At 41.2% G+C, this 102,776-nt stretch overlaps 2 protein-coding genes across 2 annotated transcripts; one reads left to right on the top strand and one right to left on the bottom strand.

Annotated features, from left to right (window-relative positions):
- Positions 1-20,981: 20,981 nt before the first annotated feature.
- Positions 20,982-33,787, bottom strand: LSM7 (LSM7 homolog, U6 small nuclear RNA and mRNA degradation associated). Its single transcript, XM_044658610.1, has 4 exons — positions 33,476-33,787; positions 33,262-33,352; positions 25,383-25,454; positions 20,982-21,330 (listed from the first exon to the last, which is right to left on the bottom strand). The coding sequence occupies exons 1-4, from the start codon at positions 33,479-33,481 to the stop codon at positions 21,188-21,190; spliced, it is 312 nt and encodes a 103-aa protein (XP_044514545.1). The 5' UTR covers positions 33,482-33,787; the 3' UTR covers positions 20,982-21,187.
- A 133-nt stretch (positions 33,788-33,920) lies between these two features.
- Positions 33,921-82,292, top strand: SPPL2B (signal peptide peptidase like 2B). Its single transcript, XM_044671956.1, has 15 exons — positions 33,921-34,060; positions 49,304-49,423; positions 52,455-52,637; positions 54,452-54,541; positions 55,589-55,728; positions 58,633-58,775; positions 59,623-59,719; positions 61,163-61,279; positions 65,657-65,738; positions 67,404-67,478; positions 67,570-67,632; positions 68,726-68,825; positions 70,630-70,707; positions 76,603-76,763; positions 78,909-82,292. The coding sequence occupies exons 1-15, from the start codon at positions 34,013-34,015 to the stop codon at positions 79,182-79,184; spliced, it is 1,773 nt and encodes a 590-aa protein (XP_044527891.1). The 5' UTR covers positions 33,921-34,012; the 3' UTR covers positions 79,185-82,292.
- The last annotated feature ends 20,484 nt before the right edge of the window (positions 82,293-102,776 follow it).

Genomic DNA, 102,776 nt, shown 5'->3' with positions numbered 1-102,776 from the left:
CCCCTACTCTCTCTCTCTCTCTCTCTCTCTCTCTCTCTCTCTCTCTCTCTCTCTCTCTCTCCATGAACATGTTAAGTTGAAAAAAAAAAGAAGCTCTTATCTCTGTAGTAAATAGGCGGTGCTGTGGCTAGAAGCCCAGATTTAGTGTAGATTAGGACAGGCAGGGTGGTCATTTGGAGGATAGACACACTTACCTTGTGTCAGGTACAGGGCTAAGCCCTGGGTAGACAAAGAAAGGCAAAGAGAGCATTCCAGACAGCCCTGAAGTATGTCATAAATACACTAAGCTCCTGCCTAGGGCCCCCAAGGCTAGGGGAGATGTAAGCCATAGGTGGGCAGTGCCTTGTAAGAAATATCTATCTGGCTGGCCATATATACTCTAGAAAGGTATGATCTAGGATCTGGCCCACTTCATCTCCAAGGGAGACTGGGATTCTGCCTTTTTAAGAAGCAAGAGGAGAGGCACGGCTGGCTAAGCATTCGCTCCTTCACTTGCCCATCTTTGGGAAGGATTTTGGGGCTAGAATTCTATCTACTTGATGCATCTCAAATATTGCAGGTCTAGGGGAGCTGGAGGTTCAGAAGAAAAAGCATTTTCCTTAAACACTCTCCTAGGAAGTGTAACAGTTAGATTATTCTCTAGCGTGGCTCCCTTCCTCCAAAGGCTGATTACATAAAGACAATCACTGATAGTTAGCAAATGTCTTTTATTGAAGTCAGCAGGAAACAGAAATGTGGAAAGCTATGCAGAAAAGAATAGAGAATAAGATATACAATATACAGTAAGTGGACTCTTGAATTTTGAATAAGATAAGGCCTCAACTCAGCCAAGGGGAAAGAATGATTGAGGTGGCAGTGGGTGGGGGGAGGCCATTCTTAGCAGAAATGTGCAGGCAAATATCTAACAACCAGCTCTTCTCTCAAAAAAAAGGATGTTTGACATGCCTTAATCTGCACTGTAAACATTTTCTCCATCGATTTCTCATATCTAAACAATTAAAAAAAAAAACCACCAAAACCCCCCCCCACAACAAATCAAGCCCTGATTTGTAGTTTCCTGATTTCTGCAATATAAAAGCTCACGATGAAAATTTAATAATTGGCTCCCCTAAACTAGGACAACCTTGAATCCTAGCAGTCTCTAGAGCTGTGGGTGCCAAGAATCAAAGGACATGTTGGGGGCTCGCTTTCCCTCATATCTTCTGTGGAGATCTCTAGCTTCCATTCAAAAGTTTATGATTTTGAGCAGCTAGGTGGCTCAGTGGATAGAGTATTGATTGGTTCCAAGATGGAAGGTAAGGATTTAAAAACAAAAGGAAGCGTTGAAGTGTTTAAAACAAACAAACAAAAAAAATCCCAAATATTTTTCCTGTGTGCTACTCACTTCAATATGTTGTTTACGGGTCTTCATTCTGCCGCCAGTGTAGACCACTGATGGTCTATACCCTCTCATCCTGGGCATGCTAATTTTTCCAGAAATCCTCCATGGAGTAGCTGCCCAATTCCCCAGAGTCCCTTCTCTGGCTCTTTTATCTTTTAATGTTTCACAGATGTCACAGCCTTCACCAGGCTGGCCATCTGTTATTCCTCAGTCTCAAGATGTAACCGGCCGGCCACTTCTTCTGGCTCATCCTGTTCCTGAGGGAGGGCTTTGACGTGGCTGGCCTCTCAGACATAAGCCACGGCTGCCAATGTGCTTCTGTCACCAGCCTGCACCCTCCCCATCTTCGTGCCTCTGGCTGCCAGAAGGTCCCAATTCCACAGCCTAGAGATAACATGCTGGGTGGGAGCTCCCCGAGAAACCAAGCTTTTTCTTTCTGATCCAGAATCCTGGGGGCTGGTGGTTGCATCTCTCTCTGCCTTTAGGATGGGTGGGTGAAGGGCTCATCTGTGGCAGGGGTCCAGGGCAATCTAATAGGTCGGAGAAACCTGCAGATTCCTTGGAGGAGGGATACCCCAGGATGTTGTAGCCTAGGAGAGCTGGGGTAGCCCTGGGGAAAGCCAAGGGGAGGTGCATTAGGGAATGCTTCTCAGGGCACACTGATGAGAGAGGCAGGGGGGGAGCAGTCAGAAAGGATGGACTACCAGGGAGACTGGTAGGAGGAGATGCCTGGGACTGAGCGAAGGGAGGAATTCTAGGAAGAGGCAATGTGGTACAGGGAGGAAAGTTCTGGACCTAGAGTCAGAGTATCTGAGTTCTCATCCCAGCACTACCTCTGTAACCTTGGGCAACTCAGTTTCCCCATTTGTAAAATGAGGCAATTGGACCCAATGGCTTCTAAGGTCATCTCCCAGGATCCCAAGAACATCTCTGGAGCTCAGTTCCTTCATTCACAAAATAAAGAGGGCAGAAATAGATGACCATCAGGGTCCCTTCCAGATGCTCTGATGCCAAATACAGAGTTCTTTCTACCATGCCACACTCCCTCCCTCACTACATGACATCATGGGGAAGTAGTGGGAGCTGGGAATCTCTAAGAGAAGTGGCCGTGGGGAGGGATGGGGGCTGATCCCCAGGAAGGGGCTCAGAGTTGCAGCCAAGAAACGCCCAGGTCGCCATGTCTTTCTTCTCTTGAGGGCCAGAGTTGTTCTTTAGACCATGGATGATCTTCATTCCTGGCAAACTTGGGGCCCAGATGGATTTGGTCTTCCTCCAGGTAGCCTCCCTGGCCTGTACCCAATTGGGGTTCTCCTTGCAGCCTCTTAGAAGAAGAGGGGGGTTGGGAGGGAGCAGGGGACACAATAGGACCTCCTCACTGGTCATACATGGCCTCTCCCCAAGGGTCACAAAACCGTAAGGTGTGATGACCTTGGGGAGGTGGACCAGGCCCAGGTCTGCCCCAAGATGGGGATCAGGATGTCTGAGCAGTGCCTGCAGCTGTCCTCTTCCTCTGGGGTGCTTCCACCTGGGAATGGTGAAAGGAGGGATACGATCAGGTGTCACCAGCAAGCTGAAGATGTCTTGAGCTGGGGGGCTACTTCTGGCTGCCATAGCTGTCCTAGGGGTTCTGAGTCCCAACCCTGCAGCTTACCCTTTCTGGACATTTATATCTGTCCAGGCTCCTTGCCAGGCCAGCTCCAGTCCCCCTGCTAGGCTGCCAAGGTGATGCCTGCTGTCTCTGATCTTGTGGGAATTCTGTAGAGAAGGGCAGGGGAGGGAAGGAAATACAGGAAGGAGGGAAGGAAAAAAGATACTCCCTCTCCACTCTCCCTCCTTCCACGACACTAAAGATCTTATCTTCCTGTGCTACCAGCTAAAGGTTGGTCAAAGATTAAAGGATTTAGAAGAAGGGAGAATCTAGGCCACTCCACCCCATCCCCCAAATTTTGCAAAGGAAGAAACTGAGGCTTAGAAAGGGAAAGGGACTTTCCCAAGATCACACAGCTATATAGCTTCAGATCCAGGATTCAAATCCAGACTCTTTAATTACAAATCAAGTGAAATGGGGGCAGTTAGGTAGCTCAGTGGATAGAAGGCCAGGCTTGGGTACAGAAGGTCCTGGTTTCAAATGTGGCCTCAGACACTTCCTAGCTGTGTGGCCCAGGGGAAGTTGTTTAAGCCCACTTGCCTAGCCCTTTTTGCTCTTCTGTCTTAGTATTGATATTAAGGAGTCCTGGAGCTGAATGTCCAGATGTCTGAAGGGATCAGAGGAATTAGAACTGGAAAATATCTGAAGTTTCATCTGGTCCATCCCTTTCCATTTAAAAATCAAAGAAACTCAGGCTGAGCAAGTTGAAGGACCTCATCCAAGGCCACACAGCTAGTATGTCAGCAGGATTCTCTGACTCCAAATTCAGATCTCTCAGATTGCAAACTCCAGAAAGACAGGGGCTATTGTGCCTTTGTTTCCCCAGAGCTCTATACAGAACCTGGCATAAAGTAAGTACTTAATAAGTAAGTAGCCGTGTGAAAGATAAGATTAGAAAAGGGAAGGACTGAGAGCCAATTGAGAAGCCTATTACAATATATTTTTCTAAACCATTACCTTCTGTCTTATAATCAATACTAGGTTTTGATTGCCAGGCAGAAGAAAGGTAAGGTCTAGAGGAAGTATCTGAGGTCATATTTGAACCCAGATCCTCCTCATCCCCAAGGCTGGCTCTCTATCCACCGAGTCACCTAGTTGTCCCTATTAAATTTTTTTTTAAATTTCTTTATTCAAAGATATTTTATTTTCCCAATTATATGTAATAAGAATTTTCAACATACATTTTCCGAAATGATAAGATTCAAATTGTCTCCCTCCTATTCTTCCCCCCCCCTCAGAAATAATAAGCGATTTGATCTGGATTATACGTGTATTATCATGCAAAACATACTTCCATATTGATTGTTGGTTCATATAGAACCAAAACCCCTAAATAAAACTGGTATTATGATATTCTTAACTAGTGGTAAGGAGAATTAAAACTAGGGACATGGCAATGAGAGTAGAGAGAAGGGCAACAGAGGTGAGAGATAATACAGAAGCAGACATGATCAGTTTTGACTGTTGATCAGAAACCAGGGAATGAGAGAGGAAAGAAATCAAAGAAAACTCCCAGGATTCCTGGCTGGGTGACAGGGAGTATGGTGTCCCCATTTATGTTGTTCAGTTGTTTTAGTCATGTCCCATTATTCGTGACCGTATCTGGGGTTTTCTTGGCAAAGACACTGAAGTGGTTTTCCATTTCCTTCTCTAGTTCATTTTTTAAAAAACTGTTACCTTCTGTCTTAGAATCAATACTATATATTGGTTCTAAGGCAGAATGGGAAGAGCTAAGCAATTGGGGTAAGGGATTTGTCCAGGGTTACACCTCTAGGAAGTGTCTAAAACCAATTTTGAACCCAGGACCTAGGCTTGGCTCTCAATCTACAGAGCCACTCGGCTGCCCCTTCTCCAGTGTATTTTACAGATGAAGGTATTGAGGCCGACAGGGTTAAGAGACTTGCCCAGGATCACACAGCTAGAAAGTGTCTGAGGCCAGGTTTGAACTCAGGAAGATGAGTCTTCCTGACTGCAGACCTGGAGTTCTACCCACTGTGCCACCTAGCTGCCCATCCACAGACATAGGGAAATGGAGGATGGGGCAGATTTAGGCGGAGAAGGATGATGGATTAGATTTTGGACAGGTTCAGTTTGAGATGCCAGCAGTGGAGCTATGCAAGAGGTAGCTAGAAAGGCAGAAAGGCAGAATTTGGTAAAAAGATGAGGGCTTGAAGGTATGGGTTTGGGAATCACATAGGTATAGTTGAAGTTGTGGTTGGAGAAGAAAGCAGCAGCAGCAGCAGCACAGAGCACCTATGGACAGCAGCCTGGGGCAGTCCTAGGGGTCACTCATACACAGCTCAGGAAAGGTGATGGGAAAAGGACCAGTAGACAGGCAAGGGGCGTGATGAAAAGAAGTCGAGAGACCTGCAGCATCCAGAAGGGTGGTCCAGCACTGGCAAATGCTGCAGGGAGGTCAGTGAGGATGAGGACGGAGAAAAAGCCACAGGACTTAGTGATAGAGACATCACCCTAATTGATCACTGCCTCATTTAAAATATTCAGAATCCCATTTGCTTTTCTTGGACACCATGGCATAATGCCGCCTCCCTCTGACCCTCATTATTTCTGGCTCTCCTTCTCCATCCCTTTTAATTTCTTTCTGTGTTGGTCTCTAAAGCTATTTATCCCCCTCAGCCTCCCTCCCTCTGGCAACCTGGACACTAGCCTTCCCCCATCCCCCTGGCCCAGACCATTTTTGTCAGAGCCCCCCCCAATCCCCTTGAGGCTTTCTCTGGGAAGTTTGTCTGGCATTTCCAGCTCCCATCCCCTGATGCCCATCTGCTGCTCTCTCCACCTCCATTGGCTCCTGTGGTCATAGGGTGCCTGCTTGCCTAGGCAGAAATCCAGGACTTTAATAACAACAACAACAGCCTCTTGCTGGCAAATACCACATCTCCCCTCCCTGGCAGCTGCTTGCCTCCTCCACTCAGGCCCATTGGAGTGGGAGTGGGAGAGGCAGGACATGAGGCCAGCCGTCAAGTAGTGCCAACCTGCCAAGGGGGGCCCGATGCTTCATAGGCTCCTAAAGGGGCTAGAGGCATAATAAAGGTGGCAGGGCAGAGCTACGTGGCTGTCCAGGTAAGGAACAGGGAAGAGGTGCTGGGCTGAATCACAGATTATCAGAGCTGCGACATTAGACATCTGACAGAAATTCAGAGCTGAGAGAGCCCTTACAACCTAATATGCCTATAGGATTGGGGGTTTTAGTTTTTAAAAGATGACTCTATTACAAAAATGAATAATATGGAAATAGGTTTTGAGTGATAATACATGTATAACCCAGGAATTGCTTGTCAGCTCTGGGAGGGGGGAGGGAGACAACTCAAATCATGTAACCATGTAAAGAAAAAATTTAAATCAGATTTTAAAAGATCCTAATATGTCAGAGTTGGAAGGGCTCTTAGAATAGAGAATGTCGGAACTGGAAGACCTCTTAGAACACAGGATGTCAGAGTTGGGAGACCTTAGAACAAAGAGGGCCAGAAATGGAAGGGACATTAGACATCTAACAGAGAGCCAGAGCTGGTAGGACCCTCAGATATTGAACTGAGGATGCTGTGAGTCTCAGATGAGTTAATGGATCTATATCCATTTTTTTTTGTACTGTGCAAACTTTAAAACACTATACAGGGGGAAGCTAGGTAGCTCAGTGGATTGAGAGCCGGACTTAAGAAATGGGAGTCCCAGGTTCTAATTTGACCTCAGATACTTCTTAGTTGTGTGACCCTGGACAAGTCATTTAGCCCCAGTTGCCTAGCCCTTATTATTACTTTTCTGCCTTGGAATCAATACACAGTATTGATTCTAAGACAGAAGGTAAGGGTTAAAGAAAAAAAAAAAAGGACACAGTTCCTAGAGACCTAGGATCACTCAAAAGCCCAATCCCACCAGTGTTCAGCACAGAAGCTTTGACTTGTTCCATTTGCAGTCTAGGCTGATTCTCCCCTCCCCTCCTACCCTAAGAAGTTCATCTTATTGTACCAGACTTAGCATACACATTTTAGCCCCATTGCAGCTCAGAACTCCCAAACTCAAGTGATCCACTGGCCTTAGCCTCCTACAGCCTCAGGGATTATAGGCTGGGACATCATGCCAGGCTCCAGTTTTATTTTCATTACACAGTGGGCTCCCCTAGTCAAGTAGCCAAGCCCCCATTGGGGTCCTTTTCCCCTTATCTATCCTCTAGCCAACAAAAGTCTGTTTATATAGTCGCATAATCACAAGCCCCCCTTTTCCTGATCAAGTTGGAGATTTATCTCAACACAATTTTATTCATTTTTTAATAACACCAAATTCTACCATCTTAGAAATGTGTTTCATTTTATTGAAATGTAAAAATTCCAAACATAGTCATGGAAATTAATAACTAAATTGGTTGGGATCAGTTGTGGAAGTGCAGAGAGCAGAAGATTATCGGCTTCTTTCCAAAGAGAGCAGCATTTCCTGGTCATCAGAAGCTTGTTTGGAGATATGTACTTTCTATTTCTTAAATATAATTGTTCCTTCATCTCCTAAATCTTAAAATATATCCCTCCCAGAGAACATCCCTTGTAACAAAGAAGGAGAAGAAAAAAAGAGAGAAAAGACAAAGCTGTTCAGTCCCTGCACACGAGAGTGATACATTTTTAAAAATCTCTTTTTGGGGGACCTGGCTGGCTCATTAATATAGGTCAGTTAGGTGATGCCATGGTTCATAGAGCACTGGGACTGGAGTCAAAAAGATTTGGGAACAAATCCAGCTTTACAAACTGTGTGACTCTGGGCAAATCACTTCTTCTCTGTTTGCCTCAATTTTCTCATCTGTAAAAAGGGGATCATAATAGCCCCTCCCTTTTAGGAATGTTATAAAGATCCATTGAAATAATATATGTAAAGTGCTTAGTATGCTCCCTGGCACATAGGAAACACTATATCAGGGTTGGCTATTAATACATTGCATTATGTTTTATGGGGGGTTATTCCTTTTACTTTTTATTGTCATTATGTCTGTTGCTTGAGTGGTTCTGCTCCCTGTGTTTTTTTTTTTTAACCAGTTCCTGTAAACTTTCTCATAATTCTCTGTACTCTTCATATTTGCCATTTTGGTCCCAAACCATTGATGAGTTAGGGAGATGTCCACCCCAAGTGTGTGAAGACTTCCCCCAACAGTGAGATGGATGGATAAGAACAATTTATTCCAACATGGCCATAAAAACAACTGAGGAAGGTGCTATTGGAGCACTGAGAGCATGCTCAGACATGGAAGAGATCATGGTCATCTACTGCATCCTGGGCCAGTCATAACCAAGACTTTCATCGTGCCACTGGACTTCAATGACTCTGGAAGACAGAGTGAAGCTGATGACTTTGCACAGCTCTACCTCACTAAAATCCGATTCACTCAAAAATCAGGATGTCACCCAATAATGTCATTGGTCCTCTTGGAAAACAAAGGACAAATAACAACAGTGCAAATCATTCTCCATGGGATGGGCATCTACTTTGTTTCTAGTTCTTTGCTACTATGAAAACTATTGCCACAAATATGTTGATGTATAACAGGGGCATTTCTATCTTTGATCTTCTTTGGTGGGGTATGCCCCAAGCAAGACTTTCCTTCCCTTTTCAAACAGAAATAGGTTTCCCTATCTGGTAACTTCAAATCAATTTAGCAAACATGTACTAAACACATGCTGTTGGCAAAATTCTGAGTTGGGTTCTAGGGAAAATATAATTTCAGGTAAGACTTGGTCCTTGTACTTTTGGAGCTCTGGGGAATGTGTTTGCATGTATGTGCGAGTGTAAGATACAAACACAGATCACTATAATACAAAATAGAAAATGATTTTTTAAAACACGAAAAGAAATTATATTTATATCATGTTTTGAAAGTTTACAAAATACTTTCACGGCACGGTGTGGTAGAAGGGGGTAAAAATATCTCGGGAAGAGGACTTACACTCTTCCCTGACCCACCCACCCCCTCCCCAATGGTAGGGCTCTCTTCTTTCTTAAAGCATCTCTGATGCTCTCTTCAGCAGCACATTTACTTAAATCATCTCTGTTTATCTGTTTACGTGATATCTTTCCTCAGAAGAGAGTAAACTCCTTGAGGAAAAAGACTTTAATTTTTTGTTTCTTTGGTTAGCATGGTGGCTGACACCCCATAAATGTAGGGTGTCCCAAAAGTCTCAGAACAGTTTTAAGGGAGCCATTAATGTTCTATTCACCATGCTGCCCAGCTGCCAGCAAGGAATGCCCTTCTCCAGATATGATCGTACTATGTCAGGAGTAACAGAGCTATCCTTCCTTCCCTTGTTCTTCAGGTCTCTCACAACCTAAAATGGCATTATTACTCTCCCCACCACTCTCATTGATACTCATAATTCCATAATATCTTAAGCTTTACAAAGTGATTTTTTCCTTCAACAAACGATTCTGAAAGGTAGGTAGCTCAAGGATAATTATTTTTTCCACTTTACAGATCAGGAAACTGAGACCCAGAGACTTGAAGTGACTTGATTAAGGTCACTACAAGTAAGTGTTGGGGGGGTAGGGACAAAATTTGAATCTGGGTCTCTTGATTCCAGACCCCCCCTTCCTCCTAGTAAGTCCTGCTGGGAGTATCTTAAGTCCAGAGCTAGCATGAGATGCATGCACTGGAGAAGAAAACAGAGAGATTTAAAAATATGAAAGATGCTTAGATTCCTATTGCCTACAGCCTTAATGAGATTTAAATGGACTCTGCTGCCCTTGGGAAGTCTCTTCCACTCTGAGGGTCAGGGCCTAAGCCTGATGATGGTGGATGATGAGAGGCTGTCATTAGACTTTTAAGTATGTTTTAGGCCCAGGGCCCTGGGGTCAGCCTTAGCTCACTCACCCAGAGCAAGCAGACTCTGGCCTCTGTCTGGAGCTGCCAGTGGAACTGACTCCAGGAAGAAAAAAAAGGTGTTTCCTGAGATTCTTCCCTTCTCCTCCTTCTGGAGCAGGCTAGTCAACGGCTTCCTCCAAAGCCTCCTTTGGGGTCTAGACTTGCCTTCAAAAGGCCATCTGGGCAGCTGGGTAGCTCAGTGGAGTGAGAGTCAGGCCTAGTGACAGGAGGTCCTAGGTTCAAACCCGGCCTCAGCCACTTCCCAGCTGTGTGACCCTGGGCAAGTCACTTGACCCCCATTGCCCACCCTTACCACTCTTCCACCTATGAGACAATACACCGAAAGTACAAGGGTTTAAAAAAAAAATGAAAAAATGAAAAAGGCCATCTGTTCCTTGTGGGGTTGTGGGGAGAGACACAGAGAGAAAGACAGAGAAGCAGAGACACAGACAGACAGAGAGACAGAGAGACAGAGAGAGATGGGGGGGGGAGAGAGAGAGAGACAGAGAACAGCGCCTAGTATAATTGTCTGGCATATAAGCCTGGCAAATAATTTTCCCCTCAAAGCCTCCTTCAACCCTCCCTCTTTCTGTTGAGAGCACCACCATTCTTCCTGTCACCCAGATTCAAACCTCAAAGTTGTCCTCAATTCTCCATTCACTCACCACCCCCACCCCACACACTCAAGCAGTTGCCACATCTTGTCATTTCTACCTCCACAACATTCCTCAAATCTGTCCTCTTCTCTCCACACACAGAGCCGCCCTCAAGCAAGCCCTCCTCATTTCCTGCCTGGATGGCTACAGCAGCCTCCTGACTGGCCTTCCCGCTTCCAGAGCCTTCCCTCTCCCAGCCAGCCTCCGCCTCACTGCCCAATGGGCATTCCTAAAGTACAGGCACGTGCACACCACTTCCCTACTCAAGCAGCTCCATATTGCTTCTAGGATAAAAAAGCAAACTCCTCTATCTGGAACTTAAATCCCTTCATAATCTGGCTCCAATTTAGCTTTCCAAACTGATTGTACATTCTGCATTACAGACAGACTGGCCTGCCCAGTGTTCTCTATAAACAAGATCCATCTCCCACCACTTTACCTTTGCACAGGCTGTACTGCATGCCTTGAATTCTTTCCTTCCTCCCCTTCACTAACAGAATCCCTGACTTCCTTCAAAAGATATCTCAGATGCTACTTTTTTATAGGAAGCCTTTTAGGACACCCATAGTCCATCTCTGATTATTCCTCCTAGGATTGATCCTCCTAGAATCTAGGGGTTCTCCCAGCTCTGATATTCTCTGTTCTAAGCTCCCTCCCAGCTCTGATATTCTCTGTTCTAAGCTCCCTCCCAGCTCTGCCATTCTCTGTTCTGAGCTCCCTCCCAGCTCTGACATTCTCTGTTCTAAGCTCCCTCCCAGCTCTGACATTCTCTGTTCTCAGGTCCCTCCCAGTTCTGGCATTCTTTGTTCTAAGCTCTCTCCCAGCTCTGACATTCTCTATTCTAAGGGCCCTCCCAGCTCTGACATTCCCTGTTCTAAGGGTCCTCCCAGCTCTGACATTCCCTGTTCTAAGGGTCCTCCCAGTTCTGACATTCTCTGTTCTAAACTCTCTCCCAGCTCTGACATTCTCTGTTCTAAGGACCCTCCCAGCTCTGACATTCTCTGTTCTAAGGACTCTCCCAGCTCTGACATTCTGGGTTCTAAGGGTCCCCCCAGCTCTGACATCCTCTGCTCTCAGGGTCCTCTCATCTCTCACACTGTGGCAGGGCTGGGAGACCCCTGAGAATTTCCGTGCCCAACAGAAAGCTAAGAGGGGCCTCTGCTGCTCTTCTCTCCCAGGTGTCTCCCCATCATTGCTACTTCTGCTCTCTGCTACCATCTGCCGCTCTTCTGCTGCTCTGCAGTCTCTTCCCCAGCTCTAAGCATCCTGAGGCTTCCTCTGCCCCAGGGGAGAAGGGAAGGGGATGGCGTTTTCTACTTTTCATAGCACTTTCAAATACATCACCCCGTTTACTACGGACACGCAGGCTTCATCCTAGATTGCTGGATTGCTGATTATCTCTCAGCCCCCACATCCAAGCTGACCCTCACCATTTCCAGCCTGGATCATTGCAAATAGACTGCAGGTGGGTCTGTCTGCCTCAAGGCAATCCATGCTGGTTCAGCCACTAACGTAATTTTCCCAAGTTGCAAATTTGATCCTGGTACCCCCCCCCGCTCCCCACAGGCGCACCCCTCTCCTCACTCAGCAAACTCCAGTGGCTCCCTCTCCCTTCCAGAGCCAAATGCGAACTCCTCCACCTCCCAAAGCTCTTCGTAACCTAGTGCTCCCTCCCCACCTCTCCAGTCCCAGCTCTTCTTCCCCATCAGGACTCTTCCAGCCAATGGCACTGGCATCCGGTGGAATCCACTCTAATCATTTTCCCTCAGGCTAGCAAACTGGCAACTCTCCCTCCTCCTGGCTTCCTTCAAGCCCCAACCTTTGACAGGAAGCCTATCAGGATCCCCCTTCATTCTAATGCCATTCTTTTTTTTTTTTTCTTTTAAACGCTTAACTTCTGTGTATTGACTTATAGGTGGAAGAGTGGTAAGGGTAGGCAATGGGGGTCAAGTGACTTGCCCAGGGTCACACAGCTGGGAAGTGGCTGAGGCCGGATTTGAACCTAGGACCTCCCGTCTCTAGGCCTGGCTCTCAATCCACTGAGCTACCCAGCTTCCCCCATAATGCCATCCCTTTTAATAATGTCCGATTTATTCTGTAGATAGCTTAGCTGTATATATTCGTTGGCTTGTTGTCATTAAATTGAAGTTCCTTGAAGGCAGGGACTATCTTTTGTGTCACCAGCATTTGGCACAGTGCCTGGCACATAGTAGGTGATTAATAAATGCTTATCGAATGGAAATATATTTTGTATGATAGCATATATGTAACCAATATCAAATTGTTTGCCATTTCAGGGATCAAGAAGGAGAAAGAAAGAGGAAGAAAATTTTGAACTCAAAATGTTAGAAAATGAATGCCAAGGGGGTTTGGTAGGTGGTTCAGTGGAGTGAAAGCCAGGCCTAGAAACAGGAGGTCCTGGATTCAAATCCAGTCTCAGATACTTCTAATAAGTTATTTAACCCCTTTGTACCAAAATATAGTATTGATTCCAAGATGGAAAGTAAAGGGTTTATAATATAAAATCTTAGAAGAAAATGTATGTTTTGTAATCTATAATGTAAAGTTTAAATTCTTTTGAGAATAATTTCAGGATAAGGATCTTGCCATCTCCCCAAAATCCAGACAACGAACTTGTTTTGGTGAAGACACCATGAAGATGTCTGAAAAGCCTTCACTGTACCATGAAGACCAAACTTTGAACTTTGGGGTGCAGTTGATTGAACTATGGGGAGTTGAAATTGAGTTGTATGTATTGTTTTAAATTGTACACTGTTGTGCCAGTGGGGGACAGCCCCCCAAATTGGTTTTTTGTCAATGCGTCTAATTTTAACCATTTGTTCATCTATTTCTTTTATCCCCAAAATTCCTGAAAAATTTAGAAGCTGTTATTTTTACAGGTCCAGCGAAGAAAAAAGGACTAACCTTTTTTTTTGCCGGACCTCACGGGGAATTGTAACAAGTGGATTTGGGAAATGTATAAAACTACATTTCCCGTGATCCAACATGGTCCAACTGGTTTCCGTTTCCGACGTCTTGACGCAGGGGAGCGCTTAAATCTCGTGGGTTAGGAGGGAGCTCTCTCTTTTGCCAGTAAGCTCTCTTTGGCGAGTAGGGCTTCCAGGAAATGGGAGACGGTATGGAGGCGGCAGTTTTGAATGCTTACAAGCGCGTGGTCTAATGATTTTATCTATCAACATGGCTTTAATTAAAATACTAATTTATATATTTATTCAAGCATCTATCATTTTTAATATTTACAATTAAAAATAAAAAGGAAATAAATGACAAAAAAAAATGTTTTACATGTAGTTGGGAAAAAATAAAGCATTACTGAAGGAGGAAAAATAATAAATGTCTATTGACTGAACAATTTTATTAAGAAGTCACCTACTTAAAACTCAGTGTTTCAGGTGTGGACCAGGAAAAGGAGATTGATACAGAAGCAAAGGAAAGGAAGGGGGTATACAAAGCCTCAATGAAGATTTGAGGATAGAGGGTCAATACAGCAGTGGATTGAGAGTTAGCCAGGAAGACCCGAGTTCAAGTCCTGCTTCTGACACAGACTGTATTACTCTGGGAAACTTCCCCAGTGCCCCAGGCAACTCTCTAATACCTCAAGTTGCTAAACAGGTGCTAATCTGCCCGGTAGAGGGAGGAAGCCTTTTGACAGTTCAATTGTTTCAATCATGTCCAACTCTTTGTGACCCTAACTGGGGTTTTCTTGGCAAAGATATTGTAGTGGTTTGTCATTTCCTTCTCCATCTCATTCTACAGATGAGGAAACTGAGGCAAATAGAGTTAAGTGATTTGCTCAAAGACACACAGCTAGGAAGTATCTTGGGCCAGATTTGAACTCAGGGGGACGAGTCTTCCTCCAGACCTGGTGCTCTATATACTGTGCCAACTAGCTGCCCCATACGTTGATGAAATAGCAGGTCTGCCCCTCTCCCCTGAGATCAGATGCCATCCAAGTTCACCTCCAGTAAGGCATGATGAAGACAATGATTCCAGAAAGAGCTAAAAAGACTTACATGAACTGATACCGAGTGAGATAAGCAGAACCAGGAGAACATGGTACACAGTAACAGCGATATTGTGGAATGATCGAATGTGATAGACTTTGCTACTATCAACGATACAATGATCCAGGACAATTCTGAGGGACTTATAACAAAGAATGCTGTCCACCTCCAGAGAAAGAACTATCAAAGTAGGAATACAGATGAAAGCATAAAGATTTCTCACTTGTTTATTTAGGGATATGTTTGGGGGGGGTTGGGTTTTATAAAATTATTTTCTTATAAAAATGAATAACATGTAAGTAAGTTTTGTGTGATAATATGTATAATCCAGATCAAATTGCTTGCCAGCAATTTGAGAGAGTGACAATTTGAATCATATGACTTTGGAAAATTTATGGGGAAATTTGCCATTACATGTAATTGGTATAAAAAATTAAATTTAATTTTAAAAAGTTCACCTCCACCTCCTTGCATTCCCGATTTCTGCCCAGGCCGCCAGGTATTCCAAAGCACACCATCCTATTTGAGTTTCCTAGAGATAGCAAAGAAAATGATGAAAGAACCCTTGTGGTCTTTTGCTCCTCTAAGTGAGGCACACAGAAGAACATACTGTTTGGGAAATAATATTTGCTATTTTCCCTTTGCTTCTCTTTTATTTGAATAGATGAGAAGAGCTGGGGAGGAATGGAGCTCATGGGCAGAGTAGATGGAATATCAAGGGAAGATGAGAGCAATCTAAGTAAGATGGGCAGGATTAAGATGGCCAGGGACCACAGACCACCCATCCCACACCCATGAGGCAGAGGGGATGAGCCATCCTGCTATTCTGGCCAGTGGTGCAGAGAACTGAGTTTGCTGTACAGTAGCTAATCACTTAGCACTTATAGAGGTGTGTTTCCTTTGATTTTGTGTGTCTTCATAATGTTTTTAGTTAACTATTAATGCATTTAACCATGATTTCTTCACATCCATCTTATGTCAATAAAACCTCAATTATACTCTTGCTTTCTTCAAATTTGGATAGTTTCACAGCAATCCCTCAATTGATGGCTTTTCATACAAAACTGATGACTTGTCAAGGATATTTTCATTCATTGTCAATATTTTATTTATAAATTCACTTATTCATGCCATCTCCTATTCAATAAACTAGGGTCTACCTAGCATCTCCAGGATCAAATATAAAATGTTTGGCTTTCATGATCTAGCCCCTACCTACCTTTCCAGGCTTCTTATACCTTACTCTCTTATTACTATACATCATCCAGTGATGGAGGCTTCCTGGCTGTTCCATTAACAAGACACTCTATCTCTTTTCTCAGGGTGCCTGGAATGCTCCCCCCCATCATCTCTGCCTACTACTTTCCCTTAAGTCCCAACTAAAACCTCACCTTTGATAGGAAGCCTTTCCTAACCCCTCTTAATTCTAGTGCCTTCCCTCCATTGATTATTTTCTACTTATCCTATACATAGCTCATTTGAATATATATATTTGTTTGTTGTTTCCCCATCAGATAGTTGACTCCTTGAGAGTAGGGACTATCTTTTGTCTCTTTTTGTATTCCTATCATTTAGCATAGTGCCTGACACATAGTAGGTGCTTAATAAATATTTACCAACTAACCTCTCACACAGCAAGAACCCATCTGTTCTTCTCTATCTCCATTTCTAGACTATCCTACAAAGATGGCCATGTTCTGTTAGAAATTGTGTCTTCTGTATATTTATTTATTAAGCCCTTATCTTCTGTCTTTGTATCAATTCTAAGGCAGAAGAGCTATAAGTGTTAGGCAATTGGGGATAAGGGACTCATCTAGGATCACACAGTCAGGGAGTGTCTGAGGCCAGATTTGAAGTGAGGTCCTCTTGACTCTAGGCTCTTACTTAAAACTTCTCGGAGACCTTGTTCTGAAGCTTTCTGATGTTGTCACTGATTTGCTAATTAATTCTTTAATTTTTATTCTTATTTTTATTCTTCTTTATTTCTTTATTATTTTATTTTGAAAAGGTGGATTACCCAGATTCTCCTAGAATGTTGCAATACACAGTGTTCCTTATATAATCATGATAATCATGCCTGCAAGTGAAGTAACAATTCATCAGAGATGGGCTGCCGTGTTGAACTCCTCCCCCAAGGTCTGGCCCAGCTGGGGGCTTGATAGCCACAGAAGCCATCTCCAGTGATGTAAACCTAAACTAGTATCTATCATCTAACCAATGAGATGCATTTTCTCCCAAAGCCTACAATTGGAATTATCTAGAAATGGAATGGCATACCTCTGGAAGCTGTTGTCAAGCAAGCTTCAAGTTGGGGCCAGATGATGAAGACACTGGGAATGTTATAGAAGGACTGTTTCAGGTAGAATGGTGCTGATATTCTATGATTCTAGCCTCTGCCCCATCCTTGCGGGCTCAGAGAAAGAAGACACAGAGTAAGACATGGCCACTAAGGATCCGACTGGAAAATGGTTAAGCATTGGTATGGGAATGCAGTGAAATTTTGCTTTGTCTTAAGGGATGAAGAATTGGGGAGAAGTATGGGAAGACATGTCAAATAAAGCAGTGAAGAACCAAGAAAATGACACAGTGATCATGACAATGTAAGTGGAAAGATGAAAGGAAATGAAACTGAGACATTGTGTGATTATAATGGTCAGGCTTGGTGGCAAAGAAGAGAGGAGAAAGCACTCCCTGCCCTGCTCTATTTGCCAGAGCAAAATCTATGGCTGTTGGGGCACTGCAAATACGTTCAACTGATTTCTTGGTAACTTCTGCTGAATTAGTTTTTTCTTCTTTGCTAAAAAGAGTGATTCCTTAGAGAAAGAGAGAGATTCGGAAATGAAGAGGTTGGAAAACCACAAGTTTATTATTATTTTAGTTAGATCTTTGATTTCATTGGTATAGATAACTTTCTGGTGAAGAAATGCCCTCTGACAAATGTAAGTCAGCAACTTCTTTGCAGCTCAAAGGCTTAGAGAAGGATTTATAACCCTGGATCTATAAAAAGAATTTTTTTTGGGGGGGGGGCTGTGAATTTATACAGGAAAAAAAGAAATCTGTATTTTCCCTAACCTCTAAATGAAATTTAGCATTTTCTTCTAATAAAAAAAATTATTCTGAGAAAAAGTTCTTGAGGAAAAAAAGCTGAAGAACCTCTCCCTGTGTTAGATTCTCAGGACACAGAGAAGTTAAATGATTTTTCCCTAGGCAACACTGCCTCTATTCACTAGCCTAAAAAGGTAGAGAGGAAACAAATCAGAACTTAGGAGGATAAGAACTAATAAGCAGTTATTAAGGGGGTTGATGACTATTTTGCCCATTGGATAAACTGAGGCCCATAGAGGAAAAAGCGAATTGCCAAGGTCACACACTCAATATGTGGCAGACCCAGGGCTTGAACCTCAGGGTTCCTACGATGCCAAAACCAACAACACTTTTCTTAGTACCAGGTGGTTTGGTTTTTTTCTTTGCTTTTAGGGTACCAGCTGCTGGGTCTGAAATCTGCTTCTTTTTGGCCACTTATCTTGGAGGTATCTTAAGCAACATCCACGGGCAGTTTGCATCCAGTGAAAATGGAGCCTGTAGGCTTTGCCCTCTTCAGAAGCCTGGATCATCCTGGCTCAGCAGCCTCCCATCCCTGGCTCTGCTCAGGGGTATTAGAACTTCAGGTGAGGAATTACCTGTTCTTGACTCTAATCCCTTGGGGATCCTGTTTCCTATTCTTTCTCCAGGTTATTCCCATCCTGCCTGACCCCATTTTCCTGTTCCATGTGACTCCTACACCTGTGCTAGGTCTTGCCTCCAACGGGAACAGAATAATTGCAAAGACTGGAAAATAGGAGAGCTTTTAGATTGGGGCATTTGATTAATGTTTAACAACCAGGCCTCTCAAAATGCAAGATATACTTTTTTTTTTTTTTTTTTTTTTTTTAACCCTTGTACTTCAGTGCATTGTCTCATAGGTGGAAGATTGGTAAGGGTGGGCAATGGGGGTCAAGTGACCTGCCCAGGGTCACACAGCTGGGAAGTGGCTGAGGCCGGGTTTGAACCTAGGACCTCCTGTCTCTAGGCCTGACTCTCACTCCACTGAGCTACCCAGCTGCCCCGCAAGATATACTTTTAATCTTAATCAGCATTGACATTTTTTCCATTGCCTCTCCCCACCCCTTTTAAAAAACATTACCCTTCTGTTTTAGGATTAATACTAAGTATCAGAGCACTAAGGGCTAGGCCAATCATGGTTGAGTGACTTGTTCGGGGTCACATAGCTAGGAAGTATCTGAGGTCAAATTTGGACCCCAAACCTACTGTCTCTAGGCCTAGCTCTCCCCAACAATCAATGAAATAATAAACCAAGGCTTAATTTGTTGTTTGCCAATTTGAAAGGTAAAATTTACATACTGAAAATTTAACAATCTACCCACCATCCTGGAGGAGCTGGTTTTAGCAAATGCCTGCTTTTCTTTAGAAGAGCCCTGAAAAAACTAAGCCCAACTCTCCTACAGTTACAGCTGAAGAAAGGAATTTGGAGTCAGAGGGTTTGGGCTCTATTTGCCTGTGTGATTTTTGGGAAAAGCCCTGGAACTTCCCTAGTTTCCTCAACTACAAAAAGAGGACTTAGTGGCATCTGACATCTCTTCCAGCTCTGGACCTATAAACCTCCCTGAGCCTCAGTTTATGAAAGTAGGAAATTGGACTAGATAGTCTAAGAATTTTCAGTCTCTAGTCTAACCCATTCCTAAAAAGGAACACTGTTCTAACGTACCTAGCATAGGTGCCTCTTTTGTTTTCTTCCCCCATTAGAACATAAACTTGAGGGTACACTATTTTTTATTTGAATCCCCTCTTACTTCAGCTCAGGACAACTCCTGGCCTAGTAAACATTTAACAAATGTTTGTACTCCAGAGGTCTCTCCCAGCCATTCTTTACCCAAGGGTTTCAGGGAGGGGGAATCCTACTACCTTCCAAGGAAGCCCTGCTCTTTGGGATAGCTCTAATGTTAGAAGTTTTTCTTATCCCTTTGTAGCTCTGAGTATTATTTCCTGGGGCTGAGAAAAACCAAGTCAAATCCCATCCACATAAACCATCCCCACAATGTATCTAAGAAATTATTTTATACAACTAAGTCCTGATCAGTGCTAAATAAGAATTGGTGCCCTCGAAACTACCACATCAATGCAACTACCAACAATTTGGAAATTGGTCTTGATCAAGGACACATGACAAAACTAGTGGAAATGCGCATGGGTAGGGGGGGTGCGGGGGGGGGGGGTTGAAGGGGAAAGGAGGAGCATGAAACATGTAACCATGTTAAAAATGAATATTAATAAATGTTAAAAAAAAAAAAAAAGAATTGGTGCTCAGGGATCTTGTTATTTGAATTAGCTTATTTCCATCCAACTCCGAATTTGTCATTTGAACTTGAACAAAACCTACTGGCATAGCCGTACTTTTATTTTTTAACCCTTACTTTCTGTCTTAGTCAATACTAAGTACTGGTTCCAAGGCAGATGAGTGGTAAGGGCTGGGCAATTGGGGTTAAGTGACTTGCCCAGGGTCACACAGCAAGGATGTGTCTGAATCCAGATTTGAACCCACAATCTCCCATCTCCAGGGATAGTGCTCTAGCCACCAAGCAACCTAAAGGTCCTTTGGAGTAGCACTTGTTAGTTTAGAGAACTTGATTACTGAACCCTTTGAAAACAGCCATTCTATCTTCCCCAAGACTTTCTTTCTCAGGCCTTAGGTCCTTCAGCCCATCTTCATATGACATAAATAGAGCCCTTCATCACCTTAGCTATTTTTCTCTGGTCACCTTCCAATTCATCGATCTTTCCCAAGGTGCAATTTGCAGAACCAAACATAATGCTTCAGATGTTGTCTGATTGGTTTGCATAGGATTCTGTACTGGAATTTCCCCATAATCCTAGATAACAGAACTGCCTCTTACTGAAATTTGAGATTTTAATAGCCATCTTAGCTGCTGCACTACTATTGACTGCTACTGAGCTAGCCCTCCATCAAGAACACTAGATCTTCTTTCAACAGCTATGTAACTATGTCTCCCCACCTCAGACCTTGTACCTGGAAAATTCAAATGTGAGCTTTGGTGTCCAAAAAATCTTAGTGCAATTTCAGACTTCAACAGAAATGCACAAAGACTTTTGGGACAGCCTATATTTATGCCTGCTCATTTCCACCTTATGAAATTTGGGTCCATGCTATAGCCTATCAAGAAATTTTTGAATCCTCTCATTTCTAAGATCTACATTCCACAACAGCACGAACAATCTTGCAGCTGTTTTCTAGAGCTCACGGGACCTAGAAATTCATTTTTGGTAAGGATCATGTCAAATCTGGGCGATGATTCTGCTCCTTCACCACCAATACCAAAGGGTAAGAAAGAAGAGCTTATGCTTTACAGATTTGTTTTGTGATTTTATTAGAAAAAACATACGCCAAAAAAAAGGTCTTTCTTCTGTCCCAGCTGGCAAGTTGTAATGAGGGAAGGTCACTGAGTCCTTTCAGAAAAGGAAGGTATTTCCCTGATAAGCTGAAAATTCTTAGCCGTGTTCAACAAAGCTGCTGAGAAGTCATCACGTCTATCTGGACACAGTCAGGGGCTATCCATCCTGCTGCTGGATGAAAGGGTTTGGAATGGCCTCCATGCCATCCTGAGGGCAAATCAGCACCACTGAGGTCCCTCTGCAGACCACTAATCCTAGCTGGCGTGTGTCTTCAGTGAGCTTGTACTGGTCATCAGGATCTGAAAGGCAATCACAGAAGAGGGGCCTAAAGTCAAGAACACAACCACCAGGGCTTTAAGTGAGTGAAGCAAATTCTTCTTTCAGACATGATGATTTAACAGAGAATCTTTTCCCTCCTCTTTCCTCCCTCTGAATCAAGAGTATAGGAATTCCTGTTTATCTGCCTTACAGGTCTGCTTCAAGAAAAGTATTGTTGCTTAATCTAAAACCACTATAAAAATATGAATTACTATTCATGGGGAGAAAGGATATTTATGGAGTCCTACAACTAGTTAATCCCAGGAATACTACACTATACCTCTGAAAGACAGAAAAGCCCTTTATTAGGTACCTGACTCCAAAGGGTTCATGAGAAAGCTTTGGGGCCCCTTGTATAGGGGACCTAGAAAGTACTAATAACACAGTCTGATCTATGGGTATCTTTCAGCTATAGAATTTTGGGGGCCAAAGGTTGGTTGTGCATGTTGGTGTTATGCACTATAGATGTTTGAAGCAGTCAACTTCAGAGTTCAATATGCCTTTTTTTGTTGTTTTTTTAAACCCTTAACTTCTGTGTATTGGCTCCTTGGTGGAAATGGTAAGGGTGGGCAATGGGGGTCAAGTGACTTGCCCAGGGTGACAGCTGGGAAGTGTCTGAAGCCAGATTTGAGCCTAGGATCTCCTGTCTCTAGGCCTGACTCTCAATCCACTGAGCTACCCAGCTGCCCTCAATATGCTTTTTGAAAAAACAAACCCCCGCCTTCTGTCTTAGTAACAATTCTCTTTTTTTTTTATTTTTTATTTTTAAACCTTTACCTTCTGCCTTAGTGTAGCTGCCAGCAGCCACAAAGTAATATTCGTGGGTGAACATCAGAGAAGGGAAGTTGGAGACTGAGGGAAAATGGGTGAAAGATATATATATATGTAGAAAGGGAACACAATAAAGGAAGAAAGACTCAGAAACGAAGAGTTAAACAATATGGGCTCCAGCGTGCATACTCCTCTGATGGTGGAAAGAGAGAGAGCGAGAGCTATACGTGTCCCCAATCTTTTACTGGAGAATCAAGGAATGGGTGATGGAGGTAGTTAATGAACATGTGACACTGCAGAGAATTTAACATTGGCTCATTCACAACCACAAGATCAAAGAGGAGGAGACTAAGATAATTTAGGACTCAGTGCCCTGACCTTTGGATTGGAGGCTTAGGGAGATGTCAGCATACCATAAGCTCAGAGTTACACTTTGTTACAAGGTTTAAGTAATCAATCATGAAGTTTGGTACATCACTTGGATCCCTATATTTAGAATCAATTCTACATACTGGTTCCAAGGCAGAAGAGTGGTAAGGATGGACAAAGGGGGTTAAGTGACTTGCCTGGGGTCACACAGTTAGGAAGTATCTGAGGCTAGATCTGAGGCCTGGTGCTCTATCCACTGTTACCTAGCTGACCCAAGGTTCAATTTGCTTCGTGATAGTCCAAGAAACCTCTCTGGTTTTCTGGGTCAAATTTTAATCCCGATGGGCTCTGCCTATAATGCAAGACAACTCATAGTCTTACTTGCTAGACATTTCCAGCTTCCATACAGGTTCTCAGTCTGTGTCAACAGAAATTAGGAAACCAACTGAATATACCGGCTGCAGACCACTCCCCACAACGCTTCTCAGATCTACAGTAATATGAAGAGGGACTTAGCAGTCTTACCAACTGAGCCTGGGAAGAGTAGGGGAAAGTTTGGTGTAACTACAGGCTAAGTGTGGGGGGCAGGTAGACTCTTAGCAAGCCATGAGACTTCCTTCTCTGCCATGCCCAGAAATCTATGCTTAAAGCTCTGGTAGCATTCTCCAGGGTATGCTACCCTGTCCTTCATTATCTTGTTCTAGAAGTATTTGGGGAGTATGAAAGGAAATTCTTGGTTCTCTTTGTTTATTCTGAGTTTACACTTGTGAAAAGGGAATCCTTTATTCTCTTTGCCTAGTTGGAGTTAAAACTTTGGTTAACAATAACTTGAATACCCCTACTTAGTACCTCACTAGATTGAGGAGGGATTAACTCTCCTAGGTCTACTTTTGAATTAATCAACAAAAGCAATTACACCCATACTTAACCCTAAAGTAAGGGAAACTCTTACTACAGAAGTTTATACCTGCAAAAGGAAGACACCCCTACTTAATTTTAAGTAGAGGGAAATCTGCAACCCACATGCTAAACTAGGCGAATCCTAGGAGAGTTAACACCTTTAGAGGTGACAAGTCAATCCCAAGACACTGCCCCTGAGCAGGCTGGACAATTTGGAAACTGTGATTGGCCCCTGTGAAGTGAGGCAGGAAAAGGAAACCACCATAAAAGCATTGAAATCCTTAGGTTGGGGTAATCTCATGAAGTTGAATCTTGTGGAGAGTCTCTTGGAGATGGTCTTTAAGGGAACTTCACTGGAGACTGCAGCATTAATCGTGGCTTCAACTTAAGATTCTGACTCCTGGACTACCTCCTTGGCTGACTCTTTTCCTAGTTTCCTAAGAGACTAGCTTCCATCTTGGAGGAGGCCTCTGTAGTTACTCACTACCTACCCTCCTGGCTGAGGACTAGTATAGGTATTTTCTCTAACCTCTTTCACATTTCTCTTCTTTATTGTTTTCCCTCTAATTTGGTAAATAAACTTCTGAGTTGAGATATAATAACTTTGGTGAACATGTTATTTCATATAATTTAAGTCCAACTACTAAATTTATCCTTTACAAGAGCCAGTAATTCTATAGTACTTTCCACTTTAGCTCCTGGTTATCCTGGCCTTCGGTACTTATAAGCCCGACCCACCCAAGTATTCCCTTCCCTTAAACATGCCAAACAAAGGCCTATTGCTTTCAACACTGAATGGCTAGGCTAGTTTTTCTTCTTCTTTTTAAAAAACCCTTACCTTCTGTCTTGGAGTCAATACTATGTATTGGATCCAAGGCAGAAGAGTGGTAAGGCCTAGGCAATGGGGGTTCAAGTGACTTGCCCAAGGTCACACAGCTAGGAAGTGGCTGAGACCAGATTTTGAACCCAGGACCTCCCATCTCTAGGCCTGGCTCGTAGGCTAGTTCTTCTATAAATTCCCAAACCACTAGACTCGAATGAAACACTTAAATGATAAGAGAAAAGGTTCCTATTACTTCTTTAGTGTCAGTGTGGTTTGAGGAATCTTAGATGAGTGATTAAATTGGCTATAATAAAGTTTACTTAATAGAATTTGAACTGTAGCCACTCAATGAATGGGCTATTGGATCTACTAAACAGGCCTGTGGAAATAAAACCCATCTGTAATTCCTGAGTGTGTTGGTTCAGGGTCATAGGTGGATCATGTTTGAAATGGGCTTTTTTCCTCAGACCCATTTCTACCTGTTGAGATAGACCCCACATTCTCAGGATTTAGAGCTAGACGGAACCTTCAGGAACACAATGTCCCAAAGATCACATATGGTATAAACCAGTGATGGGCAAACTACGGCCCAGGGGCCAGATGAGGCCCCCTGAAATGTTCTATCTGGCTGCGCGACAATATCCCTAATCTGATGAATAAGAGTAGGATGCAATAAGTAGGATACAATACAATGAAACTTTGAAAGAGATGCCTTAGAAACAGACTAACAGATGAGCATTTCTTTTCCTTTGGCCTCCTCTTTAAAAAGTTTGCCCATCACTAGTATAAATCATAACAGTGGCAATAAGTGATGATCAAATTGTGTATGACACTCAGATTAAATCTGGGGACCTGGCTGTCCCGGCTAAGTTTGCTCTCCTCTTCCCCTTCCCTCCCTCATCACAAAGGAGCATTTTGAGGGCTACTTATAGCAGGAACTTAAAATATCCAATGAAAGAGTTTCTGACTACAGAATGTTTCTCTATCTCTGAGCATTCCAAAGGAAGCCTGCCGCTAAAGTTAAATGGATAATGAATGACTGGACCCCAATAAGATTAACAAAAAGAATTGTATAATAAACAAAAAAGGTATTAATAAATACTAAGTGAAATGAGAATTTTAGTCCATCAGATTTATCGGCAACTGACCTTCCAAGTTTTGTCCACCTACCTCTCATATATTCAATGGTGCCATCAAGTACCAAATTGAGCAGAGGGTCAAATCCTTTTAAGATTCCACTGGCTGGCAAAGATGAATCAGAAAGGGAAAAATGAGTTATCTCAGGCATATAAAATTAATAAATTAAAAGCAACCATATAAACAGCATAAAAAAACCTCTCAAAATGCCTGCCCACTTAACCAAATCCCAGATCTCCCTACATATGTATTAGAGCCAAGGATGGTGAATTTAGGCAAACAAGGGGTCAAAATTCCCTACCCTGGCATTAAAGGTCTTCCTTATCTGCCTCCAACCTACCTTTCCAGACCTTTCGCCTTGTTCTTCCCTTCAGCCAACCAAGATAACTCATCAAGATCCATGCCAGCCTTCTTTTCTTTCTCCAAGTTTTTGTATGTACCATTCCTCAGCAGGTCACCCTTCATGCCTCGCCCTCTCCACTGAAATATTTTAATTTCTTTAAGGCTAATTTAAGCTCTACTTTTCTTACAGGATTTAGACCTAGAATTAGAAACCATCTAGTCTGGTTTCTCATTTTATATAAATAAGTAAACTGGGGCCTAGCAAGGGGGTTAATGCAAAGATCAGAGCCAGAATCTAAACCTGGGTCTTCTGACTTTTCACCTATAGTTCTGTAGAACCCCAAAGTTATGATACAGAAACTAAGCAACCACAAGCAAACACAAGCTAGGGACTCCCAGATCAGGATGGCTCCGAGAAACCTAAAGTTACTAACAGGTCAGGATGTCTTAGAGAAATCCATGGTCACAGAAATAGGGTGTTATTAGGCTCCAAAATGTAGCATAAAGACCCTACATGCTTGGGGAGACAGCCAAAAACCACTAACTACAAAGGCTACTTCAAGAACTATAGGGCACCCCTGAGTCTGCCAACACCCGCCACCCCAAACATATATAATCTTTACTCTGATGTGCCCCCCCCCACCCCCGCCGGAACTCCTTTGCTGAGCTCCCCTAGCGAGCACTAGAAATAAAGACTTCCCTTTGCTTGGATTGCATTGTCTCTGTGTGCTCCTTGGGTGGCAATCCATTCGGACCATAACAGTTCTTCCTACACCACTGCCCTGATCCTCTCAGCTAGTGATCTCTCCCTCACCAGATCTCATGCCTCTTGGGGTTTAAGCATTTTATCATATCCTAATTCATAGTTATTTTTGCATGTGTTTTGTTCCCCACAGTAGACTGGAGGTTCCTTGAGGGAAGAGACAATGTAATTTTATCTTTATATCTCTGGTGCCAGAAGAGAAGGCCATTAATAAAGGCTGGGTGAAGTGTGTACAGAGAGGTCACCCAAGAGCAGATTATATGCTATGTATAGAGAAGAAACTTCATTGTGACCACAGGTTAATGAAACAATTTAATGCAAGCCAACAAGCTTCTTAGATGTTTCCTAAATTCGAAGCCCTATTTGAGGTGCTGGGGGACAAAATCAAACAGTGCCCACCTTGGGCCCCTTTCTAAGGGTGCAAAGAACCTTACATGTAGTATGTACACATAAGAAAAAAGAAGTTAATTTAGAAAGAAGAGGTTCAGGAAAGGTTGGATGTAAGGCTGGACTCTGAAAGCATTTGCAGGTTCCACAGGGTGGAGGGGGAGGCAAAATGGGAAGGTAGGAGAGAGCCAGAAATCCAAAGAATCTAACTGGGATAGAATACAAAGTAAATGAAAGGCAATTACATGAAATGAGTCCACACTGGGGTGAGGTGTTTCTGAATGCTAGGCACTGGAACTTGGTAGAGTGAAAAGAACACTGAATCAGGAGCCAAGGCCTGGGTTTGAATCCCAGTTCTACTATTTGGGTGACCTCAGGTAAGGTTACCTCTCTGAATCTCATTCAAGAGGAGTTTCCTAAAATGTGAAGGCTTCAATGAGGTAATCTATAAAATATGGGGGTCACAATCCATGACATCTGTAATACCTATCAGCCATCAGAGAATTCTGTGAATATCTGATCTTTTCCCACTATGACTCCTATTTTTAAAAAATCAACTATATGCCTAACTTGGCACTACATATATGTCATGGAAGACTTAAGAAAAGCTTAAAATTCCATTCCAGTTTTCAAGTTTATGACCTTGTTGCGGAAACAGAACACACAGCCTCCCACACTAGCTCTGTAAAATGAGAGCATTTTGACTACGTTCCAATTCAGCAAATAAACAAATACCACACACAAAATACTGGGGATAAAAAGACAAAAATAAACCTGTCCTTGCCCTCAAGGAGCTTCCTTTCTACAGGAAGGTAATCACTAAGGTACCTTCTCATTCTAAGAATCTATGATTATCTCTGGAAAACAACAGATGACAGGGTTCAGCTTTATAATAGTGTAAGCATTAAAGTATAAGCTTTCATAGCTTAAAACCACACTAAGACTTTGGGGATCCAGTGGTAAGTGAGGTAGTATAAGTTGCAAAATGCTAGAATTTCAGAGGGCAGAGATCAAAGAGGCCAAAGAATTTTCCAGAAGGAGGGCAGAACTTCAGCTGGGCCTTGAAAGACATATTAAATGTACCAACCATTGTAGCTAACTCTTATATGGGGTTCCTAGATCCTGCCATCTGAGAGCTCTCTTCCTATCTCACTTGCTAAACTCTCTGTGAAAGTCATCTATGTTTGTTGCGCCCCTTTCCTTTCTTCTCATTATCTTCGGAATCCTTTGCAATCTGGCTTCTAGCCTCACTGAACTATACTTTCTCCAAGGTGCCTAATGATCTCTTAATTGATAAATGTACCCCACCTTCCTGGATATTCTTCTCTCCAGTGTTTTTGAAACACTGCTTTCCTTGTAGAACCCTGAAGGCTCCTGCCCAGTCTCTTTTATACCCCATGTCATGTCCACTAACTGAACTCTGTTCTGGACCCTCTTTTCTCTTCCCTCTACTCTTTCTCACTTAGGTTTCTTCAATAGTGCCTATGTCATCCCTCTGCAGATGACACCAGATCTATTATGTCCAGCCCGGATTTCTCTATGGAACTCCAAGTCCTGCCGCACCAAGTGCTTATTAGACATTTCAACTTCTAAGGCCCAAAGTGATCTAAACCATAACATGTCCCAAAGCCAACTCTTTCCTCCCTCCAATCACTCTTCTCTCCCAAATATGATTATAGAAGGCCTTGCCTTCCAGGCACCAGGTTTGCAAGTCTAATTATATATACCCTTCCTTCTTACTCAAAAAACAAACAAACAAAAAACCCAGTAGCTCCCTGTCTCTTCTAGGATCAAATAAAAATCTCCTGCTTGTCATATGAAGCTAGCCAGGACCCTTTCTATCTTCCCAGTCTTCTTAAACATCCCTCCCTCCACACTCTACACTGATTGTTTTGAGTCTCTGTGTCCTTGCTGACCTCCATTTCTGGAATCCTTAGTTTCCTTAACTCTAATCATGCCCTCTACCAGGGTAAGGGGTGGGACCCCTGGCTGCTAGAGCCTTCCCCACCTCAGTCAGCTGGCACTTGAACTAGATAGTTTTGTCTATACATATACAGGTTGTGTCTCCTATTTCAATGCAAGTTCTTTGAGGGTAAGGGTCTCTAAAGTCCTAGCACTTAGCACAGAGTTTAACAGAGTGGAGGCTTCATAAAATCAATCCTATGGTCTGAGATGATACCCTACACCTCTCACTGCGGTGTGACCTTGGGCAAGTCACAATTTCCCTGGGCCTCAGTTGTAAAATGAGGTCACTTCCAATTCTAGATGTAGGCTGTGTGTGATCAGCAAAGCTATCCTGTGAGATTACATGGTATAGGAATGGTATTATCCCCACTTTACCAGATGGAGGAAACAGGACTAAGGAATGTGACCTGCCCAAGGCCACCCAGCTGGTGAGTTTGAAAATCCTAACTTGGGTGCTGGTCTTCTGGGTGCCTCCTAAGTACAATATGGATGGAAGGAGAGAAGAGAGGGGAAGCCTAATCCTCCTTCACACAACAGTCTTTAATACTTGTAAAGCAGAAATAACATCCCATTAAATTTTTCTTGAAAGTGTGATATTGGAAATTTGGGGGTCCTTGAACTAATTTTGAGGTCCCTGATCTAAACTTCCTGTGGACATTTAGGACTCTTTCAAAACTACATTTCACATGATTCCTCTTGCATAATGAGGTAGACACGAAAGTGTGATAATGTAGACAGAAGTATAAAGACTCAGGATGGGATTGGTATGCTATTTTTCTACTGAAGCAGCTTAGTGAGCAGAGGTATGGCGTGGCTTTTGAACTAAATCTTAATAGGCACATGGTTTCATTTTTCTAAATGGCTTTCAATAAACCCTTTGAAACCATGATATTTTTAATTTTATCGCTCTATATCAATTTTACTTGTAACAAAAGGCAGCATGGGTAGTATAGTGGATAAAAATATAGGGGTCAGGAGACCTGGGTTTGAATCCTGCCTCAGACACTTATTAGCTACCATAGACAAGTCACTTAATCTTTTGGGTGCTCAGTTTCCTTATCTATAAGACAATATTTACACTACCTTGTGGTGTACCTTCACAGGCTTGTGGTGAAGTTGAAAGCACTTTTCAGACCTTAAAGAATTATAAAAATGTGAGTTATTATTGTTTTCTTGTTCAGTGGAATAGCCTTAGTTCCATCAATGAATTTTTTTGAAGCACCTTCTTACTCACAGTTCATATATCACACTCCATTTCTCTTCATATACTTATGAGACAATTTTGTATTTCTCTATTGTTTCATTTCCCTGACAGATTGTCAGCTACACAAGGGCAGGGTCTGCTATCATATTAATTTTTCTTTCTCTAGTCTGAAACAGAGAAAGCGCTTAATAATAGCTGTTAAAAATAAAATGGATCCAAAGAACCAAGGTTCAAATCTAGCCCCAGACACTTCCTAGCTGTGTGACCCTGGGCAAGTCATCTAAAACCATGTTTGCCTAGCCTTTGGCTATTCTATCTTATGTATCAACTCTATGAGAGATAACAAAGGCTTAAATAAATTAGTTGGACCCCTCAAAACAGAAAACAAAGCTCAAAACAGAGTCTAATGGGAGATTTTGTTTTATACCTGTTTTAATGAATTTCTGGGATAAAATGGACACCACTTTGAGTGACAAGATTGTCAGCTGGAGACCTTGGAATGTACCTAGGTGCTGTGAGTCAGGGCCAAAAGTCAGTTGGAGCCGACCCTATAAATACCCATCATGCACAGCACAAGACAGCTCATTCTGGAGCAATCTTGGGAGGTGGGAAGTTCAAGAGAGGGAGCATAGGCCCTATACTTGCAATTCAACTGCCTTGACTGAAAGAGCTAAAGTATAACCATCATCAAAAGAGCTAAGAGAGAGAGCAGCACTACTGTCTTTCAAGAGATCATCAATAGCCTTCCCTAATCTTTGGCTTGGCTCTGGTCAAAGTCAAGCCAGAGTTAGCAAGAGAGTGAAGAATCTCCAGTCTCTAACTGTTCCGGCAATCACTATAGCTTTGATTATTTAGATAAGTAGCAATAACATTCCCAAATCCTCCATCCTTTCCCTTGTTCCTAACCCTCTTAAGCTAGAATTAAAAATAGTTGTTTGTTACAAAGTACCTTTCCTGAGAGGTGAATATTATCCAAAGCCCTTGGAAAGGGGAAGACAGCCACAAAGTCGGATCCACAGCATTATCCAATCAGCACACCAATAGCCCATATCAATATCCATTCCAACCCTAGGTTGAAGAACTAGAGAAGTTGACTATACATACAATTTCTCAGTGATTCCCTGCCTGGGCAGCTGTTAAAAGGAGACAGCTGACAGGCTCAGTCTAGCAAAGCCTGTCAGGTGGGGAGAGGCTTAGCCCTTCTGCCATTAGCACTCACACAGAGGTCTGTGAGTGAGTGTCTCCTCTCTTCATCATTCTTTTTACACACCTGATTTACTTGTAAGAGGCTTGTAATTTCACTGTTCTAGAGCACTCCTGATGCAGATTAAGGGCACTGAGGGATTAAATAGTTTGCCCTGATCAGTCAGTGTCAGAGAATGATCCTGAGCCTAGGTCATCCAGATTCCAAGGCCAGCTTTCTAGCTATTAAGCCAACATTCTCTCTTACACTGCTCATATACTAATATTCTTGTTTTATGATTTATACTTCCAAGTTTTACTGTGGTGGAAGAGACTGGGAGTCAGAAGACCAAGCAGGGTTCAGCTTCAAATTTTGCAACTTTGAGTGACACGATCTCTCTAGGACTCCCAATCTCTCTATCTGTGAAACGAAGCCACAGAAAAGTTGATCTTCTAGATTCCTTCCAGTTCTCTATCTAGGATCTTACTGTGTACTCCTTGGGGGAGAAAAACCAATCTTATTTAAGATGCATTGTCTCCCCCAGGTTCCCTAGGAGAGGGATCTGCACACAGCCCTGAAGCATTATAGAGGATTATAAGACACTTCAATTAAGCAGAGCTATCTATTACATAATACTGGATATTAATTTATTTATGTTTGCATTACAAACTGCAAATCCTGCCTTGACTAGACTGTAAATTCTGGCTTCAGCAGATTGATTAGTAGCCCAAGGTGTCCAGAACACACAAAAAAAGAAAAGAACTTCTACCTAACTTGGAGAGTTGCCTGAGACACAAGTTAAGTGACTTACTTGTTCACAGCCACAAAGCCAGGCTAAAAATATCAAATAGCCAGGGATATCTGGAGAGATGGAGTTGACATGTGATCTCACCAATCTCTAAACAGAATCTAGCAAAACTCCTTTTTCCAAGTCTTTCCTGATCTTCCCTTAAGTTAAAACCTTCCCCTCTATTGATTAACTCCAATTTATCCTGGATATGTCCTTTGTCCAGTTGTTTTCATGTTGTCTCCCCTATTGCAATGTGAGATCCTTCAGAGTAAGGGCTGCCTTTGCCTTTCTTTGTACCTTCAGTGCTTAACACAGTGTCTGGAATATTGATAATATATAAATGCTTAACAAAGAAGATCCTATTAAAAAAACCAAAACAACCCTAACCTTCCACCTTAGAATCAACAATATGTACTAGTTCCAAGGCATTAGAATGATAAGGGTGTTTCAACAGGATTTAATTTTTGCCCAGGGTCATACCCAGATAGGAAATGTCTGAGGCCAGATTTGAACCAGGTAGGACTCCTCTCTGGACCTGGCTCTCAATCTACTGAGTCACCTCCCTGACCCAAACACTATCTCATTTGATCCCCACTTTACAGATGAAAAGAGAGGTTTAATGACTTGCCCAAGGTTACACAGCTGGTAAGTATCTGAGGCTGGATTAAAGTAGGGTCTTTGAGACTTCAGGGTCTCGTGCTCTATCCACTGCACGACATGGTTACTGACATACAGTTAGCGCTTAATAAATGCCTACTGACCGACTGACTTCCATGAATACAGATCAGCAACTCCTAGTTTTAGAGGGTGGAAGAGCATCGAAACCTTGTGATTTGACTGCAAGTGTGTCGGAAGCAGCCCCAGCCTTCCTGCCAAGGGCAGCCTCTCCACCTTGTACACAGTTAGCGCATAATAAGTATGCAATGGGTGGAATCTGTGCCTCTCCACCTTGTACACAGTTGGCGCATAATAAGTGTGCAATGGGTGGAATCTGTCTTTAGGGCTTTCCCCTCCTGGATGATTGAGCTCGCTCTTTGAGGGCAGAGGCAGGGGCAGGGACTAGCCCCAAATCCGGCAGAGGACGGGGCTAGGGAGCCCAAAAGGCAAGGCACCAAGCACGGTACAGGAGAGGAATGAATGGAGACGCTCCAGATGCTTGAGTCCGCGGCTCGGGAGTGGAGTGTACCACTAGACAGGGAAGGCAGGGGGAAGCGGACAGGGACCCTGGACCAAACCATGTAAGGGGAGCCACGAGGGGGAGTTCAGGGTCATTCTTACCCTCGCGGCCTCCCTGGAACTTCACGCGGATGGTCTTGTCGATGTACTTGGACAGGTCCAAGATGCTCTCCTTCTTCTTCTTCTCCTTATCCTGCAGAGAAAGCACAGCGGATCAGGGTCGCGGGCCTGTGAGCGCCGGGTCCGACCGGCCGTCCCCCTCCCGCCCTAGCGGCAGCAGCGGCGAAGGCGGCAGCGCGTAACCCCCTCGGCTCACCGCCATGTTGCAGCTGTCAGGGTCCCCTTTGCGTCTGACGCCTGCGCCCTTTCACCTCGTGGCGGAAGCTTCGGACGTAACGTCACGGCGGCGCCTGCGCAGACGGGACGGCAGCCCGAGTGGGCGCGGGGTTGGGTGGGTAGGGGTAGGTGGCGGTGGATTTAAAGGTGGGACCCGGAGGTTGCCGGGTAACGTCTAGCAGCACTGCGGAGCGGTGGCTGTGTGCTTTCTCTTCCCTCCTCTCCCCACCCTCGGCTCCCCGCCATTTTGCTTCCGTCACAATCCACCTTAGGAGCCGCTCCTCGGCCTTTCACCTCGCGCCAGGCGCCTGCGGGAAGTGGGGTGCGCATGCGCAGGCGGGGCGGCCGCGAAGCGGCGCTGGGATCGAAGCGGGATAAAAAGGGGGGCCCGGGGGCTTCTGGGTAACGTCTGGCGCCTGGGCCTGTGGTGCAATAGCCTGGCTCCGGCAAGCGGAGGCCCGAGCCGTCTTTCCCGGTCCTGCCCTGTCCTGCCTTGTGACGGGGACCTCAGGCGAACATGGCGGTGCTGGCGCGGCTACTGCTGGGACTCGTCCTCATAGCACAGGTGAGGGTGAAGGGAGAGGCCTGGCTCGGGAAGCTCCCTCCTCCCAGCTCCCCCGAGCGGCCCCGAGACGTAGGCCCCAGCCCAGCCCACCTCGCTGCACCACTTCCCAGAGCGAAGGCCCCTCCCCCACTTCCCGGTCGCACCGGCCGGAGTTCCCAGAACGCAAGGGACGAGACCGTCGGGGCTCGGTTTAATTTCCTTGCATTACATTGGAGCAACTTCCAAACCTAGCAGCTTCTACCTCCTTTTGTTGTAGCTGGTGACTTTAATTCACCTTTTATTTCTCATAGATGAGGAAACTGAGATAGCCGTGGCAAACTGGCCCGCTTTTTGCTCCCCAGAATGCAATGCATCCTGGTACTGTGACTTGCTCAATTCCTAGCTCCTTACTCATCTTCGCTTCTTGAATTACTACCATCCTTTGAATCTGTTATTTCTCTCATATATTACATGAACCAAGCCCGTAAGGGGTCCTAAAATAATTTTAATACCTTAAAACTACTTATAGTTCTAGATGTGTGACCTGGGCACATGGCTTATCCCCCATTACCTAGCCTTAGTTTACTAGTGGTAAACTCTTGCATTGGAACCAATACACAGTATTAATTATAAGATGGAAGGTAAGGACTAAAAAACAAAAAACAAAAAAACACCAGTAAGAGGCAGCTAGGTGATTCAGTGGATAGAGAGCCAAGCCTAGAGACACAAGGTCCTGAGTTCAAATGTGACCTCAGACACTTCTCTGGGTAAGTCATTTAACCCCTATGCCCTTACTACTCATCTACTTAGGAACCCATGTTTAGTATTGATTCTAAGAGAGAAGATAAATGTTTAAAAAAAAAAACAACTTAAATAAGACACTTGGGACATTCTGTGTATTGTGCATATGTGAGGACAAAACATAGTTTTACACATATATTTTTAACATAAAACTAAAGTTTTTCTCAACCCTCTTTCCTACCCCCATTGTAACTAGCCTGCTCCTAGAGTTCACAGCACTTTGAACCTTCTCCATCATTTAATACTCTTATAGGTGTGTGTTGGTATTTTATCTTTTTACTATGGGGACAGAGGTTGTGCCTTATTTGAACTTTACATTCTACACAGAGTTGTGACTTAATAAAATTAAGTCACCTGGCCAAGAGTCACACCTCTTCCTTCCTTTTACAAATAAAAAAAATTTACTATCTGTCAGCAGTCAATAAGCATTTATTAAACATCTACTATATATATCCTAGATCCAGACACTGTGCTAAGCTAAGACATTAACTCACCTATATGATTCCCTTAAGGTCACACAATATTGAAGGGCCAGCAATGGATAGCAAGTCTCCTAACTCCCAAGTGCAGTAGTCCTTTCTCCAGGCTTGTCCTGCTTATTTTCCTGTAAACGTTGGGATTTTCTGGCCTAAAATTCATTATCCTACCCAGAATCTTCTTAGGCTAATGCTTCCCCAGCTAATAATAGCCATATTTTAATAACAAACTTATTTACACTTGGAGACTATATTGTTTGCAAAACTTCGTGTTTGTTATTTTTTGAATTTTATTCATTGTATTTATTTTATTTTCTCTTTTGAGGGATATTGTACAAAAATGCCTGTTTTACAGAAAGGTTATGGAATGGTACTAGTAAAGGTCCCATTTTTTTCCCCTCCAAAATTAGAGAATGTTCTCTAAGGAATCTTCCAGCCCTAAAAAAATCCTTTGAGGATTTCTTTTAGTGATTATCTATCACCCAATTATTGACTACCCTTTGTAGCTCATTTATTTTTTTTAAAGTCATTTAAAGTCCACTCTGATTTAAGGAAAGAATTTGTCATATGCAGTGGAAAGAACACTTAATTTGTAATCAGGATCTGAATTTTAATCCTCCCTGTGTGACGTTGTCAAGCAAATCACTTCACCTCTCTGGGCTTGAAGTGTTTTTTGTTTTGTTTTTAACAAAACTGTAAAGTGAGAGAATTGAACTTCTTACTAGCCTTGAAATCTGTGATCCTGTGAATATCTTCGGTGACATCTGAATGTATCACATGATTTCACAAAACTCTGGCTGGGAATCCCTAATAGGTGGATTCTTATTTCTGCTACCAGTCTGTGCTAGTAATCTAGATTGTTGGATTCTCTCTGGGTCTATAGTAATCACTGAATCCTTTTGTTACTAGTACTGGTGATTTGCTTCACCAGGATGAAAAAATAGATGGACCTGGGTAAATTATCTTATATCTCAGGTCAGATTTCTCCAAAATCAAAATCACTTCACAAAGTTAACACCTTCCCCACATACATATATATTTAAACACAATATTCCATTAATTTATTTGTTCATTTACTAAGATAGCAGAAACAGAAAGGAGAACAGACTACATTGACTTTAGGTTACTGTTCAATTCTTATAATGATCCCTCTCCCCCAACAAAGACCCTTTTAAAAAATATGTCAGTTTTCTTCCAGGGATGAGCAGCAGCTTCTAGTCATAGAATATTATATAGCCTCCAAAGAATTTAAGTCAAAAAGTCACACAAGGAGCAATGGAGATAACACAAGACAAATTATGCAAGAGAAGTGTGTAGGATATCATCAGTCAAAATGTATGATTGACACCAAATTCAAAACCATGTTGCAAAGTGCAACAAACTAATAAACTATCTGGTCATTTAGATAGGCAGTTTAAATAATTTAGATAACTATTTGGTAATAAGATGAGTAAGACCCAGAAGCAATTGAACACAGTCCAGTTTCCCAAAATACAAACCACTGAAGGAAGGACTTCTCATTCAATAAGACCTGCTAGGACTTCCTAGCTATGTGACCCTGGGCAGGTCACTTAGCCCCCACTAACTCTTACTGATCCAATTTGGAACCAATACAATCAATACAATAATATTGATTCTAAGATGTACAGTAAGGATTTAAAATAAACACAGGCACACACGACCTGCTAGGAAAACTAGAAAGCAATTCAGCAGAAATTAAATTTAGATCAGCATCTTATACCATATGCCACAGCGAGTTCCAAATTGTTTTTTGTTTTGTTTTTAATATAAAAAGGGTCATGAAAAAAAGTTAAAGGATAATGGAAGGAGAGGCTCTCCATCACTAATATTGAATATGCAAATTAAAACACTGAGGTTTCACCCATCAGATTGGCAAATTTGATTTTACAAAAGGAAATTAGTAACTGAAGGGGTTATGGAAAGATAAGTCCATTAATTCACTGCCCTGATGAATGCAGATTGGTCCCTCATCAAGAAAACAAATTTGGAACCATGTGAAAAAAGTCACTAAAATGTTCAAACTCTGGCCCAATAATCAGCCCATTCCTGGGCATTTAGCCTATAAAAAGGTTCACTAAAGAAAAAAAACGATATATTAATAACTCTTGTGTGGGGGAGGGGGAGACAGTGTACCCTTTGTAGAGTAGCACAATGGAAGATCATTGAGCCTTAAGAAATAACAAATATAAAGAGTTCAAAATTTTGGAAAGATTTGGCAGAAAATGAGAACAGGATATATGACAAAATTGATATAAAAGAAAGCACTGCTAAACCTGAGAAATAAGATTAATCTATTGACTAACCTTGACTAGAGAACTGATTATATGCCCCTCAGAGATAGAATGGACTACAATTGTAGAATACTGTCAAACATGGTCATTGTGTGGATTCTTTTTGCTCAGCTTTTTTTCTTTGTTACAAGGAAGCATTCTATTGAGGGAGGGGGTGACATTGAGAGTGACAGCAGTGTTTTGTTGTTATTGTTCAGTTATGTTTGTGTCTTCATGACCCCATTAAGGTTTTTTTGGCAGAGATATTGGAGTGGTTTGCCATTTCCTTCTTCAGCTCATTTTATAGATAGCAGTTTTTAAAAATGAGTGAAAGTTTTAAAGAACTGTGTATAACAATGATCACAATATAAATGGGAAGAGGAAAAACAAAACCAAAAACCATATCCACAATTGAATGCTGTGTGGTTACAGTGACTAGACTTGTTCCTGGGCAAGTCCCCATTGCCTAGCCTTTACTTACCACTCTTCTGCCTTAGAACCAATACATAGTATTGATTCTCAGGTGGAAGGTAAGAGTTTTTTAATAGAGAAAATTTATTTTCCTCCCTTTTCAGAGATTGAGGGCAATTGATAATGGGATATTAAATATATTATCAGATACACTTGATGTGTTTTTATTGTTTCACCTCAATTTTTGGTTACAAGAGAGGTTATACTTTTAGTAGTAGAGGAATATGTATTTTTAAATGAAGGTGAATTTGGATCGTATAACTTTGGAAAACTTATGTGGAAATTTGTTATTGTACATAATTGGTAAAAATAAAATATCTTTCTAAGAAAATAAATCAAAGCGGGTGGGGGCACAGCTGGAGTAGCTCTGTGGATTGAAAGCCAGGCCTAGAGACAGGAGATCCTAGATTCAAATGTGACCTCAGACATTTCCTAGCTGTGTGACCCTGGGCAAGTCACTTAATCCCCATTACCTAGCCCTTAGGCTTTAGAACCAATACATAGTACTGATTCTAAGGCAGAAGGTAAGGGTTTTTTTTAAAAAATAAAGATGATAATATAGAAATAAAATATATCAATTAAAATACAAACAAACTTAAGAACTTGGTAAAATGAGTGTCATATTTGAGACCAAAGTAGAACCAACCAGATAGTCTGTTCTTCCTTTGTTATCCACACAATACGAAGAAAACCTAAGGAAGATTGCTAGCTCATTGTGAAGAGAATTTGAGGAGGACCTCATCCTGTTTGGTGAGTCCCTTGTATTGAAACTATGAGAGGACAGATGAGTGTCAGACAGGATGAACAGGCTTAGATAGATTGCATTTGGCCCAATTGGAGGAAATTTCCATGAAATATAACCATGAAATCACAGATCCTTAGAGTTTTGGCTTACAGATAGGAAACTGACTCAGTGACTTGACCATAAAGCGAGTAAATGCTAGGTTTGGGACTTCAACCCAGGTTTCTTGACTTTTAAGTTCTTGTTCTCTTTGTGAACATGTTAATTTTATAAGGAAAGATACTTCATTATGTTTGTGGAAGAGAAAATGATTCTAGTTTTTCTCCAAGTATTTTAAACAGGGAAACGAAGGATAATTGCTCCCACTGAAGACCTTCTCTGTAGCCTGTTCTTATATTTTGATTGTTCCAAAGTAGAGCATTCATGAATTTGAGATTTCTGGTAGTCCACACACAATTCATGGGCCAAAAGTGAAACTTCATATTGGTCCATTTGAATGCATTTTCATACAGCATAAGAGTTGATTCTTTAGCTGATCCTTGAAGGGAGGTGGTTTTGTGATTTATTGAAGGTGAAAGCAAAGGTTTATACAAAAGTTTGGTTTGAAGAATGAACCTGGTACACTGGTATTCTTGTGGGGAAATGAAATGGGAGGAGCCATTATAGAGATCCATCCTTCCTCAGGAGTAGTTTTTTGTTGTTGTTTTTTTTAAAGAAAGGAGAGAGTAATGTGGATAAATACAGACTGGTTTAGGAAAAGCAGAGTTTACTAAAGTGATAATCCTTACACACACAAGCAAGTTATGCTTCTTACCATTCCTCATATGTCTGAGGTCACTAAAGGCCTAGAGGAAAGCTGGACACATAATTGCAATTATGTCAAGTAATATGTAACACATCTGTGATTGATGAGAGGTAGTGTGGCCTAAGTGGATAGAGGACTAACCTTGGAGTTTGGAAAAACCTGAGTTCCATATATGATATGGTATAATAGTGGGCAAATCACTACCTTAGTACCTAAGGAAACTTTTAAGACTGCAAATTGTTTACACATTCAGTCTTTCTATCTCAGTCAATTAAACATTTGTTTAACATATGCTTTGCTGGGTTTTGGGGCGTACAAAGACAAAAATGAGAAAGTCCATGCCCTTGGGGAGTGTATATGTGTGTAAATAGGTATAAGATAATTTTAGGAAGGCATTAGTAGCTGGGGGAGGAAGTGGAGAGTAAGGTAGCACATTCCAAACATGGATAGCCTGTACAAAGGTACAGACATAGGAGATGTAAGTCAACTAGTTTGGCTGGACCATAGTGATCCTGAAGGTCTAAGGTCTAGGAATGTTGATTAAGACCAGGTTGTGAAGTAAATACCACACAGGTATATGTATGTATACACCTGTACACATTAATCCTAGAGGTAATGGAGGAATCCCTGGACTTTATTGAGTAGGAAAATGACATGGTCACACCAGTGTATAATGATGGATTGGAGTGAGAAAAATCTTGAAACAGGGAGAATAGAATAGGAAAAATAGGGGAAAATTTTTTTTACAATAATCCAAGTGAGAAACAATGAGGACCCAAACTTGGATAATGTAATGGCTTTTGCAGTGGAGAGATGATGAGTTAGGAGAGAAGTTGTAGTGGTAGAAATAACAAGTTTGGCAATTATTTAAATATGTTAGGGTTATTGAGAGTGAGGAGTATGGATTGGTGTGCCAAGGTTATACATTTGGATAGCTAAAAGAAAGTAAGGAAATTTGGGAGAGGAGCAAGTTTGAGGAGAAAGATGAATTCTATTTTGGATATCCCGAGATAGCCATGGAATAATGTGGAACTGGTATTCAAGAGAAAAACTAGAGGTATGATATATAAATCTAAGATTCATCAGCTAATGATGAGGAGCCATTGGATTTGAGTATCTACCTCTGCAATTGTTCTTTCTTGGAGACTCAGATTTTTTTTTTTTTTTCCAAAAGCACTCACCACTACCAGTATTTGAGTTCCAATCTTTAACTTACTAATTACTGCTATTGATATACTGGCTTCTTTACTTTTTGCCTTCCAATATTCTTAATTCTTCACATTGAAAATCCCTTTTCCCAGGAGCAGCTAGGTGGTTCAGTGGATTGAGAGCCAGGCCTAGAAATGGGAGGTTCTAGGTTCAAAATCTGGCCTCAGCCTCTTCCTAGCTGTATAACCTTAGGCAAGTCACTTAACTCCCATTGCCTAGTCCTTACACTTTTTTGCCTGAGAACCAATACACAGTATTAATTCTAAGATAGAAGGTAAGGGTTTAAAAAAAAAAAAGAAAGAAAATCTCTTCCCTCCCTTAGCCAATATTTTGTTATTGTTGCATTTCTATCTTATTTCTTACAATTAAACTTCTTAAATATGTTGTTTTGTTTTGATGCTTCCATTTCCCCAATTATGTCCTCTGGAAGATCCAAGCAGAAACAAATATAGTAGAATGAATGCCACATTTGTAGTGAGAGGACTAAAATGCTAATCTTTACTTTTATACTTACTATTTCTACTGTGTGATCTTGGACAGATTACATAATGTAGAACTCAGTTTCCTCATTTTTAAAATGACAGAGTTGGAATAGATGACTTCTCAAATCCATTCCAATTTATGATTCTTAATTCCTCATAATCCAGTTTCTAAATTGACCATTTAACTCAAACTGTTCTAAAATCACTACCTTTTTCTATGGTCATAATAGAATGCCAGAGCTAGATATATTAGAATTGCCTCTTTGTGTGATCCTTGGCAGGTTACTTAACTCTTTGTTTTAAGCAACTGTTGAATTACAAGGAGAAAAAAATAAATGCATGAAAATTAAAAAATAAAGTTAATTTAAAATCATTTAGTCAGACAATTGCCTTCTATTTATTATTATTATTTTTTTAAGGCCTTTACTTTCCGTCTTGGAGTCAATACTGTGTATTGGCTCCAAGGTAGAAGAGTGGTAAGGGTAGGCAATGGGGGTCAAGTGACTTGCCCAGGGTCACCCAGCTAGGAAGTGTCTGAGACCAGATTTGAACCTAGGACCTCTAGGCCTGGCTCTCAATCCACTGAGCTACCTTCTATTTAAAGGGAAGATGTGGCTGGTATTTTCATAATAAACTATTCTTCCCAGAAAATGTCACACAGGCCACATATTACTTGTGCAAACTGCTAAAGCTCCCTTATGGGAGGCAGCCTTACTAAGGCTATTTTTTTTCTATGCCTGGCTTTCTTCCCTGGCTGCTGCTGAAGTACATTAGCAATTTAATTTAAAAAACAAAACATATATCTCAATTTCAGACTCTCTTACCTAGAGTGGAAGACCCTCACAGTTGAAAAGGGGAAAAAAGTCAGTGATCTCAGAGATAAACAGCCTAGCAGTGATCAGAAGTAAAATAAGTTCACAGAAATCAGTCAGAAAGAACACTGAGCCTCCTAGCTGCCCTAGGGGAAGTCCCAGTTGAGCCTTCTTGAAGTCATCTGAATCTGAAGAACCTGCACTGGATTGCATTTGCACTAGATGCTGTCATCTCTGTTGATTCTATTATTTTTCCTTTCTGTGCTACCCTCTCTTTTAGTTTTCACTTCACTAAAGCCTTCTGCTGCTATCTTTTATTCTATTCTTGATTCTCCCATCTCTTGGTCTCATTTAGACTTCAAAAAAGAGCTCACTGAGTACTGAGACATAAATTATCTCCTAATTAGCATTCCTTGCCATTTCCTTTGATACCATTGTCTCTGAGTCAGCCTTACCAAAACATATAACAGAATCATAAAGTTAGAGCTAGAGGGGACCTTGGATCTATTTTGTCTAACCCCTACATTTTCTTAATTAGTAAATTGAGGCCCAGGGAGGTTTTGACTTGCTTAAGATCACATAGAAGTAGCAAGTGACAGAAGCAATATTTGAACCCAGGTCCTTTTGATATGGGGGAGGAGAGTGCCTGAGTTCGAGAAGGATATCTTTCTCAAGAATGAAAGGACTCCGAAACTTAAAAGTAAAAAGGAGAAATTTATTAATTACATAGAATTATTAGCCAGCAAGACAGCATGAGTGGAACAACTATAGGAGTTGCTCCCGGAATGCTTCGGTTCAGGGGTTTTTATATTCTTTACAGTAATGAGTATGGGAAGTTATGTCATGGTGTGGACCTGACTCTTAAGAGTCCTGAGCACTTAGATATTCTGTAGGGTGAGGGGTCTGCCTGGGACCCTCAGGGCTTAAGGCTATCAAGGTGTGGCCTGGAGGTATATCTCTTTGTCTATCTCAACCTAAAGGATGATCCTAGGATAATAGTCTTATGGTAGTTATCAGATGTTCTTTGGCTTGGGAGTCACCGGGACAGAAAGGGGGAAGGGAATTTCCCTGTCTAATACAGTGCCCATGCCATCTCTGTACTATGCCCATGTCACTTTGACTCCAAAGACAAGAACTGTATTTTCCACTATATCATTCTGCCTCCTGAACTTATCTTTTGCAGTCTTTGGCATTAGTCTTCCACAAATATTTTTGTTGAATCCATCTTGTTGATATCAAAATCTCTGTTTATTCTTCTACCATTAGTCCACCAAGAGTTGAAAAGGAAGGACTTTTAAAATGGACTGGATGGTCCTTTCTATTCATAGCAAGATATAAACCAGGAAACAGTTATTTAGAGGGAAAAGGTAACTCTTCCTGGTTGGTACTTTGTTAGACTCATTCCTACCATAGAATATGAATGGGGAACAAAGAATAGTTGAGCCAAAATATTGGGAATCTAGATGGCATTCAAGTTGCTATAACTTTATTATTTGATGAATTATGAATTTCAAGAGTATTTGACATATCCATGCTCAAATATTAATGTAAAAATATATCTCAAAATTAATGATAGTTTGGGGGCTTTGTTGTGACATGCTTCCATAACATGAGCAGTAGTTGACCATGGTGCTTTACACTAAGTACTAATCAGTAAAGGGTTGTGTTTCTTGGGTCACAAGTGAAATATTAGACTGAAAAGTGAGAGACAGTCAGTTCTTGAATTAGTAGTAGAATGTTGGACTTGGAGTTAGGTAAACCTAGGTCTATCTCAAACTTTCAAACTGTGTGACCCGAGGCAAGTCACTTAACTGTTCTTCTCAGTTTCCTCATCTGCAAAATGGGAGTAATAATAATAGCACACTACCTCACAGGGTTATAAGAATCAAGTGAGATAAGAGTGAAATGCTTTGCAAACCTTCAAGTGATATATAAATGCTAAATGCTGTTATTTACAATATGACTTTACATCAGTGACTTATGTGAAATAAACTACTGCAGTTATTTTTGGTCATCTTAAAAGTGAAGAGAAATGAGCCATTTTACCCTAGGTCACATAACTAATGAGTTGCAGAATTTAGATTGGATCTCATCTTCTGACAAGAAAGTCTATATCCTTTATGTCTTGGTGAAGGGAATGTGGTGCTATGGAAAAAGTGCTGAATTTGAAATTAGGAAGAGTAAGTTTGAATGATAGCTTTGCTGCTTGCTCCCTATGAGATTTAATTTCCCTGTGTTTTACTTTGCCCTTCTATAAAATCAGCTAATTGGACAAGATGATCTTTGAGGTCCTTTCAGCAGATATCCATCATCTATCTACTATGTGCCAGGTGTTGAGAAAGATAGAAAGAAGGCTTCTGCTTCAAGAAGTTTACATCTAATGGGGGTGGGTGGGATGGGGTGCCAAAATATAACACAAACATAATAATGATTACAACATGGTAAGACTCACAGGTGTTGTGAAATTATAGGAGGAAAAAAAATCCCTTTTACTTAGGGGGATTGGCATTCTTTAAGTTAGACCTTTTAGGGAGGAAAGATTGTTATTAGCACTTTGTTGGAAAGCTTTTCTGATTCATCTCTACCAGTGGAATGAAGATGACCTAGAACTAGATAAAGAGTAACGACAGGTCTCAGTAAATTACATCATCCTTGTTTTCAGCATTTTAATTCAGTTCAGGAAATTATTAAATTCCTACTCCATGTACCAGGTCATAGGGAGTATGGCATGGTGGTTAGAGACATATTTTTGAAGCGGGGGGAAAACCAGGATTTCGTCCTGCTTTTGGCATGTTTACTGTGGAACTGTATAAATGGAGATTTTGAACCTTGAACTTCATCCCCCCATAAGTCCCTTAGTTTTCCCAGAATTTCCTTTAATCTCTCCTGTGCCTCCACAATTGCATGGCCACCTTTGTCTATCATTTTCTATAACCCCTCCCTCTTTCTCTTTTGCTCTTGGGAGCAGGCTGGTTAGTAACCTTTAAGCTAGTATATTTTTGTTAGTTTATTATTAATGAAACTATAAAAAATATAATATTTAGTTATTGGATATTAATTTTAAAATCCACATTATGGCAATCACGATGGGATTGAATGCTCAAAAAAATTTTTTAAGATATATTTTCAGTTAATAAGTTTTTTCTCCAGCCACGCCCACCTGTTTTCTGCCAGGCCTGAGGCCCGTTTCCTGGTGCCTCTGCTGCTTCTTCCTTCCATCCACTTTAGCCAGCCTTCCTCACCATTCCTTGCCCAGTCTACAGCCTCTACTTGCTGAGACCAGACCTGCCTGCCATTCAGAACAGCTTTTTTATCCAAGAGGGTGATGAATAAAAATCTTTCCACCCAATCCCTTCCCCCACCCCACGTGGGTTTTCCAGCCTGCACTAGCCATTTTTTAAGCTGAAGTCTTAAGCTAACCCTGGGATCCTAGTTGAGACAGAATTGTTCCTTAGGAATTTTTTTTTTCCACAGAAAAGAGGACTCCTCTGCCACCTTTTTTAAATTTTTGAGGGCAAGGAAAGCCTAAAATCAATAGATTTGAAGTCAAAGTTTTAGGAAATCAGCCTGCTTTTCCCTTCTCTCTCCTGACTTAAAACATGGGGGTAGCTAGTTCTCTCATATGCAAATATCCTATTGTCCTCCAGCAAGATTTTGCCCTTTTTTAGTGTTTACTCTGTAAACAAACTTCCATTCAGTGTTTTGTTTTGTTTTTCTTGAAGACTAAATGCTATGGCAAAGCATGCTTGAATCTGCAGTTTGAATTCCTTGAGATCACCGGAGCATACTGGCTCTGCTTGATTTTCTTACTAGCAGTTTATATCTTCATTGGTTATTTACCATCCTGCTTCCTTCCCCTCAAGAAGAATATGCACAAAGCTATTTTGTTTAAACTAGAAGCCAAACTGAAATATTTTGACAAAGTTGAAAGTCTTAAATGTTCAATGCAGAATTTTCCCTCACTATGAGGAAATTCAGAGCCCTGACAAATAGATGATAAATATATGGGGGAGGGGAAAGAACCTTAAAAGAGAGCTGGAAGTTTATTGCTTACTAATCATTCTTAGCTTCTCCCCTCAAGATAGTAAACAAGTCTATTGGGATTGGTAAAAAGGATTTTTGACTACACTGCTTGGAACTTTTGCTTGTAACTATTTGCTGCTTATATTATTGTATTTGTTGATTTCTTTAAGGTTTAATTTTTTTTAGTTTATCTGTATTAATCTAATCAATATCTTTCTGTTATATGATTCTTTCTCTGTACCGTTTCCCTATGAATATATTGAACAACATATTCGTTGTAAAAATCCCATAAGTCTTATGCATCCAGGATTTGTCATCTCAACTATCGAGGTCACATGTTGCTTATGCAGCCTTTACTTCCTTTTTGCCTTTGTTAATTGTCACATATATGATTATGTATGGACTCTTTATCAAAACTGCTTACAACCTGTGTAAAACTTTGGAGAATATAACTTAAGAATTTAAATTGTAATTTTAAGGAGTCTTGAGAAATGACTTCAGATACCTATTAGTTTCTGAATGGATAATTTTCATATTTATAAATACATATTATAAAGAATGTTGTATTAAAAGGTAGAGAAACAAATAGAAGTTCCTACCAAAACATTTTACATATAAAGTAGGAAGCCAAAAAGAGTTCTTGCATGTATGATATTTTAACTCTTTAGTTTAATTTACTTCCACCAGAACCATCTAGATTTCTTAGTGATGTTCTAGACCCCAAAAAGATTTTCCTGAGCAATACAGAGGTTTGTGTACCAAGGTTGAAAGATTTTCTATTATACATCAGTTTATAGGGTTTTTAAATATCACACTGCAATTGACTATATATAAGCTCATGTGAATCCTATATAATAATTGGTTTGTTTGCTAATATCAATAACTGGCTATTGTGAATTTTGTAAATTTGGTACTTTATTTGAATGTGCATTATCTATTCTACTACTGTTTATGTTTTTATAAATGTTATTTTTCTGAAAATCATTTGTACTCACACAGTGAATCATGGCCAAGTTTAAAAAGGAAATGGATCTCATTTTTGGTGAGGAACCTTTGTATTCTACTTCTCCTTGGCTGACACAGTGTGTCACTGATTCTAAGCTATATATTTTTGATTTTAAAACATTTTTATTATTGTTTTTTTCTTGTATTTTTAATATAGTATTTGAGTACTTTGAAGAACATATAAACAATATTAATCTTTTTTTTTTAAATTTTGCAGTAATGTAAGTTTAAAACACATTTGTTCTAATATTAATGCATTCCCCAAAAGCTTTAAACTATAAAATAATGCCATTGATTGTTTAAATATTATGGGACTTTATTTAGTGATTCTGTCTGATTCCAGAAGAAGGAATTTAAAGAGAGCCATTGTACAGTGCCAAAGAATCACAGAGCTACCTTTAGAGTGCCAATCAAGCACAAGGTCAAAGAGACCAACCAATCCTAGTGGGATTGATGTAATTTTGAGCCAAGTCAAGAGGACTTGAACTTCTTTGGGGTTTGAGGTTGCAGCGCTTAACATATGTTAAGACACAGGACTTCCTCTGAACCACATTCTAACAAGCACCTCTTTAGCTGCCTTCCTGGCTCCCGTTTGCTCCTATAATCTAGTCCCTTTTCTGTCTTTCATAGTGTGGCAAACTTTCTGTAGTCCTGGCTTCTGATTGGGTAAGTGTACAATTGCTTAAGTCACTTTAATTAGTTCCTGATTCAAGGACCTGTTATGGTTATATTTTTCCTTTACTTAGATTTTTTTAGACATAAGACTTTGATATTTTATATTTCATCCACAAGTTATTTTTTCTCTTTTATTGGATTTTTTGATGTTTTTGATTTCTTTTGCAATTGATTCATATACCTTATAACTTAGCCATGTGTCCCTGAGTGATCCCTGTTTGTCCCCACCTCAGGGAGGGGGGACTATGTTATTGTTGTAAACTTTGGTTTGAATTTAGGAAATTTTGTGGTAAGAAACTTGCTACCTCCCAGAATCCAGAAGAACGAAGCTGTTTAGAGAAGGCACCATGAAGATGCCTACAGAGACCACACACTGTACCAGAAGATACAGATTGAACTTTGGGATGTGAAATTGAATGATGGGGGGGGGGGGGTTTGAAAGCATTTGTTTTGAATGTATACTCTTCTGCGAAAGGGGACTGCCCCCAAATTGACTTTTTGTTAATGTAGCTATCATTGATTTTGTTCTTTTTTCCCTTTTATCCATAAATTATTGCAATTTATAAGTTGATTGTGTTTTTATGATCCACTGGGGAGACTGGTCTCCCAAAGGATCACAGTGGGGCATGTATAAATGGAGATTTTGAACCTTGGATTTCTTCTCCCATAAGTCCCTTAGTTTTCTCAAAATTCCCTTTAATCTCTCCCGCGCCTCCACATTTGCATGGTCACATTTGTATATAGTTTGCTGTAATACCTCCCTCTTTCTCTTTTGTTCTTGGGAGTAAGGTGGTCAGTAACTTTTAGTTTATTTATTTAGTACATTTTTGTTAGTTTATTATTAATAAAATTTAATAAAAATATATTTAGTTATTGGATATTAATTTTAAAAACCACAGAACCATGGACAAATTACCTAATTTAGACTTGTCTCAGTGCTCCAGGCTCTTCATACCAGAAGTTACAGATGTGATCCACATTAGTACAAGTACTCCTACATTAAGATGTCTTGATTCTGATACAATCACAGATCTAGACCCTCCCAAACAGTGCCAGGCATTGCCCTTGACCAATTTACAGTCTTTTTGAGGGAGATATTTTCATACATCAATAAATATGAAGTGTATATATAGTGAGGGATTATTTTATTTTTTTGGTGGGCAAGGCTGGGCATAAAGCATGACAAATTTAGTGATTAGGAAAAGTCTCCTGAAGGAGATAGCACTTGATCTGAAGTCTTGAGTGTATTCAAGAATCAGGTGGACAAAGGAAGAGCATTCCAAAACCAGCTGACCACCCATGCAAATGTAAGGTAAAAGATCTCATACAGGGAATGTGCAAGTGGGGTAGTTTGAGTTGAATGGACTGAATGATAGGGAATAGCCTGAATTTGTGCATCATCTAAAGTAATTTGGAACTTTGTTGCTTGAAATTTATATCTTTGTTTTCTAAACTATCTCTTGTGGTTTCAGGTGACCAGTGAGTATGGAATGGTCCATGTCATCGCTGAGCCAGGGAATGGCAAAGGAAAAGACTACTGTATCCTGTACAATTCCCAGTGGGCCCACTTGCCACCTGGCCTTGGCAAAGCAGTAAGTTCCTGAATCGGGCATCAATACTCATTCGTGCCATAGATAGTCCTCAGTCCTCTTCTCATGGGACCTCCAATGCTTTTACTGGGCTTTAGAAGATTCTTTGTTCCACTTGCCTGGCCACTCAGGTTTAATTTCTATTCATGCTTATCTAGCAATAACCATTTTAGAAGTTCTGCTTTATTAGAGGAAAATCAAGGGGATAAGGCCAGTTGGGAAATCCAGGTATAACGTATAATTATAGTGTTTTGTTGTTAAAAAGGACCCTGAAGTTGATTTTGCCCACCATCCCATTTTACAAATGAAGAAATTGAAACCCACAAAGGTACAGTGACTTATCGAATATCATATACTGTATACCTGGAACTAGAACCCAGATTCACTGTCTTCAGTTTTAGTACTCGTCTCTTGAGGATCAACTCTAAAATTATGGTAACAGTCACAATTGTATTTAGCAAGTATAGAATTTGTATATCTTGTTGATTCTCAGACATGTCCCATAAGGCCTGAGCTTCCCTTCTCTCTATATATTACTTCATTTGGTGATCTCATCAGCTTCCATGGATTAAGTTGTCATCTGTGCTCATGATTTTCTTGTCTGTGTAGTTATATTTAACCTCTGTGCTGATTTCCAGTCTCATATCTCCAGCTTACTTCTCTTGAACATCACAAATTAGATGTCCTATAGACATTTCCAAAATGAACTCATCTTTTCCCACAGGACTCCCACCTCCATGCCCCAATCCAAAATTCCTTATTACTGCTAAAGAGAACCACCATATTCCTGAGCACAGACTTTCATGGAGCCAGGATTTGAATCTATGAATCCTTTTTTTTGGTTTGTTTTAAACTCCAGGGCCCTTACCCTTTTGTCTATATCATGCTTAATATTCCAAAAGGTGGAAAGAAGAGAGAAAAAGAGATAGGGAGGTGAGGTAGGAGGTTTTTATAATACATAATGTGAAACTGTTTTGGGAGATGGCAATAGGAATAGAAAGGAGAGAAGGAATACAAATGATCACATTATTTCCCTACATAAACCTTCAGTGGCTGTCCATTGCCCAATGGATAAAACATAAACTCTAACTGATGTTTTGGGCCTAATTTTATACTTCCATTCTCCCCCTGCCTTAATCCAAGCCTGCATTTCATCTAAACTGGTTAGGTTGAGTGGGAGTCCTATAAGTTTTTTCCTGAGGCTGGTAGTTTGTATTTTGTGTGATGGGTAATTTGTCACTAATTTCCTGAAGACTGTTGATGTGATCTTATAGTTCTCCCACCCACCCACCCTACCCCCAAAAAAACCCTTACTTTCTGTCTCCGAATGATATTGAGAATTGGTTCTAAGGCAAAAGAGTGATAAGGGCTAAATAATGAGGGTTAAGTGACTTGCATAGGTCCACACAGCTAGGAAGTATCTAAGGCCAGATGTGAACCCAGGATCTCCCATCTCCAGGCTTGGCTGTCTATCAAATTATCTAGTTGTCCTAACCTCGTAATTCTTGAAAGAGATTAGAGGGGTATTATGGGCTTATGGAAAACAGAGTTGTGAGACCAAGGCTTTGATGCTTAACTCTGCTCCAGGCACATTGTGATATGACTTCCCCTTTTGGGGTTGCTCAAGTTCCTTCTTTGTGAAATGAAATAATTTGACAGGATGGTTTTACACTTTGACATTTCTGTGAGTCTTAGTTTGTGTTACTCCTTCCCCTTGCTTCTGTTTCCCTTCCCCCTCAAACTGAAGATCTCCCTTTTGAAGTTTGGAAGAAATAAAATTTTATGCTGAATAAAAATAAGTCCTGCTTAACCCAGTAGGTAGTAAACACTGCATTCATTACCCAAGAAGGTGGTAGACCTTGAAATAGAATCAGAGGCAGAATATTGGTCTCCATTCTTACATCTCCACCTCCAATCAGTTGTCAAGACCAGGGTATTTTTCTGCTGCACTATCTTCTGCATTCATCTCCTTTTTACTCCTCCTACCATTACTCATCATTTCTCATTTGCATTGTCATAATAGATTTCCTAACTAGCCTCACTGCATCTTCCTTTGTTTCTACCTTTTTGATTATTCCTTTACAGTGTTGGCTAAAATTTTATTGCAAAATCTGATCATGCAGGGCAGCTGGGTAGCTCAGTGGATTGAGAGTCATACCTAGAGATGGGAGGTCCTAGGTTCAAATCTGGCCTCAGACACTTCCCAGCTGTGTGACCTTGGGCAAGTCACTTAACCCTCATTGCCCACCCTTACCACTCTTCTACATAAGCCAATACACAGAAGTTAAAGGTTTAAAAAAAAATTTTTTTTTTTTTTAAATCTGATCATGCCTCCTTGCTTAGCTGCCATCACTGACTCCCCATTGTTTGCAGAGTAAAATAGAAAAAAAGATCTGCTATTCCAATCCCTCCATAGTTTACGGCTCCCCAGTCTTACTATTTGTATCTTCCATACTGGAACAGCTTGTCTTTCTAATTCTTCCCTCTTTGTCAGTCTTTATCTGATGAAATTCTTACTTGGGAAATATTTCTTCCACAGAGCCTTCCCTGGGGCCTCCCATCTAGAAATGATGCCTCTTTTTCAATCTTTTAGGCAGTATAGCACTTATTGTGTTCTAACTTGTATTTCTATCTCCCCACTAGATATTAAGTTTCTTGAAGGCAGGGACTTTATTTTTCATTATCATATTACCACTCCCTGGCACAGGAACCTTGTACACAGTAAATGCTTAGTAAGTATTGAATTAAGTCTTCAGATAGAGAGGTTAGAGTGGATCTAAAATTATTCTTTAAATCATTGAGCAGACATAATATATATCATATCCAAAAGTCAACACAAAACATAAGATAGATTATTATGATACAATCCCCTTTTCTTTTAGAGAATTCCTTCCCTCCCCAATGAGAAAAACGTATAAGAAAGTTTATTTCAGGAATCTGCAAAACCGTTGTCAGCCATTCCCATTATAAACCTCATTTTGTGGCATTGACTATGTTACAGAAACAGACTCATTAACACTTTTTTTCTTTTCAGTCTTTGTTACAGCTTCAGGACCAAACAACATCTGTCTTATGTTCTCAATCTGATGTCCCCAGTGGAGGATTTAACAACCGAATCCCTATGGTGATGCGTGGAAACTGCACCTTCTATGAGAAAGTGAAACTGGCCCAAATGAATGGGGCTCGGGGACTACTAGTAGTCAGCAGAGAAAAACTGGTATGACCCTTCATTTCTCACGCTAAGATAATATTAAGAAATCCCTGCTATTTACTTCTACTGTTGATACAAGGGAAGAACTTTCTTTAAGGTTACTCATTCCTTACTTTTTCAGAGTTCTGTTTCAGCTGATTTATTGTTGAGTTGGATGGGTTCTGTTTAGAACAAAGATTCTTAACCTGGGCTTCATAGACCCCCTTGGGGAACTGTGGATAGACTTCAGGAGGAATTTGGAAGGGAAAAATAAATTTGCATATTTTTCTATAAAATTAGTTTTCTTTGAAATTATATGTATTTTCTTCATTAAGGACATTATTCTGAAAAGATGACCATGGGTTTCACCAGACTGCAAAAGGGGTCATTGATGCAAAAAAGGTTAATAACCCTTGGTTTAGAATGACAAATTGACTTTTTCCCTCACTGGTGTAGGTTAATTACTATAAAAAAATACCAATAAATCAGAACAAGGTCTCATCTCAAATTGGTGGAATCAGGTAGTCTGCCTTGCCCAGAAGTGTCTCCACCACTCCTTTTTGTAGTTTCTGAAGTTCCATCATTAGCTTTGGGATTTTGGAAAACTTTGGGCTTCAAATGTCCCTTCAGAAATACCCAGTTTAGGGAGCAGCTGGGTGGCTCAGAGGATTGAGAGCCAAGCCTAGAGATGGGAGGTCCTTGGTGCAAATCTGGCCCCAGACACTTCCTGGTTGTGTGACCCTGGGAAAGTCACTTAATCCCCATTGCCTAGCCCTTACCATTCTACCTTAGAACCAATACACAGTAGTGATTCTAAGACAGAAGGAAAAGGTGTTTGGGGTTTTTTTTGTTTTTTGTTTTTTTTTTAAGTGCCCAGGTTATGGAAAGGGGAAGGGACTAATTATTCATTGAGGATTGGTTAACAGTGAGTGAACTAAAAGAAAGACCCTTTGGCTTCAGGACAGGCCTTGAGAGTAGTTGGCAGGGAGAAGGGGGGCCACGTGGTTCAAGAGAGGCTCTGAAGGGGCCCTTGAGCCAATCACTTTCCACAGCTTTCCTAAGGGCAGATATGGTCTCCATGAGATACTAAAGGAGACACTAAAGAGGAGGCTTGTTGCCAGGAAAATGGTTGAGTATCTCTGTGTTGAATATTATCTGGGGCAGAGACTTTGAAACTCTTAAGCAAGATTTGTGCCTGATTGCATGGTAGCTTGCTTTCCTCTGTTTGCACTCACTAAGCAAGAGATTTGGGTTCCTTTTAATATTTGCATCAGTTCTTTCATTAATCTTTCTTAAACCTTTTTGCTAATCAGGCACAAAATGGAAGAACCCAATTTTATGAATGGATGAAAACACTTGTATTAATAAGTCTTTATTGTGCACCAAGCACTCTGCATATAAATGCAAAGTAAAGATCATCCCTGCCTTCCAGGACTTCACCTTTAAAGGGAAGGACAACACACAGAGGAGTGGTGGCCAAGGAAGGAATGTCACCCTTTTTTTTCTTTCAGGATCAGTAGCAAATTGCTTTGGTCTTGGTATATGGTTCTATAACTAGACAAGGAGGGGACATGGTAATTAGAGAAAGGAAAAGGTATGCAGAGGAATGTTGATACGGTTGGAAGACATGACTGTAGAGTGAGGAGTGGAGAAGAAGCATGGTGGCTGGAGCTGTCCTGGAATACTGGTCTGGAAGAGGTTGACATCAGTCAGAACTTTTGAGTCCCAGGGCAAAAGTTTCTTCAGGGCAGTTGGTATAGTTAGTGAAGTAATGACCTGAGTAATTTTTCTGTGTGTGTGTATATATATATTTCGTTTATTAGGTTTTTTTTTGTTCCCAGGTCCCTCCAGGAGGCAACAAGACTCAGTATGATGAAATTGGTATTCCTGTGGCCCTCCTCAGCTATCAAGACATGCTTGACATTTGCAAGGTAGGCCCCTCTAGCACTCAGCTTAGAGATTTTGTTACTTCTGCCCAGTGTCCTGAAATTCTCTTTCCAGAGAAGTGCAAAAGTGGTCCAAGTAGGGGTGTAAGTGTACTTAGGAATAAGCCATCCCGAACATCAATTTCTAATTGCTTTAGATCTAGCTGGTTGGTTCTTAATGTGGCAAAAGCAAAATGCTCATCCAAAATGATGTACTGACATTATTGCCACAGCAATGTTATTGAAATGCCGAGGTTGACATGACCACCCAAGATTACTACCTCAGTGTTCTACTTCACATTATTTTCTGTTCTGAAATGCCACTGTTTAGAGAAAAATATCAAAGCTAGCAGTGAATTCTAAGTTCCTCCAGAAATCCTGGCTCTTGTCAATAAGAGTTTTTTTCAGGGAGTGGAAAATTTTTCAGAATGCTAAGGAATAATATGGAAACCTTTAAGATAGATGCAGTTCCCTTTGTAAACACACAGTTCCTATTTTCCAAAGTTCCTAATCCTAGAAAAAAATAAGGGTAGTTTATTTTTCAAGATTTCATTACCCTTTGAGGTCATTATGACAGTAACAGCAATGTTGTAATGATGATCAACTTGAAAGTCATGGCTACTCTAATCAGTGCAGCAATACAAAACATATCCATGGGAATCATGAAAAATACTATCTAATTCCAGAGAGAATTGATGAATTCTTAAGTGAAAGTTGAACTATAATTTTCTCTCTTTTTTCTTTTTTTTTTTGGGCAATGCTGCTAATATGGAAATGTGTTTTGCATGATTTCACATTTATAATTGATATTTTGCCTGCCTTCTCAGTGACTGAGGGAGGAGGAGAGACTTTGGAATTAAAAATTTTTTAATAAAAATATTTGAATAAACTTCTTAAAAAGTATTTCACTGCCCTTTAAAACAATGAGGTATTTTAGGTGCCCTCTGCACTGCACAAGCAGGTTAGTAGACTGAAGGACAAAGAACTGGTTCATTTAGAACTTGAGGGAAAAGATTACATTGTCATTGAATTCTGATGTCTTCTCTGAGACAGACTTTTGGTCACTCAGTGAGAGTGGCATTGTACGCCCCTAAGGAACCTGTCCTTGATTACAACATGGTCATCATCTTCATCATGGCTGTGGGGACAGTTGCAGTTGGAGGCTACTGGGCAGGAAGCCAGGATGTGAAGAAGTAAGTATTTTGAATGTGGAGGTAGCATGTTCCCTGGGTGCAGCCTCATCCACACAAGTCCTAGAATCAATGATCAAATCCGAAGGATCAATGTTTATAGATGTTTCCTAAGGTAAACGCTGAAGAAAATCAGAATGTCCCATGACACATCTAGAGGGAAGGGAATCTGAGGGATGTAGAAGTGTTTTGCTTATCTGAAGTGAATCAGGAGCAGCTGGGTAGCTCAGTGGATTGAGAGTCAGGCCTAGAGACAGGAGGTCCTAGGTTCAAATCCAGCCTCAGACACTTCCCAGTTGTGTGACCCTGAGCGAGTCACTTGACCCCCATTGCTTAACCCTTACCAGTCTTTTGCCTTGGAGCCAATACACAGTATTGACTCCAAGAGGGAAGGTAAGGGCTTAAAAAAAAAAATGAAGTGAATCTGGCTTGCATTTAGCCCAACTTTTGCTGAGGATAGCATACTTCTAGTTGAATACAGCATACTGGATGTATACCAATGGTAAACTTGGAACTAAATGGAAAAAGGATCAAAGAGCCCTGGGTTCAAATCCTGCCTCTACATCTGATATTTATGTGTCCTTGGGCAAGTCACTCCATCTTTCTAGACCTCAGTTCCTTCATCTAGAAAATGAGATGGTAGTGTCTCTAAATTTGTGACTCTTAAGTGCCCTTCTTTTGGGGAGAATGAAGTGCCATCATAAGTTTCTTTTAATACAATAGTTTTTTAAAGCTTTGGGGATAGTATAGTATATGGGTTTTACTACTTGGTTCTTTCTTGGATTTTGTTTGGTGGATTTTTGGATACCTCACTGCTTTTCTTCCTTCTTTATGACTACTCTCTATCATACTTGCATAGAACATAAGCAATCTTCTCCCCTTCCTCCCCAGTTCTTTTTAGTTTTAAGCCCATTTGATTAGATTTGCAAGACATTTGGCAAATACATTTTTATCAGCCTTTGTTAGGCATATTCCATCCTCTAGCCAGAGATTTTCGAAATCTATATTGTAGAGGCAGCTGGCTGGCTCAGTGAATTGAGAAACCAGGCCTAGAGAAGAGAGGTCTTGGATTCAAATCAAGCCTCAGATACTTCTTAGCTGGGTGACCCTGGGCAAGTCATTTAACCCTCATTGCCTGGCCCTTAACACTCTTCTGCTTTTGAACCAATACACAGTATTGATTCTAAGGTGTGAGGTAAAGTGTTTTTTTGTTTGTTTGTTTGTTTTTTAAAGGCCTATATCATTGACGGCAAACCTTTTAGAGACAGAGTGCTAAGCCCCCACTCTACCCCCCAGACAAGAGTGCTGTACCCACTTCTCCCCCAGATGGCATGCTACCCCCCAAGTGCCAGGTGCTCCCTGGCATCCCACCACCATCCCACACAAGGGAGGGAGGGAAGCACTCCTATTGGGCAGCAGTGAAGTGAGGAATGTCCTCAGAGAGTGTAGAGAGGGGGAGGGGAGTGGCCCCAGCTCTCTGTTCCCCTTCCAGCTCTACTGTCTATGAGTCGCCCACCTCACCCCGTGTGCTCCCAATGGACTGCTAGGCAGAGGGGCAAGAATGAAAAAAATGTCAGGCATGGTGGGGAGGGGAAAGGGAGAGCTCCACCCGAGTCCCTCTGCCTTTCTAGAAGGGGAGGGGGCAGCTGCATACCCACAGAGAGCACTCTGCATGCCATCTTTGGCATCCATGCCACACGTTTGCCATCACTGGCCTATATTATAAGCCACGATTCAGAAGTTCAAATCACCTTCTTAGACACTACCATCACTAACTATTCACTTTCCCAGATTAAATTTTTCTTTTTTCTTACCTTGCTTTCTTCCCTGTGCTCTCAGAGAGTTCAAGACTATTATCATGGATAATACTTTTTTAGATTCTTTACAGAAGTGCCCCTTGGTGGATGTTAGCTTCTGTTTTTCTGTTATATCATTCTTGGGAAGACAAGCAGCTTCTCAAGCCTCATAGACTCCAACTCTCTTCTCTTCAGGAAGAACTCAGAATATATTATATAAACTCTTAATTGTGCAGCTGTACTTTTCCTTCACTTTTTCCTTTATGTAGCACATCTCCATCATCTTGACAGAGGTCAAGATTTTTCTTCAAGATTTATCAGCTCAAGTATCTCCTTCTACATGAAGTCTTTCTTGATTCCCCCAATTGTTAGTGTTTTCCCTCCCAGAACTACTTTGTCTTCATTTTGCATATATTACATATATATACTTTTATCTCTCCTGTTAGAAAGTAAGCTCCTGGATAATTTCACTTTTATCTTTGTATCACTTATGCTTTGCCTGGCATTTAGAAGGTGCTTAATGCTAGTTAATTACCAATTGATTAATTTCACTATTTTAAGATCTTCTATTCCTCTTCCTTCTTAGAGATTCATGATAGTCTTCTTGATAGAACTTCCCATTAGGAATCCTTCCAAATTAGCATGCACCCTCTCTGTTTGGTGGAAGGACAGTTAAGATAGTGCTTCTCTGGGAGTGTTCTTTTCTTTGAGTCAGGGAAAGGAGTAAACTATAATTCTTCTGATGACTGAAGCCATAACAAATTCTCTATCATATGGAATGTGCCCCTCTGCTAATTTCTTCCTGTTCTTGGCATCTCTTCTGCTCAAGTCCTGAGGCTCTTGAATAGTATACCCTAGAAGTTTACCATTACCAGGATTTGGGGATTATTTTTCCTCCCCTCACAGCAACCCTGTATAGCTGATAGTATGAATATTATTTTCCCATTTTTACAACTGAAGAAACAAATCTCCAAGCAATGAAGTCATTTGTCCAAGGTTGTTACACAGTGTGATGTTGTCCATGATGATATCTGAAACATAGTGTCTGACTGAATCCAAAGCTTTTGTCCTTAGACCATATTGATTATATATGAACTCCTGTGTATTTTAGGAGGTTCATGAAGCATAAGCGTGATGATGGAACAGAAAAACACGATGACGAGACAGTGGATGTGACCCCCATAATGATTGGAGTGTTTGTGGTGATGTGCTGTTCCATGTTGGTCTTGCTGTACTACTTCTATGATCATCTTGGTGTGTATCCAATGACAGTCATTTGTTGTTTATTTTAACCATTTGGCTCACTAGGCCCCCAACTTGGATCTTACAATATCTTGTCAGCACCTTAAGGAGTAGCACTTTTCCCCCACTTGCCATTTCCCTAATGGAACAGGTTTGTGAATATATGACCATATTCAACTTTCCTGTCCTTATGTTGAGCATTTTGAACTTGTGCCACCTAATGATTGAAAATATGGATCAATCAAAGCCCAAAATAGATATTGCTTCACTAGAGTACTTTTTGTCTCCTTCCTGCTCCTGAATCAGAAATAAACTATTCAAATAGATAAATTCTGATTTTTATTAGCTAGCCTGTGGTGTGGAACTCTAAATTCACTGTATGAAAGTGAATAAATAAAACTTCCCTTCATGAATTGCCAACTTTTGGAGTGGCTGAGTTGCCTTAGAAATGAAACTGATTGGACAGTTCCAAAAGGACCCATGATGAAAAGTGGGGGATGGGGAGAGAGGGAACTAATGACATTTGAGGGCAGATTGAAGCTTCCCTTTATTTTTCTTTTGGGGTATGTTGCAACATGACTAATAAGGAAATATGTTTTGCATGACTTCATATGTATAATATATTGCTTGCTTTTTCTAGAGGGGGGAAGGAAGAGAATTTGGAATAAGAATTTTTTTAATGAATATTAAAAATATTTTACATGTGATTGGGGAAATTAATGAAATAAAATATATCTTTAAAATTATGTTAAAAAATAAACTGATCGATAGACTTGCCTGTGCTTATTGTGTTTATAGTATAGGTTCTTTTTTAGATACATGTTTTCAAATGGCTACCTGTACTTATTCTCTCTTGCAGTATACATGATTATTACTGTATTCTGCCTGGCATCATCCACTAGCCTCTATAGTTGTCTTTATCCTTGTATAAAAAGACTTCCATTTGGGAAATGCAGGTAAGAAAATTTAACTGTCTCAAGATAAACTATTCCCAAACTCCTTAACCTCTCATTCAAGGCACTTCCTGATCCATCTGCAACTGAGCTTTCCAACTTTATTTGCCCCAACTTTCCTTCCATACCAGAATCCTCCACTTTAGCCAAACAAATTTCCTTATTCCTTCCTGAGTTTGTCATGGAACTTCCAGGTCACTTATTTTCCTTATCATTCACTTAGATCTTAGAATTTATTGTCTTGTTTCATGTGTAAATAAATTAAAAGCAACATAAGAATAGGAGAAAATTCTTAATTCTTTGTATCTCTCATAGTTCCTGCCTTTGCATACATAACAGGTACTTAGTAAGCATTTGTTGATTGATGTGGATGTGGACCAGGGAGATCATCCTCTTGACCCAACTCTACCTGCCATACATTCATAGGAGGAAGTAGAAGATAATCTGCCTAAAGGAACTTGTGTTCTAGTTGGGAAAATAAAACTTAACACATATGAAGCAATTTGAGAATTCATTAATATGACAGTCATAGAATACAAGAATTTCAGAATTGAGAAGTCACCTGATGGAGGAATCTCTTGCAGTAATATGCCAGATGGATCATCTGGCCTCTGCTTAAATCCTTCTAGTAACAAGGAACTCAATATCTGCCCGAGTATGGGAGATAACTACCTACCAAGGAGGCCTGTTTCTTTGTTGGGCATTTCTGATTATTAGAAAGTTATTGTGGAAGCAGCTGGGTAGCTCAGTGGATTGAGAGCCAGGCCTAGAGACAGGAGTCCTAGGTTCAAATCTGGCCTCAGATCACTTCACCCCCATTGCCTAGCCCAGTGATGGGCAAACTATGGGCCAGATGCGAGTCCCCTGAAATGTTCTATTAACCCTGGGGGACATTATTCCTAATCTGATCAATACAATGAAACTTCGAAAGAGCTGCCTTAGAAGCAGACTGACAGATGAGCATTTCCTTTCCTTGGCCCCCTCTTTAAAAAGTTTGCCCATCACTGGTCTAGCCCTTACCACTCTTCTGCCTTGGAACCAATATATAGTGTTAATTCTAAGATGGAAGGGGTAAGGGTTTTAAATTGAAAACAAAATAAAGTTATCGCGTTGAGCTGAAACACCTCCTTATAACTTCTCATTGGTTCTCATTTTTTCTTCTGAAGATCAAACATAAATCTTATCTCTTCCATATGAAAGTTCTAATGATGTTTAAAGTAATCACATCTAAGATCACATATTTATATATGTGGTAGAGCTAGAAGTAGCCTCTAAATGCAGTAAGATTTGAGTGTAGGAAAAGTTGCAAAAGGTTCTTGGGGAGGGTTGGTCTCTAAACTTAAAATTTCTGCAGAACCTCTTGATAGTAGCATAGGTTTAATTGACCCTTATCCTCTATGATGCTTTTTGGTAATTTTTTTTTCTGATATGATTTGCTTTTTCTAGGGTTCCAGACAACAATTTGCCGTATTTTCACAAGCGGCCACAGATTCGAATGCTGCTCCTGGCAATATTTTGCATCACAATCAGTATAATTTGGGGAGTCTTCCGAAATGAAGATCAGTAAGTCCAGACTTTACCTTTCAGTGGCTTTGACACAGTGACCAAAAAACACCAACATACACTTTCTCATACTCTCTCTCTCTCTCTCTCTCTCTCTCTCTCTCTCTCTCTCTCTCTCTCTCTCACACACACACACACACACACACACACACACACACACACACACACACACACACGTGTTTTGGGGAGACTAAAAGAAGATAGTTGCCCCTAGGACCCTACTGCCCTCTGCTTCCTACACAGACTTCAGACCTCATCTATGCCTTGTCCTTAGATGCTCCCAGACTCAATGCCTCATCTGAACCTCCCTAGAGGCAATGAGCCAGTGAGGCTCGAGCCACTTGGGTTTCACTGTTATTAAAAACCCTGTCTTTTCAATTTCATGAAAATGATTTCAATGATGTTGGCATCAAAGCTACAATCTAGGCACATCTGATAGGAATGTCTGGCCAGTAGCTTCTTTGCTTTTAACTGCATCTAGTTTCAGTCAGGTTTGAAACAAGTTGGGCAGGTTTATCTGGTTGCTGCATGAATTTAGATTAGAATCTGGGGAGAAAATCCTGCAAACACTCCACTTCTGCTGCTGCTGCTGGAGTGTCTTGGTCTCTTGATTCCAGTTTATGACTGTCCCCTGACCTGTGAAGAGAGAGAGAGGAATCCCTTTGCCAATGGTGTGCAAGGCTCATTGATCTTTACCCCATAAGTGTGTTGTTTATACAGGAGATGAGTCAGTGATTTCTTCTGGAAAGTTTTGATTTCTTTAGATAGGAGTAGCATATGTTCAGCACTGATCTGGAAGCCTTAGGATCAATAGGGATGGGAGGAGAACAGAGCTAACTTGTTTCTCGAGCTACCATGTTGTCTGTTCTTCTGTCAGTGATACCATCTGCTACTTTCTTAAGAGACCTTTCTCCCAAGTTGTTAAAGATTCTTGGCATTTGTGTAGTTTGAAACTTTTAACAGAAGTAACTGGCAGAAGGAAAAACTGAAAATATTTTGAGAATGCTTTTTATACAGAAAAGACTATTCCCATTACTTCTCTTCTAGGATAGTGCATTTCCTAATAACAAATTAGAATGGACTTAGATTCCCTTACCTGATGGCTTTATTCTTGGGGGAACCTGGATGGTTCTTCAAACAATTACTTCCTCTGTAAAATGAGGGGCTTAGACTAGAGCAGTGATTCCCAAAGTGGGCACCACCGTCCCCTGGTGGGTGCTGCAGCGATCCAGGGGGGCAGTGATGGCCACAGGAGCATTTTACGAAAAAGGTAGAAACATTAATACATATATCTTTCCTATTAATTGCTATTAAAATTTTTTAAAAATTAATTTCCAGGGGACGCTAAGTAATATTTTTTTCTGGAAAGGGGGCATTTGGCCAAAAAAGTTTGGGAGCCACTGGTCTAGAGTATCACTAAGGACCCTTTAGTTCTAAATTTCACCACCCTGTGATTTTTCTCTTGTACTTTGAGTTGTTGCTCACTCTCCAACTCTAGTCCAGGGATTGTCTTAGTCTTTATTCCTGAGATCTGTTTCCCAAACTGAATTGTTCCATTACTCCCCTCTATGCTGTTTTCTTAGCATCTAGTTCCCTAGGACCACAGAATTAGAACTGGAGTAAAACTCACAGATCATAGACTCCAGTCTCTATTTTACAAAGGGGGAAACTGAGGTTCAGAGAGAAGGGACTTGCCCATGGTCCAGCAGGTAATAAGTAGCTTCTAGAGCCAGAGTATAGACTTTGGTCCTTTGACTTCAAATTTAGTGTTGACTATATCTTCCTCTTTTGATCTCATTATGGACTAGGTAGATTCATTCATTAAATATCTGTTGGAGAGTCTCTGTATGCAGAGTACTGTGATGAGCTCTGGGAAACAAAGGTATAAGAGATGAGCCTTTCTCTAAAGAAGCTTACTCTTAAATGAGGAGATAAGATGTATACAAATAACTAGAGTACAAGGGAGAATGAGTGAGATATAAGAGAGATTTGAGATGGGAGAAATCACCTTTGGAATTATAGGCATCCTCAGATTCTGTGCCTAATTTGTGTACTAACTGTGTTAGTACAATAAATTCATATAGATACAAATGGTGGAAACATAAACACATTCAGCTGACTTCTGGTTGGCACAAAGGAGGAAGAATTGGATCCTCTTGTTTTCTGAAACTGAAGTTTCCTGTAACATTTTCACCTGGACCTCCTTACATCAACTAAAATGTGAACTCTGTGAAAGTTCTTCAAAATTTCTGTTTCCCAGTGCTGAGCACACAGAAGACACTTAGTAAGTGTTGATCATACTGCCCATTATATCAGCATAAATGTAGAATCCTTAGAGTTATAGAACTTTAGAGTTCAACCCCTTTATTGTTCAGATAAGAAAAATGTTTACAATATCCAGTGATGAGTTAGAGGAATCACCAAATTGTGAGGCTGGGAGAAAACTTGAGGGTTTTCTAGCCCAATTCCTATTCTGGAGTATGGATCCTATCTATAATGACCCTCACTGTCATTCAAAGCAAGATACAATTTTTGAAGAACTCTCTTTGTTAAGAAGTTTTTCCTTATGTTAAACTGAAATCTACGTCCACTCACTGCTTCTAATTTCCCTCACTAGATCTAAATCTAATTTTGTCTAAATCTAATTTATAGCTCTTCAAATAAGCTCATATTGAGTCTTCCTTCTCCAGGCTAAACATTTCCAATTCCATTGACCTAGCTGATTGGCATAGTTTTCAATGTCTTCCTATCCTGGTTGACTTTGAACCTGTCTCTTAGAGGGTTTGGTGCCCCAAACTGGACATACTTTTCTGGCTTTTGGGGGGGCAGAACAGGACAGAGAGGCCCACCATTCATTTCCTTCTCTCTGACTTCTCTGCTTTTGCAGCCTAGTGCCTAGAGTAACGGTCGGCAACCTTTTTGGCCGTGAGAACCATAAATGGCTGCTGAAGGAGGAGGATGGAGGCGGAAGGTGCTGGAATATGGGGCAAGGGCTGAAGGGCCCCCTGGGGCACATCCTGGGGCTCTACTGGTACTGGCCGGTAGAGAGCTGACCCCTGGTCTAGAGTGTAGCCTAAGATTGCACTAGTTACTTTGACTGCCTGAGTCAAACCAGCTGCCTATTCAGTGAGTGCTCACATGGAAAGTGTATGCCATCCTCCTGCCTCTCTCGCAAGCAGGTGTTAGGAGTCTTGTCAGGGCAGCAATATATGCTTCCCAGAAACAGTTGTGGGACTCCTGAACTGCTAGATAGTGTGAGGTATCTAACCCTTTCCTTCCCATGTGGCTTCTGCAGCTGGTGAGCTCTTGGAATGCTTGAGCAAGCAATGCCGGGTTGGAATGTGGTGGGGCATGCAGGAATTTTTGTGGTTTTAATGACAGTGAGTAGACAAGTCTCTTAAGGCACTCATAATTGAAAGGTTGGAAGCTTTACAAAAATAGATTTCATTAGAGAGTACTTAGGATGATATGTGGCTCTAGTGGAAGGGTCAGTGACCTTAGATACAAAAGGCTTAGGTTCCGGTTCTGCTTAATTGTTGTAAGGTCTTGAGCAGTTCACTTGGCCTCCCTCAGCCTTAGTTTCAACAGCTTCAAAATGGAGATAATAATACTTAGATACCATATGTTCATTCATATATACCTCACAAAGAGATTTTGAAAATCAAAAGCAATGATGCCTAGAAAATGTTTTTTAATCACAATGGGCTATATAAATTTGAGTTTCCATTATTCTGTTATAGGTTTTTAGAAGTGCTTTAGTGATTCCAGAGAGCTTTGACATTATTTCCGTGGGTACTCCCCATACTGAAATAGATTAGAATTCCTCCCTACCATAGTGGATGGTTGTTTTCTTTGTTATTGTGGTCACAAAAATGTTCATTGCTTAGTGGCAGTGAACCTCCTCTAAATTTGACCAGGCTAGTCCTTGCAGAGTAGATATGTAGACTGGGCAAAACTATCACCAAATCCTTCCTAATTTGGTAGGATCCTACCAGAGTTTGAGTTCTGTTGGCATGATCTACAAGAGCTCAGGGCCCTCACCATGTTGTGATACAGCATCAGAGGAAAACTTGGATAGATTGCATATATTTTATATAATATCTTTGATAAATGAAAAATCAACTTTGTTAACTCAGTGATAACATATAGTGCTTTATACTTCATACAACATTTAGGCCACAAGTATTGTCCATCTTTTATAGATAAGGAAACAGGCATAAAAATGTTAGATGAGTCACATAACTAGTTAGTGACTGAAAACTCAGGTCTTTCTGACTCCTGGGCCAGTGTTTTGCACTGTACTTTGGGGCTGGTTGGACCTGCCCATCTCAGAGCCTCTTGTTTCAGGGTGGTGATATTAGTGCTTTTATTTTCTAGGTGGGCCTGGGTCCTTCAAGATTCTCTGGGAATTGCCTTCTGCCTTTACATGTTAAAAACCATTCGCCTGCCAACTTTCAAGGTATGGGAACTTGAAAAAAGGGATAGTTGGGTGGATTAGAATTCAGCTTCCATGAGAAGGTTATAGTTGGTAGAGTGGAGATAAGCTTTAAAAATGGGCATGTTTTTAGGGCAATTTTCACCTGTCTTATGTGAACATCTAATCCTTTTAGCTTATATTTCCTCTTTTTTTCCTTTTTCATAAAACTAGGCATGTTGAGAAAAATATTTCCAGAGAATAGTTACAGTTCTATACATCCCTTTACTACCAATAGCATGTAGTTTATGTTGCCTGTAACTATCATTTCCCACTTATTCAGGAGCTAATTATCTACTTTGTAGGTTAGTAAGGTCTTTGGCTTACTTCGTCATCCTTCTTTTGTCCACCCACCCCATGATCAATTAGTGTGAACGGAGGACAAATAAAAACTCCGGCCAACATTACTTCTCACAGCAGATTTTGAAAAGTTCGGCTGAGGAGAAAGACGGAATGCTGTTCAACATTATGCTTGGGCAAAATCTGTGATTTCTCGGTCTTCTAGGCTGGCTCTGTCTGATTTTGAGCAGCAGTAGCCAAGAGTTAATTCTCATTCTGAAGGCAGAAGTACTAGGGTAGCAAGTGGCCCTGATGGGGAGAGAGTTTTGAGTATCTGTAAGGAGTGGCTTAATTGATGCAAGGCAGCAATGTGTAGTGGAAAGTGCACTGGCCCGGGAGTCAAAAAAAAACCAGAGTTCACAGCCTGTTTCTACCCTTGACTAGCAGTGTGACAAAGAGACACCTCACTAAATGTTGCTCAAGTTATTTCCTCAGTCTGTCAGATGGAGATAATCCTGCTGTGCCTCTGTCTTGCAGAGCTGTTGTGAGAATTCAGTTAGCTTATATAGGTTAAGGAGCATTATAAATTGTAAAGCACTATATGAAATATAAATTACATTAGAAATTTAAAAATCAATATTACTTTATGTTGGAGGGAGGGAGGTGCCAAAAAAACCCACCCAAAGCGAACTAGAGAAAGAAGCCAACTGTCCAAAAATCAAAGTCTGTCCTACAAAAAATCCTGTAGCTAAAATTTCTCAAAAAGTAAATGTTACTTCGCCCATTTTGATTCCTCTTGACTTAGAACTTGCAAAGTTTTTGGTTTTTTTCTCCCCCAAGCTAAGCCCCAAATTTAAGGTGTTTCAAAGCAGAAATATACCTTTCTTTATTCACAAGGAGCTAGATTTACTTTGGTAAAACTTTTATGAGGGATTTATCTTTGAACTGAAACCTGGGATGGCCATTTTTGGTCTGAAAAGGATTTTTTAAAGAGATAAAAGTGAATTTGTAGTCTGTGTGCATGTCTTAGAATACATGTTTTGGGTTTTCTTGTTGTTGTTTTTAAAGTAGCCCAGCTGGGCCTGAGAGTAGAGCTGGCCTCTGCCTTCCCAGCATTTGCTTGAATCCATGAGTGGGTAAAGAGAAGGAATTGAACAGTAACAAAGAAAGAATGAGAGGCAAGACCCCAGGTAGAGGAGTTTGAGATCAGCTTCTGGCTTAGTATTATTTCCTTACAGAATTACTCTAGATTAGACAAAGTCATTAGATTATAAAAATTCATACAGTGTAAATTGGACAGATCTTCATAGCTGGACAAAGATTTTAAGAACTTTTCAACCTCAATGACTGATTTCTTTTTTTCTTTCCTAGGCTTGCACTTTGCTTCTGTTAGTGCTCTTCATCTATGATGTGTTTTTTGTATTCATCACACCATTTCTAACAAAGGTAGAAATTGTTCTTTTTTACTCCATGATTTCTACATTTATCTCAGAGGTCCAGAATAGTTAAAAGTTTCTGTATCCTTTCTTTTCTTTAGAGTGGGAACAGCATAATGGTGGAAGTGGCTGCTGGCCCTTCGGATTCTACCACTCATGAAAAGGTATTTCCTAGTAGCTTCAGGATATGAGGTGAATTTATTACTCTTAACCTCTGAATGCTTTCATCTCCAGAGAGGGTTAAACTACAAAGAGCTACTTGAATAGGAGCTCACAAATTATGCCAACATTTATGGTGACTTCAGAGGCTCCTAATTCTCATGCCAAGCCTAGGAAGAAGGTATGTATGTGGGTGAGGTGTGTGGGAAAGTAAGAGGAGGCTGGGTACATATTGGACAGCCTGAAGAGGACAAAGGTGGGTCTAGTTAAGGTGACAAGACCCCCCCAAAGGGAAAAGAAAAAGAAAAAAATTTTTTTGAAAAGAAAAGGGGAAAACCTTCCCTTTCCTCCTTCCCCTCAAATTTTATGGTTTTTTTAATTTGCTTTAGTTTTGTAGGCTTTCACATTTCTCCATAGACTAAATATGATTTTGTGTGCAAAAACTCAATTGGATATAACATTAAAGGAGAATTTTAGTATGGTGGAATGAGCCTCAGACTTAGAAGACCTGAGTTCAAATCCAGGCTCTACCACTCTGGGTCATAGTTTCCTCCTATGGAAAATTATGGGGTTGAACTAGAAGATCTCCAATATCTCTTCAAAGCTATGTGTGATTTGTATTTCTAAGCTAAAGTAACTTTGGGTGTGACAAGCAAGTGTACATATATATTTCCACCCATCTGTGGTTTCAGAATTTCCAGAAATTTCATCCCTTCCTTAAGTCTGTCACACTCCCTTAAGGATGCTTGGTTTGAAATGGACCTTGATTGACAGACTTAACTGAGATCTTGGTGGTTTTTGTGACTAAAAGAGTTTTTGTGTTTATATATAGAACCTTTTGTTCTGAGAGCACACCTACTTTATGGACATTCCCTCTGCCATTATAGGCAACTATTTTCTATGAGGTTGAGAATCTGTCAAACCTATAATTTGTTGGGGAAAGACACTTTAGCTTCCTATTTCCCAATAATTTGTTTGACGGTAATCTGTTTAATGTTTGTAGAATTATCATGAGAAAGAAGTACGTGTTTTCATGGTTTTGATTATAAATGTGCAGATTTTACACTAAAAACGTGTTATTTCTTCCCCTCTTTTTAGCTCCCCATGGTGCTGAAGGTCCCAAGATTAAACTCTTCACCATTAGCACTCTGTGACAGGCCATTTTCTCTATTAGGCTTTGGAGATATCTTAGTGCCAGGTATTTCAGTTACTAAGCTTGCAGGTTAATGACCCAAATTGGAATGTGGTATATAGTGGATTTTGGAGTCAAAGGACCTGAGTTTAAATTCCAGCTCTGCTTCTTATTGTGTAATCTTGGGCAAATCACTTCTGTATACCTCCAACTTTTTTATCTATAAGATGACATTTAATTAAATGTTTTCTGGGGTCCTTTCTACCTCTACTTTATTTATTTGAGCCCCTAATGCTGTGCTATGCACTGTAAAGGACTGTGATGTTTAAGACATAGTCCCTGTCCTCAAGGAGTTCACAATCTAGTTGGGGAAACAAAACTGTTGAAATGAAACAATCAGCCAGATATTACTAGGTGCTGAATTATGTGTTGCATCCCAAAACTGTTAGAGGAGTTCAAGAGAGAGAAGATGATGCAGTTGTAGTTCAGGACCCTCACATCCATGACTTTCTGTGATCTGACTCCAACCTACATTTTTAGCTTTGTCTTCCTCTAGTCTACTAGAACCTTCTATGTCAGCCATAGTTGCTCAAGCACATCTGCCCTCTTTTCCTTCTTTTCTGCTATTATTATGCCACTTACTTTTTGCTTCTCCAAATCCTCCTTAACCCCCAAGTATCATCTACTCTGTGCAAAAGCTCATGTTACTCCTACCTGTAGTAATCTGTACTTCCTTTGAACTACTACGACACTTAATAATTATGCCTTTTGGGGCAAATAAGGCATCTACTACTTGGGGGACCTCTCCTGTTAATTCAGACTATTAGATTTTTACCTGATTGTTTTTGATGCCTTTCCAACTCCCCAAGACAAGGATGGTGGCTTGATCCCATTTGTGTCCCTACAATGGATAGCACAGTGCCTTGCATGTAACATACTTAGGATTTATTTTTTGTGCTTGTTTTCTTCATGCATGCATGCATGCATGGTGAGTGGGGGTGGGGGTGGGGGATGCCCCCAAGGTCAGAACTCTCAATGTGGGTGTTCTCAGAATTTCTGAAAAGTTTCTTTGCCATGGTGACTAATTTGCCTGCCTGCCTTTTTGTAAAACTCCACTTAATCTATTGAGATAATTTTAATTATTTAGTGAATTATTATAATTTAGTGTTTGCCTATTCTATAAATCCTTCAAGAATGATCTTTCCACCATGCTGGAAGTCTTTCAGTCCTTTTTAAATATAGTTTTTTACTCTGGAAAGACATAGACAAAAATCCCACAGAGAAAAGATGCAGGGATAGGTTGTAATACACACCAGTGGAGGGAGCACCTACATCAGTGAGATCTTAGCTCTGTCAAAATATAATCTGGAACCATTAATGTGGCAGCTTGGTTCTTTTTCTCACTTGGGTTTTTAATTCCTTTGTGGGTTCAGTATATTTAAAGTTGATAAAATTGGAAGAGATGTGAAGTTGTAAAAATTTACTAACTGGGAGCCAGGAGCTGTGGGACCTAGTCCTCAAAAGCCCCTCCCCAGCCATTAGAACTTTCCTTTGAGCAATAGTAGTCTACCCTCACTGAAGGTCTTCCAGTATAGACTGAGAAACTACTTAATGGAAATGTTGTGGCAAGAAAGCCTATTCAGGTATGAGTTAGATTAGATCCTTTCCAACTCAAGAGTTTCTAGTTCTCAATTTCTTTATCCATACAGTGAGAAAGGGGGTGAATTTGATGATTATTAAAGGTGCATTTCGTGGGGATCGGATGATTCTAAACCCTTTGGAAATATGTTAGAACAGGCAAGTAAGTACAATAGTTTACTAATCCGTCAGCAAGAGAGTGTAAAAATAATTTGTTTTCTTTCTTTTCCAGGATTATTGGTAGCCTATTGCCACAGATTTGACATCCAGGTGCAATCCTCTAGAGTCTACTTTGTAGCTTGTACCATAGGTAAGTATAAAGAAGGTCTTTTTTTATCTTATAGCAGATCTACAGAAAGCTAGACTGTAGTTCTGTGATTAATTTGCTTTGTCTTGGAAGCAAAGTGCAAGTCATTAATTTCATTTGTTTTTATTTTAAAGAACCTTCGATGTCTCCAGAATTTTGACTTTGGGGGGTGGCAGTTCTCTTTTTAATCTCTTCTTCATGTTATGTTGTTTGTTTGGTAGCTATGATGTTATCTACCGTGAAAATTCCATGAAAACAAACTTTTTACCTGAAAAATATCTTATTTTCTACTCAAGGTCAGAAAGTCACATGTATGGCATCATTTCTATCTCAGACTTGTTTGGGTGCCCCAAATAAAAGGAGCAAAACTGAGTTTAATCCTGGCTCTGCCCCTTACTACCTCATATGGCCTTGAATAAGTCATTGCCAACCCTTCTTAAAAAAGAGAGGCTTGTACCAGATGATCTCCAAAGTCCCTTGCCAGCTCTGGCAGGCTGTACCATGTCCAGAGGAAGGAACCTGCTGATGAATAGACTGACTGCATACAGAAAGGGTGTTTGATCCTGTCTTTGATTGATGGGCGGGCACTATTTGAATAAATAGGAAGAAAAGGAGGAGAGGAAAGGTCTTTCGAGTTTATGGTGGATATTGCCTTAAAGCATAGTCCAGAATTAGAAGGATATGTCTTGGAGGACAGGGAGGAGATTGGTTTGATTAGATTGGGGAAAGGAGAATAAAGTTTCAAGTCTCTAAAGCTAGACAGAAATTGTAGGAAAAAGGAGTGTAGATTTCTGAGCAGGTCAGAAGATCGACTGAAAGTAGTTTTAGGAAGATGAGATTGATGGCACTGTGCTAGGCAGACTGGCAGAAAGAAAGGCCAGTTAGAAAGCTATCTCAGGCTTGAAACAGCTATTATAATGTGATGGCAGTGAGAATGGGGAGGAAGAAATCAGAGAAACACTTCCAAGAGAGTTCACATGCAATTCACTGACTAGACAGCCCTATGATGGAAGAAACCTCCTGGTTTGTTTAGTGACTGCTCACTTCCTAGACTTATTAGAACTCAGCGGTTAAAGGAACTGGCCCATCAGAGTTAATGGATAGCATCCATGGGTTGAGTCTGGATGGTACATAGTTAGCATGTGCAAAACCATCAATGTTGTTACTGTCATTAAGTCCAGTTTGCACCATGTGATAGTCACCAAAGTCTTGCAGACTTTATGGCCATCCGTCCTGGAGTCAACAGACTAGAGGTCCTTTGGTGCTCTTCTACCTGCCAATTCCCTGGTTGTCCTCAGAAAGCCATGATAATTGCTACCCACACTTAGGTCACTGAGATGCCAGGTTCCTCAGAGTGGTCTCCTAGGTAGTGAGAAGTGGACAGTCTAGCCAGTGTACTTTAAACAAGGCAGTACCTGGTGAGGGCCAGGTGAGGATCCAGCACAGTCATTGGCCTCTGAGGAGGGGGAAGAGGAGAGCTTTCCCTCTGCTGGCATCAAAGTGCATATAGCTGTGCCCAACACTTTAGGAAAGAGTAAAATGTATTCCCCAGAATCTTTCTACCTCTATTCATTAAGTCCCTAAACTTATACTAGATGTTAAAGAGAAGAGACAGGATACAGCTCTGAGGTGTAGTGTAAGGGTTAAAAATTACTAAAATTAAAATGTGATCGCTGAAATTATTACTCAAGTCAGAATGACTTTTTATGGTATTTATAAAGGAGAAAAGAATGAAAGTAAGGAAAATTAGAGAGAGAGTAGATAATTATTCCGGCCCAGTCTGAACCAGGCAGGACTTCAGAGGCCCCAGCAAAGGGGGCCCAGAGGTAAATTAAACAAAAGTTTTAGCCACAAGACCTCCTCCAAGATGAGGGGCCTCTCTGGAGGCTAGTAACTCTCAGAAAAGCCAGGAAAGGGAGTCAACCTTTTTCACTCACCCACATGGTAGTCCTAAAGGAAGATTGAAGAGCAGTCCAGGGTCCCAAGCCAAAGCTTCAAGGTCAAGTTCCAAGGCAAAAAGAACTCATCACAAGAAATTTCTCCCACTTTTAAAGATCCTTCTTTATCGGCACTTCTTGTGCCTTCCTTCCACTTTACGTGGACCAATTGCAGCTATAGCTTTGCTTAGGATTGCCCAGGGGGCAGTCAGTCGATTCTGATTTGTCACCTACTGTCACACACATGGGTCACAGACCTCACCAAACTTAAAGATAAGTGGGGTGTGTACACTTCTGGCAACTAAATCTAAAAATGGGCAGGGGAGAGTTAATCCTATCTTCACAGTAGTATTATACAATGAATGAAATGGAAATGGCAGCATACTGGGGTAGGACCACACTGCCTAGTGAAGGCCCTACAGATGAGGGAGGGCTCCCTGGAGTAAGTAACACCCCTCCCAAGACCAAGTGTAGGTGCCAAACCATGCTGCTTTGGTCCCAGTCTTCTTTCTGTGAGATGGAATGAGTGAGTGGTCCTCTGCCCATCACATTAGGATGGGGATGAGAAGCTCTGTGATGCTTGATGTAGTTCTGCCTTGCATTATCAGCAGTTTTTTAAACAACAAATGGAAATGCTAAAGGGATGAAGGAGAGCAGAATCTAAGCATTTTTTGCTTTCATTTAAGGTGTAGTAGAATTCTCTCATTTCACCCTGCTTTTGCCAGGCCTGGTAGAAGAGTGTTGTCAATAATGGTAGTGGCAGCAGCAGCCTCAACTCATATTTTGTTTGTAAAACAGTAGCTATGAAGGAAACCTAGTGTAAGTGATGGTGTCAGCCCAACTTTACAAATTGGGGGAACTGAAGCCTTGAAACATGAACTGACTTACAATTCACCCCCAAAGGTGATGTGCATAGTGTGATCTACCCCACAGTATTACCAAAATACTGGGGAAGAACACAGCATTGGTAGGAGCATATAACAGTGGAACATGTGGATTCTGCCATTATGGACCTAAGGACAGAAGTAACCATTAAAAATGAGGCCTGGTTATCATAACCGGTAAAAGCAAAAGTTGAAAGTCACATCAGAAAGGGAAGGCCACTCATGGCCCATTGAGGGCCTCAGAAATAGCTTCACTGAAAAACCTGGGCTTTAAAGGCAGGTCAGCTAGTATTTCAGTAGAGAAAATGAGAGGACATTCCAGGCATATTCTTCAAAAGTTTCAAGGGTAGTTATTCTTGTCACTAGAGGAAAACAGTGAGTCAGTCAGGCATTGTTTATTTATTGAATGCCTGTGATGGTTCTGCCATGGAATTAGGTACTGTAGGGTATCAGAAATGTTCGAAATGTAATTGCCTACAAGGAAGTATTCATGAATTCAAAACATAAGTAAGGTAGCACACTTAGTAAACAAAATGGTACCTTGTTTGAGTCCTGGGAATCAACTTTCTTTATAATAAAGTCTTCATTTTAAAAAACGAACCACAAAATACTTCAATAAGAATAAAGACTTTTTCATTTTTGAGTGTCACATTTAGGGATAGAGGTTAACTGTGTCCAGAGGAGGATGACGAGGATGATGTGGGGCTTGAAGGCTTTGCCAAACTAAAACTGGTCAAGGGAACCAGGATTGTTTGACCTGAACAAGAAAAGATGGAAGGATGCTATTCACAAGCAATTCAAGGCTTTTTGGTGGAAGACAAAGAATTAGACTTGTTTTTCTTTTGCTTAGTGGACAGGAAACAATAGATTTTTAGCTCAATAGGAGGAACAATTTTATAAAAGTGAAAGCTGTCCAAAAGTGCATCCAACTACCTCAAGTTTTCCTGTTCAGGTATGGGTTGGATTGATGTCCTTCCAGCCCAGGGATTTGATGACTTTATCAATCATGCAGAGCGGCACTGGTTTTAGTTTAGTTGGTGAACATTGGGCCAAATTGTGAAATCTACATCCAGGGCTAAGTTCTTTCCCTCCTTCTTGCCAACCCTTTCTTCTGCTTCCTGGATCCAACAACCTCCTGCTCTTTCTCCTTTTCTTATCCTAGCAGAAAGAGATTTATAAGGCATTTATACTGCTTGGTTGAAACACACTTTGAGTGACCTTCACTCAATAGTTACTTTAAATGTATTTTAAATCTAGTTGTAGAAAAAAAGTATGTGTTCACTATTCATAGAATTTCAGGCATACATAAACAAATGAGGACTGCCTCTTATCTGTAGTGAAAGAGTGCTAGATTCTGACTGAGAAAGTCCTGGATTTGAATCTTAGCCATTCTTCTCAGGTGACCTTAAGCAAGACATTTCCCTTGTCTCCTCTGTAAAAGATTACTGATAATATATGTGTGTGTGTGTGTGTGTGTGTGTGTGTATATATATATATATATATATACACACACACACATATATATCTCTCATAAAAGTTTACAGAGACCTCTTATTGCAGCCCTATGGGGTAGCCAGTGCCAAGTTAGTTATCACTTTTATACATAAGGAAGCCTGAGACTCAGAGTAGAATGATGATTTACTCGTTATTACACAATGAATTAGTTAATAGAGGGTTGTTATGTGCCAGGTGCCAAAAATACAAAGACTAAAATGAAACTGTGCCAACCCTCTTGGAGCTTACATTCTCTCAGATGAAAAAGAGCTAGAAGGTTTCAGAGCCAGGATGAAGATAGAGTAGGTAATCCCCAGCTCCCTTTTATTGCTAAACTGTGATCCTTTTAGGCTTCAGAAGTGATAGTCATTGGTCTCTTCCCCACTAGGCTTCCCTACCCTCCTCCTTGGAGGTAGGGCAAGAACTGGCCTAGCATTGGCTGCTTGAGGCCTGTTCGCAAGAGCTGTTTGGGGGCAGAAGAATGTGTCCTATCATCATTGACTTCTGGGATTTGGCTTGTCCCCTCCCTGCCTGAACACAAATCAAGCTTTCTCTGCCTCTCATCATTAACTCCTCATCTCCCTCTGACCCAAGACTACAAGGTGCATAATTTGTTATTCTGGCACATTTGACCTTAATATTTAATGATACATTCATTTCTGTAATCCTTCCCAGATGTTCTGGCTTGAAGCATCCAACAATATTGTTTTTATTTCTAGTTATGAAGTTTTTCATGTTGTACACACCTTGGGCATTATCATATCTCAAGGAGCGTTACCCTGTCCTTATCTCTGATTTGTTCTTGGCTCCAGCCTCCATATATGTGTGATCTATACTCCCCATGTAAAAGACAAAATACCTGGGAAACTTCTGGAAGGAAAAGAATATCATGAATGGGGGATCCTATCATGGGATAAATACAAACTCCACAAACAATCTTTTATTTTTTTTTAATTTCTATTTTTTTAACTCAGCACATAGAAGCCCCCCATCTTGTCTTATTCTTCTAACTGTGTGAACTTGATAACTCTTTGTTCCCAAATAAAACTTATGCTTTTCTGCCTCCATGCTCTTGTCCATGCTATTTTCTTATTTATTACCTAAATCTTAGAATAACCTCCTTTTCCCATTTTTCCACCTTGCCTATGAGCTCCCTAACCATTTATTTTTTAAATCTAACTCATGCTACCATGTTGTCCATGAAACTTTGGGCCATCCCTTTGTTCAGTAATACTTTCACCTTGGGACCTCATAAATCACTGTTTTTATCTTATTAACATGGGTATATTTATGTTACCCTCCACTAGTCTGTAAGCTCCATGAGAGAAGGGACCCTGTCTTATCTAAACTTTATGTCTCCCCTAATCTCTAATTCAGTGCTCTGCACACAGTAAGTCCTTAATAAATTTTACTGACTTAGTTAATTGAGGTATTAATAGATAAATGTTTCCTCATCTATAAAATGAAGAGATTGGACAATATATTCTCTGCTTTTTAGCTCAAATTCTAATGTTTTAAAATAAAATGCCAAATGATACAGTACACTGAAATAACTTGGATCTTCTCTTCTTTGTCTGGTTTAGCCTATGGCATCGGCCTTCTGATCACCTTTGTTGCTTTGGCGTGGATGCAGAGGGGCCAGCCAGCTCTCCTTTATCTAGTACCCTGCACTGTGATCACAAGCTTTGCGATAGCTTTATGGAGAAAGGAGCTGAGAATGTTCTGGACAGGCAGCGGCTTTGCGGTGAATACCAGTTTGATATGACTGTCTTCAAGAAATACTAATATTAGAAATCCTAACTAAAATTAAAGTTGAGTAAAATATTGTAGTTTTATCATCAAAATCATACAGCTGATTTTTTGCCATAATACTTGTTTTCTGATTACAAAAAGGTAATTTAGTTTTTAGGAGTTATATTTGTGGCCCGAGAATGCTTTAAAAATTTGACAGGGCCTGTGCAGAGATATATAGTGAACTTTTGAGATGGCATGCTACTTTTTGCTTGATACTAATACCCTCTTTCTTAAAAGTTCTGTTAGTTCTAAAGTATAATCATGCCCTACTTAACTGGAGGTCAGACTTCTGGCAACCTCAACCACCTGGAACCCAGCTGCAGATTTGGAAGTAAGCCCAACTAGGCCTTTCTGCAGCAGAGATAATAGCTGTCCCAAAGCCCAGATACTTGATTCTATAAAAGCAGGTAGAGCCAGCCACTCTTAGACCAAAATGGTGAGTAAGATATAAGGCATCATATTAGAACAAGCAGTATCCACCAACAGCATGATAAGTGGTGATTGTCCTTGGGAGGAGACTGAAAAATAGCTTTCCAAAGTCTTTCAGCTCAGATGTAAACTGCCTTAAATTGGCATTTATTGTGGTTATCATGAGGTGTCAAGGAAGTGTTGAATTATATTCAATCTTCATTTTTTAAGAAAACAAAGAAATGTATAATACATTTTAGAAAAGTTTCCTATTAAGAGTAATGAAATAAGATGATTTCAGCACTTTATTTAGATGCCCAATTGGGAATGTCAAGAGGGTTGGATGAGACGACCTTTTAAGGTTCCTTCCAATGCTTCCCTTAATCTGCAAAATTCACTACTAAATAATAATCTCATTCCCCGACAATGTCAGATATATGAGTCATTACTGTATTGTGGTTTGAGGTTAACAATATCCATCCCCTTTTGTTGACCTGTCTAAATAAGCATTGCAGGAAGTGTGAGCCTTAGATTTTAATTTGGAACTTGTTATTCTGTCATATCATCATTTCTGAGTTGTACCCAACCACATGTCACTTTTTTTTCCAGGTTTTTGGGGGAAGATAACTTGAATTTCAAAACTGAATAATAAGGGCCTCCTCAAAGCCTTTCCCTCTGATAGAAGTTACTGATTGGTGTGCTTCTCATCCAGCTGTTGAACTGACATTAAAAGAATGATTTGTTTGAGTTAAGGTTGAGTATAGGAGAAGGGAGCGTGACAATTTATGAGCAGGTGAGGCAAGTGAAGCTTTCAGAAAGGGGAAAAAAGGAATCCTGGATCCCATTGACAAAAGGAAGTGCTCCTTTTGTCCTGTTTATGGCAAAGCCTCAAGCTGAAGAGGCACAGATGTTGTAAGGAATCTGCAGCCTTTTTGTTGTTTGTTTTTTTAAACCCTTTTCTTCTATCTTAGTGTCAAATCTAAGGCAGAAGAGCGACAAAGTTTAGGCAATCAGGGTTAAAGTGACTTGCCCATGGTCACACAGCTAAAAAGTGTCTATGGCCAGATTTGTGCAGCTCTTTTTAGAATAGCACTTTAAATTGCTATTTTCTTTCGTGGCCTGAACACCATGGAGGGTTTGAGCATTTAACATTCCATTTTTATTCAAGAATCCTTGCTATATTTTTTAACAACTGGAGCTATCCATGAGTAGAAGAGACACTCCATGTCAATGGAGATCTGTAAGCAGAGGCTGCAACATCACCTTCCAGGGACATTCTGTTCAGCCTCAAGTTGGACTGGGTCCATTCTGGCTCTGAGATCTGTGATTTATGGGTCTTTGAGTACATCTTAAAAGGAGCTGTAGTTCTTATGTATTCAAGTGACTATAATTATAAAATATCTTCATATAACCTAATGGCTCACATTTACTTTTTTCTGGAATCAGCTGCATATTTAAATTATTTTCCAAATCCTTTGGGAAAAGAGTTTGAGCTTCAGGGCTTATTGTTATTTTGCTCTGAAAAAGCTTGACTTGCCTTACCTTCTTTACTACCATTTCTATTCCTCCATTCAATATTGTTCCTGGAGGTGTGGAAATCTCTAGGACAGACTTTTTTCAGGTCTATAATGTCGGGGGTCTCATTGGATATATTTACATTGCCTTACCTATGACTTTTCTTTTGTAGAAGGACCTACCTCAGCCTCCCTGGGTGATGGCTTCATCTGAATGTCCCCAACCCCTAAAAGATTCAAATGCTTCCCCTTCTCAACAGGATCCAAACAAAGAATGGATCAACCCCACCCTCCAAGCAGACCAACTCTCTGATCCACCTGTGTCCTTGGAGAAAACAGCAGATGCCAGTGAACCTCTGAGCTCTGCCCCTTCTGATTCAGAACCAGCCAATCAAGACAACAAGGACCAACCTCATCAAGAGATTGGAGAGGCCCATCAGACTAGATGAGGAAAGTGGAGATAGGAATCGTGGCACCTGCTACATGGTCCTGAGTGCCCATGGACTGGTTCTAACATTCACTAAAGAACCCCACAGCATCATTCCTCCTACAATTGCTGATACTTGTTAGGTCCCCCTTCCCCCTCTTTCTGAAATATGGTGCTCTCATTCCCTTCCGATGCCCATTTCAGGGAGAACTTGAGTAGGTTTCTCTTCCTCCACTCCTGCCTTCCTTCTCATGCCCGCCTTGTACTAAGAGGTTTTATTTATGCATTGCCCTGTGCTTGCGTGACTGCTGTGTTTCTCTAGCCTGACTGAGCTTAATCTTGAATGGGAAGCACTGGACTGTTTAGCTAACATGAAAAACTGAGAGAAGTCATTGATAGTACTTTCTCTTTAGCCAGCAGTTAACATTTCATTTTTCTCTTTATTATAACTTAATTACAAATGAATGATTTCATATAATCAGATATTTAAGAAGCAAGAAATGGTCCGTCATTTCACCTCCTTTCAAAAGGTACGCATTTCTGTTCTGGTGCATGAAGTGCATCATGACTCTAGGGTTCCTTCCCCCCCTGCTTAAAAGATGGTCTGGTCAAAGACTCCAGAAAGTAGAAAGCTTTTAGAGATAAATATTCACTGAGTAGACTACCTCTTGTCCAGCCTAGTAAAAGTATGTTAAATTCTTTGTTTCTCATGAGATGAAAACAAGGCCATCACATGCTAGTCTCCAGGTAATTAGGGAAAAGACTTTGATTACATGTAAATGATATAGAGAAAGAAAGCGAAATAGATCCTAAAGTCTATGTGGCTCTTGTGTTAGAGAAGAAGATATTGCCATGTTTAATTGATTGTGTCTTATGAACTTGAATGGCTAAGTGGGGAAAAGCACATTCAAAAACCTGGATTTACTCCTAACTCTTAAATGCCTCTAGTCTATTTTCCTGAAAATAATTGGATGCTCCCTCAACCCCCACCCCCAGCTGTTGAGATCTAGGATCTTATAGGCAATGTTCTCTGTTTTGTTTCTCAGTCACTCAGAGGATAATTCATTAGAACTAAAGCAGTATTGCCTCTGGAGATTTGGCATCTCTGTGGGACTGTTTCAAAGCTCAAAGAGTAGGGGAAGCTATAATCTCACTTTAGATAAAATAAAATGTCTTTTGGGTTTCTAGTAATTTTGTTAGGCTGAGTTCTAGGGGGGTTAGCATGGAGTCCCCTAACTCATCTAAATTCAGGTGGACTTTTTTCAACCACTGGAAAGTTACTAAGGCTATGAACCTATGGTTCTCTGTCTCCCTCCCCTTTGCCCTTGAAAAGGGGATCTGGGTGAGGACATTGTTCTCTGCTCTCATTTCCTTTATACATGACAACTAGCTACAAGCCATTACTGAACAAACCAGTGTGGGAAGTAAATATCTTTAGCCTCTTTGGCAGATCCAACATCTCAGCATTTGTTTACTTTTTTTAGACATTAGATCCATTTTATTTTGAACAGAGAAACCAGGGGCTTTCAATTTTATTTCTAAGACTCAAGAATTCCTGTTTTTTAAGGCTCTACATTCCAATCCATAAAAGTAACTTAAGTCCTGCACCTTGCAATAGTAAGGAATGCATTTAAAATCTAGCTGAGGAATTTTTGCAATATATGGGAATATTCTGGAATGGTATTCTGTCTTCTACCTCACTGATAAGGTTCTCACATCACCACTAGAGAGACATTGTTTGGTGCATATAAAAAGGGGCAGGAAAAGCCTAACTGCCACATGGCATTTGTAGAAAGGCACAGATGAGTGGTTCCATTATATCAAGGCCACTATGGCTGAAATGCGAGGCTGCCCAATCTTGCTCCACCCTACTCCCTTTCCACTGTCTTTTCCCTAAAACATCTAGAGTGTTGTCCCTTTTATGTAGTTAGAAGAGCTCTGATGTATAAGAGAGTGTTTCTTACCTGTCTCCCTGGACCCTGGGAACCCCAATGATGTCATCTCTCTGTCACCTCCCCACCCCCACCTTACCAAGTTATTGTAAGGTAGCTAAAAAAACCTAAGTTCATGGAATCTTCAGAGAGATGGGAGCCCTTCAGAAACTCCTTAATTGCAAGAGGGTTCCAGTTCTTGACCTGTCACCTTTCCCGAAGCATCAAAGTGTTCCCTCAGCTTTCCTTGGGCTCAGAAAGTGGAGCTAGGATCTCTTTGTACATCAGGGTTTGTAGTTCTCTTCAACCCAAATGTCCAGTCAGATGGAGTGTCGTTTGGGGCCTTCTTGGCAACTTTATACTTGACTACTCTTGTAATCTTGTCTTCAGCCCTCCAGGCAGCCTTTTCAAATTTGAGCTTTGAAAAACTTTCCAGTTAATGGATAATGAATGACAGGTACACACATACCTACTTATTTTTCATTCAACCACTCTTAAGACTAGAACTTTTCAACATTGTAGTAGTAGTTCAGGGCTCTGCCTTTCAGGTATACCTCCTCATTGTCTGATTCTTGGCAGAGCTTCCCAGAATATCAGAGACTTTGGGTAAAATCATATACTTCCGGAAAAAATACCAGCATTGAGGATTTATGAACAGCCTTAGTCAGCCATTAAGTCCTCTGGGGAGGAGGGGTGGATTTTCTAGTTGAAGGAAGAAAAAAATGTCTCCAGAGTCCTTAAACCTGTTTGTGTATTTCTCTTGGGTTAAAATGAACTGATAACAACCTGGGAACAATACCAAATGGACCTTTCCCTCCTACTTGTGTTCCTGTACTTTTGTGAGCATGTTGCCATGGGCTAACATGACGCGAGTGAGCTCCTGTGCCAGGGAGAGACCTGAGTTGGAACCTGCTTCAGCCAATTGGACTACGCCTTAATTTAAGCCATTTTATACTTGTGTATGGTAAATGTGGGGTTGATTGTTTTTGGTTTTGTGTTTTTTTATTAGAAAAATGTCAAGAAATTCAAAGGCAGATGTACCTAACGTTTGAATTTCATATTTTTTGCCTTGCTTCTGTTTAACCTTATCATTAAACATAGTTTTTGGTATTTAAAACTCAGCATTTGAACTTTAATGTGAAGCAGTAAAGAAGAGAATTGCCAAGTTTGTTGTCAAAATAAAGATTCCATCACCCATATGAAGTGCTTTGTGAAAGGGATCCCAAGTTTTCAAACTGGACAAAACCTATGTCTGGCTAGTCCAGCCCCTTCCTTTTACAGCTGAAGTTAAAGCCCAGTGCACTTGTGACTTGCTTGAGATCATAAAGATGATTAGTTGAGGCAGGTCCTTTGACATCCAGACCAGTGTGCTCTTTTCTGTTCTGTAACACATTAGACAGACTGAGTGAAATGTTATTGTGGCTGGCTTTGGAGATTGCCCCATCTTGTTGATTAGTTAACTTATTAATCTCTTGATGAGCATATATGTTGGGAAGAAGAGCATCTGTGAAGCAGGGTGCCTTCTGGGTTAAGTACTGTCATTGGAGGGGAAAGAAGGAAGAGACAGATTTAGGTTCAGAAATGACTTGTCCAAAACCACCCAGTGACTAAACCAGAACTAGCTAACACCCAAGGCCAGGGCTCTTTCCACACTGTCTGCCTCTGCTTAACAAACTCAGAATGATGAGTGCACATGTAAAGTCATAACTAAACATTGAACTAAGGCGGAGCTTGTCTAAATTACTGACATTTGGATTATGTAAATCATTTCCAAAGTAATGTAGTTTTGTCTCAGGTATCTATGATAACATTAGGCTAAGAAAAAAAGACCCTAATAAAGATCCTTAATGGGTCTGTTTTAAAGAATAAGGATTAAGGGGCAGCTGGGTGGCTCAGTGGATTGAGAGCCAGGCCTAGAGTTGGGAATTCAAATGTGGCCTCAGACACTTCTAGTTGTGTGACCCTGAGCAAGTCAACCCCTATTGACTACCCTTACCACTCTTCTGCCTTGGAACTAATACACAGCATTGATTCCAGAATGGAAGGTAAGGGTTTTAAAAAAAACTTAATAAAGATTAAGAATTATTTGTAAGCATTCTATCAATTGTATATAAATAACACTTCTAAAAAGCTTTCAAGTCATTGCAAAATGTTTTCAAATGTATCTTCTTTTTCTAATTTGCTTTGTCTTCAAAGAAAAAAATTTTAAGCAAATATTAACTTCAGCCTTTAATGTAATTCTAAATTAGTAGAGCTTTCTGTGTAATATTTCTGGATAATGACAATGAGAATTTCAGGATGTGCTTGAAAGTATTGAATTGGAAAAGAATTAGTGAGTGTTAAGAATTTCGCTTGAACTCCCATGCTACCTCAGAGTGCCACTCCCCCTTCGGTGGGAATGGAACAGCCCAGGGAGAGCCAGGGGGACATCTAAGAGGAGGAAGGATTCTGGTATCTACAGAGAATTGCAGGTTTGTGATGGCTCTGAACAGGTATGAAAAGTTCCATTGTTCCTCCTTTGGGGGGGAAGATCCAATTACTTCTAGAAAAACTCATCTAAAACCCACTGCAAAGGAAAATACACCTCTAAATAACCGCAAGTTGCTAAAATTGGGCACTTATTACGTGACGTTAAATGTTTGTTCTTTGAGAGGAAAACAGACCAAGATTATTAGGGAAAAAGTCTAAGCCACTGTGCGGTTAGTTATCGCATTCTAAATATATAAATGGAGTTATTGTCTCAGGTGAGAGCAGACGCCCAAGTGGAGTTCCTTAGGCCGAATTCCGGCTCCATGGCTCCACCTCATTTCCAATTGGATCTAACTGAAAAGTGAGGTATATCCTCTTCCCCCCTAGAGAGCTAGCGGTCAGAAAGCTTGGAGAGCTAAGGAGACCTACTCGTGGGAGGTGTAAAGGCCCCATCTGACGAGGCTCCTAGAGTAGAGAGCACTGAATTTGGGCTCATCCTAACCCAACTACCTTGACCAAGTCACTTAGAACTCTGCCCCGGGGTTTTTTCATCGGTGAAACGAGCCGGGCTGGACGGCTATCCCGAGTCCTGGAGGGAGTGGTCACCATCTGGCCGCGCTGAAGAGGGCGTGGGACAGTTCCTGGGCTCTACTGGTGCTAAGGCAATGGCAAGAGCACGGAGCTCTTAACCCCCAAACTTCTTTGGACAATCGGGACCAGCAGAGTTGAGTTCCTGGAAAGGGGGTGGGGTGGGGGGAGCCCCAGTTCCCTACCCCAGCCCCGTTAGTGTTTATTGAGACTGCCTAACCCCAGGGAGTCAGGGCACTTTTCTCTGCAGACGTGACAGAACAGCAGCCTTTTGGGGGGTCGTTTTCCTGTTGAGAGCTGTGGAAGCCCGGGCGAAGTGGGACAAAATGAGAACGAACTCAGTGTTTCGGGGAGGTGTCCTGGTTCCCTGAAGCCTCTGTTCCGGGCTCCAAGTCACTTCTGCTGCCCTGCTGGAAGCCCTGACCTGCCCCGTGGGCCTCTGGGAAGCGGAGGGCAGCTCTGCAGAACCCGGGAACCCAGTTTGGGATGAGAGGAAATGGGGGAGGGCGCTGAAGCATTTGGTCCCTGCAGAAAGGGGGTAAGGAGGAGCTCGGGCCTAATCTCGCGGGCGTGAGGGGTAGGAAACATCCCATGGGAGCCCTGACCCCGAGGGGGCGGAGAGGCCGAGGTTCTAACCTCGACGGGGCGGGCAAGGGAGCCCCAGGCCCGAGAGATGGGTGGGCAGGGCCGGGGCCGCTCCCCTCAGGCCGTTCCCTCCCGCCCCCTGCCCCACAAAAACGGGCAGGCAGCCACCTGAGCAGCCACTCGTGGCAGCAGAGGCGGGAGAGAGCTGCTGACGGGGCGGCCCGGTGGGGCTACAGAACCAAGACCGCCCGGCCCATCTGGCCTCGGGAGGCACCGGGAGCGACCCGGGGTGAGTCTAGCCGGGGTAGGGGCGGAAGGGCGCGGGAGAGACTGGGCCCAGGAGGGACTCCCAGCGGCAGGAACGACCCAAGGCGCAGGCATCCCTCTCGGACAGCCAGGCGAATAACTGAGCCAGGCCGGGAGAAGCCGGCGTCTGGGGCAGTCTGCTCATTCCCCAGGCACGCAGCGCCAAGGCAAGGCGAGTTCGTGTGCTGGGTGCTGTTGGTGCCAAGCTCTGGGAATACAAAGAAAGGCAAGACAGCCCTTGCGCTCGAGGAACTCGCCATCAGATGGGGGACAGAGCTAGGCACTTCTAACACAAACAACTTAGAGGTTGGGTGGCCCGGACTGCTGCACTAGCACTCAGGGGGCTAGGGAAAGCTGCTTGCAGAAGGCAGGATTTTGCTGGGGAACTTGAAGGAAGCCAGGGAAGCCTGGGGCGGAGATGAGCATTCCAGGCATGAAAAGGTATGGAGTTGGGAGATGCTTGGCTTGTGTGCAGAACAGCAAGAAGGGCAGCATGCACGGATCCCGAGCACGTAGAGTGGAGTAAGATGTCAAAAGATTAAAAGCCAAATGAGACTTTATATTTTATTCTGGAGGTAATGGGGAGCCACTGGAGTTTATCGAATGAGGGTGGGAGGGACATGACATGAACATTAAGGTCACTTTGACAGCCAAATGGAGATGGATTGGAGAGGGGGGAGGCTTGTAGACCAACCAACCAGCAGGCTATTGCCATAGTAATGAGGAGATGAGATGGGCATTGCATCGGTATGGGAACGGGGGCAGAGGAGAGGAGGGGACATATAGGAGAGGAGAAATGCTTGGGAAGTAGAATGGACAGAGGGGTCTTAGCTTCAGATTGGATATAGAAGGGTGAAAAAGAGGGAGAAGTCAAGGAAGACACCTAAGTCATGACCCTGGCTGGTTGTGCCCTCAGCAGTAAGAGGGAAGAAGAGAGGCATTGGGTAGAAAGAGAAATCAGAGTTAACCTATCTTTTTTTTTTTTAACCCTTACCTTCCATCTTGGAATCAATATTATGCATTGGTTCCAAGAAAGAAGAGCAGTAAGGGCTGGTCTTAAGAGACTTGTCCAGGGTCACACAAATAGGAAGTGTCTGAGGCCTGATTTGAACCCAAGACCTCTCATCTCTGGGTCTGACTCTCAAGCACTGAGAGACACCTAGCTGCCCCCAGAGTTAACCTATCTTGTCAGCAAGGGACCCTGGGAAATGATTTACATAGAAGAAATCTATAGGATCTAGCTCCAGAAAGGGACCTTGGAGGTCTTCTAGTCCAAAAGCCCCTCACAGATGGGGAAACTGAGAAAGGAGGGGTGGGGAGGGTCTAGCTCAAGCACACACCTACTGAATGGCAGTCCACAAGTGGTAGACTCCAGGGCCTCTCACTTCCAATACACAGCATTCTTTCCACCGTAGTTTGCTGGCTTCTTCTTTGTAGCTAATCTAAGTTTGAAAAGCGCCCAGATCTAAGAGCTTGGACCTTGCCGGAGAAAGGTGTCTTCACAGCTATCAAATGGAGGGCTGTGGAGTAAGTCTAAGAGCCTGGAACTGAAGCTTGGGCTCCCAGCTTTCCCAGTTCACCATAGCCTCGAGCATCTGTGAGAGTATCCTTTCCTCTTCCCTATGCCACACAAACTCACACACTCAAGAATGTGAACAGCACACTGAACTTGGAGCCAGGAAGTGTCAAGAATACAGGCTTAAACAGACACTTCCCAGCTGTGCGACCCCAGACAAGTCACTGTCCCTTTCTGGAGCCTCAGTTTCTTCCTCTGTCACACAAGGAGAGTGGACTTAATGGCTTCAAAGATCCCTTCCAGCTTTAATTCCATGATCCTATGGGTCGACTCAAGAACCAGTTGTTGAATGGAAGTGAGAACATTTCCACCTTCCTGCCTAAAAGGAGTTTGAGAAAGGGGAGAATTGGGTTGCTTTGTGGAGAAGGGTTAGAGGAGCAGGATGTAGATTTGGGGCTTAGCTGCCTGAGCCTGTTTACTAGACCAGAAAGTGGCAGGGAAATGAGAGCTTCCTCAGACCGTGGGAAAGTGGCCGGGGAGGATTATTCTGTATGGAGAATGGGATGTCAACACGTCGTTGTCAAGCTTGGATGGCAAGGACCAGCCTAAACGGGAACTCTGGGCTGCATGAAGAGAGGGAGAGGCATAGGGTCTAGATTGAGGGAGGAACTAGATAGCCTAGCCTGGAGAATCAGTCAAGTATGGTCGCCACGTTTTAGGAAGGACACAGACGGCCCCTAGTCAAGGAGCTGGGACTTTTGCTGCAGGTGGGGTGAGCTTGCCTTTGGGGGCTTTTCTAGCTCTGTGATCCTGTGGATTTGAGATCAGTTTTCACCTTTTTAAATTACTTGCTTGCTTCTTTTCCCCATCGTCCAACTTCTTCCTTGCCCCGGCCCCAAAAAGGCTACACCAAGCATCCTTCCTTCAGATGGTCCTCAACCTTTGGCAGGGCCTTCAAATTATGTCACATGGGGACTGGGTGAAGGAAGTGGAAATGTTTGAACTGGAGAAGTAAAGACAGTGGCGGTTGTGTCTTTCTGTGAAAAAGTTTTTATGGAGAAAAGGGGAAATCGGCCAAATTCCATGTATGTCCCAAAGGCAAAACTGTGTAGAAGATGACGATTTAATAGAAATAATTCACAATAAACTGAGCGCTTTAAGGTATGCAGAGTAGTTTCTTAACAACAGGGGGGAGATTGGCAATACAAGTGTCATTAGTCCCATTTTTTGGATGAGATAACTGAAGTTCTATTCAGCTAAGTAAGAGTTCAAGGTCTCCTAACTCCAAGTTCATCATTCTTTCCATTATGGAATGTTGCCTCCTGGTTCAACAGGACGAATTTTATTGCAGCAAAATAAGGGAATTGAATTGATGGCTTGTCTTTTCCCACTCTAAAACAATTATAGAGTCAATCGACATGCATATTTTAAGCCTTTATCATGTGCTAAACACAGGGAATGCAAATACAAAGAAAGACAGTTCCTGCCCTCAAAGAGTTAATATTCTTTTTTTTTAACCCCTTACCTTCCATCTTAGAATCAATGCTGTGTATGGGTTCCAAGGCAGAAGAATGGTAAGGGCTAGGCAATGGAGGTCAAGTGACTTGCCCAGGGTCACTCAGCTAGGAAGTGACTGAGGCCAGATTTGAACCCAGGGCATCCCGACTCTAGCCCCCCCAGCTGCCCTGAGTTTATATTCTAATAGAGGAAGGCAATATATAAAAGGAAGTTGGAAAAGGGTGGGTGGGAGGAAGGAGAAGCTTGGGGGCATGGTGGAAAAGTCTAGAAGACACACTAGTTGGAAATGAAGAGCTCTCTCCTTCATTTCAATATGCAGTCAGACAATAAACATTTATTAGGCTCCTGTTGTATGCCAGGTACCATGCTAAATGCTGGGGATATAAGAAGTCCAAGACTCTTTCCTCAAAGAACTCAATCTAATGAGTGGAGGAAACAAATATATACAAACCAGCTAGACTATAAGCAGTATAAATAGGAAGTAATTATCAGAAGGAGGCACTAGAATTAAGAAGGACTGAGAAAGGTATCCTGTAGAAAGTGGGACTTTAGCTGAGATTCAAAGGAAGCCGGTAGACAGCTCAAGGGGGACTGAACATTGGCGTGGCAAAGGAGTAGGAACTGGGAATATTCATTAACTAGGGAATGGTTGGACCAGTATATGTTTTAATTTTTTTTATTTTAAAATCTTTATTTAATTAATTAATTTAGAACATTTTCCCATGGTTATAGGATTCATGTTCTATCACTCCCCTCCTCCCAAACCCTCCCATAGCTGACCCACAATTCCACTGGGTTTTACATGTGTCATTGATGAAGACCTATTTCCATAGAATTGATATTTGCTCTAGGGTGCTCATTTTGAATCAGTATCCCTAATTCTGTCCCCATCATGTGATCAGGCAGTTGTTTTTCTTCTGTGTTTCTACTCCCACAGTTCTTTGTCTGAATGTAGATAGAGTTCTTTCTCTTAAGTCCCTCAGAATTTTCCTGGGTCATTGCGTTGCTGCTAGTACACAAGTCCATTACATTCGATTTTACCACAGTGTATCAGTCTCTGTGTACAATGTTCTTCTGGTTCTGCTCCTTTCTAGTATTCCATCACCAGCAGATACCACAATTTGTTCAGCCATTCCCCAATTGAAGGGCATCCCCTTGTTTTCCAGTTTTTTGGGTTAGACCAGTATATGAATGTAATCAAATGTTACTGTGTGTGCTATAAGAAATAATCAAGGGGAAATAGCTAAATGGCTCAGGGGCAGCTAGAGAACCAGGCCCAGAGATGGGAGATCCTGGGTTCAAATCTGGACAAGTCATTTAACCCCTATTGCCTGGGCCTTCCTGCTGTTCTGCCTTGGAACCAATACTAAGTATTGATTCTAAGATGGACGGTGAGAGTTGGTTTTTTGTTTGTTTGTTTTTAAAGAAAGAGAAATAATGAAGGGATCGATTTCAAAGGAATATGGGAAGACTTGTATGAAGTGGTACAGACTAAAGGAAAAAGAACCAGGAGAACCATTTCTACAGTTATAATTGTAAGAACAAATGACTTGGAAAGTCTTTAAACTCATACCAACTCAATTCTAAAGGAATAATATAAACAGTCAGTTGAAAAACATATATATATATATATATATCACCTACTATGTGCCAGGCATAAGCACTGGGAAGACAAAGAAAGGGAAGAGAGCTTCCAATCCAACAGAGAATTGTACATCCAAACAACTATACACAAACAAACTACAAGCAGGTTAAAGTGGAAATCAGCAGCAGAGGGAAAGCACTAGAGTTAAGGAAGATGAGGGGAGGCTTGGGATAGAAGGTAGGAATTGAACTGTCTGTAGGGAACTTCTTTTGCATGACTATTCATACATGCTTGTAATATGGATTTTGTTTTTCTTTCTCAATTTGGGGGTTTCGGGAAAGGAAAAAGAGAGAAAGTAAATTTTCATGGATTGAACAAATACAAATTTAATTTAGAAAAAGTTTTTGCCAAAAAATATAACATATATAAACTACAGCAATATCATGTAAGCATATGTATACATATATTCCTTTAGCAAATGTCTGAAGAATGGATCAGAGAGGGGAGAGAAAGAGGCAGGTGTACCAATTAGGAAGCAATTGAAGTAATTCAAGTTTAGCAAATGTAGGCTCTCGACATCTCAAAGCTCCATTCTCAGTGTCAGGTCTGGTTCCCAGAGCAAGCTCTCTATTTCTCCTCAAGTCTCTGAAGGGATTCTGAGGAGTTGGAGAATGTCATCTTTTTTTTTTTTTTAACCCTTACCTTCCATTTAAGAATCAATGCTGTGTATTGGTTCCAAGGCAGAAGAGCAGTAAGGGCTAGGCAATGTGGGTTAAGTGACTTATCCAGGGTCACACAGCTGGGAGGTGTCTGAGGTCAGATTTGAACCCAGAACCTCCCATATATCGACCTGGATCTAAATCCACTGAGCTACCCAGCTGCCCCCTGAAAATGTCTTTAAAATGCTTAGAGCCCACAAGCCCCCACAGATGTGCTTTTCCTTATGATTATCAGTTGATATGAGTTAGTCAGCCAGACTGAATTCATTTTGAGATTTCCATTTATAACAAGTTGATACTGTGAGGACAGTCGGTATAAAATATATCCCCCAAAGTCTTACAGTTTCTCACAGATACATTCCAGGGGAAAGTGGGTTCAAGCTGGGATGGCACATGTGGCAAAGGGGCTATTCCCAACTCTTACATATCTGTTTGCTGGAATCTTCAAGATGTTCTCCATAAGTATGGTACATCTTTCCTGCTTGGATCCTTGTAGAACCTTCAATCTGCCCTCATCACATCCAATACTACTGTTACCACCAACCACTATTGTCCCAGAGACCCTGTTAGGATACTGATGGAAAAGTTCAAATCCTCTGGACCTCCCAAGTTCACAAGATCCTTTTCTGGTCGGGGAAGTGGGAAGGAAGCTGAAGCCAAACCACTCTCCCCTCTTTCCTGCCTCAAATGATTCCTTCTCAAAGGCTTTGCTAGAGAATTTCCAACCTAAGCTTATAGATACTATAATTTAAAAAAAAACCCTCACTTTCCACCTTAGAATCAATACTGTGTATTGGTTCCTAGACAGAAGAATGGTGAGGGCAATGGGGGTGAAGTGACTTGCCCAGGATCACACAGCTGGGAAGTGTCTGAGGCCAGATTTGAACCTAGAACCTCCCATCTCTAGTCCTGGCTCTCAATCCACTGAGCTACCCAGCTGCTCCCCAAGATACTATAATATTTTACCAAGTCCCTCAACCAATTGGAATGGGCATCCTATGTGTCCAACCCTTCATGACCCATTTGAGATTTTCTTGGTAAAGATACTGGAATTGTTTGCCTTTTCCTTTTCCAACTCATGTTACCTATGAGAAAACTGGGGCAAATAGGGTTAAGTGATTTGCCCAGGGTCACACAGCTAGTAAGTACCTGAGTCTGGATTTGAACTCATGAAGATGTCTTCCTAATTCCAAGCCTATTCATTGCACCACCTAGATGCTAAGGACTGAGGGTACTGTCCTGCTGCTGTTATCACTATCCAGCATCCACCATGTGTTTTGTAATAGGCATATTCAGGTTTGTGTAATTGAGATGGAAGACAATCTCTTCTTCAAGGCAGTCCCTTACCTTTGGACCGTGAGCTTAGGGAGAAACTTCAGTCTTCTTCAGGTCTAAGACAGGTCAGGACCTGGCCAAGTAACAGCTCAAAGTGAGCCTGGACCCTGGGTGCAGTGGTGAAGGAGATTGGGGTCAGTGGATTGCTTGAGCTCAGGAGTTCTGATCTGCCACAGGGCTACAGCCAACTGGGGGTCCTCACTTAGTGGGACACTAATATAATAAACCCTGGGAGGGGACTATGTTTCTGTATTTTGAGGAGCTGCCTGGCTATTTCCTCCATTTCCCCCAAAGTAAAGCCCCTGCACATCTTAGGAGAGAGATGAATTTTCTTGATTCTCTCCCCAGATGAGGACTTGAAGCTTTTCCAGTTTGGTTGGATCTGCTAAAGCTTGTCAAGTCAGCAGACATTTGTTAAGTCTCTACTATGTGCTGAAAGAATTCCCTTGGAATGGCCTGTGAGAACCCAGAGCTACTATAATGAGTCAAGGGGTTTATAGGAATTTATAAGGGGGAAAGTATCAAATCAAGCATTTAAAGCAATAGTTATTGCTTTAATAATAAATAAAATCCTTCAGTGGCCTGATAGTAAATTCATTTCTCTTGTTCTGTTGGCTTCCCTGTTTTCCATTAAGTCCCAAGTAAAATATTTTCCTCTACAGGAAGCCTTTCCCAATCCCTCTTAATTCTGATGATATCACTCTGTTAATTATTCCTCTTTATCCTGTATATAGCTTGTTTGCATATATTTGCTTGTTGGCTGCTCCATTAGACTGTAAACTCCATGAGGGCAAGGACTGTCTTTTGTCTCTTTTTGTACCCCACAGTGATTGGCACAGTGCTTGGCACATAGTAAGGACTTAATGTTTATTGACTGAATAAAGACATTGTTGTTTTTAATTTAATTTAATTTTCTCCAATTATATGTAGAAACAATTTTTTATAATTGTTTTCTGACATTTTATGATTCAGATTCTCTCCTTCTCTCCTTCCCTCCACTTCCGAAGTGATAGTCTGAAATAGTTTATATCAGTATAAAGACATTGTTGTTCAGTTGCATCCAACTCTTTGGGGCACTGTGAACCATAGCCCACCAACGCTGTCCATGGGCTTTTCTTGGCAAGGATACTAGAGTGGTTTGCCATTTCCTTCTCCAGTGGAGTAAGACAAACAGAGATTAAGTCTTGCCCAAGGTCACACAGCTAGTGTCAGTGGCCAAATTTGAATTCAGTTCTTCTTGACTTCAGGTCTAGAACTCTAGACTTGGAGTTGAGCCACTTAGCTGCCCAAATAAAGACATGTACACAGATTAATAAAGTCAGAGCTGTAACTAGGAAGGAGCAAATAGAGATCTCTCCTAGGGTGTTGACATTTAGAGGAAAGACTTCATCTCAGGGTCACCATAGTCCTTATATTTCTCCTCATGGACCTCTGTTGGCCCAGGCTGCCATACGGTTTAACTGCCATCCCCCATTATCCCCTCTCACAATTCCCACATTTTCACAGTCCTACAGAGGATAAGGGCTGAACTTCACTACCAACCTAACACACATACTTCTATCCTCTGTGCTATTGCCTCCCAACTGTTTTTGTAGTGGCTGAAAAAATTTCTAGTTATAACTCTACATAGTTTAATGAATTATTTTACTTTATAAATATTATTTTATCTTATAATTTAAAATATTTACTATTTATTTATAAAATTATTTATTTTATAAGTAAGTTATAAAATATATTTGCATAAGAGGAAGAGGAATACAAAGTACTCAGAGAACATACCATCATTCCCAGCTGGGAAGAAATCAGATCTTGATTCATTCTTTTTTTTTTTTTTAAATCCTTACCTTTCATCTTCTAATCAATACTGTGTATTGGTTCCAAGGCAGAAATGGAGTAAGGAATATGCAATGGAGACCAAGTGACTTGCCCAGAATCACACAGCTAGGAAGTGTCTGAGGCCAAATTTGAACCCAAGACCTCCCATCTCCAGACCTGGCTCTCCATCCACTGAGCTGTCCCCACAGAGAATAATTCTTGGATCATAGCATCATAGATTTAGTTGGAAAGAACCTTAGAGGCCATTGAATGCAATCCCCTCTCTTTTGACAGATAAGGAAACTGAGGGCCCAAGTGGTTAAAAGACTTGGGGAGAGGGGCTAGTAGTCTCTGAGTCATGATTGGAACCTTGGTCTTCCTGATTTTAATTCCAGTGTTCTAGCCACTGTGTCTCATAGCTGCCTTATATAGAGAAGAATACATTTAGATATAGAATTATGATGTTGGCACACAATTTTATGAGGACTGTAAAACAAATATAAAAGCTCTCATTAGCTTTCTTTGGCCTCACCCACACTGAACATTATTCTTCAGTCCTTCTTAATAGCTCCAACTCCCTTCTACTGCTAGACACATCATGGCTCTAATGGCTACAAATACCATTTCCCCACAAAAACACATTCCCATGAAAATCTAACAATTGGTTATAGAAGAGAGAGCTCGGGCCCATTCTGGCTCCATTAGGCTTGTTGATTGATTTATTTCATGGAGTTGAGGCAATGGGAGAGAGAAGGTTTTCATGATTAGACCACAGCCTGATGGGAGTGGAGAAGGGAAGAAACTGGAGAGACAGACACTGCAAGCTGTACAAAAGACGACTGTTTCCTAAACAGGTTTTGGCTGTGGTGGAATTGAAAGAGTGGAGACAAGTAGAAAAAGGCTGAGAGAGGGAGGGAGTAGAGAAAAGGGGAGACAGACAGACAGAAGCAGAGAGACAGGAAGAAAGAGAGACAGAGAGACAGAGAGAGGGAGGGAGGGAGGGGGAGAGAAAGAGAGAGAGAGAGAGAGAGAGAGAGAGAGAGAGAGAGAGAGAGAGAGAGAGAGACTGAATTCCAGAGTCTAAGAAGGGACCTCACAGATCAATTGGTCCAATCTATCACATTTAAAATGTAGCCTCTTTATGGGCAGGGGCGCTTTTTGCCTTTTTTTGTGTGTCCCCAAGATTTAGCACAGTGCCTAGCGCATAGTAAGTACTTAATAAATGCTCCTTCCTAGAAGTGATCCTTTCTTCTACAGGTAATAGGGAGCCAATGAAGCTTATTGAGCAGGATCAGATTTGTGCTTCAGGAATAGCACTTTGGGAGCTACACAGAAGATACATTGAAGTAGGGAGAGACTAGGGAAGCTAAGAATATTACAATAGTCCAAGAGATAAAGGTCTGAAATAAGGGGACAGCTGTGGGAGTGAAGAGAAAGAAATACATATGAGAAGGAGGGGAGAATCAATAAGACTTGGTAACTAAAATTGATATGGGAGGTGAGGGAAAGTGAGGAATATTTAGTGATTACTGGGAGGATAGTGGTTTCCTCTACTGAAATAAGAAAATTTGAAAAGGGGAAGGTTTTGGTTGTGGTTTTTTTTTTTGGTGGGGGTAGATTATAAACTCAGCATTGAGTTGATTCCTAGCCAAAGAGTTGTCCAGTTTGAATTGTCCAGTAGGCAATGTGGGACAGTAGTTGATCATTTCCCGATTTATGTATCCAGTCCTAGATACCTTCAATCTTGAATCATCATCAGCCTATTAGACATCTCAAAGTTTATGTCCTGTAAGCATCTCAAGCTCAATAAGTCCAAATTGGAACCCATTATCTAACCCCTCACCCCCAAATCTACCCCTCTTCCAAACTTCCTTATTACCATGGAGGGTACCATCATCCTTTGGTCGCCCAACCCCAGGATCATCCTTAACTCCTCCCTCTCACACATGCTAAATTTCCAGTTGGTAGCCAAATCTTCTAAATATTTCCAATCTATATTCCCTTCTCTCTACTCCTAGCCACTGACTTAGTTCAGGCACCCATCAGCCCTTGCTGGATTCTTGCAGAAACCTAGTTCTAACTGGTCTCCCTGCCCCAAGTCTCTCTCCATGCCAATCCATTCTCTGTGTAGCTATCAGAATGATTTTCCTAAAGCATAGATCTGACCATGTCATCCCCATACTCAGTAATCACTGGGCTCTCCAATACTTGTATGATCAAATTTAAATTGGTTTGGCATTCAAAGCTTTTATTATTTGCCTCCACCTAAACTTTCTAGAATTCTTACATATTAATTCCCTCCACAGCTCAGTCCAGTGGTACAGGCTGACTTATTATTCCTAGCTTTCAGCAATCTATTTTCTGAATCGTTGCCTTTGCACTGGTTTCTTCTGTTATACTTTGTTGCCTTAAATATCTCTCAGCAGGAAATAGGTCATCTTGGTCAACTTCTCCCCCTTCCATTCATTGGCATAGACCACATGGAGATGGTGGCATAAATGGCCATCAGTGCTCTCATTAGGGCACAACAATCAGGGCTTTCCCCTGGAGTTCACATACTTAGTGAACAAAACCAGCCCCAAGGAATCAGAGCTCATAGAGGCAAATTTCAATTTGATATAAAGAAATAACTTCCTCAGAACTTGGGTTAGACCTGCAAAGGGCTCTAAAATGGTACATATCCTTTGATATCATTACTAGTCCTGAATTCCAAAGAGATTTTTTAAAAAGTATAAGACCTATTGGCAAAAAATATTTATTGCAGCTTTTTTTTATGTTAGCAAAGAATTGGACTTTGTGGGGTGGTCCATCAATTGGGGAATAGCTAAACAAGTTGTACTATATGATTGTGTTGGAATACTGTTGTGATATAAGAAATGGCAAACAGGATTTCAGAAAAATCTGGAAAGACTTACATGAACTGATGCAAAGTGAAGCAAACAGAACCAGAGGAACATTGTACACGATGACAGCATCCAAAACAATCCCAGAGGCACATGATGAAAAATATCATCTGCCCTCTGAGAAAGAACTGATGGAGTCTGAAAACAGACTAAAACATTATACTCTTCCTCCTCCTTCTTCCTTCTTCTTGTTCTAGTTCTCCTCCTCCTCTTCTTCCTCCTTTTTCTTCTGTTTCTTCTCAAAATAACTAATATGGGAAAATGTTTTACATTACTGCACATGTAAAATCTGTGTCAGATTGCTTACTTACCGTCTTAGAGAGGAGGTAGGGGTGAGAGAGAGTGAAAGATGGAGGGTAGAAAGGAGGAAGAGATTTGGGGACTTAAAAACATAAAAAACCTGAATGTTAAAAAATTGTTTTTACATGTAATTGGGAGGAAAACAAAATATTCATTTAAAACAACAACAACAACTTAGAGCTACTCCAAAGAGGAATGGGATACTTCTGGAGATAGTGAGTTCCCCATCACTGGAGGTTTTCAAGCAGGAGCTGACTGATCACTTGTCAGGAATGGGCTAAATTTTATGGATTGGACTAATTGGACTCTTGAGGTCCCTTTCAACTACGAAATTCCATGATTCTTCATCAATAATCATTCTTTAGGAAGTCTTGCCCCCTCTTCCCTAATCCCCTTTAGACAAGGTAAATTGAGATATCCTGGAATTAAGTAGGGATGTGACCCAGTCACTTAAAGCCTGCAGCAATTCAGCCAGATATTTCTTTTCTTTTTTTTTTTATTTTAAACCCTTAACTTCTATGTATTGACTTATAGGTGGAAGATTGGTAAGGGTAGGCAATAGGGGTCAAGTGACTTGCCCAGGGTCACACAGCTGGGAAGTGTCTGAGGCCGGATTTGAACCCAGGACCTCCTGTCTCTAGGCCTGGCTCTCAATCCACTGAGCTACCCAGCTGCCCCCCAGCCAGATATTTCTTAGTGGGCAGAGAAAGAGTCTGTGAGGATCCACATTCTTACTCAGAGGCTAAGTCTCAGGTGGATCAGCCTTAGTTTGGTCAGCGATGCCCAGGTAAAGATGAGAACAGGAGGAGAGAGGATGGGAGCAGTGTGCTGAGACATGGTACCAACGGTGTTTGCAATCAGGGGACAAGGGAATTTGGGCCAGTGAATAAACCATTGACTTCAGATAGCCTGGATAATTTTCTTTCATACTCACTTTCAAGTTCAGCTGGGTGAAGGAACTGGGGATGTTTAGACTGGAGAAAGGAACACGTGAGGGATGGGCATAATAGTTCTCTAAGTATTTTAAGAGTTGTCATGTGGGAAAATTATGAGACTTGATCAGTTTGATCCCAGAAGGCAGAGTTGAGGGCAAAGGATGGAAGACATAAATGCTGCTTATTGATTGACTAACATTACGACTGGAGCTATGATCTACCTCCATAGACCAAGGGAGTTCCCACACTGATGAAATAATAGGTCCATAGTATATCTCTGTTCTGGTCTTGAATGTGATGTTTCATTCCTTCTCAAGTTCTCTCCTCTTACTCTTCTAAATAAATGCTCATTCATTTCTGGACTGTTAGTCACAGTTGTCTACAGCATTCTCAGGTTATCTCCTGAGCTCCAGTAATAATCTGGCCTCCATTGTTTTCCATAAGGAATCATGCTTCATCCCGTCAGATTTCTATTGCTCATACCGGGGCTAAACAATGAACAATCTTTCCACTTTTTCTATAACTATAGGCTCGATGTATTATTTTATCTTATCACCAAAATCTTTGCCAAAAGATACCAGAAAATGTTTTGTAGTTTGAGTTGAATAACAAGAAGTTGTATAATAATATATAACATGCATTAAAGATGATGTGTAATAAAATAACAAAAATAACTAACAGTCTTGTACAGAGTATTTTCTTCATTTGTTGTTCAGTCGTTTTTCAGTTACATCTGACTCTTTAAGACCCCATTAGGCAAAGATACTGGAATGATTTGCCATTTCCTTCTCCAACTAATTTTATAGTTGAGAAAACTGAGGAAAACAGGATGAAATAACTTTTCTAGGGTCATAGCTAATAAATGTTTGAGGCCACAGTGTATCAGTTTGAGCTCAGGAAAAGAAGTCTTCCCAACTCCAGTCGTGGGGCTCTATGCACAATGGTGCCACCCAGCTGCCCCTATTTTCCTCATAGCTGTAGGAAATTGGCTCCTAAGTTGCATCCTAAAGAAACCTAAGAATTTATAGAAAATAGCTGGGTTCAGGGCTCTGGTAGGCAGTTGAATAAATGTTTATATTTATGGCACTTCAAAGACCTGGCCTCAGCCTACTCTTTTAAGCTTATTGTAGATGATTCTCCTTCTCTTATGCTAGGTCCTGGTCAAACCATCCTAGTAGCTCTTGCCCAAAATTGGTACTCCATCTCCTACCTCTGGGTTTTTGCAAAAGCTGTTCCCCATGCCTGGCATGCCCTCATAAGCTCATAGACCCCTTCCTCGCCTCCTCTCCAAACCCCTCCTTCCTTTCATGGCTCAGCTCATGTGTCATCTCTTATTGGAAACCTTTCCTGAGCTCCTAAATTGTTAGGTCTCCTCCGTCACCCTCCCACGATTATCTGCAGACTCATCTTCTTACAAATCGCATTCCCCTAGTAGAATATAATCTCCTTGAAGGCAAGAGCTGTGTGTCATTTTGTCTTTCTATTCCCCAGAGCCTAACATTGTCTCTAGAAATAGTAGCAACAATCTGGAAAGATACAGAATTGCCCAAGTAGTTAGAATGATGGGGTCTTTAATGGGGTACAGAGATTATAATCAAGAAAAACCACCTAGAGCTGTCATTTTGGGATTAGAGTTTCAGGGAGTCCCACAGAACCAAAGCACCCGGACTCCCCCCAACTAAAGAAAAGGGGGGACTCCAATAGATTTTTGAAGAGGGGAAGGAGGCAACAGCCAGGTTACTTGGATTCACTGAAGCTGGGGAAACCCAAAATAGCCAGAAGCTAGGCTGATTGAAAGGTACTCCAGGATTGATTCATTCCTGGGAAAGGGGAAAAATCAATTCATAGTTAATTCAGTCCTGGTTTATCTATTGTGTTCTTTTGTTTGAACACTGGGGGTTCCAGGATGATGTTGCAAATTGGCTCTTTTAACCCATATCTTCCATCTTAGAATCAATACTATGTATCAGTCCTAAAGCAGAAGAGCAGTAAAGGCTAGGCAATGGGAGTTAAAGTGACTTGTCCAGGGTTACACAACTAAAAAGTGGCTGAGACTAGATTTGAACCCAGAACCTCTTGGCTCTTAATCCACTGAGCTGCCTATCTGCCCCCATCAGTAGGCTCTTCATAAATGTGTATTGGATTAGATTAGAAGTGTAACTACTTATAGATACTTTACACAGGCAGAAGAAAAGGTGGAAAGACATTTTATACACGAGGTTGAAGTAGAAAGAAATTAAGTGACTTGCCCAAGGTCACATAACTAATAAGCTTGGGAAACAGAATTCAAAATCAGGTCTCCCCATTGCCCATCAAGCACCAGTTCCACCTTGGCACACCACCTTTCATCATTCTTAAATAATTATAGCTCACGTTATTTTTGATTGTTTTTTTATTTTATTTTATTTTTTTTTCCCATATTATTAATATTTGCATTAGGGTGATGGCTTAGAATCTACACCACCAATCATATCCCCATTGAACCATGTGATCAAGCAGTTGTTTTTCTTCTGTGTTTCTGCTCCCACAGTTCTTTCTCTGGATGTGAATTAGTGTTCTTTCTCATAAGTTCCTCAGAATTGTCCTGGATCCTTGCATTGCTGCTAGTAGAGAAGTCTATTACATTCTATTGTGCCACAGTATATCCATCTCTGTTGACAATGTTCTCCTGGATCTGCTCCTTTCACTCTGTATCAATTCCTGGAGGTCGTTTCAGTTCACATGGAATTCCTCCAGTTCATTATTCCTTTTAGCACAATAGTATTCCATCACCAACAGATACACGATTTGTTTAGCCATTCCCCAATCGAAGGGCCTCTCCTCATTTTCCAGTTTTTTGCCACTACGAAGAGTGCAGCTATAAATATTTTCATACAAGTCTTTTTCCTTATGATCTCTTTGGGGTTTAAATCCAGCAGTGGAATGGTATAGCTCACATTATATCTATAGCACATTATGGTTTACAAAGCATTTTATATCTAGTTCTTTCATTTTATCTTCATAAAGTACTCAACTGGATAGAATGTAAATAGGATTATCTCTGTTTAACAGATGAAGACACTGAGATACTCTCTTTGCCCATTTTTTAAAAGATATTTTATTTTCCCAAATTACATGTAATAACAATTTTCTACATACATTTTCCAAAATGGTAAGATCCAAATTGTCTCCCTCCCTCTCTTCCCTCTCCCTTCCCAAAGATGGCAAACAATTTGATGTGAGTAATTATACATGTCTTATCGTTTTACTAGTTTCTTAAAGTTCCCCTTCCACCCAAAAACTTTCCTTATACCACCAGAACCTAATAATAACCTTCCCCCTAGGGTGGAGGCCCTCACACCTCCCTGCTTTGGAACTGCCTACTATGCATTTCTCCTGTAATATTGGCTATTGTATTCTGGTTATCTGGACTGATGTCTTACAACTCCAGAAAGATTCAGGGATGCATGAGCTTCAGGCTGATGTGGCTTTTCTTTTTGTCCCACTAACTTGCAGCCCAGAGTTTTGCATGCAGTAGACTCTTGACTCTATTTGCTGTATTATATTGCTGATTTAGCCAAGGTCATGGTCATAGGGAATAAAAGGTTGAATGAACTAATGTCATCTGACTCCAAAAGCAACCTTTTGTACTGCATTACTGTAAAAGCAAGCCACAACCACAGAGAGTGGCTACTTTGGGGATGGAATGTTCAATGCCATTCACATGGACCAGTGGGGTTTTTTGTCACTATAAACAACATTAAAGAAAACTAGTTTGGCTAACTTTAGAGCTATTGAAACTCATTTTATAGATAAGGAAACTGAGGCAAAAAGGTTTCAGTGACTTGCCCAGGGTCACACAGCGAGTTTGCCATTTCCCTTCTCCAGCTTATTTTACAGATGAGGAAACTGAGGCAAAAAGGGTTCAGTGACTTGCCTATGGTCACCTAGTAAATATCTAAGACAAGATTTGAACTTAGGAAGTTGAATTCTCCTGACTCCAGACCCAGCACTTTATCAACTTTGCTACCTAGCTGCCCAATATATGTAAATTACTTAACAAACTCTAAAATATGGTATAAATGCAGGCTATTAAAATTATTATTCCAAACCAGGCTACAGTGGGAATGGAGGAAGAGGGGGACAGGGAATACGCATTTATATAGTGTCTGTTATATTCTGAGCACTAATTATTCATAATCAATATTATCTCATTTGATCCTCTCAACAACTCTGTAAGGTCAGTGCTATTATTATCTTTAATTTATAACTGAGGAAAAAAATCAAACAGAAGTTAAGTGATCCGCCCAAGGTCACACAGATAGTGTCTGAGGCCAGATTGGAACTCAGATCTATCCTGACTCCAAGCCCAACTCTCTAACCATTATGCCACCAGGAAGAGAAGATCCCCATCTCGATCCCGGCCAAGCCAATCACTACCCTAGTAAATGGGAGAAAATATGGTAAATTAATTCTCTTTGCCTTCAGAATTTGAAAATGAGTCAATAACTTTCTCTGTTATAGCTCAGAGCCCCCAGCCACAAATGAGCCTTTAGCAAAATATCTGGTTTTAAATCTATCTCCTTCCTAGGGGAAAAGATTTCTTCCTAATTTGTGGTGACCATCTATGACATTTCCTAAATCTTTACTTCCTAGTTAGACCATCACTCAACAATGGTCTTTCCCTAGTAAAAACCAAATCATATTGGGGTTCAGGATGCTTCAATTTTTTGTTTTTGTTTTTAAATAGGAGATTCTCCAGTTCAACTCTGTAAATAAGTGAGATATGGGGGGCAAGTATTGAAACAATCTAGGTCAGTGATGGTGAACCTTTTAGAGATAGAGTGCCTGGTCCCTCCCCTCCATCACATGCTGGGTATGCCCCACCCTCTCTTTACCCCACACAGGGGAGGGAAGAAGCCCTCCCATTGGGCTGCTGGGCAGAGGGTCGGGGGAAGTGAGAGTGTAGAGAGGGGGAGGGAAGGGGCCTGAGCTCTCTGTTCCCCTCCAGCTCTGCTGCCTGTGAGTTGCTCATCTTACTCCCAGCATGCTCCCATTGGCTGCTGGGCAGAGGGGCAGGGATGTGAAAAAATGTTGTCAGGCATGATGGAGAGGGGGAAGGGCGCATCT

This window comes from Gracilinanus agilis, chromosome 1 (assembly GCF_016433145.1).
Source record: "Gracilinanus agilis isolate LMUSP501 chromosome 1, AgileGrace, whole genome shotgun sequence".
Taxonomy (NCBI): Eukaryota; Metazoa; Chordata; class Mammalia; order Didelphimorphia; family Didelphidae; genus Gracilinanus; species Gracilinanus agilis.
This window is presented reverse-complemented; position numbering and strand designations above follow the sequence as displayed.

Coding starts and splice junctions, on each gene's coding strand:
- SPPL2B (XM_044671956.1), top strand. CDS start 34,013: ATGGCGGTGCTGGCGCGGCTACTGCTGGGACTCGTCCTCATAGCACAG. Junction 34,061..49,303: donor GACTCGTCCTCATAGCACAG/GTGAGGGTGAAG, acceptor TTGTGGTTTCAG/GTGACCAGTGAGTATGGAAT. Junction 52,638..54,451: donor TAGTCAGCAGAGAAAAACTG/GTATGACCCTTC, acceptor TTTTGTTCCCAG/GTCCCTCCAGGAGGCAACAA.
- LSM7 (XM_044658610.1), bottom strand. Junction 25,455..33,261: donor GTTCCAGGGAGGCCGCGAGG/GTAAGAATGACC, acceptor CATCTTTGCCAG/CCAGTGGAATCTTAAAAGGA. Junction 21,331..25,382: donor CACCATTGAATATATGAGAG/GTAGGTGGACAA, acceptor ATTGCCTTTCAG/ATCCTGATGACCAGTACAAG.